General features: G+C 43.2%; 2 protein-coding genes across 2 annotated transcripts in view; both read left to right on the top strand.

Annotated features, from left to right (window-relative positions):
* Positions 1 to 32,899: 32,899 nt before the first annotated feature.
* LOC137924326 (collagen alpha chain CG42342-like) lies at positions 32,900 to 129,121 on the top strand. Its single transcript, XM_068767724.1, has 22 exons — positions 32,900 to 33,633; positions 115,541 to 115,611; positions 115,742 to 115,777; positions 116,792 to 116,827; positions 117,135 to 117,206; positions 117,479 to 117,547; positions 117,992 to 118,045; positions 119,041 to 119,220; positions 119,826 to 119,931; positions 122,947 to 123,062; positions 123,302 to 123,436; positions 123,809 to 123,835; positions 124,676 to 124,714; positions 125,305 to 125,409; positions 125,499 to 125,543; positions 125,618 to 125,671; positions 127,465 to 127,491; positions 127,763 to 127,816; positions 127,925 to 127,951; positions 128,021 to 128,056; positions 128,311 to 128,445; positions 128,599 to 129,121. The coding sequence occupies exons 1-22, from the start codon at positions 33,231 to 33,233 to the stop codon at positions 128,776 to 128,778; spliced, it is 2,007 nt and encodes a 668-aa protein (XP_068623825.1). The 5' UTR covers positions 32,900 to 33,230; the 3' UTR covers positions 128,779 to 129,121.
* An 8,224-nt stretch (positions 129,122 to 137,345) lies between these two features.
* The window catches only part of LOC137923760 (protein toll-like), an 8,947-nt gene continuing 2,113 nt past the window's right edge, over positions 137,346 to 144,179 (top strand). The window contains exons 1-4 of the mRNA XM_068767030.1: positions 137,346 to 137,774; positions 139,895 to 140,804; positions 143,163 to 143,338; positions 143,422 to 143,567. Coding sequence (XP_068623131.1) covers positions 137,627 to 137,774; positions 139,895 to 140,804; positions 143,163 to 143,338; positions 143,422 to 143,567 — 1,380 coding nt within the window. The 5' untranslated portion in view covers positions 137,346 to 137,626. The remainder of the gene's footprint in view (positions 137,775 to 139,894; positions 140,805 to 143,162; positions 143,339 to 143,421; positions 143,568 to 144,179) is intronic.

Below are 144,179 nucleotides of genomic sequence, written 5' to 3'. Positions count from 1 at the left end.
GAAACTAGTATAACGAGTTCGGTAATTCATTTATTTAGAAATTTATTTTTCTCAACAAATCGCCGAGTAAATTAAAAAACACGTCCCTAGCTGCATAATATTTCATGCTTATCAAGGCGCGTTATCATGTAACCGAAGGGAAAACATCGTGAATCACAAAGTATTGCAATTAAAATATATTCCTTTTAGAAAACTAACAAGTAAATAAGTAAGTAGTCAATGTTTTTTATTATTACATAAAGAACTCTAACAACACATTTCATTCTTTTTTTCTTTTCGAACTGCGACGGGTTAATTTTTATTGTTCATGTGTTTTGATTTCATATCGATATTTTAAACTTGCAATGTTGTAAGTGAGTATATTGTATATTAAAAAAAAATTGTTGGTTTGTGTCGACATGTACTTAAAAGCGGAGATCAAAAACCGGCAAGCGCAATATAGGAAGTCCAATCTCAAGGTGGAGGCAGACCTCTTGCCGATCTTAATGGAAATCTAGAAGGAAGAATCTAGGAAGGCTTATCCGGCAGTGGAAGTCCTATGGATGTAATGAGTATGATTTCTAGGATGCACCGATCAGATTTTATTGAACATCCTCAATCTATATTCACGCATTAGCATCATTTTAGGCTGTGGCAAAAATTAAATGTCTCTCAAATCTTTTTTTCCACAAGCGTGCCGCCTGATATACTGGCCAATTGAATAAAAAGTTGATATTTCCGGTTATCCTGTGACACAGCTGTGGTACACTAGCTGTAGCCGGTGCGGTACACATCTGGTCGTCCTTTCGCATGCGATAGCAAACCCATTATAAATAAATAATGTGCTCATGACGCAGGGCGCGGAGGGCGCGGGGACGGCAGGCGCGGCGGGCGGGCGGGCGGCGCGTGTTTGCGGAGGCGATAACGCGCTCGCCGCCGGTAATCGCAACTTAATCGTGTTTGTTCAATGTCCGCGCGGCGCATTGATTTAGGCGCCACGTTTGTATTATGTTGCTAACTTGTTTGCTTAGAAATTTATTCATAACTACTTAACAATTACTGATACATTTTTACAATCATTATTTCAGCCGCAAGATGTCCACTGGTGGACACAAGCCTTTCTCAGAGATTTCCAATAGCGCCCGTTAAAAGCGGCCTGCGTGAGTCAGAAATATTTAATATAACATAATCTACAGTCAACTTATTTCTATAAAGACATCCTTCAACTTAAAAAGCGATGAAAACGCTTGACATGAGGATAGATCTCAACAAACTGGCACCGATTTTTATGTGATAACTTGACTCGAAATATGTGACCACTCTAAACATGTAACTTAACTTTTCATCCATTGATCCGAGTTTTGAAAACGCATTTCCATAATATATTATTAAAGAGTTATTTATTATTACCTAAATCATTGATTTAGATAACTAGTACATAACAACATATGAGCTATATATTCACCCGTTTAATATTTTCACACCTATATTAATCACCCTGTAAAATATTATCACAAATGCAATAAGAGAATCCAATAGAAAGTTAAAATGTTTTATGGCAAGTTGGAGAGGTTCGTGTCCGCCCGGCGATTGTTACAAACTAGTAATGGATACGCGAAGGTTCGACGGCTCTAGCTTCATGCGATTTTCGAGTCATGAAGCTGTCGGCGACCGCTCGGAGCACAGATGCCCGACGTGCAGAGTGTGCAGTTTCTCTAATCAATAGTCTCACAGTTCATTCGCCTCGCATCACTGTTACATCACAAATGAATATTTGTTCGCGTTGCTAATAAAATCTCTGATATATTTTTAAACAGAACCCGTGCTCATCAACCTCTCTTAAATAAATTTCCTGACCTCTTCAGTGTGACGTTATCTAAAAATATATGTTGATGATTGTATGTCATTATGTATTCTAAAGAAAGCCCACATGTGTACCGAACACTTTAACTAGCTACAGGGACAACAGCAACATTCTGCGAGCAACAACAACTTTAAGCGCCAGTAGACACCACAAGGCTGATTTCTTTACGGCCGCTGTTCGTTCTGTGAGAAGGTGTTTAACATTTCTTTGATATGGCCCCCGTTATTATGGGCCGCATGTTTCCCTTGTCGTATTTGGGACTTTATTTAGCAATAATGTTTTCATTGTTACTATTTTATTTTCTTTCTCCTCTCTCATCCTTTACAATGTCTATCGCTACATCCTGTTTCATTCATAACATTTTCTTTTGTTCTCTCACTTTCATTTACAATCCTTACACGCGTCGGCCCTCTTCTTTCGCCACATTCTTTGACATAATTTACTTTTTTTTTCTATTAATGTACTCGACCTTATGTTTCTTTACTATACTTTTGTTTATAACCTCTTTGACAACTTTTCTACAATAATGTGGGACTTGCGGCGGCGTTCTTTACCTGCTATTACGAACACACACTCATATCTTTGGTGTTTAATATTAACATCTTTAGCATTACATTCTTTAAATAAGAACTTGTAATTGGCTCTAAGTTTAACTACACTATTACTTTGAAACCGCAGTAATGAGTCTTTCCTATTAATACATAAATAAAAGGATAAAAAAGAATGCCGCTGGCCACTGCATTACTCCACCCTGATATTTGGCAGCGCTCTCAAGTGGCGAGCTACAAATGAAAACGAGAAGCGATGAGATCAAAATTTGAAGTTAATCAAACACTCCGCTGGAGTTGCATGTAGCGAGCCTGTTTGCGGGCCCGCCGCGGTGCCGCGCGGGCACAAATATTTGCGAGCGCTGTTTGGCGACGCATTACAGGGTGGGGCTCTGCCGACCCTTTTTAAGTTTGTCGGGTGCGCGGCGCTTCGCTTTCATCACCTGATCAAATACGGCCACGCACTTGCTGACTGCTGCCGTCGTCTGGATAAGAATTAATGCTGCCTTTCTAAATGCGTGTTCCAAATTAAGCGGCCGGGGCCGTCTGAAATTTTCACGCGGGAATATAATTTCAAAGCTGAATCGTGTATTTATAATTTTCTCAGAACAAGATACGTTTTGAACACTCGTAGCTTTATAATAATGGATTTTATTATTGGGATGCTTCGTATCAGGAAATCCGAAAAAGAACCAAGATCATCGCCGTAGCTCAAAGAAACGCACGTCGGAAATGGCAGCAGGCGCCGCATGTCGCTGGTGCAACCGTCGACTGTAGGGGATGGCGACCACTTTCCGGTAGATGCGGCGTAGGCAGGTCTCCCACTGGGTGGACCCACGACAGAGTCAAGATCGCGGGAAGTCACTGAACGCGAGCAGCACGGAACCGGTAACCGTGACAATCTTTGAAAGTGATCTATGACTTGAAAATAGCGACTCCTTTTTTTATTTGCTTAAACAATTTATAAATTAAAAAATGGAAAATAAGGTATCTTGAATCCAACATTTTGAACATTTTATATTATTTCACTTCCACTCTAAATCTGTAAATTTGGTAGAAGATCAGGCAAACTTGATCACTTTTTATTTCATCTGACAGATCATTTTCGCGTAGGCTGGATAGTTGACAGGTAGTCACGCCTGGGTACTTCCCCGGCGCCGAGCGCCTGTCATTTGCTGTTCGGTCAGATTAACAAGATGGACGTCCAGCTGCGAGAGCATCGCTTAGTCTGTCTGTGTCCCTTTTGCCTGATTCAAACGATAAATCATTAAAATATTTCAACGCTGTTTAATTGATTAAAAAGCTCATGAATAGTTGCAGAGTGCGTACGTACGGTATCATTAAAATCTCCTAAACATTCGTATGGGGCAGAAATTCACAACACTACGTATTAAAATTAATTATAGTATACCATTTCTCCTTGCAAACTCTCCATTGCTAAGATTTATTGTCCTGTTGCATTAAAATACATACTTTGTACAGGATGTTTAAAAAAAATGTAAAAGGTTTAACGTTTTTCGTTCTCAAATCTATATATTCACCCTCTTATGACAAGCTAATCACTCTGTACTCACGCACAAAGCACCAAGCGGTCCACTGGATCTTCGGCTGTGGAGTAACAGAGTTCGTTTCCCTAACTTATGTAGAATAAGATATAATCGGGCATCGCAAGCGGCTGTCGGTCTGACCCGCGCGTGCGTGTATCTCTTAGCGGACGCAAGCCTTACTTTGCATTTACAAGTCGGACATTGTGGTGGGCTTTGCCGAACGGTACCCGGCGATGTAGCCGGTCATGGGTCAAGAAACGGTTCATATACGAAGCCCGAGCCAAACATTAGTGAACTAGATTGGATATATAGGTTGTTTCGATATAGGTGAAAAAGCTTTAAACGGATAAATGTATAGCTCATTCACTGTTAGCTAATGTATGTACACCCTTTCTGAAAATCAATAATAAATATGGTAATGCGTAACCCGTTTCCAAAATTCGGATAGTTACTTATTAGTAGAATTAATCGTTCTTGGTTGTCAGAAACAGCTAACAAATGAGCTGCACATCAATCCCTTGAAAGCTTAACATGCAAGAGGAGAAATCAAACAGACACGATCAACAAATGTAACAAAAGATTACTTGAAAATCATCCCCGAAGGCGCTCGACAAACACAATAAGTACGTCATCCTGCAGCGGCGCGGCGCTAGCGGAGCTTTGGCGCGCCGCGTCTCACGCGCAAATTACGAACAATTACAGCTTAACTACACTTGTCAACTCGTAATTGACCTACCTCACCCCGCGCCATGCATGCATACACAGGCATGCACGGGGGATCCCGGAGCACGGCACGGGTCAAACTAAACTGGCTACTTCTAGTTCCCATCCACCGGTTTATTGCGACATTACACCGCCACCGGAACTTACATGAGCCGAATTAATCTCTGGGCGCTGGATTTTAGGTCGTAAATTGTTTGATGAAGTCGACAGGCTTAGAGGGACGCGACACAAATTGATATGATAGCGCGGCTTACGAGCAGCGTACCGGCAGAGCTTGACAATTTCTAAGAAATCAAAATGACTAATCTGGATCAAGGCAATTTATTTCTTTTCTTACTCGTGAGCTGTCGCAGAAGTGTTTATTGGTCTTTGCAAGCCCTTTATGACAACCCCTTACATCTCTACCTGACCAAACAACATTTCAACTTCCATTATACTATATAATTCTAAAAATTTAGATCATTACGAACTTACCGCTTGAAAATCAATTGCCGTAGTGAAGGAAAAAAGCATCACCCGTTCTTTGATCGGTCAGGTTGTTGTGTAAGTATTTTATTTGCGTTTGGGAAAAACTTCGAGAACAACGTCCACGCTACAGAGTCCTTCATCAGGACAAGTCTTCAACGCACTTATCCATATAATAACACTATTAAGGCGTGCAATTTTTGAGTTCTATACATTCTCAACCTTGCACCGTGAAATTCTATTTATCTCCAAAAACAAAGATTCACACCATGGAAAACAGTTTCATGAGGCCAAAACGTTAGCTGCGTCTGAAAACCGGAATAAAGATTTAGTTTTAGAAAATTCACTTATTCAACTTTTAACAGGACCCTCATTGATCGACAACTTTTTTTAATATATTTTATTTTTTACTCTACTCTGCTTCACAAGGTATTTTAAACGCGGACAAGAAGCAGGAAGGAACTCCACAACGACACATGTTTTATTAAAGTTTAACTGGAAGGTAACCAAAAAGAAATCTGCCACTGCTTCCCTCAAGACTGCGACGATAGATATATTGTGAGTAAGGCAATTTTGAAAGACAACAGAGCTTTAATAAATTAATATTGAGTCTCATACGAAGTCTATCGCGGCAGTCAATATAAACTCATCATGTTTACAAAAAAAAAAAAACAAAACTGACAGCTAAAGAAAAGTTATTATGACACAGAAAATTCTGTGCAACTGTTTAAATATTTAAAATAATCACTAATTAAATTCAAATAAATATTATTTGCATATATAAGGACACAATTTTCACTTGGTGTTTTATTTTTATTTTTTTTCTATAGTATAATTGAGTGTATAATTTACTTCGATATTTAAGAAGAAGTACGCTGACGGTTGTAACACAGTTTGCAAACATTTCAACCGCCAACGACATATTACAATTAAATGTCGAGTAATTTTGAATAAAAAACGAATTTGTAAATTTAGGAATCTTCCATAACATGCACACAGTACAACATTTAATTTAACGACCACATATTTTGAGAACATGAACTGTGCGGTGCAATTTTACAGTAACCCGAGTTTGGGGAGCAAATCTAAATCCTCTCTAATCTAAGGTAGTTCCTAAGTACTCTCCTTAACGATCCGCATTTCAGTAAGAAACAGAAAAAAAAGTGCCAATTTTTGAAATAAATTCTTGTAGTTTAAATTTCGCAAGAATGGATCTTCATTTCAGTCATGTTTTCCCCCAGTCAAACACTCCAAGTCCTGCAACTGTGCACACAGTATTAAATGTCCATTAACAAGCACATACAAAGTCGCCGCGAGGGATTTCGCAATATAATTGCAGTGCGTGGCGCGCGGCTCGCGGGGCCCGCAGACGTGAGTTACGGGCGCGGGTGGCCACGGAGACGTTATCTGGAATTCGTTTCATAAACAAGAGCGCACCGGGCGTGCGCGCCGCGCCAACACCTACATCGATATTTGCAGTTGTCACCAACGCTCTGGACTAAATAGTGGAAACTACGCATTCCTTTCCACCAAAGCCTTGAAATTACAACGTAGGGAGTTATGTATAATTATATATATATATATATATATATATTATGAACGACTCATGACAAACGTACAAATAAAATTCGTGCAATTGATTTCCAAGCTGCCAATTGTCAACTAAAAAATGTTTTTTCTAGTTTTTGTTTAATAAACTTTTAAAAGTTATTACACGATCGTTCAGAAATATAAAATCGCACGCAGCTGCCTGCAAAGGAGTTCGTTCTATGAAGTCTTGAGAAAGACACAATAAGCTTATCTTCATCACTATTTGCTAACCATTTTTATTCATTTATAATATTATTAATATAAACAAAATTATTGTATGTACGTCAATTATGTATAGTTATAATTTTTTTTACAAAATTAGTCTCTCAAGAAAGTTTTTGATTCTCATTTAATAGCTTCTACAGACACCTCCTTTCTGTGCTATAAAAGTATATATATATATATATATATATATATAAACATGTATATGTGTATTTATTTATTTATGGATAGCCTGGTTGTAGTTTTGCGTCTAAAGTAAGCGCAATAAAAATTGCAATATAGACTAATTATCGGTTCAGTCCGGTCACATGTCTGCTGATCTCCAACTGCATCGTATTAATATCGTCGTTAATGCAAACAGCTGTTTAAGTGGAACACCATAACAGGACGCCCGGTCGTGTCGCAACCGGCGCTCTGCCTCATTGTCTACTTGCTCCGGCGCAGCTGGAATATGCTTCTGTCCAATTAACCGGGTTTTACAGTTTCCTCGTCATCACTTCGTTCTTAAGACTTGCACAACTGGCTGCACACAAGCCGCTCACGTCCATCGACTTCCGAGGACTTTAATGAATATTCCGTCTTATGGGTGGAAGAAGCCGGATTGTACAGACATACAAATGATAAAACTACAGAAAAAGTCAAGTCTCATCATCCCCCAAAAATCGCCACGAAGACCGGCCTTGTGCTGCCTCAAGCGACACCCGGCGGCCTTAACTATTTTGTCCGCCCTCGAGTCGCCAGACCAAAGGAAATACGGATTAATTTTTATAGATATAGACTTGTCACTAAGCAATATAGCAGACTGTGACGCAGGATGTTTAATAATTGAGATGCGGGATGTACCGGCAGCATTGATTGGTTCGTGATGTCTTCCCCCACGTATGAGTACATAACCATTCAGTACAAATTCGATTTTCCAAATGCCCAGCGCACATGGACGCGAGCTCAATTCAAATCATCTCATTATATTTGATAACTGCAGAACCGGCCAAATCGGAGCCCTGTGCGACAACCTTTCAACCTTCCTAATTTCATTCATCGCCACTAAACTTACGGAGCAACCAACACCCACCTAATCGGTGACCGTTTAGTTGCGCTGCGTCGTTAATTCAATTCAATAAAATTAAGCCGAAATTCTTGCGATCGGAACCCCCGCGTGGCCGCGCATTACATATTCTACTAACGAGTCCAAACTAAATTTGATTTGACACAACTTAATTCTATTGTGCCCCCGCGTATGCGAGCGACGGCCGACAATCAACTGATAACAATCGATTCTTGGTCATGGCCGCGGTAATGTAAACATGAGAATATCTACATCGAAACATGGTACAATATTCATTGCTCAGTTAACACAATCTCGGGTAATCCTTTTACTAATCCGACTATCGATGGATTGAGATCTATTCGATGCGGTCATTGATAGAGTAATCGTGGAGGTTCCATAATGCACGATTCTGATCAGAAGTCGGCGGATGCGGGCGCTATCTGCCGGCACATAAATTTATTTACAATTGGCGATCGCAGATAAGCCGCGTCTCGTTATCCGACGACAATTTGTCGCATTGAGCTGTCGCGGCTTATGAATTGCTTTCTGATGTATCGAAGGGGGCCCATTGTTTGATGAAAAACTTTGTTTATAAAGGAAATCGGTTACAATGTCTGTTGGCTTTATTATCAGAGCCGAACTTTGCTTCGTGAACTTGGCTATTGTCTCGCTCACGGTCTGAGAGCACCCCCGAGCGCGCCTCTTGCAAGTCGCAGCTTCCACGAGAGCCGGTTTATGTTTACAAGCGACCATCTCGACGACGGCTTTTAACATTACTTCAGCTATACTTTATTATACCATTCATTGCATAATACTTAAGTTGTTTTATTAAGTTAAATTTAAGTTTATTTTAAATTTAAATTAAAGTTTATTTAAATTTAAATTAAAAATGTAAATCGCGAATTTATTAAGTTCGCGATTTATATTTTTTTTACTTGATTATAAATAAAAAATTATATTTTCCTCACTTTTTAAGTTTAATTAAATATAAAAACTTTAAAACGTGTAATTGCATTTGGCTTGTTACACGTCGCAAGGCGCGAAAAGAGCACAAGGGACAGCTGTCAATTCTATTTTTCTAAAAATAGTGCGGCGCGCGACACGGTAGTGTTGTGCCAGACCAGAATCTTTTAATCGATAACATTTTTATTAAAATAATGTAATCTTTGATAAATTCTTAATACACATAACGCCACCTGTCCCTAAGTTTATAATTACGTAAAAGCTCTCGTCGCAGAATTCGAATTTTAAATTTAAATAAAAAAACTATTATAATTAAGCATTACTTCAAAAGAAGAATTTACCAGATTTAATTTGTTAATAATTATGTTGTTTAACTCATGACCATCGCGTCGCGCACACTCATGGTACCTGGCCTCGGTGTTTCGTGCCACTCGCCGCTGAGGTGATCGTGGAGTAGTACTAACTTCGCGAAAGATATTTTCTTAATTCTGAAATGTTTTAAATAATTTATTTTTTGTATTGGAACAGGTCAATAACTTCTGGCAGCACAAACACTCCTGAGACAGATAATAAATAATGGTTAATTGTATTATGAAGTAATCTGAATTTACTTTAATTTACGACCAAGATAATTAGATTGGGTACTCCGTACATTATACAATCATACCTTTTAGGCTTTTAAATTTATAACCATTCAGCCTGTATAGGGACTTTATTTAGTCGTGTATCCTCCGTCTCTGTAGATCGCAGCGTCGCCTAGCGTCTCCGCAAACAATACGTCTGCACTGCACACATTTGCAGCGCAAGTTCTCCTGCAAAACGGATCTCCGAGCTGATTTATCGGTCGCGGGCGATATTGGCGCGGCGTGTTTGCTGCCGGGGCAATATTTAGGCAGCGTGCTCTATCGACGCGCCATCCGCTATGCCGACTGCTGGTTAATTGTCTCTGTTTGCTTTCGACACCGGCATCTAATACATCACTATTAAATTCACTCTCAAGTGTATATATTTTGACTTCAACCGTCTACACTAGACTTCATCTCCTTATTTATTAGGTATCGGATAAGTGCTTCTCAGAAACGTAAATATAATTAACTCTCTCAGCTCTGTTGGAATATTTCAGTCCTAAGTAATTCTGCTAAGTTTATTTGTGATTGATGCGAAAGTTAAGTAAAGTTTTAGGCCTTTTCCGTTGCACTAAGTAATGAAGCAATTAGTAAATTAAGCTGGCATCTGGCATGCTTTTGTTTGAAAGAAATAGAGGAAACTTTTCTTCTCCGAGATGAGGTTGAGCGGGCAGTCGTTGACAATGTTGTGGACGTGTTAAAGCATTCCTGTGTTCTACCACAGGAACAAAATCGCAGGGATTTTAGTCAGCGAAAGACCAACATTATTATCTTGTGCCCCAAAAAGACGAGTAATCAAAGAATACATGAAAAAGGTTCAAGCTTTTTTAGAACAGAGTGTAGCATTTATATCTTTCCCGTAATAATTTTCAGGAAGTCGCTGCATGCGGGCAACGCAAGTGCGGTCATCGAACCGATCATTAGGAGTGGCCTATACATGACGGGCGTTTATCGGCTGATGTGATGATAATGACGATGATGATTCGACATCGATTGTAAAGTGAGGATCGAAATGAACGCAGGATTGTTTCAAAACATTCCCCGCCGTCGACACAGCGCCTCACTTATAAATTCAAGTTCTGTCAATATCGCTTCCCGGGTACAAACCTTACGCAAAATCATACCGTGCACATTTATATCGCGAAGGAGTAATATTTCACGAGAAATTTCCTCAATCCATTACAAAAAGGCGAGATCCAGTGCGAGATAGCGGCGGACGGCCGAGATTTATGCAGCAAGTCGAACCGTGATACACAGCAGCGGCGGGACAAATGGACCACGAAATCATTTTACGGCGGAGCGAAGTGGAGGCGCGAGGGCCTGCCTTTTGTGCGGCCGAGCACTCTCGCACTCCTCCGGCCTCTCGGCGCGCTCGAGGGCCCTCCGCCCATAATACACGGCGCCGTGAGCCGCGCACAATGCCCCCGCGAGCTGCTGCCTCACCTCGCAACACGGGCGTCTAATAGTGGCCAACTTCTTAGCTTACATTCAGTTTCACCGCTGCAGCCCCAGCGCTCATCAATCTACAAATATCGTCTTCGTTTAACGTTCAGTCAAAATCGCCGATTTATTTCTTTCCGTATCGCGAATGATCGCGGTCGCTGCGGGTGTTATTTTAAAAACCTTATTCACACAGCGCCCGCTACCGATAACATATCAATTTGCCCGTCATCATTTTTATAAACTCTTTTACAGACAATTGTTCTATTTCAAATGACTCTTCGGTATAATGTTTTTTTTTTATTTTTAATATGGAAAGCTATAAAAAAATAACTAGGAACCAAAAATTTGTATGAATGTAAATTGTTACTATTATAATTTTAATGAAAATAAACATTTTTCGGATCTCAGTCGATGGCGTACAGCACGCTAGGGTGTCAAATTTTTGTCTCTGAGTGCTATGGATGGTAAGGGGTCGATTACTAATATCATAGATATAAGTTTCGCGAGTGAATTTTTGAACTCTTAGCTAACATTCCTGATAGATTCTGTTTGGCGAGCTTTGATGCTGAGAAACCAATATCAAACCTGGTAAGTTAGGAGACTAAGTTCTTACATCACGCGTACCTGGCATGTTAACACCCGTAGCATCATCACTAAACGTAGTAAACGTTTCTATAGTTTACGTTCAATAAAAGTACTACCGCCTAACTCCTGCACCTCGCTCCGATGCTGATGACTTTAAAGGTGGATACAAATAGCAACAACATTGTAAGAATGAATCCAATAATAGTTTTCAAAAGGTGATGATGTTATCAAAATAGACACGCGTTACAATCATCACGCCACAAACACCGGAGCATTTTTTAGTACTACAAAATGAATGTGATGAACGATCGGATCCGAGTAGGCTTTGATAATATAGATCCGCTCCTCTCGGGTCTAAGTGATGAGCACTGAACGTGATGACACAGCTTAATTGATCTCTAACTACTATATCTTGTGAAAGTGATCACAAAAAAATCCTACAAAATTTGTTATGTTGGCATTCTTGTCGTATTAAGTTGGGGAGATATTGCAGAACAGCTAACGTAACTTTTAGCTTTCATCGAACTGCTTTCTTCTTACGTTCTTCTCTAATTAAATAATCTACCTTCTTCTTTCTTAAGGCCTGTCTTCCTTTTCCCGCGGCTCCTCAGATGCTGGATTCAAGGGCAACTTCCTGTAAGCGTTCACTTGATCCATGTGTGCAAAACTGGGCCACTCTGACTTTTAAAACATTCTCTATACCATGAACAACAATTATTATCATACCTTCGACTCTCTTACTCATAACATGTAAAAGTTTTCTCAAATTCAAGAGCCAACGGTTACCGAAGGGCGATGTTAGATCCCCTGGTGAACGAAGACATCGGTGTGACAATGAATTTACGATGTCCGCAAAGTTCTTCACCAGCCCCACGTGTCTAATCCATTAACGCGACTTCATTACGTGTTACCGTTTGAGTAAGAAAAGGACCAATATTTAGCCATTTCCAAATGCGCATGCGGCAAACAATGCGAATTACACAACTACTACCGCTAAATCACTCAACACGCGTTTCACCCCTCCACGGGGCATCTTCAGGAGTTATGTTACACCGATTAGTGCCAGACACAGAGTTTACCGTTTGAGTTTCTTCATAATAAAGCAACTAATGAAAACAAAAATACACAAGGCGTTTGTTTTACGTAATGTAACGAATCCGTGCGATCTCCGTGCGATCATTATTTCGTAGTAGATTTAATTACGTACGAATATATTCGCGCACCGCTTCGACGGCCACGCGGTGTTTTGGGTTGCGGAATGATAAACAAAAGTAAACTTTGTGTTACAATATCAGTGAGACGAGCGCGAATTTTATATTTTTAACAAATATTTACTGAGCGCGCCGGGAAAATATGTGACGGGTAACGACGCTCTATTTCATATTACGAGCTTGTGAAAACAACGCCCGGGTGGGGGAGAGGGGAGAGGGGAGAGGAGCGCGGGGCGCGGGGTATCTCGTCCCGTTTTTGCGAGGATACGCCATGTTCCTCCGACTTTTATCTGACTTTCTTTTTGATAGAAAAGTTTAGATAGTTTTAGTTCGATGCACCAAACAGACAAAATTCCACAGTTCGATCAGTGTTGCAATAGAGTTACTACAGGGTCAATAAATTGTGGAGCCGCTTATATATAACCAATGTTATAGTTCTCTGAACGAGCCGCGACGCTTGGTTCTGTGTTTTCATTTTAAAATATCATCGTTGTCAACACTTTCGGTTCAATGACATCGATATACAACCGTTACAATGTCTAACCGCGCGGGGACGGCGCGGCTTTAACTTGTGATCAAAACAGTTCTAATAAACAAATAATAAATAAATCTCACGACGATATTGTTTTCAATTGAAAAGCTCTTTGACGCAGATGACCGCCGTGAGCAGCTAGCTGCGTGCGCGTGCGCTTGTAATGTTATGTCATAAATTACCAAACCAATTTTACTAAAGAATTCTACTACGTTTTATGTGGCAAGTGAATCACTCTGTTCTCTGATATTAACGGATATATTAATTTAAAATTGGAATATAGAAAACAGGGAATATAACTTATGATCCCGAATTTCTTCAGTCGACTCGAACCAGGTCATTTGTCTACCTGGACAGTGGATGTCCTGCGTTGCGTTCTGCTGGACTATTCCGATTGCTTTCATCCTTATCGTGGATTTTCTTGATTCCTTGATCTCAAATAGAAATCTCGAGCATATGAAGGTATAGGTTACACTACTAACAATTATTAATACGAAGAATGCGCTAAACTTTACAAATCTAAAATATACAATAGTGGTATAAAGAAAACTGAAATTTTGGTTTACATTATATCTATATATATTCGCCTACATTTATACAGTCACGAACCCCTGCATAGATAGTATCGCTGTTGTAATTTTGATGAGCAAAAACAAAGAGCATCTATTACGATGTGTATCGGCCTCCTCCGTCAGCAAATATTTGTTTGGCGAAGCAAGCGACGCGTTTGGAAGTCGATGATATCTCAATGAGTGCGCACCCTCGATGCCGGCGTTTGTTTGTCCCAATATATTCAAAGACGAGCGTCTCAATCGCGCGCGGGGGCGGCCCATTGTTCCCGCGCAGCGCACCCGCGGGCCCCTCGGCGTCACACTCGGCCGGACAGCTTGTGTAGCCGGGGGCTAATGTTTAGGTTGAGCCGTCAGCTCGGCTCAACGCACCGGCTCATGACTGGATCCCTACAATTATTGTTTTCGCAACTCAATTTACACAATTTTACTAAAAACGCTATTCTTTTAACACAAGAAAGAAAAAAAATCAATTTGTACATCCAGTTTTCGTTTACATAAAGTTGATTCAATCTTTTTACTACAAAGTATACGCTTCCGTAATAAAATCCCTGAAGCAGTTTTATATTTATCGGCGAAAAATTCAAAGGTTATGTTAAGGAAATATTGATCAATAAAGCATATTATTGTATTAAAGATTATTCGTGATATACACACGCCAATAATTTATCCTTGTTAAATTTACAAGTTTAGATACAAAACAAAATGTATCCTGCCTAATGGCTATGATTGATCATAAATGTAAAAGTTTTGAAGAGGTAAATATCTAACTCATTGGCCAGCAAAAAGTTTAAATGCTTCTAAAGTGATCATTAAGAAATATTTAACACTAATCATTTTTTGTATAAGAATATGTAAAGTGGATTTCTTTTAGTAGTACAAAGTCTACAGGGACAAATATAACACAATAATTAATTTTAAATGCTTTGCTTACTTTATTATCAGTATGTAGTTTATTTTTCTCATGCCATTGATTTTTGTAAAGAGCATGCCATACATTAATTAAGAGCAAATGAGCAGTCACCCCTTTAAAGCTCTCACACGACTAACCATTCGCGATGTAACAGGAGACAATGTTGTCACTACATCAATTAACAACCAGGGCGGCTGCGCTGCATGCAAACGCATTTAAGTCCGGCCCGCTGGCCGCAGTTTTGAATCAATTGATTTGCAGTTTAAACAGCCAAGCGGCTCCGCGCCGCCAGTGCAGCGCACACGCGGCCCGCAAACTTACACCCTCGTTACAATGTCAATTAAGTGCATTTAAACTACACTAAATACTGATTACAGTTAGAAAACTAATCGCAGAGCTACGCGCCGATGTCGTACTAATAAATCAATAAAAGTTGAGATTTTCCCATAACTCAACGCCTAACCAAATTCGGATGATAGAGCAAGAAGTGGCTAACCTTGATCATCATCATTTTCTGCTAAAAGACGTCAAATGCTAAACGCAAGCCTCCTTAGAACTTAGATTAAAATTCATTCATCCCAACAAAACAAATATTAAAACACATGTCACGTAATTTTAAAATCATTGCCACTCAAAAATAAATTATTCATAGGCAACCCGTGTTGTCGATGATTATGTATACCTGGAACAGACCCTACAGAACGCACGGGAAACTAAAAAATGTCACCCCGAGAGCAATGGAGACAGCTACGCTCGGTGCTTCGCTGCGAGATCGAATCATAAATGAGGAAAACCGCAGAAGAATCAATGTCGCTGATCTAGCTCGAAGCCTTGCTAATGTTAAATGAGCGTGGGTAGTGCAAGGCGGTCATCGTGGCGATATTTGGGGCAGCAGCAGGGTTGCGCTTCGCTGTGAGCCTCTATCGGCATAAAAAAAGGAGAAGAACCCGTGATATTTTCTTCAATACCGTGACTACAAATCTTTAGTATGTTCAAATAGAGAATTAGAAATGTATATTACTAAAAGATTTGAAATCTTAGTTCTAATTATTATGTCGGTTGTGTTTAATTATGACCGTATACATATTGTTCATACTCTTCACTCATCAATTACATTTTTAAAATTATAAAAAGGTCAGTTTGGTCAGTCTGTGAGTAAACTACCACCAGCTCGGAGTGCTGATCTGCTGAGGAGACCTCACCAGGAACCAAACAATTACTATATAAACGAAATTTATTAATGCTTGATATATTTATTATAATATAAGCCCTGCTGCAAATCATCAAATAAAGTTTGACACATATCGATCAGCTAAACCTTTTGAAGAATTATTTAATAACATACTTTTTATTTTATTTATTTTTGTTTTTTTGACATGGCGGGCATTTTTAAACGGTTTTATTTAGTTCGACCCGTACGGAATTTATTTGGATCAAAATTAGAAATTGAAATTTAAGCCCCTTCCCGTTGTCAGATTGATCTGAAATTTGGTACACACATTTAATTTAGATGATAATACAGTATAATAAAATCAATAACATTATAAATCTAAGATGGCCGCCAATACAAAATGGCGGATTACATATTTTTCCTTAACCCCCTCAATATGGGTATTAAATGAAAGGGCTACACTAGTAAAATACGATGATTATGTCAAAATTTAAAATTCATGATGGACGCCGTTTCAATATGGCGGACTAGGTACATATTTTTTCACAACCACCACAATATGGGTATCAAAAAACCGTTTAACTTAAAAGTTTTTTAAGTGTATTTATTATATATGCGTATAAAGTAAATTCAATTTATAAAAGTTATAGCGCTTAACTATAGGTAGCATAGAGATAAACACAAACAGTTATGAGAACTTTGTGCCTATCAACTTATCACCGTCAAATAGTATCGTTACTTTGGTATAAAAAGTTTTGTTTATTTTGATTTGATTGCCCCGCCACATTATGAGTAGTTATTTGCGGCCCCGTGAGGAGAGATTGAGCGCCGCTGGTTCAAAGACACCACCGGAGAGAAAACACCGGAGAGACGTCCTCGACCGAATGAGCCGCTGTGATGTTTATTCCCGACGTCGACCGGCGTCGCGGGCAAGAATTCAATTCTGTCTCCGTCCGTCACGTACTCGAATAATATTCCATAAGTTAGGCCGCCTGCAGCAGAGACTCGCAACCTTTTCCTTTCATTTTCTAGTTAATAACATCGACTACTTGTGTACTCCGTGAGAAAAAATACAGAGTCAATCTTGATAGAAACTGGAATCAAGTCCAAATCAAGTTGAACTACAAGGACGCTTGAAATCCTGACATGATTCGAACTCATAAAAATTTCAGTTGGTTTTTTTATGATCACTCACGACCAACTGCATTTAAATTCTACGCGTTTTCTTATTAAAACCAACAATTTCGCACTATATTATCATTATCATTGAATTTTGGAAGGGAAAGATTGAGCTGTACATTTACTTCTTTAAAGCTTTTTCATCTTCAACAATCACCTTGTATATTATAATAAAAAACTTCAAAAGAGGAAATTTTTTCTTTGACGTGGTAAAATAATGTAATAAACATACCAGATGGATATACCACAACAGTCGAGGTAGCCGCAGGTTGAGTACAACTGACAGTATTTCAATAACCGCGTGGAGTGTTTATGCGCGGAGTTGCAACGCATTGTCGTCGCTCAAGGCGACGCACAACTCAAAAGCACTGGATGGTCTAGATTAAACAAAAAGACGTCGCCGGCGCGCGTGACGGGCGTGCGCGGCCCGGGTCACCGACTGCACCTTCCTTTTGCTGCGAACAGATTGCGCTTTGTCATTACAATAAGCAAATGTTTTACAACGACACAGTTTGTCTGCACACGATTATATTTCATGCCGTATGTTCAGCGCCAGTAATCTTTCTGACATATTTCAGACATTGATAATATAATTTTTTTCTTTTAAATTTATGTGGTCGCTGATGACCCAAAGGTTCTCTAGCATCGACCCCGAATAGGTGGAACTTGACCACGTCTTTGTTTGGTCTTGACCAGCCATCGTGGCGATATTTAAAGTAGGTCTATGCCTTGTAGTCGGCGGGTATCGGCTCACGTGATAACAATGTTTTATATTTTTATTGAAGAGAAAGGTGAGCACATAAGAGAAAACTGAAAGAGAAAATCTGGCTTACGACTTTAGACACAAATAGAGCTCTTAATTTGAAAAATTTTCCGCCGGCGCGCAGTCTGCAAGGCTATGTAAAGTCTCTGTAAGAGCCGCAAAAGATATCAATTGCAGGCAATTGTTGAAATATTTTATTATTCTGTTGAACGATGGTTATTTGTGTGCGTCTTAATTATATCAAAACAGCCTAATTTCATTGAAGGTGTAATCAAATTGTGCTGCTCTATAACATTTTTTGTTATAAAACATGAATTGACCATAAACATCCTGATCAGAGAAAGGCATAACGAAAGTACTATTTTAAAAGTTTAATGATCTTGAAAAATCCTTTCACCTGTAGTAAAAAAATTTTTTACTTAACCACATAAAATATATATCACAATTTTGTATACGCTCTCCTAGAGGTGGAGTGTGTTTTGTATGATAGTTGATAATTCGTTTGAGCGTCACAAATGACTTTTACATGGCTGCAGAGAGATTTACATTTTACAACATTTGCATGAGAAATGTATGCATTTAAGCTAACGAGCTTGAAACGGCGACCGCTGCATAAACTCGTATGGAGCTTATGGTACAGGGAACAGGGTTTTGAACAAATTTTTGTTTTGTGAACTTTTTAAATTGGTTGCATAATAATTCAGAGGTATTCACGCATTCAGTACACAGCTGTGGAAACTCAGTTGGCTTCAGTTCTTTGTTTTTAGAACAAGGCGAAGCTGGAGTTAACTGCGCAGGACTGTACGCGATGCACTGCGATCGGTAGACAGATGCGAATGGTGCATATGTTAATGCAAGCTTATTTTAAGTAAAATTACTCTTTAAAAGTGAATACGAGTTTGAGTGAGATGAGTGTGTAAGCCCCATACAATTCCAAATTGTTACAAATGTAGTCTTGTGTTGTCTTGTCTCAGCGGGCTGGTGTCCGCAACTAAGCGGCAATGCGTTCGTTTCGCGTCGTGGTTGGTCTTAATCGAACCAACCTAACTCCCCGAGAAATCTCAGCAGATCTTTGGTGTTGCCGGCGACCTCACAGAGGCACGTCGGCGATCAGAGATGGGTAGCCCTGTAGGATGCTACTCCTGTACATCGAAGTAGTTTGTGAGCAGTCGTCCTACCTCAGGCGCGCTCTGCACAAAGGACTGTCCGTAACGCCTCATGTAAATACATGTTTGTGTTGTGTGTGACAAATATAGTAAAAGCAAACCTTATTTAATCAAATTTAAGATTGATCCTTCCTAAGTGTCAAACGATATTGTTTGTTTCGTAGGACACCCTAGGGCTTCGAGAGGTTACGATCTGTCCTATTGAAAATGAATAATGATTCTATTCTATCTTCTTTCCAAAGAACTACGTATTAAGTTTACAGAATATTTTCCTTGCAAAAAAGGAAGATTTAGTTAGTCTACAGAGTTCTTCCTTGCACGGTAGTTAAAATTGTTTGTGGTGCAATAAAATCGACCAACGCCGATACTCCAACTGCATTGCAAAGGAGTGTGTAAAGCTTTATTTGCCTAAATTTCCATGAACCAAATTCGTGCGTTAAAATATATTGTTATTCGCCGGAGAGCGTTTCCATCATCAGGCCGGTGCCGTCAAGCCGGGACGCGCTCCGCCGATCGGCGCCGCGATACGCTAAAATTATTTCACCCCTAATAATCCTCCGGAAATTTGTTACTGAGATACCGTTAACCCCTCGTATCTATAAATCGCGCTCTTATCGCTCGCATATCGTTGTAACATCGCGTATTTCACCGGGCACCCTCCTCCCGCCGGGCGAGGCTTCGATGCTAGCTCAAACCAGCCCGGGCTCCAGGTTGACGGTCTGCCATTGATTCATGCCGGTCTACATTTATGTATTTGTTCATATTGTTATCCGCTGCGAGACCAATAGAAAAAAGAGAAGATCCGCAGAAGAACTAAATTTACCGACGTACCTCGTCTAAAGTGGCAGCGGACGCGGGAGGAGAGGCACATCGTTCGTACAACTCAAGTTGAAAAGTTGTCCACTTTGCGGACAAACGACATAGTCAAGATCACAGCAAGTCACGGGATGCCGGCAGCGTTAAACCGGTCCGCCCAGTGATCTTTGGGTGAGGCCATGCAGTGGGCGTCTATCGATTGTCATGATGATGGTAATGATTGTTAATCCTAATAGAACTGTTTAAACTGGTCACTCGTATACATCATGAGACAGAAACTACAATCAGATTAATCTTGTCTTTGATGGCCCCAAACACGCTATGATCTGAGAATAGCCCACAGCGAACTTTAGCAATATAACTTAAAATAGTATTAGAGCAAACTTTATTGCCTCTTGAAAAATTTACATTGAAATGATGCTTTTTACAAGCTTATGCTTGATAATTTTTTTAATTTGGTACATTTTAATTCACAAACATCAACTTACAATTTTTTTATTAATTTTATGAACCACAGAAAAGGGCTTAGCTAGCTTATCTTTATTTGCAGGGCTAACTTCCGGAAAACATTATCCGAGTACCATTCAAAAAATTTAAAAATGCATATTAACAGTAAATTAGCGGAACAGGCTCATTATTCAGTAAACGAATATTTAAATGACAAGAATCCTGTGCAATGATGTCGCCTTATTATTTTTATTTCATTTAGGCCCTATCTGATAATGTATATTATAAATCTGTTGTTAAACTTTGTTAAAACATGTGTTGTTGTGGAGTTTCTCCCTGCTTCTTCTCTACAGCTATAACAACTTACGAAGCAGAGTAATCAATAATATTAAAAGATGATAAGTCGTTTATCAATAAGATTTCTGTAAAAGGTTCCAATGTTGAATACATATAATACATTTTATCTTATGTTTAGATTTATTTAACTTGATGTACTTCACTAGTTTTCTTATATTCATCAATATTTTTATGCACATTAGACGGGACTGTCGTATATATATGACGACGATGTCCTGACATCATTTTCCTTCTCGAAACTTTTTTGAGTGTCTTTTTAATTACTAATCGCTTCCGCGCGTGTGTGGGTGCGCGTGTCGAACACACGGGCGCGCCGCGGTGTGTGTTTCTTATTAATCCGTATCAGCTCTATAAATTTGAACCAGTTTTTATTGCTACAGATTTCTTCTTCATAAACTATATACTAAATGCTCCTTTTGACATTTCTGTTTAAAGCAATTAAATGAAGATCGAGTCGTAAAATTTCGTCGGCCGCAAGTGTAATTTCATTTTGAATTCCGTTCGTTTCGTCGAACTGTTTTCATGTGCTCTTAAATAATTCATAATAATCATAAACATTTTTGTTTTTTTTTTGTTTCACTGCGTACCAGACAGTCATACAGAGTGATTAGTTATAAGTGTAAAATTCTCAAGATAGTGAATGTACAGCTGATTTGACATCAAAATATTTAAAGCCTACACAGATATTTCTAATCACACCGGATACAGTGATCACTATGAAACATGTTACGTTATTTTTTTTTCAAATGGAATGCGACAGGCTATCTACTTCTCGTAGTACAAAGTCTACGGGGGCAGGTAACCTTTGCAGACTTTGCCCGCTACAAGCATAGGCCTCCCCCATAGGTATCTATAAGGGGGGATATCATAATCGCTGCGGTTGACAGGCGGATTGGCGATCGCATTGTGGTATTATAGTATACAGAGTGCTATCACTGCTGCCATTCCTCTAGAAACTTGTTTGTGAGCTATGACGATCCTATATAATTAAGAAACAAAGTGTGAATTATGTAATACAGTCTTACTTGCCGGCAATTGAACCCGCGACCTTCGATCGCCATTCTCAATCCTCTGCTCCTGGTCTATCATTACTCAATTGCTCAATTTTATTATCTCTCTTAATCTAAATAAAGAATACGGATTCTTTTAGTATATTCCCATTACCTATAACTTACATGTCTTCCAGGTATATATGTACGTATGTATATATATATATATATATGACCATTTTCTGAAAATTTTTACAATTCCGGATCATGCATCCACATATAAGCTTAACAAAAGCTATTTTTTTTATAACGTGTATGTTGTACAGTTAGTCCATTGACAAAAAATATTTTTAAATGTATATACATGTATCAATGCTGCCAGGCCACACAAACAGCTATTTCTAAAACCTGCGTGATGTCGACCGAGAAAAGATTATCATGAGTGACAAAGAGGCCGCCCGGCTTTACCGTCGCACCACCAGCTGTCCTTTGAGACGCGGAAATAAATTGACACGATCATCTACAACTCGAGTGGGAAGCTGATAAAAGAAATTACTGCAGAGAGCTCCGGGGATCCCCCGCGCCGACCGTCCGCGCGCCGCCGCGTCCGGCCCTCTATGACATTTGTTATTTGCTGCCTTAGCAGCTTTATCTATCACTGTCAGCTCCTTCGCCTCGCGCGGTATCTCCCCGATACAATAACGGACATCTTTAATTTTATCGACAGCCGTTTGAACAGAACTAATGGCCGGCGGGCCCGCTGGCAATTCGCGCCTGTGCACATCTTCGCATGATGTAATTTCTTATTGTATAAAACTCTTCTTGTTATTTATAAGGCACCAATTATCGGTAAAGCTGTCGCTGTGCTAAATGGTTCGTCAAATGTAAATTTAAATGCGGATTGCGCATACACATCATCCTACAAGCGGGAACAGTACACGCTGGTGGCGGATCTAATATAGGCATCACCGGAATCTCACCCGAGAGGACTGTATCGCAATGAAGATCGACGATAAGAGTTATTTACGAGGAAGCGACGCATGGCGGCGGCGGTCGCGCGGGTCCATCGCACCGCTGCAGCCTCGCACCCTTCCCATTGCGAAATTAACTACATATTTTGTTATCATTCCGGTCGGCTCGTGAATTAAAGAACAATTTACAAACCTGTATTTTATTCAGTTATTTAATACTCTTTATTGTACACATTATGGGCTAGTCCCCTCGCTAGGTAGACATAGTGCGGGCAGCGTAGGACCGGTTGTGATGATCTTTCCCGGAGGCCCATGCCTTGCAGCGGGCGTCTAGCGGCTGACTTGAATCAATTCTGCGATCTTGTCTAAGTACGTTTGCGCGTGGGTACGACCCCTCTAAGTGGACTGTCGGCATTATCAAAATCTATTACGCCGTCAAAATGTTTTTCTAAAATTTATAAACACGGTTTCGCGCATTTTAAAACAAATGATAACTTCATCGGGGCTCGAGCCTGCTATTGCGAAGTCAATTACCAAAATTCATTTTCTAATTGGTTATATTAATCCCGGCAGATCAAAGCGGAGAGGAAATCGTTCTCCCGGGAAAAAGGCAATTTCTAGGGCCGGTGGCGCGGACACAAAGATACCAACAGGCACACGCGCGCTATCGGCGCGCACGGCTCGCTGCGCCCGCGGCCCCGCCCGCCGCTTTTATTTCGTAGCCTTCATTAATTATTTCCCCTCCCGGCGCATTTACACACTGATATATTTTTTAATGTACTAAAACCCGACCATTTAAGTTTCATTTAGTATATTAACAGCAGCCACTCCCTCATCTATTGCTATAGATTTTTATAAAAATTCTCTATACAATAGTTTCCTTTTCATTTCAAATATATTCATTTATATATTTATTCTTATTATTCTCTGCTTTAGATCATTAAAGTATTGCCATAAAAGCCTGACTTGATAAAAATTTGAATCAAATCAAGCTTACTTCTCGTGCATCCTTCAATTTAAAGCTACGAAAGATTCTAATGCGTCTCGATATGAGAATAATTCGACAACAAAATCAATCTCTTTTGTCGATGATATTTTTTTTGTTATATTCTCTACAATTTTTCCATCATATTTCCATTTACATTTGACGAGTAAACACTTTTTAAGAACAATGAAGTACATGAAATACAAAATGTACATTTTCGCAGCTAATCTCCGCGGGGGAACGCACGCACCGGCGCAATGAATGTGGAGGAGGTGATCATTGCCCTCACATACAAATGCGATAAAAATCCGGACTTAATTTATTACACAATTATACACAACCGGCAGCACACTTGCCCGCCGCACACCACGGCCGCGGACGTAAATTTCAGCGTCCGTTTTAATTGAATCATAGAAATTGGAACCGATTTGTAATTTCAACATACGTCGATCGTTTATCGATATTTGTTTCATTTCACTTAAGTTAACGTATGTTGATAACTGGTGCATGTGAGAGTAATGTCAGAATTGTTCGAATTGTTAAAAACTTAAATTCAACTGAGCTGCTCTATGTTGACATCTTTCAACTTAATATAAAGCCATGAGAGTTCCAAGCGCGTCCACACACCAAGTTGCTTTTTTCTTATCACTTTCACATATGTCTGTATTCCCATATATTACAATGGAGTAGATAAGACCCTGATGTATCTGTATCTTTAGCTTTCCCTTCTCAAGAGTTCCTTTCATAACATCGCTTAACCGCAGTATATAACAGGAGCTTATCTTGAATCTCGCTGCCAAAATAAGTCTTAATGATCTCTGGCGACGATCTATCAGTTTATCGTTAGGACTATCAACAACCTCCTCCATCTTTCTGCATCAAGTTACCACTTATAACATGATACTTTAACTTACCTGTTGCATAGTAAGCGATTGTATGGATTTTCAAAGTAACATCATAACTTGGGAATAATTGCTTTAGATGTGTTAAATACATTTGTGAAATCGATCACCAGAAATTCAGAGTTTTGTTATTGGCTCTTCACAAGTCCATGTGGTTGTAAGTTTAACGTTATCATTAAAGTTTTATCAATTTCATCTGTCATTCTTCTCTTGACTCTTTCATTCTTCTCTTATCACAATAAATGTTATTATCATATCAGCCGATAGAGGCCGTCCTCAAGGCACGGGCTTCCCGGTCGGTCCACGCAGTGCGGGCCTACCCTCGCCATGTGATCACTGTAATAATGCAAAGCGTAAAATAACACGAATTAATGAATATTTATGAACTCTGCAAACCCCATAACTTCCGTACCTTCAACAACCTTAATGTTATTATTACGCTGCCAAAGTAAGCAATACGGCTCCTCCATAACAATGAACAGTTTTGATAGCGGAGCGCCGGCCGGCGGCGCGCTCGCGCGGCTCGGTCCGCCGTCGATAGCTCTACCAATGTATACGAGGTGTTATCGACAAGACAGGGCCTAATAGGGGAGACCTTTGTCCTCCGAGAAGTACCGATGCGAATAAGAAAGTATTCCCTGCCATGCAGGAAAGATGAAAGGACATCGTAAGGAATTTAGTTGGTGCGAGTCTGCCATAACGCGTCCTTGCCTTCACCAAGTTCGGTATACGAAGTCATTTCTCCTACGAAACTTATCTGCGAAAGTAAGAAAAGGACTAATATTTAGCCATTTCCGCACATGCAGTGGTAGTCGTGCAATGAAATGAATGCCCCTCCACGGGGCATCTTCAGGAGTTATGTTACACCGATTAGTGCCAAACACAGAGTCTCTGTGTCTCTCTGAAACAAGTGTTGAATAATTTGGCGGTGGCGGTTGTGTGATTCGCATTGTTTGCCGCATACGCATTTATCAGCGGGCTGGCGGGCGGTGCATTTCATTGCACGACTACCACTGCAAGTGCGGGAATGGCTAAATATTGGTTCTTTTCTTATTTAGGATGGACTTCCGCGAGGTAACGCCTGATTCCATTAAATATTATATGCGAAAGTATGAAAAAAAGTTGCCGTATCGGTAAATTTTTCGAGCAGATATTTTGACGATCCGTGTTTTTTACTTTTTTATGGAAATGAACAATTAGGTAAATGCGGATTAAAAGGTTAAAGGTTATATTCACGTGTTGGAACGCAAAACGGTCCCCAGCCCACACTTCGAAGAATCCTTGACTTAGTCATAACAAAAAATCGATGTCCATAGTTTTCATCACGTCATAAAACGCTGTGACTCGCTAACCGCTCTCCTGGGGTGAGTAATACGAATTCCCATTACTGCACAGAGCCCCCGGGCGCTGCGCACTCACACGGCTTGACTAATATTATTGTATGTGATTTCTGAAACACAGCTGTGCAATACTGTCTGATAGCTTGTGCCTTCACGATTTATTATAAAAAAAATTAAGTTACGTTTCGTTAATTAAAAAACTAGCATCTTCAATGTTATGGCAAAAATACCTATGCATTGTTATCAAAGCTGCACGTGCTATATTTTTAAAATTTTCATTTTGAATTCTAGTACATTAGTAAGCATTATACAGAACAATGGTAATATAAGGATTAATATTCAAAAGAAATTTTCAAAATAATTTTTCATTTGTTAAATATTTAATTTTAATTTTTCTTTTGAAGTCTGCACTGTTGCATATCTTCTTTGCCGAGAGCCCTAAACCTCGTTTACGTAACTTATCTCGAGGGCTTAAAATTAAACTTTGGCGTTGGCTTTTATATCTCACGCAATATTAACAGATTAGTAAATGAATAATAATGATTACTTGTGTATTATTAGGAGAAGAGTTTCAGATGCACCCAATTTAATAAAACTGTGTATTAAATTGAGCCGCACGATTGACGAATAGTTAGAACACGAAGTAAAGCTGTGAAGGTTCCAAACGCGGCCTGATTTGTAACGAGCCCACACCAAACTCAGTCGAGTTTATTTTGGGACCACATTTACGAGCACAACTGAAACACTTCTTTTCGTATTCGTATTCGTATTTTTATATAATTTTGAGTTTTGGTGAAATAAACTTGTTAAAGTTTATTAAACACACCGTTGTTTGTAATACAGCATTGTTTTTTTCGCGCCTTCCTTAAGAATTTTCCAAGTTTATTGTAAGATCTTACGCGGTCGTCTACGAAGGAATTACTAATTTTATGTGCTCTCAAGAAAGATACAACGAGTTTGTCTTTATTTTGCAGTACTTGCTACACATCATCATTTTTATTATTAAACACGTCAAAACCTTTACGTAACATATTGTGCCAAGGGAATGAATTTAATTCAGCTTTAAAGCTAAGCTTTCCGCATACAGTATTGTAGTTTGATGCTTGTAGACCTTAATGTTTAACACAAAAACATTTCCGAAACGTCACGTAAACATGGAGCCGGCTGCGGCTGCCTCGCCGCTAGGGTGCACTCGATGTCTTTATTAGTCAGCCACGACTCGATTCGGGACAAACAGCACCTAAATTTATGGTCACACGTCACCGGGTTATGAGTTATGGTCGCGGTGTGATCGGAACGTGGTTTATCACGTATACAATTTATGAGTGTACGACACAATGATCTGACAAATATATATTCCGTTCAACAAAATGATTTTGGTTCTCGCGCAGAGTGGTACTGTTAGAGATACAAACAGAACTTAGTCTTGAGTACCCTTATTGTACACTTCACGATGATACGAAAAAAGTTGAACGTATACAGTCAACGCAAACTTATTTTAGAAATAACAAATATCATACAATGCTTTCGTACTATTTTCCCTTGTGCGGCAGTTTTCAAGAGAAGGTGAAATAATATACTGGCTAGATTTGATCAGCTTGGCCAGACTAACATGGAACAACTGTCAGAGCTAAAAATAAAAGAAAGAACAGCTTGTGAAGCTCCCGATCCGAGAAGACGTAAGTTTTCAGCATTCCATTGATTCAAAGTGGCTACGCCGGCACCATCGCTTTGTAGGGAGAAGTCCGGGAGAAATATCTTGGTCATGCCTATCGCTTCTAGCTTCTACCTTCAACGCTTACAGATAAACTACGAATTTATAACTAGTTACTGTTTAGTTCACTTATATGGTTTTTGGGTATGTTTTCCAAGGAAAAATAGGTTCTATTTATTGTAAACACTTCAATATTCTGAAGAAAATAGGAACAACTTCTGAACGATGTTACCGATATAACTTCATGGATCCTATACAGTAATGGCACAATGCCAAATTAAATCACAAATGAGAGAATCTACAAAAAAGCCAAGGAAGCCGACGTATCTCGTCTGAAATGGCAGTGACCGAGACACATCCCTGTTGCAATCGATGGCGGATGGAGCCACAAGGTTCTCGAGTGGCGACCACGGGTCAGACGCGGCGTGGGTAGGTCCCCACTAGTTGGATCGACGACATAGTTAAGTTCGTGCGAAATCGTTGGATGCGGGCAGATCAGGACCGGTCATCAGGGCGATGTTTGGAGAAGACTTAGGCCTTGCAGTGGGCATTTATCACCTAAGGAAAAGAATAAAAGACCGGCACAAAATACAAAGGCTGTGTAAAATAATGTACTGGTTCGAATCATGGTTCCTATGCGAGCCACCGAACTAATTCACTGTCAAAATATTTAAGCCTAACACTTAATCCTAGTGATTCTAACCTAACACTTAATCCTAGTGATTCTAAATGCCAACTTACAAACTGCTTTTAAAAAAAAGTGATTCAATTAGAGGATGCCGTTAAAGGAGATCCCCATTTTGTTCCTGATTCTATCCAATTGGGATCCTGTGACTTTCTTCTTGCGACGTACAAATGTGACCAATATAACTCATGAGTCACGAGTGGAAAATAATGTAAACATGTCATCAAAATAAAACTTTGCCGTTCTTGTAAATATATCTATCTCTATCTTATATTAACATGCAAAACCAAAAGCACACTTAAAGGCGATCGCATCACAAATATTCTTCAGTTCCACACAAACCGCAAACTTGACTAAATGTTTAATTCAAGAGCGGTGAGCTCGGCACTACCTGCGGCGCCGCAAACAACTCGGACGATAACTTGCCGCCGACAAACAACGCTGCGGAAACTTTTGGGGAAACTTTGCAAATTTACAGCGAATCTACAATCATGAAACTCAGCGCAAGTAGGTGACGCATTTGCGATGGACGGATCATAAGACGGCCTGGCCTCATAATGGCCCTGGCATCGTTCAGACTGCCTTGAAGAGGGAGAGATGCCAGGTAACTGCGACAAAGACTGTACATCTCCATGGTCACGACTTCGACGAAGAGCGATGGCGATCCCATGAACCACCGTCAAAGGATTGTTCGCAAGGGTTTGACCCTTGCCAAAAATCCTTTGTAGTACTAATATATCACACTTGCATCGATATTGCACCCTAAGCTATATCAAACTGTTACACCTGTAGCCCTGAATGTGGCTTTGCATACATGACTATTGGTAGATTTAACCGAGTCCTGGTCTCCGAAGTCACTCTTTATCCAGCACTCACTCTCTCTCTTTTTATTAAATGAACATTGATCGTTGCTATAGTATTCTACTTTAATTTGTCATATAAAACAAAACAATTTGTTGAAATCTATTTACATTGTCCCGCATAACAGAACACACAGTATAGTTGTAATTAAGAAAAATATGTTCCTTCTTCATTCGGTATACAAAATATAAAATGCCCGTTTAAGTATTCTACACGCGGGATATTTCCAGAGCAATTTTCTTTTATCTTTAAGCCTTCCTCAAAATAAATGACCAATTTATAAATAGTTCATTAAAATTATTTTCCTCCAAAGTAGACAACATGACATAGTTTACAAAAATTTGGTTAAGAATAATTCACCATTCAGGTAATTTGTATTAATAATAATAAATAAGGGTAAGTTCGCACAACTAAAACCCTTAGCAGTACACAACAGCGGGAACCTAGATATGTAGTTTAGCTTGATTTTGGTCACAACACGCGAGTCTGAAAGAACAAAACGATATCGAACAACATCGCGCCGGACACTTCGACAAATTTTTAAAGTCATTTACTAATTGATTAAACATATTAGTCAAAGCAAACTATATTTGTCTAGATTTAACTTATTGTTACTCTTGACCATCGAGTTACCATCTAGTTGGCCGTAGACCGGAGCATTGTACTTCAGGATGAGGAGAACTCGTTGAACATTCTGCGCGGGTACTGCGTCGCCGCGGCGACCATAAATCGAGGCAAGTCCCCGGCGCGCACATAAAACTGTGAATAATGAAACATCCAAGCGGCAGAAACTTCGGCAGATTTCCCTGCGCGCCGCGGCCGCGATCATTAACCAAACTTCTAGTTTTATTTAATTCAAGAGCATAAAGTTCGCGTCCGTCGGTTTACATATTTAAGCGCTGCGGAGGTTCGTGCATCCGAGACGCGGCCACCCCGGCGGCGAGCACCGAGCCCTCGGGCTCGCGCGGTGCGGGCGGGCGGTGCGGGCGCGCTAAATAACAACAATCTACTCTTAATTCCCGCCATTTGTCTGCAACTCGGAGGCTGCAGATTGCGTCGCCAATGGACCGTTGGCGGAGGCTTTAACATATTAATGAGCGCCGCGGCGAGGCGCGCGTTTAACTCCGGCCAACACCTAAATCGAATTTACGTTGAAATTTCGTATATTTTTTTGTATTTCTCCACTGATTGCAAGTAGAACAGGACAATTAAAAGCTTAAAGCTTTTGTTAAACGCGCGTTTTGTCTCGTGCATTATACATTTTATTGCCCACTCAGCTTCATTCACAATGGTCGCTTGTTCACATCAAGCGGATGCCGAGCGAGCACAATTTGGTGGAAACCAGGGTCAACTTGAACTCTTTTTAATGACATATCGCAAATTAATATTAAACTTCGGTTTCAAAGGCGTCTTGAAAAGAGCCCACGACATACTGACTCGAGGTTAATTTGTGATCACTTACACAAATGTCCTTAACACAGTTTTTCCTGAGACTTATTATAACTTAAACAATCATTTTCAGTGCATATTTTTTTTATTTAAATTTATAATTTGGTTTCTATACAAACATTTATATTTAATGCATTTATGTGACAAATGCTGTTTGCTATAAATAATTAGTTTAAAAAGGCAACTGTTATTTTAAATTGCATGAAGCCATTTTGTTTCAAGTGGAACATGATGTGCGCACAATTTTAAGATTTCTAACGAAAAGCTACACAAAGTAAATAAATGCAACAGACAACACAAATCAATAAGCCTTCCAATAAAATCAACGTTTATGTAAAAAATACCTCTCGCAGATTAGAATGCGTTGAAATAAAGAAAAAATGAAGCTACATGGGTTCCCTTTTCCCTTTTGGGTCAGGGTTTGTTTGGAACCCTTATAGATTTGGGTTATTTTGGATTTTTTTAATAACATTTAAAAAAAAGTAGACTGTGAGAAAACCGTGCAACGTTCTCCGTAATCACAAACATTGTACCAACAGATCAAACTTAAAACTTGTCGGTCGCTGGCTGCAGGCGGACAGGGGTCTCCTCGTGCGCGGGTCGAGTACGGGTCGAGCACGGGTCGAGCGCGGGCCGGGCGCCGCGGGCGCTTGCCGCCGCCTTAATGACTCTATTAAAGAGATTAATCGCGTCTATCGCTTAAAAATGCTCCGGCGCGTCCGTCCCTCACAAATTTAATTAATGCCGATACAGATCTTTAGTGAACCGATGTTTGGGCCATTACGGCGCGCGGCTCTCCAATTTGTTTTTATGTGGAGCCCGATGTATTAATTCGACCGTCCCGCCGCGCCCACCGCGACCGCCCCGGGCCCGCGTACTGAGACGTCCGCTTGTAGAGCAACAGAGTTAAAAGCACTAAAATAATCGGTCCAAAGTCTCGGCGCCGCACCTGGCTTATTGGTCACACACCGTCACGACAGCGTCCATTACGCGCCACGAAAAGAGCATGTGTGCAAGCGCGGCAAACGATGCATCAATGGTCACGTGATAAATTTTATTTTAGAAAGTATTTTAAAAATTACAATGTTCTTGTATATGTTGTAAGTGTGCTTTACGATTCGTTTGTTCGTATGCGGCAAACAATGCGAATCACACAACCGCCACCGCCAAATTACTCAACACATGTTTCACCCCTCCACGGGACATCTTCAGGAGTAATGTTACACCGTCACACGTTTATCAGCGGGCTGGCGGGCGGTGTATTTTATTGCATGACTACCACTGCATGTGCGGAAGTGGCTAAATATTGGTCCTTTTCTTACATTAAAATGCGTTCTATAAACTGACGAAGATACGCACGAAAAGAATTCATAATCGCGATTGTCAGGATATATCTATACACACAACTGCGACGAGCCAATAACTTGAGACAGTACAAAGTGTGTGGGCAGTTATTTATAATATGTTATGTGTATACTCAATACCAATCTGTGTATATATCCGCGAAGTATCAAATTTTATTCAAAACATTCGGTAGACTTCAGTTACAAATCCTTTGAGATCGATCTTGATAAATTGTAGGAAACAGCGTAAATGATTTCTAATAGAGACACAGCGAGCGATTCGCACGAGACGCGGCGCCGCCGCAGAGAATGTGTCGCAATTAAACAGAGCTCAGGGCGCGGGGAACGGCTCCGACTTCACCCGGCCGCACGAGGCTGCCCGTTAATGGTTCATTCCAACATGTATCGAATTCATTACCGGTAATGTTTTGTCCGAACTTGTACCGCGCTTGACCAACTATGTTCCTTAGCATACGAATAATAAAAACCATACGACCAAATAACTGGTACCAAACCGCGCTGCCAAAAATCAACAAGAACTGAACAAGTCCATATATAACCAGTGCAAGCACAGCGACAGCTAATTTAGAGTCCGTCGTCCCGTTCAAATATAGAGTTTCGATTCCGACTTTTTATTGACTCGCAATGCACGTCACTGTACTTGTGTGATTTCTTAACGCACAATACAGAGTTTTGTATGTCGTTGTACAGCATAGCGCTGCGTCATACATATCGTTTTAACGCTCGTTACAGTAAGTTGCGTAGTGTTATAACGCACGTCGCTGAATTTTGCTCACCGACACCGCACGCTCGCTGCGTCTGTCACAGCATCCTAACCGCGCTACAGCCCGCGTCGTAACGCAGGCCGGCGCTCCTCCCGAGCCCGCGAGTCGGGCGGACTGGCGGCGTGCGAGCCGGCTCAGTGGCGCGCCGCCTGCCGCACAGGGAGGGTGTGTCCGAGTCTCTGCCGCGCGCCCGACGAACTCAAACACGATCGCGTCTTCGTCGCGAGCCATGTTACAAACTTCAACGAATTGCAACAAGATAACGTAGTTTTTATTAAGTCATCTGTCTTCCCTGAGCGTGTGGTTTCCCGTGATTTTTCTAGAGTTTTATCTCCTTTTTTGTAAAGAAAGTTTCATGAAAATTTCCCGGACGCGTCCAACGACTACAATGAGTAGTACAGGAGCGCTGGCCACAGCCGGCTAACCGTGGAGAAGCCCACCATGTCTTCGCTAGCGAACTGCGGAGATGCTCTGACCTCATGAGGGTAAAGTACGCCATGATTTTCAAGGCGGGCGGCAAGCCGCCCCCGGCCGCGAAGGTCACGGACAAAGAGAAGAAGGTCGATAAAAAGGAGAAGGAAGGGAAGAAGCCGGAGAGATGCGACGGACGCTGCCCGGGCGATCCCTGGGCGTATTGTGCGGTGTTGTGGTGTGCGTGTGCCATGAGCCTCATCTCCAGCGGGTACAGCCTGTACAAGCAGCAGAACCTGCAGGACAGACTGTCGCTGCTGGAGGAGCAGCACCTGGCACTGCGCAGCGCGGTGCTGGAGCCGCAGCAGCCGCTGGTGGAGCGGCTACGACGTGAAGTGCTGGCCAGGTCGCCGGCATACTGGCGCCCCAGGCGCAGCATCAGGGACTACGGACATTGCGGATGCCCGCCAGGTTGGTCAACGGCCCTTGTATTTGATTATAGGCACGCCTGATCTAGGTACCGGTTTTCTAACCAACGTGGATAAGTAAGGAACATAACGTACGTCACGGAACACAAAAACCCGAAACATAATCTTTATAAATAATTACCCTAAAGTCGGTCCTATCCGATCATCCATTGACCATTAAATTGTACTGCACCCAAAGATACTAGCTCGGTACTACGCGTTGTGAAAACTGAAGTAACCCTTGCCATTGAAAACAAACCGTTTGCTGATCATTCAGATCGCACATAACTCATAAACTACACTCACCTATCGTTCTTTTGTAGGCCTGCCTAAAACTTATGCCTATTTCGTTCTAACTAATATCAAAATCGTGTCGACTCCCGTGTTCGTACTTAAAAAAGTAAAAAACACAAAAGCAGATTTTTCAATAACCCTCGTGTGTTGAAACCCATAAAATGCTCACCTCAAATTAAGTGTTAGTTCAATAAAACAAACGCGCCTTAGTGGTCCCGCGCGCCCGCGGCCGGGCGGCCGATTCGCTGCACCGCACGCTCTCAGGACCGGTTACTCTGTTTGTCTGTTCATTCAATATTTCAATTTTTTTAATCCGAATCTAATTGTGTAAGCCGTACGACGCACGAGACGCGCCAAGGTCACCGGGACTTGCTTTGGGCGTTGATACAACATTTCCCGGCGCGTACGTGTTTTTTTTTTTACCGGACAAAGTGAACAGTAGACAACGGCGATTCGCTAGACGCGACATATCACACCGCGCGACGCATGAAAACAGTAAACTTTTATACTTGCCACAGTTCGAGGCGAAGTCTTGTGCCTCTCAGACAATATCGGAAACCGTTCAGTTCAAGTCAAGTTCCCTACACAAATGATAACGCACACAGATAAAGTACTCGACAACTTTGTTGTGAGCTCTTCTCAGATCAAGATGCGTACGCCCTTGAAGCTTCAACTAAACGGAGCCATTTAGTTCACCTTTGTAGAGTAATGTGTGTCTAGAAAGTTGCAAACAAGACTCTAAAAGCCTTCTGGTAACTCTAAGCCGAACTGTTCTTGTTGTTCTCAGCACTCCACGAATTCATCGCCACCAACCCGATACCCAGGACACGGCCCGGATACAATCCTCGGGGCTGCCGACCCGCATACCTTGTTTAAGGTGATGGTGAACACAGTGTATTATAGGGAGGCCTACAATAAATTGTGTTCACCATCACTGAACACAATCTTCTCCCTCCCTTACCAAATTTTAAATGACCTGATCATCCTGCCCGTCCCGGAAATGAGTTAATGTTCGCTCTAGACAGGTCTAAATCCTCAGGCAGCTTAATAAAGATTACGCTCCTACCTCTGCAGACAAATCAAACTTTTCCGGTAAGAGAGTAAAATTAGATAAATACTGCGTATAAGTAAATTAATTTTCCTTCAATTTTCCCAACGTTATCAATTCACCCGCCGCGCAAAGCCACCTTAAACCTATCCGGTCGCAGCGGCGTCATACCGTATCATACACCGGTCAGAAATAGTTGTCGTCGTTTTGACGCTCCTCCTCGAATATTTACTTTGCTGATTGAGTTGCATTACTTTCTCCATCCTATGAGCCCGCAGCACTCGACCTAAAACATCGTAAATCTGTCAGCACTGGCAGCGTCGGCTCGTAATAAAGAAACATAAAATATTGGTGTCGTATATATTTATTAATTATTTTTCAGTTTGATTCATTTAGAGTGCTCGCTTGAGTACATCAAGAGAACAAAATCAAAAAAGCCCAATTAGAAACTGGAATCAAATTGAACAAATTGAACCCTTACAATAGATTCTATAATACAACAGTCGAGTGCCCGCAACTAATGCAGACGGAGTTTTTTGATCACTCGCATGCATCGTTAAATTTATAGCAATACATTTCTAAGCTTCATTATCATTCAAGAAATCTACTGCACAAGCCCAAAAAGGCACTAGCAAGCCGACTATAGAAGAGATTTTTAGTGAAAACATTGGTTATAATAGAGAAACCAATTTCTCTGAAGAATAATCAGGTTACAATTTTTGTATATCAATGGAACGTGTGCCGTACACTTCCTAGATCCGAGTATAGTAGTTCTTGCAATTCTATTTCGGCATTGTCTATTCGCGTACCGCAAACGTATCGCATTAGCCGGCCGTCGCTCTGGCGGACTATCCTTTGTTTTTTGCCGCAATAGTGGTTACCATCGCCTAATTGACCAACAGTTATTCACGATTTAATGAACTGATAGGAGTGTTACACTCACTGACTCCGACGGAACGAACCAGCACGTTGATGTAGCCAGACAGGAACAGATGGCACCCTAGTGGCGATTTTGCCGACGTCGTCAGAAGAGGGTGGATGCAGACCGTTTCCAGTCCGTCTTGTTGCAAATGATGGGCGAAGGCCTATGTGCAGCCGTGGAAGTACTACGGCTGAAATGATGATGATAATGAGTGTGTGTGTGCGTAAGCTCGTGAGTTTTTGTTTACCGATGTTATGGTTCCAACTTTCTCATACTTTTATTGTATAGACATTCCATTACTTTATTGTAGATACTGAACGAGTTGCTGGCCAGAGCGCTATAGTGTCGTGCTGCAACAATTTAAACGAAATCATTCTTCTTCATGTTTGTGCTTGTGCTGTGTTGGATTCGATGTAATGTATCAAGGGAAATCCGTTCTGTACTTTTTAAGCCTCACTTCGTCCATATCGCTTTGTATAAACAGGCGACGTGAGCACAGCGCACCTGATGTCAAATGGTCCGACATCAGTACAGGTAACGACAATTTATAAAAGCACCCAAATATAATTAAAAGCAATTCATCGCGGGCACAATAAAGCCGGCGACACACCGCGCGCAGCTACACACATCACAGCGATGATTTAGGTAAATTCCGGAACTGGGCGCGCGTATAAATTCAAACAATGGATTCGTCCGGAATCGGCCGCAGAATTATTTATGAGCGCATTGTGCGGGAGAGCGAGCCGCCAATTTCATCTGACCATCAATAATGCGGCGTCATCGATAGCACTCACACGCAGCTCCTCTGCCCCTCTCTGTCCCTCTCTGACCCTCTCCGGCAGACGCACCTCTCACTGACACGAGAAGTAGTCTCGTCGTCCACGCACACAGCACTTCAACATATATTTGTCTTTATGAAATACGGTTGATGTATCGGAATATATCAACAAAACGGATTCTGAATTCGTGGTAGTTACTTGTGAAGTACGCCAGGTGAGCACAAGTTGATAGAATATAGGATCAAATAGAGTTCTACGAATGTCTTCAAAACAGCATTAGAGAAATTCTTTCCGTTTGATTACAACTTGAAAAAAACCTTCGCACTCTTGTAGGAAATTTTGATTAGATTTTTTGACGCAGAAAAGATTAATTTAACTTATGAAGTCTAGAGAAAGGTATAACAAATTGATCATTCTAGTACTAACATCATCATTATCATACTTGAGTATACATATTTATAACCACTGTGTGCTGTCGTAATTTTTTCTTCTTGTAACTTTTCTCTAAGAGTCTGGAGGATAGCCCGTCTTACGGCTGAAATGGTGATTAGGATGTGCATTTGAAATGGAATGTGCTGCAGAGAGAATATCATTATCATCACATCAGGCGATAGACAGTGACTGCACGGGCGCCAGCTAGATTCGAAGCGACGACCGGTTCCGCTCTGCCAGCAGCCAGCTACTGCTCGTCACCTTGGCTAAGTGGTCAGTCCGCGCTGTGGAATCAAATCGTGTCAATAAAATTTGACGGATAAGTGATCACAAATATAAAATGATCACGAGTCAAATTAATATATTCATCCATTTGATAATTCGCGCTTCTGTTCGGTTCATTGTAGACATTTCCATTGCGACGCGATGTTTTAATTTGAAACGTGTTCCCGTTAACCATTCCATTAAACATACGCTCTCTGTGATAGCCAATTTCGAATGAAATATTTATTATGCAAAGGGTTTACTTCGCCTTACGCAAGTACAAAACACTTCAGTTACGCGTTTAGAAGTGTCGACTACAATCATAACTAAAAAATATTTACAAAGAATTATTAAAGAAATAATCCCCCTCGCCGAGCAGGCCCTCGTGTGCACCGCAGCAAGAGAAGATCTTACAATACAAAATGCACGACAACATCCTTTAACAGTGCTTTGTCTACAATTTTAAATCTGGTATCGCGTCCCTTTCCCACGGACGCGCCTAACAAAAAAAAACTTTATAAAGTAACCAGCGCTTAACCCTCGCGGCGGAGGTGCTATCTTCAAAAAAGCTATTAAATTCTCTCCCGCCACGATGCCGAGTTAATCCCGCGTCGAAAGCTGTCAGCGGACGTGCAGCCCTCGTCCGAATGATAACGGGGCGCGGCGGGGCGCGGCGGGGCGCGACGGGGCGCGGCGGGGCGCAACGGGGTGACACTTCGCTTTAAGGGCTGGCACGCCGAGTGCGTCTATTACTCTGTTTGTACTTATGCTCTCATTCGCCGATTTTATCTAACAGTCAAATAATAGAACATGCGAGCAAAGCGTCCGAGCGACAACGGGGGCCGGCTCCGGGCATTGTTCGCTGTTAAGCTTTACCGGATTCGAGGTGACGGAGTATTAAAGGCGCTTCATATTCCAATACACAGACTAAAAATCGCAGCATGTCATCGCATGGCAGGACACCGAATAAAATACAAAAGAACTTTGTCTTCAACGTACCGAAGTTAATTAAACGAGAATAAGTAATATGTACAGCAACCACTTGCTCACAAGTGAAGTGCGAGCGAAGGAAATCCAATCGGAAGTACAGTTCGCGCAACGACCGCGCAAACAATGAATAATATATTAAGTAATGGGTAACGGGCCGCCCGCGCGCCGCCGCCTTGTGCTCACTCATTCGCTTGTTTTATTTTCCACACATAACCATCTGCATGGGCTCAGGCGAGACGAGCACGATTGGACAGGCACTAATATAGTTGTAGAGTATATTATTGAACAATATCTGAGATTAGTTTTAAATTAATAATATGTTCAATAGAAACTCACTTCATAACAATAGGTACTCATTTAATACACACCAGGCAAACAAGTAACTTGTAACTTAATAATTTAAAATATACGACACAACTCGCTGTCTATAAAATATTATATGACTTGCATTTTTACGTTATATAAAATGAAAGATAACCTAGGGAAAAATTTAATAAGTAATATATATTTCCCCATACAAATAATTTATGGTAAATATAATTAATAGTCTTGTCCATGGGCAGAAAAATATTGATATAACAAAAAGAGCGAAGCACTAGAAATAAAGATGTTCGTTATGTCTTTATGTTCCGTTAAATTAATAGCTCTCTCATGCACTGCGGTACACTCCTGCGCAGCGCCTGCCAGTTGCCACGTAACATAAAAAAATTATAGTGATGTGTTCGTGCGACCACTTTTTCAATTATCCTTCCTACAGTAGTTGAAGCAATTAATTTCGGAACCGTATCGTCAATTAAAGTTTTGATTCTAGAATAATCATTCTTAACTTTTCTTTAAGATAACTTTGAGTAATATGATAATAAACATGATAAAAGGAGTTTATTGTAAAACCGCACGCAGTTTGTCCACAAAGGTATAATTTACTTAAACTCTTCTTGTACAATTTATGTATAACGGCGAACTTAATGCATTCTCCTGCGGTTGACCTTCAGGCGGTGCTGAGATAGATTAATGAAGATAGTTAAAACAAGTAAATGTCATAAAAGATAAAAATCCAAAATGAGAAGGTAAAAAAGAATCACTAAGATAAATAACACCTTATATTAATATGTAGAAATATACCACAATAAACATATTTAAATATCTACACGTTCTATTTACACAAAGTTACTAAGTTCGCGGAGCCAATCGCCAATTGCCAATCGTGTGTAAGTTGTTAATTTTCTGATATATAAATATTCGTACACAATGGCTAAGGTTTAATATATTGACAATGTTTTGTCATAATTTGCAGGTCGCGTTCTCGGTGAGAGTCAGTGGGTCTTGATTGCACGACACTCCTTTGTTGAGTTTACTTTACGTTCTAAAGTCCCGTCAGCCGCGGTTGGAATATAAATTGTAATTCAATATCGTTAATTAACATTGTATTGTAACGTTCATTATCGAATGCGTATTGTACTCCATTTGTAAGTCGTTGTGATTCAGACAATAGCGCTGTTTTCCCATCTTTTGTTCCCACGCGGTGGGCGTTTTAAGATTAACAAATGCGATTAGAACGGTGCCGTTAACTCGGTTAACGTTTGCCTGGTGCTCGACGCGCGCTCGCGAGCGAAGAAGCTTCGCTCGAGGGAGCCTCGCTACAAGCGATCTGACCGAGCGCCGGGAGACAGCTGCGGGCGTGGGACACCCGCGGGGAACAGGCCGTGTGAACGGCACCTGCAATCGATAACAAAAAGTAAAAGCGGACAAGTGCGCGGCAACGACAGAACCAATGCGTGTCCGCAATGCGATGTAGGATGCCCGCACACGCCCGCACGCGACAAAAAAAAATTCGGCTGTGTTAAGTATTCTTCTTAGATTTGTTTAATAATTGAACAGTGTATAGTGGCAGGCAGCGAGCCGCTAGACAGGTTGTAATTGCTGCAGTCTAAAACCCCTAAAAACTCTCTTAAAGCCAAAATGTCTTGTCTATGGGGCCCTAAATCATCGGAGTGTTGTTACTCATGGAAGTGAACCCGAAAATACTCAAATGATGCCTCCGCTAAAACTAGAACGCGTTTGGAACCTTCGCAGCTTCATTTTAAGTTGATGGCTACATGGAGCTCAACTTGATTTTAGTTTCTGTAAAAGTTAGCTCTTCTTACCAAGTACACTAGTAATACTGTATACGATTGAATGAAAGCCTCTTTGTCTGCCTTAAATCGGCTTCTTCTGGAGAATGTAACTCTCTTCAGACTGTCCCATTTATCTTCCAAGAACAGGTGCGTTGAAACGCTGCATATCTTAATTAAAAGCCTCTTCGTATCTGTCTGTCCGTTACCCACAGACCAACGAAGCTAAGTGCGAGACACGTTTCACTCCGTCCTCTATCGCAGATCTGGTCACGCGCGTCTGCGGCGGTAGGGTAGTCTGTAGAACATCACGTGAGCTTAGTGAGATCGCTTAGAACAATCTGGAGACAGCTCTACGCCTCGCAACGAACTTGTAAGTCAAGATACTATATTCACTTACTTTTTATTTCATTTTACATTATTTAGGTAATGTATTAATAAAATGTTTTAATACTTCGTTGTCTCTCCGATGCCGGTGCTAGGTCGAGCCTAGTATTAGAGTAGTCAGCCCAGACCAACTGTTAACTGGGTCGAATTCATCCCTGTTCGAATCAGAGAAATAAAAACCTATAACAGTTCGTGAATGTATTATTTTTTCTATTTTTCTGTAGCGGTGTAGTTTCCAAAATCTCCCCTCAAGGCATTGTACTGGCCCGACCCACTCCCACTCGTAACAAAAGAAAGTTATCTCGTTCTGTTTCTAGCGCAGCGATTTACTGCTTTAAACAGAGGTAAAGTTGCCATTTGATTGTGTTGTTTCGTAAATGAATGTAAGAAACAATACGCGCAATGGAAGTTGCACGACGCGCGGGAATCGCACGCGGCGTGTGTCGGTGCGCCGGGGGCCGCGCTGTGGACCGATGCAATGCACTCCCATTGATGAGTGGACATTTAGCACCCGCCGCGTCGAAAGTACGACACTACCCCCTCCCCCGCCGCCGCCGCAGCACCCCCGCGCCGCTAGCACCCCGCGCGCAATCAGCGAATGAGTTCCTAAAAGGATTTGCAGAGCGCTCATATTATCGAGAATTAATTCAGTTTTACTTGTTTCCACTGCGATAGGTTTGCATTAGTTGTTTATTATTTATTTGCACATGTACTATACACATACAGTACATGCATTATACACTTATTTGTGTTGGTTACTTCTATACGTCATCAAAAAAACTTCGTCAGAGCCCAGAAAGTAGAATCAAATTGATCTCACTCTAGTGATATCATTATTATTATATTGCATGGTTGTTTAGAAATGGACGAATGTTTCAATTGCAAAGACCCGAGCTGCGGCGGCAGGTGATGAGTACAGGTATAAATTGGTTAAAAGTAACTGCACGAATTTAGGTACAAAACTTTAATGTTCTTGCTTACTAACTTATTGAACAAGACACCGCCGGAAAGGTATTTTATAGGTAGGTTGGTTGCACAGTAAATGAACTATAACATAACATTCATCCATTTAAAAGCCTATAAAAGGGTGAATGTATAGCGTGTGTATGTGTGAGTAATAAGTAACTGAATAATAAATAACGCAATTATTAAAACGAAATATAAAACATTATTAGGACGACGTTAAAAACAAAGAAAACACTTACTTAATGATGTTTAAATAGTTTACTTTATAAGACAGTAAATGGTTTAAGAGACTTAGTAAACATTGTAACATGCAAAAACATTTAGAGATATTAAACGTAAAAATAAAGACACGGACGCTGATATCTGTGGAATAAAGAATTGGTAACAAAAGAATAAACCGTAATGATGATACAGTAAGCGTTACGAAAATTCAGATGACCACAATTGAAAATAATTATTGTTTGCTCTCTGTCGCTGCAGACTTTGTACTGCTTTTTTTTGTAATTGGCCTGTCGCATTACAGTACCAAAAATAAATTTATGGAACATATTTCAGACTGATCACTTTATACACGAACTTAGGAAATAGGTATAAAAACTTTAAAATTCTCTGCTGACAAATGAACTATACATTCAACTTTATAAAGTGTGTACACTTATAAATAATCAATCTGAATATGCCGATTCACAAAAACGTGGATTTTCTTTTTAAAGTGGTCCCTCCAGAGCTGCGTCGGCGCTGCGTCGGCGCATAGGGCTCATCGCTAATTACATCTCAAAGTCCGTTGTAGAAGTTTTCGCTCCTTTGTCACTGACGCCACGACGTGCAGCGCGCCCCGCAAACCGCTCTGTGTGCGGGCATGGACCCGACCAATGTTTACTCTGTTGTCTGTATGCACTTTTAGTTTGTACTAATCAGTTAGTGCTATTGAAATCTAATAGATCTACATTTCGAGTCCATTTACATTGCCAGGCAGTTTAGACAGGCTCATATGTACGTTTATATATTCGTGCCGTTATTAACTATGGATCAAACGTAGTGATCACTCGTCTGCGTCATACGATAAATGCCAGAAGAGTCCCCAATTTAAATCGTTGGATAATTTATTTCGCTGGACTTGAGGCCGGCAAGCTTTGGCGTCGTTTAGATCGACGCTCTATGGAACAGCGGTCGTCCTAGACAGGAGTACATGTTTTTGTAATTTTTCTGTCACTTCGCTTTGCAAAATGGTAGTAATAGAGACCAGGCAATGACTACAGACTTATTCGAGGCTCTCCTCACACCCTCGAGTCGAAATGCTAAACACGTGGCGGCCTCCCAATCCAGTAACTCTGCATGTGATGTAAAGGCTCGAGTTGAGGTTGTCTTGATCCAACGAGCTAAGCTGCGTAAACGAGGTTTAGGCTAAAAGCCTTCCGCGCTCTGCACCCTCCAGCGGGAATCTATAAACGTCGATAAGGCAAAAGTGAAGATATAACGAGAAAAGTAAAACAAAAAACTATATGTTTACACCCCTTATAGAATATCGCGCTTAGCACTCCCAATAACTTAAACTCTAGTTGGCCAATCTTCAACTTCATTTGTATAGAAGTTATATAAACATCGGTGTCTACATTTTTCATTACTTTTGCAAGTCCTTCAATAACGCAGAATAGTTCTTTTATATTTATTTATTAGTGTAAGTAGTAGTCTAAATCTCTGTTGTTTTTTATTTACTATGAATTAATATTTAAACTGTTTATCAGACTAATGCCTAATATGCTGAGTGCCGCTTATACCCGTTGTTCATACTAATGAGTCGTCGTTTCGGCAAATAAACGCCTTCTGCAAGACATAGGCCTCTCCCAAAGATATCTATGAGGGTCCAAAGATATCATAATCGCCACGCTTGGCAGGCGCGTTAGCGATCACAGTGTGGTATTAGGGTACGCAGACGACACTGCTGCTCATCTTCTGAAAACTTGTTCGCGAGCAGCGGCAATCCTATGTAATTGATGCACTAAATTTGAATTGTATAAGACTGTATCCCGGGAATCGATCCCGCGCCCTGCGATCGTGAGTTGACAGTCATTACTTACTGAAACTTACTGCACGTAACGACACTGTCAACAACTTATCAATCTTTGGAGCTTATTGTGTTGTGTCATCTTATAACACTTAAAACGTTGTTTTGATTAAAATCAACGTCCTGCCGAAATTAAATACATTGCAACAATGCCGTTGTTAATATATTCATGTGACGTCACACTAATGAAGTTTACACGCAATTGCACGCTCCGGCGTTCGATCCTAGAGCACGGCGAGCTCTTCACGATATTTCTTACTCAAAAGTTGAGAAGGCGCGCGCAAACAAAGCCCCGCGTCGGCCCTAAGTAAGTATTTACGCAGTGAAATTGCGTTTGCGGAGGCTTATTCCACTTTCTCTATTATCTCGGCGAGCAGGCGCTGCCGGGACCTAATCGCGGACCCACACGCTCGGCCTCGTAATCCGCAGCTGCGAACTTGCTCAGACGCTTTTAAATTCAGAGACATTGAACATCACAATACCGTCAACTAGCCGACATGGCACAGCAGCAAGTAAAGTGCAGGCCACATTGCTCGCTGAGTAGATGGCCGCTGAGGTCTTGATGTCTTGAAGCGGAGTCCGTGGACCGGAAGCGCAGCGCGTCCACCCGCGTTGCGGACAGATGACCTTGGTTAAGTCATAGGTAAACAGAATGCGCGCCGCACCCAACTGCTCCTGTGGAGAACCCAGGGGCGAGGCCGGCCGGGAAATCTTCATTGAATATTTTCATTATACTATTCAGATTTTGTAACCACCCGCCCACGCGCACACCGCACATTAGTGTCGATATCATTACATATTAAAACTTTTTCCATGTCCAGTAGTAGAAGTAGTGACGCCGCTCAGCAATCGTTGGATAGCTAGTTCACTCGTTTGTTTTGTTTGTGGTCTCAGAACGTTTGTTAGGAGGAGCGATCCTGTCGCAAACAAAAGCAACCGAAACTGTTTGCGTAGGATTGCAAGCCGCCGCCAAGCCGCTGCGCCGCGTGCCGCCCGCAACTCTGTTTATTTTCATCGACCCTTTAGACAAGCCTCCAAATAATGTTTAATACCGATGACGAGAGCGCCACAAAACTCAAACTCTGCACGTCGAAGAAATAACCCCAGGAGTGTTTTTAAAAACCATACCATTTCATCCGTGACAATTATCAGGCGAATACTTATTTTACTTGTATTTATTTAAAAAAAAAGACACACAATTTAACTATACATTACTTTTATTTAAAATAGTACAAGATTTAATCGTGTGTGCTTATTGTAGTGCAATAATTATTTTAGCTTATATGTTAATGTTATTAACTGAATACAACGGAAAACATTATTAAACGGTATTTTAGTATATATAAACATTTATATACATACATACTTGTCATCTTTGCATCACTCGCAGTTGACGGACAGAACATGTCTATGAGGCATTCAGTCGACCATTACACAATTGCTAATAAAAGTAAACAAACACAAATGCTATCCACAGGTCGGCACTGTTCCTAGTAACTCCGTGTTCCGGCCTATCTGGCCGATACGAAAGTCCGTAAATGCGAGAGAATTGAGTAAACATATTTTTAATTTAAATTTCAGCAACTTTAGTTTCATAAAGATGATGAAATAATATACTGCAGTAAAGACGTTAATGTTATAACAGAACCTCTCCGAGCTTATTATGAGCTCTTGTCAAATGAGATCGTATTCGTAACCCACGTGACTACGTGTTTTAAGTTGAATGATGCCATCGCGGGGCAACTCAATTTAGTACAAATTTTATCAAATCTGTTGACATTGTTCTCACGATGTAAACAAGTGATCGCTGTAGATGATCCTAAGTCTGAATAAATGAATGTTTCATTTAATGTTTCCTTGCATTGCACATGAATAAAGCGCACACGTGCATTCACACGCGCCGCGACTAGGGACGCGCCAGCGAGCGGCAGTTTGAAACTTCTGCATTGTGCGGACTTCCATCTGGTCGGGGAATCTGTATTCAATGCTTTTCCGCTGCACGCGAGCGGCACGGGGCGCGCGGGGTGAGGGGGGAGGGGGCTCGCGTGCAGCGGATCTGATTCCTGGTCGCCAGCGTCGGCCATTGCGATGCGCTGTTGAGATTTTATGATCACTGGCCCGCACCAACAACCCTGCCGGAGGTGACGATACCATCTGTGTGCAGGGCGATTTGTGGAAAGGAGTAAATACTTAGCTCATTTGCTGTCAATTAATGTAAAGTACGTCCTAAATAATGTAATGATAATGCAGTTAAAACGGTTCTAAAATTCGGATTATCACATTCCAATATAAAAAATAACTACCGTAACTTATTTCAAAATGTATTTTTTTAATAATGAAATATGAAAGAAATGGATTAATTTTGTGACCGTATCGTTATATTTAGCATAAACCATCGACACTCGCAGCGCGCTGTCAAACGCGCAAAGTTCACAGCGGACTGTCAAACGCGTAAAAATTGAGAAGTCATTATGTATTATGAAATTGATAGAGTTGTTGCACCACTTTCATATATTTTTATTCTTTTACTAAGTAATTGAAAAAAAAACAAAATGTGAATGATGTCGGTGTAGACGTGTTTGTGCTATCGCGTGGCGACATGTACAGACACCTACAAAGCGATTAATTTTAATTTGTATAGCTTATCATTATCATCATTTCAACGACAGGAGGTCCACCGCTGGACATGGACATCCCTTGTAGATTTACAATAGAATAATGTAATTTTTTTAAATTTTTAATATCGTTATTTGCCACAGCGCCTGCAGTTGACTTAAGAGTCAGCGTGTGTTAATACCGTCTCACACCGCGCCGCACGTGCCGACGCGCGCTGTCCTCTGCGCGTCCTCTTAATCGCGGCCGATTACTCAGCAGTAGCGCGGAGGTGGCGCGGCGCCTTCAGATTTCGGTTCAGTTCGCTCGCTGCTCGCTGCTCGCTAACGAAGCTTATTACAGTCGTTTGTCTCGCGCGTGAACTTTTGAAAGTTTTCAAAGGCGGCGCGGGTCGCAGCCCTAATTGAATGTTTGCTCCGCGGGGCCGGCGCGGCCCTACGGTCGGCATGCAAATCGGACGCGCGGCGCGGGATTTCCGATCGTATTCCGTAACGTGCAGCGGGGGATTTCCAGCGCGCGTAGAGAAAAAATCATTTAACCGCGAGGGAAATAAATTGAGTTAGCGGAGACGCTTTTAGATTCACTCGGAGCGGAGTGCGTTCGGAGTATTTCGGGTGCGGGCGGCCGCTTGTCATCTGCCGCGTGTTTAATGGCCACACTTAACCCCGGGCGACAGCGACGTGTTATATCGACGTGGCTTTACGAGCTGCTCGCGGGACCACTTCGGTGCGCACGAACTCAAAACAAAATTAAGTCTGCATAATTGATGCACCGCGTGCAGCGCGGCGATTGGTGACGATCCAGCACCGCCGCGCCGCGGCACAAGCTTCTGCATCATTATATATACATCTTACTTGTTGTCTTTTGAGCCTGCAAAGCACTTGTACCACAGAGCAAAAAGGTTTGATTTAAATTTTAAGAGATAGTTTTGCTGATAAAGTTGAATAATTTTACAATAATTGTTTTGTATTGTATATAACCACCCTACCTTAACCTGCTTTTTTGTTTCTTTACTAAGTTTATCACAAATTGTATAATCTACTGTAATCTATTGATTTTGCAAATGTCCTAAACATCTTGAATAATCAGGTGCGCTAGATGTTGTTGTCACCTGTGCACGCTCTTGGGTTAGATAAATAAAACTATTGGAAATTGTTCCAACTACTTTACAAAGGACGTTTGTGAAAGCGATAAGAATCAATCCGCCTGAGCTGCAGCGGGCTCTGCGCAAATGAAGATGCGTTAATAGCTTCCGTCATTTTAAATTATTTTTAGGTGAACGACGTTCGTATGGGAGATCAATTTAATTATAATTTGTATCAAATTGGGATTCTCTGACATTCTTCCTCGACGTCCTCGTGAGATCAATAAAATGATCCAAAATTGAAAAAGACATGTAATTAAAAAGTGAATGTAATAAAAGTTCGAGCCCAAAGCGCGACGTGACGCAATCGCTAATTAGTGTTCTCAGTGACACTGATTATAATGTTGTTAATTACAATACTTCTACAGTAGTGGTCGTAAAACTGAAAATGATTTAGAGGTGAACGGTCTCCATCAGGCGAGCGCCTTGCAATGGAATTAAGCGGGGCGCGGACGCGGGCGCGGGCGCAGACGATTCATCGCGAGCAGTCCGCGAACAAACGCGCGATTCCTAGAGATTATTTGCATTAATCACTTAGCGGTTTATTTTATTGTTCCCAACATCTCGGAGATGATGCAAAGTTGCAACAATAGACGATATTGCCCTTGTATAAAAATACTCATACATTATTATATATTTATTTATTTAAAATTACGATATATCTATTTACGTTATATTCATAAGTTTACATTAAAAAATACTACATAAGTGATGTGGTAGCCCAGCGGCAGAGCCTGAGGCCTATGCCTTACAGTAGGTGTCTACGGACCGTAACAACGTTACTGCATATAGAACAAAAACTTTAAATTCAAAACAAAAAATTTGTTTCAAATGTATTGAATAAATCATTAAATACAGATCTCTTTGATCAAAATTCTATAACCAATTAACGCAATGTACATATCAGGTCGTAACTGGATTTAATATCCTCGGTAAAAAAGAAACAAATACTTGTGCGCATGGTTTATATCAAAACGTGGCGATCCTAAACATGTAGAGATGTAAACTAAGTAAGAAAAGAACAAATATTTAGCCACTTCCGCACATGCAGTGGCAGTCGTGCAACAAAGTGCACCGCCCGCCAGCCTGTTGATAAAAACTTTGGATGGACGTCCGCAAGGTAACGCCTGATTCCATTAAATATTTGAGAGGTAAACTTTTTGAGTCATAATGTTCCGCTACCGCGTGCAGCGGGGCGCTACCCCCGCGGCGGGCGCGGCGGGCGCGGCGGCCGGGCGCGCGCTGCGTTCTGTGTACGGGCCGTAACTTTCAAGAGAACAATCTCTTCGCGGACTGCGCGCGGGCCCTCCTCACTAAAATTACACTTCGTCTAGCTGAGCGTAAAAATAAATTAAATGTTCGTTCGGAAAATTTAAATTTCGAAATTTATTGTTCCTTACATTTAACTTCGTTAAACATAAATCCTCGCGGAACATAACCACTTGGCAAAATGGACGCCGCGGGAATAAAATGAAAATTCAAAAATTCCTTAACCAATGTACCATGGGCTCAGTGTTATTAACTTGAAAATAAAGTTCGGACGATAAGTGCCGCAGACCTGAGAACAACATTTAATGAAAATTTACAGTACAGGTTGCAGTTGCTAGGTGTCGTAACCATACGTTCTTTCACGTTTTATTTAAATTTTGCAATGGAAGCCGAAAGTTTGTTAAAATCTTGCCGAGCTTAAAAGAAAAACTAATCGAAAATAAAGAAATTTTGTTAAAATGCGGAATAAAACTGTAGATTAGTATTTGGAACTTGCACCCATTGACTAACGCAAGACCATTCGAGTCGCGAGTGCGCTGCTGCTTCTCCTTTTCCCAATGCAAGAAGAGCACGGAGTACCGCCTCTTGCACGTTGAGACTGTCTGAAAGTCCCCGTCGCCTAGCTGCCTGTAGGTTAAGTAATTAAAGTGAAATCTATGCCAGAGTTATGTAAAACACTTGGCCGTCGCGTTTATATTCATATCGCGATCTAACAGGACTAGTTCTTCACCCAGATAAAAAAACTCCTCCTTCACAAAAGTTGAAGTTAAATCATGTGCCTCAAACACCGTGTTTCTGTGCCGCTTTGGCCGAATTGTAGTTGCATAGAGCCAACATAAACAATTACGTGATAGAGTAGTCTTTCATCTTCTTAACAGAGCCGTCGTCATCGCGGAAATCGTCGGACAAAACTTCAGGCGCGGATCGATTCAGTGCAAATCCGTAAAAACCTAATCCATCAATCGTCAAGCGTCGGTTTTCCTTTGCATAACGCGGCTAAATTATTTTCAATTAGAGAGTGAATGTTTACCGAAACGAGAGGCTTCATTATAAGCTTCCGGCGAATTGAGCCGCCAGCGCAGCACTTGTCGGTGATGTCCACAGTGCTCACAGCTATCCGTTTGTGTAACCACACAGGAAAGCGTTTTCACCAAACAAGTGGTCGCAGGCAACTTTTGAATAAATTTCTACACAAGAAACAAATTGTAACGTCTCGATCCAAATAAAACGGATTCTCTTTTAAAAAGAACAAATAATCGAAGGATTTATTGGGCTATTTCACGCGCCATTGCGCACGCGGAGGTAGACACGAGCGAGGGCTGCTTAGCCCTTTGACGCGCGCGGGGAAATTGCATTACTTTGGTAAAAACAATATCGCGAAACGCCGGACCTTTTTATTGTTGTTTCGAAGCGATTGGACAAAGGGAATGACGCGCTACAGGGACAATGAAATCTCGCTTAAACTCAGAGTGCTCATCTCGAGCTGCCTCTGTGTGCGGGTGGCCGCATGAGGCTGACACGTGCAGCACTTGAAGCCGCAATCGGCGCCGAAGCTGTTACAGTTTAAAACAAAAGGGAAGCATTCAGATGCTCTGCTGTTCGTGTAAGCGCCATAGTCACGTCAATAAAATCTTTCTGCGACGTAGATAGCGTAAAAAGGCTCCATGAATCATGACACTCACGCCGCAGAGAATTTTTGTTAGGCGGCCATTTTTGGTTTTATTTGCACCCAGTTTTTTGTTTCACACGCACGCGTTAACACATTGACGTTATTTTTATTCTTTATCTTTCACTTTTAATTATTATCTCAATGTGTTCATTAATATTTTTCAACTGTGTTCCTATCCCGGAGGTGGGCTTTGCTAATTGCGACAGTTATTCCAACTACTGTAGTTACCATAAACCAATCGTATCTATGTATTATATATGCGTATCCTAGTATCAGATAAATGTAGATTATAATGTTATGTAACCGAATACATCGCAAGCTCCTCGTCCCGGTGCACAGGCGACGGCCCCCCCTCCTCGGTTAAGTTCTGACGTCCACAACAATGACGATAAGCTTTTTGAAAACTTGTCTTTACTGGGATCGCGTGTATGAATTAACGCGCCGTGCGTGTTGAAGCACGCTCGCTTGCTGTTTATTATTAATTTCAAATGACCGCATTTATTGTGACAGAAAATCACTGTTTAGCTCGACAGATCGGTTATATTGGCCGGCCAGTATTACTACCGCATCGGAATGCGCCAGCGCAGCCTTGCAGCGGGGAGAAGAAGCGGAGGAATAAGCTCCAATAGCGCTTTTTAACTTATTTAAAAAATACTTGATCGGCAGCTGCGGTTATGTTTATTTCATTTCTTTATATTACTTACTGCCTAATCACATTAACAATAGTTGTATCAAACAATAAAAAACCTGTTGTTAAATTTTCTTTTAAAGTTTGTTTTAAAATCAAGCTGAATTCCCGTTGAAATGTTGTTCGTAAAAATAATTTTCATCATAAAAGTGCTCTGAATTGTTGCTCGCGCGCAGGTGTTCCGCCGACCAATCAGTCGAACGCACCCACCGCGACCGGTGCGGTCATTTGTATTCAGATCGTATGCAATTGCCGGGTAAAGTACAGAGACAAATGCATTCAATCGTAATTAAATTACTTCGTAATAACAGCGCTCGCCGGCGGGCGCTCGATAGAGTCATTAGCCGCGTGTTGATGTATCCAATTTAAAAGCAAACGCGTTGTGTGTGCGCGTGGAAAGCTGTCGGCGTTTCCCGACCACACGCCGCGCCGGCGGCCGCGACCAGTTGCACCAGTTGCACCAGCTGCACCAGCTGCACCGGCTGCACCAGCTGCACCAGCGACGTGAACGCGCCGGTACTTACGTACAGTTAGACCATTCTCAGTCCTCGTGTACTGAACTCGATCTGTGGAACGTTGTAGAAGACAATCCAATGTATGTATATATTAACTTGAGATGGTTTTTATCAATAAATCATTACCTAATAACAGTGGAGGCAAAGTTGAAGTGAAGGCGAGACGGATAGCGATACACACGAAAATCATAGGAGAAGAGGTTCACGCCTCCCTCCGACTACCCCGTAGGATATCAATTAGTCAACACAAAACAACAGGCGTCGCATCTAACGTAAGTATTTTTAATTTATGAGCGCGCGTGATTCTTATGCGATGACGCTACAAAAATCAGAAATGCTCGCATAGCTCAACAACAATCGATTGCAGTTGAATTGTACGTTGACTGAAACGAGATTAGAAATTCAAAAATGAAACTTATGAAGTACATTTTCAAAATAAATAATATTCATTGATAAGAAAGTTCGTGACGTGAGCTGACAAAACTTAGTTTTTATTGGTAGCCTAGTCTAGTCGTTTCGGATTTGTGCTAATGACATGTTTTAATAAATAATTACTTTTACTTGTAGATACAAACGGTAGATCGATTAGATGCGATGATCTATTTCACAATATTATTGATATAGTATTTAAAGCCGTTCATTCCCTAGCTTTATTTTCACCTAAATATTCTAAAAATCTATTATGTGGCGACTGTCTTATTCTTAGTTAATTTCTTTTTCTGCCGCTAGACTTCTACTGCATGGCGTAGGGCTTCCCCCATATTTCGTCATAATTTAAATTTTATCTTGTGGTCATTTCTTGTGCAAACTTTATGTGAGATCTTAAATAAAAAAATTTCATGGCTAACTACAACTTGGGGTCATTTGTGAGTTTGCTTGCACAGAGTTTGATGCGTAGGTCGTTCCAATCGCTGGCCAGCGATCCTTTTCGCACAGAGCCCGTGCCGCGGGGTGTCGCAGGGTGCTGCGGGGTGCCGCGGGGTCGGGTGCATTTGTTACGTTATTTGAATACGCAATCGATAGTCTGCTGCGGCCTCATAACTTGCGGTCCCGTGCATCATTTAATACGTTTCGTGGCAGATCGCCAACGCCGCGCTGGCTGCCGTACGCCCCGTCCTGGCAAGCTGCGGCCGGCTCTGCCAGCAGCACCGACTCGCTCGTGATGTTTATGTGTGTACATTTCCCATAAATCAAAGTCAAACCGCATTCAACTGATCAGTTAGAACCTGAACCAGAGAAAAATAATTAAAAATCAAACATCTACGTGACGTAATTTTTAAATTGCATTGTATAAATTTCGTCGTGGTCATAATTGTGTGTACATGAATTGATTAAAGAGGCCATTATGAAATGATTTTTTGTCAGCCAAGTTCGTTCAGGAGTTACTTTTTATAGAAAAGTAAAGATTTATAGTCACTGTAATAGGAAGAACATCACAGGAAGAAAATCAACATCAATACTTTAAGGAGTACGACTTTCGGATTTCGACTTGACGTTGATTTATGGAAGAACCTGTACAGGTTAAGAGTATTGTTGTATATATAAATATATATTGATCTGACTGTTGGTTGGTAGTTCGGCCTCTTAGTCTCGACAGGTATGGAGTAGAACTGATATCAGATGGCATTTTGAAACTTTTTTGGTTATCCTATATTTCATTAGAAGAAAACCGCAAGAACTCAATTACATAGAAACTAGTATTAAATTGACTTTTGAATTTGTCTTGGCTCCCGCACGTCAATGAGGTCAGCAAAAAATTACATTTTTCACTTCACTCGCTCAAATGTCTCCAGAACTTTTTACCTCTGAAAACCAAGATCTCCCTCGTACAGACTCTCCTTTTCCCCATTCTTGACTACGCTGACGCGTGCTACCTGGATGCCACTGAGGAGCTTCTAAACAAACTAGAGCGTCTCCAAAATGTGTGTATTAGATTTATTTTCGGTTTACGTAAGTACGATCATATTTCCCAGTTCCGATCGCAACTCAAGTGGCTTCCAATTCGTCACCGCAAGAACGCTCATGTTCTTTCTACTCTCTATAACATCCTATACAATCCCTCTGCTCCTTCTTATCTCCGTAACCTCTTCCACTTCTCCCGGGCCCAGGACAAACCTTGTCGTTCGAACGTAAGGACGTCACTGGCCATCCCCACCCATCACTCTGATTTCTTTTCCTATTCCTTCACTGTCCGTGCCGCAAGATTATGGAACGCTCTCCCCTACGAAGTACGTGATTGTCCATCATTACCTGTATTTAAAAAGCGAGTCAAAGAGCACTTTTTATCGCTAGTTGTCTAGTATATATAATATTTTTAGTTATATATGTTATATATGTATTTATGCTTATATTATGTATATATATTATTTATTATGCTTATTTATGTAAGTATATAATATGTAAGTATACATTTATGTTCATGTTAAGTATGTAATTATGGTCAAAAGTCGTATCTATTGTAAATATTTCAATTTAATTATTGTGCACGTTGTGTCTGCCTTACTTTTTATGAATCTCCTTCCGTAGGCCTACTGGAAGAAATTTCTGGTTAGAAGTAAGTAGTGCCTGTTGTGTCAGTTATATTTGTATTGTTACTTTAGTGTTTTTATTGTGTACAATAAACTGTTAAATAAATAAATAAAAATAAATAGACATCCTTCAAATGATGAAAAAGAAAAATAAATGTGATTCGAAATTAATGCATATTATATTATTAAATGTAATTCCGGCGACGACACAAAAGATCTAACGATTGGTTATGGGCCGGACTGGTAATGAAATAAATATCGGTGGTATCAGCTGTCGTGATGCAGCGCGCGGGCCCCCGCGCCCCGGCGGCTCTCGCGTTTTATTGTCTCTGCGCCGCTTTATGGCCTTCGCGTCTGATTGTAAGTGTCCCGGCCGCTAATTAAATCATTATTTTTCTTTGCCTCTTTGCCACTCGCCTGCTGAATGGCCCCGCTCCGGGTGCAATCTCTCCAACCCGATTGGTTTTCGTAAATGAATAACATATCATCAGAATCCACACGTTTGATATAAATTACAATTATAGAACCAGCTTTGCAAGTCTGGTTGGCGCAAATTTTGACAAACATTGCGAGTGGGTGTGTAATACTGTTTGTTCGGCTCGCGCGTCTGTCTGTTTGTTCAGCGAGCTGCGGGCGCGTGTCGCCGGGAAACATTCCTTGTTTACCCGCGCGGGGAGCGCCGCAGACACAACCGATGAACTGCTCCTCGCGCGCCGACCTGACGCGCGGCGCTGCTTTTTTCATTAACAAATATACATAATGCACATTGGGAAGTTCTGCACGCGCCCTCAAAGTGTTGCCTGCCAACCAAACCACACGGTTATTAGAGCAACCAATCAAGTCCCGGCTCGATCACCGCGGGCGTCCTTGAGCCACAATGCTATACAGCACTCGTCCATCGTAATCAGCGAACTACAGTCCAAGCCCGAGTTGCATCGACGGAATTGTATATTCCTTGTAAATAATATGAAATTAACTCTAACTGCAGATAAAGATATTTATTGTTTTCTTTCTGTCTTTCTCTTATTGATACTCCCTCTCCAAGTCTTACGACTTTACTCTTTCTTCAATTGAGGCGGATAACGGAGAAAAATCTCAGAGCAGTCGAGCCCAAGCTGTGCACTCCACGAGCCTACACGCAGCAAGCTCGTCGCCACAATGAAGAGCAGTACCCGTTGTTTCTGCTCTTGTACAATACAAATGTCAATATATGTATTTGCCTCGTAAATAGTCTAGAAAGTTTAAACTCTGCGCGGACTTAGTGAACAGCCTCGTGATCTTGCGACCTGCCTCGCACTGATCGGTCCGTTGACGTCATCCGTGCGTGTGCGGCTACACGTTGCGTTCTATATTGATCTAAAATACTATGGACATACATATTTACACTCGACTGCGTGTCCGTGCGGTACAAATGCAACGAGGGGCCAAAAAACAAGATGGCGCGAGCTCACACTGCCCACGGTCAGCGGCCGCGCCCGTGGGAAACGCGCGCCGATAATTCATGGCCGACACGCGCCGGTGTTTTGATTAACAATGTGCCCGCTTGTACACATTAACATGTTATGGGATTTGTGTTTAATGAGAAAAATCTGTGCGTTGCGCCGCAGCGTCGTGTAACAAAAGGGGCAGTCGTCCCTCTCGTTAACATTATCTACGGGAACGTTTTGCAATTATACCTTCAGAATCATCATCGTTTGAGCCGCACGACGTCCATTGCTGGACATATACCTTTCGTATTGACACTGTCCGTACCTGCAGACTTGGTACTGGCAAGTTATTGGCCTGTGGCATTACAATTAAAGATCTTTCAGAGTGATCAACTTTATATAAGATGTTTAGAAATAGATGTAATAGTATAGAGCGTTTTGGTGACACATCGCCTATAAATTAACCCCTTAAGACCTTTTACATCTCTGACTAATCACCCTGTATCCAAGATAGATAATGTTTAATATGATAACGTTCGAAAGGGTTCGACGGGCGAGATCCACGTAGCGCAGAGTAAAACAAAAATAGGTCACATTTTTACTGTAACTTAGTTTTAATTTACGACGGACATTTATCTTACCTCGCTTAATCCGTGATATTGTACTTTACAGCACAGCTGCAACGAAATCTGTAATAATAACGATGGTCTTTTTCTGTTTTGGGGAAAAATCCTTAAAATGAGTTCCACCCGGGCGGAACCGGGCGCACGGGAGACCTGCCCGCCGCGCCCGCCCGCTCGCGCTGCGCTTCAGCGACGAGGCATTTAGTTATTCATGCGGTTATGCTTTTTATAAAGCGGCATTAATATAATGTAATTTTTAAAATATATATGCCACTGCCAAGTTTGGAATGTAGATTCTAGAAAAACCTGGCTACAAATTCGATAATTAATCGTTAAAACGCCAATTTTTCAATATTTTTCATGTCACAAATCATCTATTTCTCTCTTAAACATCAGCGCAGATTAATCTCAAACAAGTTTGTCTCTTGTATAAAGTTTAATCTATTAATTTTTTATAATATCATATGTTTCTCGTCCCAGTGTTGGTCACGGTAAACTATCGTCAGATTTAAAGTCACACACACACAGCGGTAGTTTAAGGCTCCCTCCCTAAACACCTGCGACTCCGAAGGCTATTTTTTATTAAATGAATACTATTTTCCGAACGGCCTGTTGCGATAAAGTACAATCATGTACATACTATAGACCAATGACAATATAGTCCGAGTGTCACTGTGTCAGTTCCGTGATGCGAAGGCGGTCAGGGAGGGCGCGGGAGGGCGCGGGAGGGGTGAGGGGCAGCAGGTTGTCCCGCAAGCCCGTTACCGGTCCACTTAACCTATCACGAAACACTTGTCACCGCTGACAAACGTATAATTACACTCGTCGAGTATGCAAATCAATTCAAATTTAATTGCAGCGCTGCAAATAACTATAATGCACTCGAGCGAGCGTCGCGCGGCGGAGGCAAATTCACTCGTCATTTTTCACCCGCGCCCCTCTTAATAAAGTTAAAATCTCGTTTTCGGATACAGGACGTTTATTAATTCAACCAATTCGTCCGGGAGGAATAAGAAAACTCACAATTTGGGGGAGATCGCAAAGAGCTGAAGTGCTTCCGTAGCGCCCCTGTTTACCCTTAAGTTGTTTTAAAAGCGGCGCGCCCGCGGCCCGGGGCGGGGCGCCGCGCGGCACCATCGCTGCCTGTGTTCACAGTAAACACATACGTAGAGCATGCAGCGCCTCCTCTGCTGTCTGCCTCTCTGAACGAGGTTCATCTTTGCGCGCAACACAAGCCGCAATGAACGAACCTACCTTGAGTCATTTGTGACGACTATTTGTGAACGTAAAGCGGACTATGCCAAAAAATCAAATTTGATAGAGACCAATCAAATTGAGTTCTTTTCTACTGAAATCCATTAACTTGAAACAAAGCTACGAGGTATTAAAAAGCGCAATCTGGCCCCTTCCGTTTAATAAAAGAGGAATTGTTAGCGTAATTGTAAAAAAAATCAGTCGAATTGTGCGTTCTTTGATCACTTTCACAAAAATCCATAACAGAGTAGACGGAGCAATTAACTCCCGAATTGTACAAAACTGATTAGCGTCTGAAAATTCAAAAAAATGTTTTTATAAAATATCGTCTGATCATTCCGAGGAGTTACGGAGACTAGAGAAACGTAAATCAAGTTTATCTTTATTTCTGGTGCTAATCTTGTGTTTTACAAATAATTGTGTGATGAACTCTTTGATTGTTACTTTCTTCGTCTGTTTCCAATCACCTTATGCAATGAACGGAGCCTTCGTGGCCAGGGCTCGCCGGCTGCAGCGCCCGCGCCCGCTCCCGCTCCCGCTCCCGCGCCCGCGCCGCATCAACTCGTTACTGGGTTCTTCGTAAGCAAACAGCTCCCCGGCCGGGCCGCCAGCTGTTTGCTCTGTAAATTATTTGCTTTCATTTAGCCGAGTTCGGAACGTCTTCGTGTGCGCGCCATTTTGATATTTTAGTTATTGTTTTTGTTTCACTATTTTATTACTTTTATATGCATTTCCTATCACTAAATAAAAAAAGTTTCTCTGATTTATTCATAAATAATATTACTGTTCACTGTGGATTATCTATAGTGATCACATGTGTTCCTCAAATCATTCCAAAAGAGCACAATGCCGCAGAGTAAAACTGACCAGCTCCGTGATGATCCATGACAGTTTTGAATAGATAAATTGACGCGAGCGCCAAACGCGTCCCATTCTGAGCAGTGCCTATAATAAACTCAGTCGAGTTTGTATATCACTTTCACTGTAATCCTTGATACAGTGATTCGGAGAGCGTTGATTAAAAGGTGCCCTTTACACTTAGGGTTACGTAACATGGTACTCACGCGTACATTCAGGTGTACATGGAGTATAAAGAAGTAATCTTTGTGTTTTTGTAATGAATTATTGAGAGAGACTAATAAAGTATGAAGCAGACCGTCCTGCGGTGACAGCCCTTAACTAATGACTTCAGGGTTTTGGGATTTGTTCAGGGTTCACAAATGCGCTTTGATTTAACAAAAAGTCACTACAAACGCATCCATATTTTTTCTTGTGATCAATTTCTCGTCTGTCCATAATACACTGATTACAGCGATACCTTCGCAGGCTGTTTAACCAATTTAAAATCTTTAACGCTGCTGTTAGTTTTAACTAGTTTTTGTTTAATCACTTGATTCTGTTGTAAACCGGTTTTGTGCACATTTTCCCACTGTACCGGTGAACTACCGCTGCTTGTTTCGCCTTACAGGCTCCTTCTCACGGCTCCTTTTCATGTTACATTTACTGTAAACAAATTTACTTTTTTGTTACAACGCTTACATAATAACAATCTCCCTCCGTGTCGCGAGCACCAGCAATCGGCACACTTTCATTGTCTTGTTTCACGGCTGGTTGATCGGCTTTACAATATGTCCACTGTTTGAACGCTGGTTTCCTCTCATTACAATGGCTTAACCGATCTCTGTAAATAAAACTAAACTGACTAGTATTTACTAAACGAAACAAATTTAAAGCTATCTGCCAACATTTTGTTACGAAAGGGCCTAAAGAGTAAATCAAATATTTGATGTCAATCAAAAGTATAATTTTACTAGATAATTTATTTTGGTAAAATGTTTTTCAATCAATAAAGAACGTGCTCATGTTCCACTAATTTATTCAACGGGACTGCCTCATGGCGGCAGTCAAATAGGCATTTACATGCGCTTTCGAATCACCGAGTATTTAAAAATTATAAGCAGTAAGCTACCGCCGGAGCGGATCGTTGATCTGTCGAGAAGAGCCGCTTAAGACAATGTTACATTATAGTATTAACAATGTAAAGATCTCGGGGCGGCTTCGTGTTGAGCGTTAAGTTTAAGCAACATGATAACACACAAAGGGCGCGTGATGAAGCGCAACGCACAGCTCGAGCCGCGGCGGCGGGGCCCGCGCGCGGGGCTGCAGTCTGCGGCTGGTGCTCCTCGGCGCGCGTGTCTCGTATCGAATGTCCAATGCATTAGCAGCGCCGGCGGCTTTGTTTGCGGCTCCGGTTTCAGCCGCACCTCCGCACCTCCGCACCTGCGCTAATGCGCGCCGCAGCGCCGCAGCGCCGCAGCGCCGGACCCGACGCCGACAACTTTACAACAGTTGCACGCGACACCACACTGCTTGTACAAAGTACAGCGGCGAGCTTTTACTACCGGGTAAACTTTTGGGAAGTGGAGAGATTGGTCAATGAAGCTTGGTGCAATAAATAAGACAAAAATGTAACATAAATATACTATCATATACTGCATACTGTTATATACTATAATATAACTGTTATATAAATAAATAATATTTTTATTTGAACATATGTATGTAAAACTAAATATGATATATACTTTTATATAAATACACAAACAAAACTAAAAAATAGTTTAGCTCATGGTTTGTCAGGTATTTCGTGACAAATAGAGTCAAACAACTATGATCGAATTCATCGCCGGAGTTTATATGTTTTTTGTCGATTCCTGTCGCTCCGAACAGTATGTTAAGAACAACTATTTTTCGTGCGAAAGTATCAAAGTATCGCCATTGTACGCGTTACGTAGAGAGAGGTACGTTCGGTCTGCAGCACAGACACGCCTATTAAATATGGACCGTGCTAATATCCTTACGAAATTCGTAGCGCTCTTGCTGCAAGGAAAAGGACACCGGCTCGTGAATACGGGCCGATTGCTTATAGATGTAAAATACTTAAAGGAGTCAATGTAAAGCTGATTTTCTGTCAATGGATATATGGTACAGTCTATATCAAATCAGGAGGTTTAGAAATAATCAAAAACGTAATGATAACATAGTAAGAGAGTTTTCAACATTCTGTCCTCGCGGACTTCGCACTGGTAAAAGATATTCGTCTGTCGCAATCCAATAGAAAAAAACAAATGAATGTAAAATATTTTAGAGTTATCACTTTATACAGAGTGTTAGAAAACAAATATATTGTCAGTAATTAAACTACGCGTTCATATTTTTAAACACATTGCCTCGTAGACCGGTGCTCTGTGAAGACGTTGTTGTAGCAGGCGAGCCGATGTAACATAATACATTCTCCGCAGAACATTATACACTACCTACTTTTTCTTCCTACTTTTTAAACGGTTTTATTTAGTTCGACCCGTACGGAAATTGTTTATTTGGGTCAAAATTAGAAATTGAAATTTAAGCACTTTCCCGTTGTCAGATTGATCTGAAATTTAGTACACGCATTTAATTTAGATGACAATACAATATAATAAAATCAATAACATTATAAATCTAAGATTGCCGCCGATACAAAATGGCGGATTACATATTTTTCCTTAACCCCCTCAATATGGGTATCAAATGAAAGGGCTACACTAGTAAAACACGACGATTATGTCAAAATTTAAAATTCAAGATGGACGCCGTTCCAATATGGCGGACTAGGTACATATTTTTTCACAACCACCACAATATGGGTATCAAATAAAACCGTTTAACTTAAAAGTTTTTTTACCGATGTTATTCTTACAGAAGAGCTAAGGGCGATCAATATCAATCTATAACAGTGGCGTTGCACGCCTGTATTGCGATTATTAGGTGTCCAGGTCAGCGTGGCGCTGTATCAAAACATGAGCTACGCGACACGGTCAAACCTGCGTCGACTGAGCCGCGTGCCGCTGATTCTTTACTCATTAAAGCCCCGAAACACCCGCATCGACGACGCGCGCGCACCTACACAGCGATCACATGACGCGGTACAACTTGAACTCGATACTGACGCCGTTCACGTTCTTGAGTTTTGTGTAGTCATCCTCCATTTTACTCATTCTTTCATATTTCTTTCACTTCAATTCATTGAGTGTATTCTCGCATTCAGCTTTTTATCTAAAAAGAAACAACAAAATTTCCTAACGATGTTCTGAGATTTCACAACAAACTCAGTTGAGTTTTTTTCTTATGATCGCTTCTAAAAACATCTTCAATAAACTTATTATGGTAATTCATTCGCAAGCTTTATTGTCTCTTCAAATAATTTCGCGTTTCGATTTGATACTAGTTTTTATTTGATCAACTTTCACTTTGCTATTTTATTATTCTCATTGCAAGACACACAAGATTTATACTTTTCAAAGAGTACATTTTTTATTTATTGTCTAACAAAACCGTTACACTGAAGTTTAGGTAACGATTCTTACAATAACAAACATGCGAACGCATTAAAAAAAAAGCGGTGTCACACTTGCAAAAGCGTTACAAGTGAGATCCTTGACACCGGCGCAATACAAATATCGGACGAAGAAGTGGTGAAGAACGTGACTGATGAAATGATGAATGATGAAAATGTGAACTGAATGTGTGCTCGGCGAATTTTGATCTTTGTTCACTTAGCCGCTGTTTTATACCCTCAAGCCGAAGTCTACGTTTATACATATAGTAAAAATATAGAAACGCAGATCCAGTTTATGCCAGGGCTCAATGTTTTGGAATCTTTCTGATAATTTTTTTAATCTCTTAGCACTGATGTGCTATACAGTGCTTTATTACACTTAAAAATCAATTTATTGCATCAAACAATCAAACGGCCTCGACGAGGCGAGCAAGCGATTAAACTGTCCAAGGGTCAACTTATCCAGGAAGCGAACAAGCAAATAATCAATACATATAATATTTGATATAATCTGGATTTATTTTGCGTCGAACTTCATCCGTTATGGAAGTTGTTAACATTAATATTGTAGTTGTGAGCGCGCGCCGCGGCGGCGGCTGGCTGGGATTAATAGAAGAGACATTGCTTTAATAACTTCGCGGCCTCATAAAGTACGTGACGCTCGCGCGGAGGGGATCTGGGAGGCTGTCGCGGCGCGCGCTCATAATTAACCCTTACAGGAACACAAGCGCGCGCGGCCGCCCGCCCGACCGACCGCCCGCCCGAATGATTAATACAAACATCGAATGTAACGTACGCGCGGCCCGGCCAGGCGCCGCTGATTTTTCAGCGTTGAGCAGCACGATGGATCGCACGGTCTGCGCACTGCAGGGAACGACCGTTCTTGGCAGAGCTAGCCAGCAAATGGCACGCTGAAGCGGCAGAAAGCACATCACGTAGCGCGCAAAGCAGATGACTTCCAGGGGCATGAGGTTGCAGATTGGAGATCTCGGACCTGCAAACGCAGCGTAAGACCTCCGCCTAAAAGGTTGGCAGACATCCTCAGTCGTCAGAGGACGCTTGGTACAGATCGCTCTCCACCGATCCTGTTGCGTGTCGGAGACCAGTAGGAGATAACATATTTTACGGCTGAGATGATGATGATGATTTATATATCAGACAACAAAACTTTCTACCTTAAGTATTCATTTATAAAAAAATAGTTAATACAGATTAAAAGTTTATTGGCTATTGTTGCTAGGACTTTGCGGAATTATTCAAGCACCCATTACGTTGCACACAAATATGAGCAAATATTAAGGAAAGAAAAGGAACATATCCACATTATATCATACATAAACATCCAAGACATCCAGATCTTGAAGAATGTTTATGTGAAGATCACATTCAACACACAGTTGTCACAGCTGTCAACAGTACGACGACAGGCGCGGTGGAATGTGACTCTTTTTTTTTTGAGGGGCCAGTGTTCTAAATTAAAAGTTATCGTTATAAAGCATCTGTGTTTTGATTCTCGTGTGCGTCAAAGAGCGCGCTGCAGTCGTCCTGCGTCTGACGCACACAGGCGATCGCTGTCAATGATTCAAAGTGCGAAGGGATGTAAGTTTACCTCTGTGGCTGTAAAGCTGTCGGGGGGACACTTCCCGCGGCGGCGCCACGAATACCTGGTGTCGCTCGTAAAATTTCAATATCCGTTAAGTCGGCGTCGCTTTTAATCTCGAGTGAATTTGTCGCAGCTCCCCCCCGCCCTGCCCGCAACTGCCCGATAACGATCAACAATTGACGCGCGTCACGCCATGACGCGGCCGCGGCGAGGGGTTCGTTCGCTGCGAGCGATTTAGGCGGCGTTACGTCTTCATTGTCACCGGCGTCGGGTTGTAACGCGACCCCGTTTGCGTCGCTTTGCATTCTACCTGTCCTTATTTTTGTCGTTTTAGTTAGATTTTATGATTCTTCATCTGTAACTACCGATCTGATAGTCGTTGTCCTATCTTATTTACGAGTAATCATTTCTTACCTTAATAAATAAAAAAAATTGTGTGAAAATCAAGAACTTTTAAGATTATATAATATATATATATATGACACGACTTCCATACAAAAATCGGTAATTAATTGTTTTTTCTGTTCACTATCAGGTGCATTAATTTTGTTTTTCCTTAAACTTCTTATCACAATAAGGCTTGTGTTCATATTGATTATCATGTTTTTTGATTTTCACTACTATTACAGTACACAAGTATTTCGCACAATACGTTGAGGAGCATCGTGTACTCCTTTAGACTGGTCGTGCTTCAGAACACGACCGCTTGCTACGGCGCTGCTGTGGAAGCTTAACGTGTAATTTGCTCGAGATTAAAATAAACAAATAATTGATGAGCCTACCGGGTGGCGGGCCGTCAGCGATGGAAAGTGAACGGGAGGTAAAATATCGTTAACCGCTTCAACGTTCTTTTGGTTTTTGTTGCGTATCGGCGCCGCGGGCCCGGCAGGATACTACAGATCAATCAGAGATAGGAGAGGCATTTCCATGAGCGCCGCATCACGTCGGTGATTATCAATGCAGGTCGGCCGGAATGATTATCAACCAATTAGTGCTCACCCTTTTTTATAAATTCCTGGCCGCCCCGACAGACTTTGTACGGCCTAATGTTATTTACCCGAGGTGCTCTAATTAAAATAAATGAACATTATATATTACAGAGTGATCACTTATTCATTGTTTAAATTTGTAATTTTGGGATCCGTAAACACTGACCGACAGACATTCAGATGAGCGACATGCGTAGCATTACAACGGTCCGTATATTTTCTAAAACTTTTTAATGTTTTTATTGCACAACAACAAAATTGTAGAAGACAGTTAGAAATCTTAAATAAAAAGATAATAAGAAAATTAGGAATCTATTATTTACATACATTGATTACAGTTTTCTGAGTGTGTCAGTACAAGTCCAGCTGGAGATGAATCCCGTACACGAAGATTAGCTCATACTTCAGAGATAGCTTTGATCAAGATTTAGGAAGGGATTGCACAGAATCACTTCTGAACCTATACAAGGGGTCTCAGAGACGAGGAGATGACGGTGCACTGCTAGGAAAGCGTACCCACGCATGAGATACACGAGAGAATGCGTTAGAAGAGAGTCTTCGATAATAACTTTCTAGATTCAAACAACTTTTACAAGCAATGACTGACTTGAGCCGAGCGTCATCTAGGCCAGTCGGCTTCCTAGCGCTCGCAGTGGGGCTGCGTTTTCCCACGCGCTGTGATTTATTGGCTCAGATTGCGTCCACTTTGAGCGCGTATGTGCGCGGCGCGTTGTCGTGTCGTGTCTTTGAACTTTTTAGGTCTGTCTGTCTGTCTGTCGCAGCGGATTTATTACAAACGCTTCGGGTGCGGCGGCGACGCGGCGCTATCGCTGGTTTTATAATGAAAGCGTTATCTAAAATATAGACAGGTAACGCAACGAACGCGACGAACACTTGTACTATTTCCAATGGCGTTTTCCGGCGCAGAAACGTGGACGGTAATAGAGAGAGAACGAAAACGCATCGATACCTCAAGTACATGGTGCTGAAGAAGAATACTGCGGATATCATGTCCAGCGCCGCGCTGATAATCCGACAACTCAAGATCGTGAACCGCCTCTCGGCAATTTTTCATTCTTAACTTTATGACACTTTAGTTATTCACTTTATACTGAATAACATATGTTTCTAGAGGTTGTTCAGCTTTGCGATGAAAGGATCCAATCAGGATATTAGAATTGTCCTTGAACGAAGCGTCGGAGAGCGCACCAGCTAACCTGTACTCGAAGAACTAAAGATAGAGATGAAACTGAAGCTTTCAAACATTTGTCTGCTGAGGATCTCAAAGTTCTTTGAATTCACCGTCGCCTGAAAACTTGGCAACTGTGTCCAAAAAGTCGTGGTCACCGGCAAAGTCGACGGTAATAGACCCAGTGGGTGTAGTCCTATGCACCGACCTAACCAAACCCGCGCCGTGGAGAACCGGAGCAGATGGTGAAATAACATGAAAAGTTAGATCACTGCATGATTAGGATCACGACCACCAGCGCGGGGACAGGACGCTAGGACCACTTCCTTGCGTCATTTCCTTCAGTTTTGAAGGAAGAGGTTACTGATTATTGTAAAAAGGTTGTGCCTCATTATCAAGTAGTCTACTTGAAAAACACGAATAGGAAGAAGTTTGTGCCCCGTGCCCCGTGCCCCGTGCCGCGCGCCTCGCGCCGACAGGTGAGCGGTGGCGGAAATTAACGAGCCCTTATCGTCGCGACCGAATTAACCGCTTCCACCCGGAAATGGAGCCGCGCGGCTGCCAATTAATTACCCGCCGCGCGCTAATGGCCGCCGGCGCTGCCGGTGCTTCCGGCCGCCGCGCGCTCCCGCCTTTTTACCACGCGCACCATCGATAGCATCGGACAGCCTAACATCTAGATGACATTCTATTATTTATGTAAATATAATGGTGACGATAATTCTGGTTGGATAGAAATAGTCACAGGGCTGCATAGATACAAAAAAAATTTGTACATAAGTAGAATATTTCCTACCCATACAACTTCCAATATTATTTTCCCAATATATAATTAAACACTCTTTATTGCACAAGTACTTTAAAAAACAAACTATAAGTACAACAATAAATAACTAGCTTGGAGAATAGGTAACTTGAAAGAAGTTAGAACTAACCTGTGGAGGAACAGGAAAAGTAAAAAAAAAACTATAAATAGTACATTAGTTGATAGCGATTTCACATGTTTTATGTTTACATGTTACGCATTTCACAACTGAACAACTTACGCGGAAAAACTTAAAACTATGCTATGAGAACATTAGACAAAAAGCATTATAAATTATGACAGAAAAGTTTAAAATAACATAACAATCTGTTTTGACATAACAGTCCGGGAAATTGCGCTCCGCGATACTGCACACTCTTCTGTTTGCGTGCGCGTGTGCGCGGATGCAAAAGTGTGTGTGTATGATTACGAGAGGGTCACAGCCGTCGTATTCGTGGACTGTACTCCTGTAGCTGGGGCAGCTCTCAGCTCAACCGCGGCAAGGTCGCAGTGTTCCAAATTCAAATTCCGAACTGTTTGTTCTGCATACGATGCAGTTAAATCCCTGTTTTGTGCACGTATCATACATTTACTTACACGTATTGAGAAGCATATTTTAACTTCTTCAAATTTTTCTCTTCATAATGCTTTAAGACTGAAATTATAAAAAGCACGAAACGCTCTTTTAATAAATATTAAAGTTATGTGCCACAGGGCGAAGAATTCGGAGCGTGGTCTTACAGGTGTCGAGTGAAGAACAACGGCGGACTTGATTTAAATTTGTCATATACACATGAAATGGTAGTATCATCTACGCCGGTATAAAATGTCGGATCTAAATTTCGATCAACTTTTTTCCTCGGTGACAGCCGCCGCAAATGAAAATCCACGTAAAGTGCGCCCCAATAGCTGTCGCCGGCGCTACAACGTGACGGTTATTGGAGAGCGCGTGAAACGCGCCCCGACCTTTACTTTGTGAAACGAAGCTCCGCATGAGAACACCGAACTCTGTGTTACAGGATCTCAAAATAAGAAATATAAGTAGTTATCTGCGGCTGTTCAATAAAGACTCTGCAATATCGAGTTCATAGTGAGACGAGTGAAGTGGGAAAGAGAATGAAATGAAAATCCTAAGAATGATGATATCCGCTACGATAAATATAATTTCAATTTTCCGTCGCACAAAATAGATTGCAGGTAATGTAATGCCCTCCTCGCACGCACGGAGGTCGTTAGCGCGGGAGGTCGCGGGAGGTCGCGGGGCATGGGCGCACACTTGTTGTGCGGCGTGCAGCGGGCAGCCTAGTGCACCAAGTTATGCTACCTGTGAAAGAAGCTCTATTTGCCTGGCATTGGTTACTTTTGATAGGAATACTACTTGTGCGATGTGACTTCCCATCAGAATAATTGTTTATTTTAATTCATCATTTCAACCGACGGATTTCCACAGCTGGGCATCTCCGTAGTAGATGAATTAAGAAATGTTCAATTTGAATCTAATTTGTATCAAAATGGGTTGTCCTGACTTCCTTTCCATAATGGCTGTAAATTATCCAAAGTAGTAAAAATATGACTAAATTATTAAATTCCACAGGAGGTGTTGTGGAACGATATCGCATCAACACTTCCGGCGGCATTTGTTGAATTCGGAGCGACCAGCTGAAGGCACTCTTACAAATTAACGACAAATAAAGAACGATTCGATTAGTTTTCGGGTCTAGTTAGATTGGCTTATAATTGTGATACACTGCATACTTAACGCGATCGAAAAATAATAAGAAAAAATATAATTTTATAGTTGATCAGATTCTGCGATCCCCGGCGGAATTCGTTTCTTCGGAACAACGTGTAAGAAAACAAATGCTCGATGCGCGTGCACCGGACACAGCGCGGGCACGAGCCGGAGCAGCAGGTGGACGCGCGTTAGTCCCGCCGCGATGCGCGCGAAACTAATTACCTCAATTAGGCGACGTTGTACGAAACTAATTGAAAGCTTGGCTCGCGGCGGCCGACGACGGGAGCCCGTCCAGCTGGTTCACATGAAAGTCTAATTGCATTCGTTTCGGATAACACCGAATTAATAAGTGTCTCATGCTCATCAAAATTCAAATTTAAAAATCATTCATCCAACATACGATGGACTACATCTCTCGATGACGTCATGTTGCGTTCTGATGAAATTTTCACAACTGAGAAGAACAAACTACACAGTGGAATTATGTGTTTCTTTAAATTTTTTAATTCAACTACTAACTAGCCTAGTATTTGGCGCGGAGCGAACGGATTGCCAATTTCGGTCGCAGAAAAGATACAGTAAAATAACATTGCAACGCTAGTCAGCCAACAGAGAGAACGACAGATCTTTCTGGAATACTGTGGGAATACAATAGGAACAGTAATAAAAAAAATAAGACGTAAGTCAATAGAAGAGATAAACGCTGTGAACAAACAAAAAAAATAAATTACAAATTGTGGTATGGAAAGGTCCCTTGCTAACATAGTAAAGGATAATAAAATAATGGATACAAAATAAAACTTGAACAAATATAAAAATTGTAAAAGAAGGATCAAAGATAAAAACCTAGATTTTTACAGTATTATAGAGCAAAGATGAAAGGTGAGAGGCGACGTATGAAAGGAAACAAGGGAAGAAGTGAAAGAGAAAGAGAATGTCAACAGAGGAATGAATAAAAGATCTTAAGAAGGATAAAAGTAGAGCGCGGAAATAACAAAATAAATTTGTAAAAAGTTATTTTAATAATGTCCCTGCTTACACGGGGGCCATGAAAAATAGCCTGGAGGCGCACATCACTCCCTACGTATGCTAAACCGCTATGAAGACATTTACAGTGCAGTGACTCTAATCAAACAGACGTTCTTTGATTATTAAATCTAGCAATGGAAGCTTCCTGAACATTTCCTCTCGTACACTTGTGATTGTACTCTTGGGAACCCGTTGTGCATCTCCTTACGGAACAGTTGGATGTTGGTCTCGTTTTGAAATCATTACAGTCAATTGTCTCAGATCGTATATTTTCTAAAGTAGAGATCCGGCGGAGCGGGCGACCACTACAATAACAAATTGTTATCTACAATTGCGGCGCTGTATCGCATTGTTTCAACTACACTTGGCGGCAAATATAACAGATCAACCACTGTCACCAAGACAAAAAAAATCGTCCGAGTTTGTTATGAGCTCTTCACAGAGCAGAGCGCGATTGGAACCCTGTCGGCTTTAAGTTCAAGGGTGTCATTGTTAGGGAGTGCAATCTGATCCTAATTTCCGTCTTTTTGTTTCTGGCATTTTCTTGAAGTACTCTGTAAGCGATACTGAGTGGATCTGAATATGATATAAACATAGCTATAGACACATATAGATATAGACATAGCGCCAAGTGATTACCACCTGTTCCTGTCCATGGCGAACGCCCTTGGTGGTGTAAAGTTGAACTCAAAAGAGGTTTGTGAAAAGTGGCTGTCCGAGTTCTTCGCAAATAAGGAGGGGGGCTTCTACGAGGGAGGTATTATGAAGTTGCCGTCTAGATGGAAACAGATTTTCGAACAAAACGGCGCATATTTGAACTAAATCCGTTCACTGTAACACTTTTTATAAAGCATTGAATAACGAGCAAAAAAGCGGACGGGGGATATTTCACAACCTGTTATAAATGATTGTTATTTTGATATAGTTCGAGAAACTGTAGTTAGCTGCAAATGACTTCTTAATACATAAAATACATAAAAAGCCATTCACAATATTTGATTGTAACAATAAACTGAGTACGAAGTATAAAAATTTATTGAATTTTGATACACATTTAACACGTTGTTGTTCCTCTGCGAGCGCGTTAACTTCATCAGGATGAGTTCGCGCGCTGCCGAACCAGACTGCATGCGATGTTGGTCTGCGGAGCAATTGACGACGTTATTTCAGTAATCCCCTCTAATCAGCCGAGGCAATTGAAGTTGAAAAGCGTTGTTTAACAGTCATCCTCGCTTCACAAATAAACGCGAATTTAATGTGCGGTCCGTTATTTGTGCCTGTTAGTGCACTGCAGTTGCACATAAAAGAGAATTGGTGTGAAGCGCCAAGTTATTGGCGGCCTGCAGCGCTGTGCGTGTACGCTGGGAGCGGGGGCGCGGGGGGAGGGGGAGCGTGCATCTGGCCGCCGCACGGCTCGTCGCGTCCCTAACTTTTACCTCGCCCGAATAAATTTGGTCCGGCGCCGCCGCGCGACACCTCCGCGCCTTCCTCCCCGCCTCTCTCCACCCCCGCGTCGTCCTCCTATTATTGTTATCGAGCTCGCGAAAGAAACTCCCGACTCACAACTTTTGTTTATTTCCGCAGCGCCGCGCTAAGCTTCCGGGAGTTTCGGGAGCGCTTTCCCCGTCTCCGTCATTTAAAACTTGTCAAAACATGAATTGATTGCCTCCGCTTGCGATTCATTTCGACCGTTCCACTGCACCGACAGTTTGTGTCGCGACGGACCAATTGGGAGGGCGCTGTGAACACGACTTTAAAACACTACGCACTCTGTAAACAGCCGAAAAAGTCTGACGAAGTTAATCTGTTAGAAGAGGATTGTCGTTCAAACTTGATCAGACTTGGCGCAGTCTTCTAGTTTCGTATATTGCTTGTGGTCTAACTAAGAACTCTCTTATACTTATGAGCCTGGGTAAAATTGTGATCCTTATAGAATTCAAATGGAAGCCGCCTGGAGCGGCCTGCGTCCAACGACTTCGAAGACACGAACATTACAACAGGAAAAACAAATTGTTTCATACCAATTAAACACGATTTGTTTAACAGGAGCGTGGATGTCGGAAGCTGTCGACACCACTTATCCACTTGCCGGAGCTGGTCTCCGCCGCGCCGCGTGCAAATACAATTGGACGAGTTATGCAAACTAGATCCAACCCACGTTTGTCGAAAGGAGTTATATACAGCGATAATCCTAAATAGACACTACATAATCCACCAAAATTTTAAGCAATCAGATCATCCATTAACTATCCAGAATGATTAGGTATAGGTGTAATAGCTTTAAGGTGTGAATGTATATCTCATTTACTAGCAAAAAGTTTTAAAGCGTTATCGGTCACTCTGAAACATGTTCTATTAATATAACAATACAATACACAGGACAATAAACTCGTTTACGTAACTTAATCCGAGAGTTCTCTCGGGAGCCCCCAATCGGGCCAAACGCTATATGTCCAGACTGAAGATTACGTGGACAGTTTAAGAAAGAAATAAAAATCTTAATTCGCAAAAATGATTCTGAAGAAGAACGTTGCGGACGTCATCGCTGCCGCACCAACGTCGCCTTTCTCCGGGATCATAAAATCAAGCAACGCCTCTGCGCAATCGTAAATTTTCGAGTTTTTAAAAACTGGCCGCGCCGTATGAAGGAAAGGCGACGCTGTGGAAACATTTGTCCAAGGCTCTGTGAATGCTTCAAGATTAAAGACTATTCAAGTTTAAAATAGACTAATAATATGAAAGTGGGAGAGAGAACTTGCGGGTGTTTATGACGAGAGCGCACACAGACTGCACTTGTCCAGCGCCAACGCAGCTCCGAATAAAACTCGTAAAAATTTACGCTAATACCCGACGGCATTAGCGCCCGCTTAGGCATTCAACGTTACACACGCAGTTCTCGCACCTGCGGCTATAGCAATAGTAGCGAGTGTCGCTCGGCACGCGCCGTCGTTGTTCAGCGCGGCTCATTTTCATAATCGTTTGTGATCGGCGGGAACGGCCGGAGAACGACGTCGCGGCTGGCGCGCCGCCAACGCGACCAGCGCCGCCCGCCCAGCACCGCGACTGCATCGGCTCATGCTCGTAGATGAAAAACATTGGCTATGTGGTCTCATGAGTAGTCCGATGACAACATTAACAAAAAAGCTGCGTTTGAAAAAAGTGTTAACATAAGTTGCAGGAAGCGCCCATGCCTTGCGTTTGCTTAATATTTAAAATTGGAGAAGTTATCTGACAATTTCCTCATTGAGTAAAAGGCCTAAATACTAGTGGACTGATAGTGAGCATATAGAAAAAATAACGTAAATGTCAATAGTATGCCCGAACCGAGCTTCTGCTCAGTTAGTTGCTGTGTTGTATATGTTTTTATATGTGTATGTCATTGCGGGAGTGCCCAGTGCCGTCCGGCGGTGCCTGCCGGTGTCCGCCGTGTCTTTACCTAAACGGACAATTACAGGCTCGTCAGGCGGGAAAAAGCGAGGCCCGCTCACAGGCGCCGCCTCATCAATAATGCAGCGCGGGCCGCGCTTAATTACTGCATTCGCAGAACGAGCGCAGCGGGAGACCGCGCTCGCCGCGGCCGCGCGACTCCGCACGCTCCGCGGCGAAGGAGCACGGCGAACCTCAAAAATGGAAAACTTTTTTTATTTAAGTAACATATTTATATACTGATATTAGCAACGAAATGTTAATTAAAAGTTTACATTTAAAGACAACAGTACATTCAGAGATAGAGCAGTGGCCTAACTTCCACTTTAAGTTAGACGAGCGGACAGCGTATTTAACCAATAGGACTTAAAACTGGGTTATTTACTTATTTAAAAAAAACGGTAAAAGTCAAAAGTAAAAATAAATATAAACAAAATATAATTTATTTAAGTATATAATGAATGGTTACTCTACAGTACCGCGGTAGAACAGCGTGCAGAAATTATTCTCAAATTAGGGCGATTTTGAATAATGAAAATGGCGTTAGGTTTAAATTTAAGGACATCGTTATGGGGAGAGTAAGGGGAGTTAATTTTTATTCCGGCGCAAATGATGCTCTTCCGGCGTTGTTCTCATCTCATCATCACGTCCACAAGTGTTCATTATAGTAGTCATAGGCAGATAAAACAAAAGAAGCGTGCCGGTGGAATCGCACCGACCGACTTGGCCGTTCAAAAGTGATGTACAAAAGTAAACACAAACAAAACGGACATCACAGTTGGAGAGATTTATTTAACATTGTAAGCTGCAACAAATAAGTCTAAAATCGCTTAAATCATTATTTTATTCGCTCGCCATACGTTCGCAGCTTTAGAGAGATAATCAAATGATGATTTTTTTTAATGGAATCAGGCGTTACCTGTGTTTGGCACTAATCGGTGTAAGATAACTCCTGAAGATGCCCCGTGGAGCTTGCTTGCTTCTGTTCATGCTCTACGCTAGAGACGCACACGGGTAACACTCTTCAAATCACGAAGAGTCCGATCCCTTCTCTCCCGCCATGTTTCTTGACTAATTATTATATGAGTATTACTACAATTGATTTAAAACAGAGCTTTATGTATAGCGCGTAGCCCGAATTGGAGAAAAGCCCAGGGAGAAATTCTATCCCACACACTATTGTATATTTTAATTGACGCTAATACGTTGTTTGTAAGACGGGGCTAGTAGAACAATAGCAATTCGGCGGCGTTTAGTTTGATCCGAGTCGCGACGTGCAAAAGCCTGTCGTGTCTGTTCTTAGACTTAATTGGATCATTAGTTAGAAGCGCTGCGGGCGACCGACCCCGCGCCGCTTTGTGTACGTACACATTGATGTTATAAAATAAGTGTATGATTATATATATACACATGGTTATTTGTTATTGTTATAAGATTGTAGAAAAACGTAATAAAATTTTATAAAGTTGTAATCAAAAATCGTATTACTGCATATTAAAATTTATAATTGTTTATTATCTGTATCTGGAAATTTTGTAAGGCCAGATATTAAGGTCTTGTCGCATTCCAACAAAAAATGTAACTTATTTCATAGCGATCACTTTACACCTTTTAATCGGTTTTAGGTTTATAAGTTTTGAAATGGTAAATGTATCACGTATTTGCTGTTAATTAACATATTATATACCCTATTCAACAGTAAATGGTTTCAAAAGTAAATTCGATAACTGTAATTATTACGAGCATTATCGAATAGTCTCTAGTTAGTTCTTAGTTGCTCTTTACAAATATACGTTTTATAAAGAGCGCGCGACAATAGTGAGCCCCCTGAGGTAGCATCAGCAATAATTAATTCCACGCATTAACACCAGTACAGTATTCTTGAATACAGTAATATACTTTTTAACACGTTCTATGCCGAGAAGAAAAACGCAGTTTCCTGTCCAGGTCGCGTCGGTCAGTGACGGTTGACATATAGACTTTCAGTTCGAGCCGCGCCAGGCAGCGGTGACTGACAGCAGACAGCACTGCACGAGAGTTACCGTTTCGTTCCTGCAGGCCGTTGGGCAGTGCTGTCAAACTAAATCTCATGTTAATTGACCCGCGTGGCCCTCTAGCTTTTCCATATCAAGTTGGTTTTAGAAAAATTTAAGAAATTTGAAAGAAAAACAACAAGTATCACACAAAATAATTTATTGAATAACCATCCATAAATTATGATTCAAATTGACTTTCGTTAACCGAGTAACATTTGAGTAAAAGATAAATGCATAAAAGCAAATAATATTAATTTAGTAAATTGTAAACAGATTTATGACTTTTAATATGCCTAAAGGAAAACTTCACTGACGGTCAGCGCTGACCGCGTTGGCAGTGAACGTGTTAATAATATTTTGTTTATATTGGTTGTAAATCTTTTTTTTAAATAAAAATAAATAACTTTAAAATAATATATTGAATAAGCGTTTTTATAGTTCTTATTACTATTTACATATTAAAATTAATAGTTGTTTACTTTCTTTCCTTGACAGAAATTATTGTATATAAAGTTTTGTTGGAAATTGATGTAAAAGCCTTAACACTTTTATTTCGATAATTGAACAACACGTTGACCCCGTTAAAGCTGTTCCAGGTACAAGCAATCGCCCCGTATATGCTTGTACTGCGTATCGCGCGGCGCGGTCTGCCGGCGCACGGGCCGCGCGATACGTATCTGCTAATTGCGATTTATGATTACAAATTAATATCCCGCGCGGCCGCCGCAGCGACTCAATCTTCCGCAATCTGTCATCGAACTGCTGACGACGTGATTAATGCTTCCTGATTTATTACCTCGACGTCGGGTCGCGTTGGAACTTTTCGGTAACCACATGGAACTTTGTGTTGTTTGTATAAACATCACTCGCCGTCCACTGCGCGTACCACTTTGCGCACAATACAAATAGCCGCTTGGACTTTAGCATTCTGGAGTTCAGCAACACACGACGGCCAAGGTAGACGGACAGCCTTGTTAAGGTCGTCGCGAGACGCTGGATGAACACCGCTTCCAAAAGTTCTTATTTAAAAACTTTGTCCAGCTGTGAACGTCATTTGGCTAAAATGATGACTTTTAGTTATTTTCACCTTTAGTCGATATAAGGCTCTTATCAGGCTATAGATCAGCAGATATGGTTGAGCGCTGCTAAGCCAACGATAATGACTGAGATTTGGAATCGTAGGTCGAAAATTCGATTTTTTACTGCTCACCAAAAAAAATGTAGAGAATGGGCAGCAGAGTCCTTCACGTACTAATAATATACCCCACCGCGATCGCCTGCCTGCCTGCCCAGTGTAGCGATTAGGGTGTGTCCTCCCACAGACATGTTTTGGAGAAGCCTATACCTTTTAATGAATGTCTACGGGTCGAAATGACAATTAAGTAATATCTCATCAGAGGATTACTCTACTTGAATTTTAATTCATTAAAGTTTCTGATGTTATGCTAATGCATCTCTATATGCTAATGACGTTGCCTGACGGTGAGTTCACGGATAATGGCTGAAGTAATGTTTGTAACACCGCGCCGGTGCGCCGCGCCGCTCGGCAGCCGCCAGCGCTCCGTAACTCAATCTCCGCCGCAGCGCCGGCCGCCGACAGCAGCTCCGATGAAATCGCATCACGCGTAATAACTGACGACGTGTCAGCGCACGCGCAGCGCGCCGCCGGGGGAGCGAGCTCACACGCGCCGCCGCCTTTCACTTTAATCCAATTCGTTACACGAAGCTATCCACCGTGCCGCCGCTGGCAGGTGAACGCCTTCCGACAGAACATACACCGTCCTGCTCCGGGACAATATTAAGGTCGTCTTGTTTGAACGGCGATACTGCAATGTGCACCTCGTGAGGTGACGGGGAGCACGGGGAATGTAGAAAAACATCAAACCGTCTGTTCTGATCACGTGTGCGTCTTATCAATCGCGCACTACCTTCACCATCATTATATCCGCCTTGCAGTAGACGCCCACTGCGAGGCCCGGGCCTATGCTAAAGATCTCCTCGGTGACTGGTCTGGCGCTGCCCGCGTCGCACATTTGCCAGCTCTGTAATGTTTCCAGATACAACATATTCTCACCTTTTTTACTTCTCATATTGTTACCTTTTGTTGCGCTTGCGAGCTATAAAAATACAAAACTGAAAATGACTGGGCATATAGGGTCTGACATATTGCCTGCATTAATTATTAACTAAGCCAACAAATAAATATAATATAATAGAAACTTCTTCATCTTTCTTTCAAGAAATGGATGGGAATTTTTCAACAGTTTTATAATCGATGAACCAAGCTGGCGCTATTCGCGGACGATACCGCGCGATGCGTCCCGGGTAGGCTCCCGGCCACCCTCACGCGTCGCCTTCAACGCGCGACCAATCGCTCAGGCGAATGGTTTCGTAAATGGCGCACAGACGTAAATCCTGACAACAGTCAAGCAATTGTCTTCACTGTATCCCGTCAACTCAGATAAAGGCTGCGGTAATATCCGGGCGTCCTGTTCCTTTACAGTCGCCTTATTCCACTATTTGTCACACCATTACTTGTGATACTAGATTACATTTCCAAAAGCAGACTAGCTTTGTCAGGAATAAAGCCTGCCAAATTCTTTACAGGTTTTATCACCCCCTTTGCCCTACAAGCTAGCTGTGGATGCACCAAACCAAACGCGTGCGATGTACCAAAGCAAAACAACGCACTTTCCAGCGACCGAATCGTAAACGGCGTCAACCGCCCGACCAGCGAACAGCGCGGGCGATCAGAAGTAGGATCAATGTCTTTCCTTAGATTGCCGAGTGGTCCACGCTGCCCTCCAATCCATTCTCTACACTCACTTCTTTAACATTAACACTGACACGACCAGATAAGGCTCGCCTTCACCGCTTCCACCTCCGTCGGAGTGTCACATGTAGGCTCTGAAACACGAACACTTTAGTTTTTAGTACAGTTCACTTAGACAAATCATGTCAGATAAAGCTGCGAAAGCTTTAGAGCTGGCAGCATTAACTTGTTCGAAATTCAAAGGTAATCTATTTAATAACAGAATAATAATTAACTACTAATTTTTAAATTTAAATAAGTTATGTAGGAAAATAAATTTATTCCAGATTTGATTATTTTTTCAATTTTTTTTTTGTTGAATTATCGCATATTGTGGTTGTTTGTCATTAAATTGCACTGTGTTGCATTTCACTTGCTTTTAATTTGCATGTGATGTTGTAAATTTTGCGATCTTTAATAAATAAAATAATAGGTTCCCATTCAAACGAACAAAACTTCGCGCGTTCGGGCCGGCCGCCCGATATGATTTATGCTCGCCGCTCCATCGGCCGCGCCGCCGGCAAATAAAAACAAACAGACAGAGCTCCGGAATAACAAATCACTTAGTTTTTGTACGAACACGCGTTCGGCCGCAGCTTATCTCTCTTGGGCCCGAAACGCGTCGCCGGGATTTTATCCTGTTCGATGATCAGACATCCATCGCATTTGAATATCTTCAATTTTTATATCTTAGATCGCTGCAATACATTTGTTACGACATCTCGCGCGACTACGACCAGTGAGTTATCTTGTTCGCGATAAGGCTTGACGTCGAGTGCGCTGCGGTCCACAGATGCCCGAGATATTCCTTTGGTGCCGCATGTTTTTACCTTTTTTTACTTTTGTTGCTTAGCCCATTTCAGAAATCACGTATCTGGAATTCGCGAGCTGATGAATAAAAACACGTTCAACAGATATGACGCCGGACATTTTAGTTAAGCAATACCTTACTCAGATCTCCGGTAGAGACGTGAGCCTCTTCTCCGATGACTTTCAACGTAAGAGTTGGGAGAAGACCTGAGTCGCGTGTGTGCGTGGCGCTGCGTCGCACACGGAGGTTAGGGCGGATGCCTAGGCTGCATACATCACGTGTGTACATACATTTGTCACCTTAAATATGTTCCCACGGCGCGCGCGCATGTTTTTGTCAACTTAATGTTCTCAGCGGGAAATAAATATCGGAGTTTTTTAGCCGCGCCCCGTCATAATAACGTCGAAGATAATAAAGGGAAAGTCGAGTCCCGGAAGCGAGTGACAAAGAGCGCCATAAATCACCCGCAGGAGACGCGCATTGCTGCACGAACACTTTTTTTTTCTTTTTCCAGCGCAAAGGGAGATCCCCGCCGCTGCACCCTCGTCGGCTGCAAGCTTTGCAGGCCTTGACAACAAGCATAGGCCGAAAATAATTTACGGATAAATTATATTTAAACTTTACTCACTAAACCGTATATTTTAGAGAAATAAATAGTTAAAACACATAGGTAAAATTTACCTGTTTTTGGTTATTTAATTTTTTTATTACTATTACAATTATAACAAAACTAGACAGCTATTATTGGCCAATAATAAAATGTAATTGAAACATAAATATAACAGATCACTAATACCCAGCTTAGACAACTATATTATACATGCTCTCATAGAGTCGTCGTCGTTGCGGCTCACAGTCGCCCGCTGCACGGCATGAGCCTTGCACAAAAATATCTCTAGCAGATATACCATGATCGCAGATCGCAGTGTGATGTTATTGTAAGCAGAGAACAACGCTGCCCATTCCCTGAAAACTGAGCAGCGGTAATACAATACAATGAAGGCACAGAGTGTGCGCCCGCGACCTGCGACCGCAAGTGCCTACTTTCTACGACTGGACTACCGCTGCTCAAGTTAGTAATTGAATTAAATTTAAAATGCAATAATTGAATTGATTCAGTTGTAACACTTTTGTCACTAAAACAATTTGATATAAAAAAGAAAGTTTGTGAAGTGTGGCCGGGCAATAGCGACCGCGGTTCAGCCCTCGCGTCGTAGAGTCGGGACGCTGAACGCTGATTGAGCGACTGCCCAAACTGAAGTCCACTGTGCTCAGTCCTTGTGACAGATCATCCCATGGAACGTCCGCCTAAGCGATTTAATAATCCGGCGACCTGCCCGTCTGCTTTGTATGTAGCGGCCCGAGGGAGCCTTCGAGCTTAGCTATCGAAAACGAAGTTTAAGCTAATCACTTAAGCGCCCTACACTTTGATACCCGCGGAGTCTGTAAACGGCAGCAGGACAATAATGGCAATCTGTCAAAAAAACTAAAGCAGTAATAAGTGGCAGCAGTAATGTGTACAATTAAATAAAATAATTGTTTTCGATACAAATTGTTTAAACAGCTGCCAGAAACAACGTAATAAATTATATCGAATTAGTACGCAGTTAATTACAATCGAAGATTAATATGACTAATTAACGGAAAGGTAAATTACATTGAAACATTAGCAAACGCACGAGATGAAGATAAGGCCGCGTTTAAGGGAATACGATCGAAAAAGTTTATTGGAGGCATCCGCAAGGGAGCGCGCACCGGCAGCTCAGTGTTTTGTGCTTTTTGTCTGCGTCTCAAGACCACAAACCGCGGCGCCTTCTTTTCTCTATAGGAAGATACGCACGTGTAAAGTATCGTTTCCATTCGGTGCCCGAGTAAGATTAACATTTTTAGTGAGTGTCCGACAGCCCCCGCGTCCCCGCGCCCTTGCGCCGCATCTTATATCAGTTCTCAGAGAAGGACGCTTGTAAACCTTGTAGATGTATTTTAAGTTAAAGTATGCTGTTGTAGGGCAGCTCCAACACGGAAAATGTTGACATGAATAGTCAAATAAATATAACACTGAATGTAATGAACGAGTGGACGTAAATTTTGTTTAAACAGTAACGGTATAATGTCTAGTATATATACTGGTTATTTGGCCTCTGCTGAAATTAATGTTTGTAATTTTCCAAATAAATCATAGTTTTTATTATATTTTATTTTAGGTATTCAAATTCACTAACGCGTTAAATATATTTTAGAGATAATAGATTTTTTATTGTGTATTTTTATTAGAAGTTTGCTTTTATTCAAAAAATGTGTACACACCAAAGTTACACAAAAAGCTTCCAGAGCAAATGTCAAGCGGCGGGCAGTGTCAGCCGCGTCGCCGGTGGGTGCGCGTGCGCCGGTGGTCGCGCGCCGGGGGTCCCCCTACCGCATCGCTTACGAACCTTTTGTTCGCGCGGGAAATTGTTACGACAGCAAACTATTTTTTGTCGGGCTCGCCCTCGCGCTAAGCGCACCGTCTTATTTTAAATACTGTTGCATCTCGCCCGTGGGTCCTTTCCAACATACTCAGCATGTCACCTCCCGCGCGCTCGCCAATTCCTACCGTCCCGTCAATGTAACCACTCGCTCATGGCACTGCCTTTCTATTTTCTAATTCTTTTTCATTTAAAAGCTGTTTCCCGAGCGTCGCAACAATTCATTTATATATTGTTTAGTCACAAATTCTCTTATTGCAAAAAAGGGCTTTTGACTTATAACAGTACGCACTAAGGGTCTGCGCATATAGAGGGAAGACATACGGACATACATACGAAGGGAATGGAAGAGGTCAGCCTATGTGTTCAGACCTTGCAGCCGTCAGGCTCGTTAGGAAATTTCACATCACCCGATAGTGTGACCCTTGGTAACCCTATAAAAGCGAAGGAAAATTGTGAGCATTTACCCCCGCCTGCACCGCCAGCGGCGGCCCGCTGTGAGCCGCCGTGCTCTCCGATGCCGCTAAAGAAATCACTTTCTCTGCCGCGGTCGATTAGTCTATTTGGTCGGAGGGAAAGTTCTGACGTATTTTAAAGAAAATGTTTGAATTAATGTATAAAAATATGTGTTTAAAATTAATCAATTATACATAATGTAATTCCTGTTCTCTAAAAGTTCTCGTCCTTGGAGCTCCAATGGTCAGCAGCCTTTAGGCTTTTTATTTGCTGCATTCAATTTATTCAGCTCATTGCAGTATAGATCGACGTTGGTGGTTTTTCCTAGTTCAGGCAACTACTGTATTGGATCTCTCCTGTCCCACCTGTTTGGAAACTTTTGCTGAAGGTTTTTAATATTGTCGTAAATAATCCATTTATGATCTCCAGTAACCTACTTGTCCAAAAACTGTTCCACATTGTGTCTAATCAGAAGAACACATTCTGACACGATCAGACAAAATCTTCTATCTATTAATCTCAGTTAATATATTTGCAACACAAACACTTTTACACAAACCCGTGAGATTTAATGTGATCTTCAACATCTGTATGATGAATGCAATATATTTTTCAATAATTAAATTCGTAAGTAGAGATCAACTGCCGAGTGTGACCGAAAGTTATGTGATTTTGATATAGAGAGTTCGTAAAGGAAATACTTAAGATGAAAGGAAGGCAGCAGTGCAAGTAGATTTTGCTGCCGGTATCATGAAATATAAGCGCGCACCAATGGGCCGCTTAGCGCGCCTCAAATTCCATAGTCTTATGGCAAACTAGAAATGAATATCTGAGGTGAAGAACATCTCACACAAACATACACTTACAGAAAGGTGTTGACATTGTTTCTGATTGCAGTTGTTTGGGACAAGTAAGTAGTGTATAATGAAAATCATTCGAGTTTGTGCGCGCATCCCAACCGGCGCTGTGTCGCTGCAAGGTGTTCGTTCACAAGTTGTCGTCGGCTCGGCGCGTGTCGCGTGTGCCGATAACATCGCCCGACGGCGCGCCCCCGCCTGCCGCGCGACTTCATTAATTGAAGACAATTACGGCGACGCTGGTGCTATCGGGACCAAAGATCTCCCACTTCTTCAATTCATTATCGCGTTAACAACTTGCGGTACACCGGCACCACTCACTTGGCCACCTGAGCGTATTTCTTTAATCGCCAAATAGTTCGGCGGCCTTTTTGTTCCCTGTCCATTTCCTGCTGTTATTAATAATGTGTCCTTTAAAGTTGTTTTAATTGGCATTAGTCATTTTACTAGCCGTGACGGATACAGACATGCTTTAAAGTATTTAAATCGTTGTTGTTTTCAAAAGCATTCTTTTCAGGAAAACCAACCGGTCACGGAATATCCTTCTGACTTATTATTTAGTGGACAGGGGCGAATTAAGATTTTTGCTGTCCCAGCTCTATTGTCTTTGGGATATAACGGAAATTTTAAACATGTGACGAATTTAAAGTAATTTTTTTCTTTTTCCTTTTAACGTTCCTCTGTTGTCTGCAAGTCAGACAAAAGATTGCAACATTCTAACCACTGCGTAGAGCTAGTCCGTTATCGGGTGAGAATGTTCGACATTTGGAAAGTTTGAGCCGCGAGGAAATCGATACAACACGATTCAAATGGATCGGATCTCGTGTAGCGACATGGCGTGTTAAAAAATAACTGGAGCCGCCGCGTCTCGCTGCAGTGCGGCGCGGGCTCGCGATGCGAATTCTGCAACTTCGCAACGAGGCCGCATTCATCCGGACGCGGCGCTCGCCCCGCTGGAGCCGACAGTTAGCGGCCGGGTGGCGGGTAAACGTCTGAAAGTTTTTTTATCGGTTTCTATCTACATTGCGCCGTACTGACATTTACAGATTTCGCGAGGGCGAGTGCAGAAAGTGCTTAACCTGAACCGCGATTATTAAGTTGATATTAAATAAGTTAGTTTAAGTGAGCTTCATGTTCTGTAGAAAAACAAGCATTGCCGGGAACGTTAGACTGGTCAAGTCTTATTACAGCCTAATGTCAGTTGAATGTTACTAAATTGCTGGATGAGCTCTTACGTAATCCGGGCGACTGCCTTTTGGTGCCACCTGGTGCAAAGGCCTTCGAAAGAGGACCGCAACTTGGGCTGTCACCTTATACGTGTTTACCATTTAAAATCAAACAGTAGAAAGCCAAACGACGCCTTGTTCCCATCTTACTATCATTTCAGAAAGCAATAGATCGATGTTGTCTTTCCGTGCACGTTCTAAGCCATCCTCGCTGGTCGGGGACGGCGTGTTCGTAACTAACATTTGAGAGGACATTGAATTAAACGCGAACAGCGTGTACACCTCGCCCCTCGTGCCCGCCTCGCTCGTTAGCCTGCACTGCCGCGTGCCCGGCAGTCGTGTCAAGAGTCAGGAATAATATGATGTCAATCATTCCGACCCTCAGCCCGAGTCCCCGCACCGAGCTGCAACATGTTTGCCGTTTGTGAACGATCACCCGACACCAGCGCTGAAACCGAGACGGATTTGTTAATGGTGTTTACAACTTCTTCCGTTACGGTCTGACTCAAAATAAATTTGTTATTGTGAGTCAATTTAAATAGACTTTTTGGAAATAAATATATTGCAAACCTGACTTGAATGCTTTGGGTACAAGCGAATCTTCTTCAGAAAAAATCTAGGGTATTTTTTAGAGATTAAATACTCGTGTCGTGAGTTGTTTTTAATTGAAGTGCCGATGCAGAAGACCAGTTTGATTCTAATCGGGCGTTTCTGGTATTGTTCTCATGACGTAACAAATGTTCATCTATTTACTGTGAACACCTGTTCGTGTTTATCACGCCATGTCAGTCCAAAGTGTACAATAACTATAAATGAATGGCAAAAAAATCAACCGTTTGTTTCGTATCCAACTCTGCCTTAACCTGATGCGGTGTAATTCTTTGTTGGCGACGAATGCTACGAAAGGCGTTTTCATTTCGACACATTCCGAAGCCGCGTGCCGTGCGGCGAATGTAGCCACGCTGGCCCCCCGCCAGTTTTCCCGCCGCATATCCGTTCAATTTCCTGATTACATTGCTAATTTAGACAATTTCAGCGGCCGTCACAACAAGAAAGTGGACTCTGTTTTTGTCTGTAAAGTATTTTTCGTGGGAGCAATTTCGATGATAAAAACTGTGATGCAGAATGTAGAACGTCGATCTGTATTCTCGTCGTCCGCAAGCCCCGGCATCTGCTGACAAAAAGCGTGGGACGGCGCGGCGCGCGCTGGTGCTCCGGCAAGAACTAATTTATGTGGACTGGCTGCGGGGCCCGGGCCGCGTGCGTTCCTTTTATCGGAGCTGCACAATGCAACGCGATTGGCACCTACTTTTCCGCTCCGCGCGTCACGTCCACATGTTTTTCATCCAACAATGCAAGCTGCAACGACGCAGCGATCCATGCCGCTGTTGAACGCAGCCCGCTATTCAACGCTAAAGTACGTAATAACAATACTCTTTATTGTGTATAAAACATTCATCAAGTATTTGCAGTAGTTTAATTAACTTTATACAGTGAACAAGTTACCCATAGCAGCGTTTCTTTCACATAACGTGGCCTGAGTATTTTAACAATAAAGTGTAAGTGTTTGCCGACAGGCGTTGTTTGTGTTTTATGCTTCTAGAGATATAAGTGCGACGCTGAGTCCATGATGACTGAAAACTGCGGAAACATTAAGAATATCGTATCTCGCGAGTCTTTGTTGGTTTGTTAATGTTACAGCGTTGCTGCTGCGAGAATGTCATTATTATAATCATGCAGGGTTCGCAAGTTCGGGACCCAAGCAATTGATCGCAGCGCGGATGTGTCGATGACTATCATAATAGGGGCAGCGAATTAACTAGCGCAGTCCGCGGCTGCACGCGCGGCGCGACAATTATTTTCCAACTCCTACAATCGAGTAAACTGGAAACGCGTTAGCAAAATCATTTCCTGCGCGTAACGGTCGCAACCCCCGCAGTACATTTGCATGCCCTTGCCGCTCCTTATCTCGCGGATTACATCGGCTTTGGAGAGGGAAGGAAAAGCGGGCGAGCTTACGTGTGTACTCGGGTTGAATGTCGCTGCACCGAATTATTTATTTACTGTAACATGCTAATCACTTGCTCAGGTATGTGAACAGCAGGAGGGGAGAGGTAGACAAAGGTCAAGCCGTCAGTTCTCAAATATCTTATGTGCGTTCTACCAACCGTGCCCTCCCTCGTCCCGCCGTTAAAACCTCCGGCGATGACAAACACCGTAGTTAATTCTCTGGGCTCAGTGTCATATGTTGCTCAGTTATAGCAATAAATTTACTCGCGACTAATTTGCGAGGTAAAGTGAAATTTAAGTAAACATTATGTAAATGTGTAGTCAATTTGCACACAACACACAACAATACTTTGTCCTTGTGTAGAAAATAATTCTGCAATGATAGCGACGTACAGTACAAATAATACCTTTCCCTGGGCTTCATAGAATTAATAACCACTTTATGGGTAATTGTATTCCATTTAACAATGCTTATACTGCTGTGCAATAAATTTGTAGTTCATAAAAGTAAAAGTACTAAAAAATTCTTAATTTTTAGCACCAAGAAAAAGACATAAAAGGACTTCGGAGACAAGGGTTGACGTCTCCCTACAACTACCGCGTACATATTAATTAGTCAAAACCAAACATCGCGCGTCGCGTCTGACGTGATTTTTTTTATTTGAGTTCGCGGTTTTCTGATCCCCGCGCCAAGAGTTCGACTAAACTTTGAAAGCCTGAAAGGCAAACAACGACCGACATCAATCCAACTTAGCCAGAGTGAGAATGAATTGCTCTAACTACTAAATTTATCACAAAAAAACCTATAGATCATGGCCGTGTCATTGCAGCCAAACTAATCAAAGTTGACCACCGGTGAGCGTGACGAGAGAATCTAAATATAAGTTACATCATCATTAGTCGAAGCGTCTGTGATTTGATTTTACATTAGTTAGTTCAAGTGTCACGAGTTTTATCATCATACAGTCAATTCAGCTTTGAATGACGTCACTGCGGAAGAAGTTCAATTTAACGCCGGTGTCTATTCAATTTGTTTCATTTGACATTATTCTCTTGACGCGAAAATGAATTGTATAAATGAATAAATACGAAACGCTGCAGCGGAACACTGAGACCGCGCGTGCGGCGCAGTGCAGGGTGTCTTGTCGTTTCTTCGAGTTGCAATTTACGAGTCCCCAGCGCGCGATTTTTAATATAACACCCCTGTTACTAACGATCATAGGTCTAAAGCTACACCGACATCTGATATACACAGCTCCCGCAATGAAACACGAGAAGTAAAGTAATTGGCGCATGTACTCGTAATTTGTTGAAACATCTGGAAAACAATCGCGACACACGCACCTCGTGACGGTCCTTAATAAATGAAATAAATCTAAGCAGTTAATTCTAAAAGAATGTTTCGGAAGTTCAAAGCAATCGCTCTGTTGTATGTTTGAAATGATTGGTTCTTATTTAATTTTTAGAAAATCTTTCAGGACTCTAAACTATCTATTTATCTAATAATGTTATGTGGAATACCACCAACTTAAGCCCCCTCGGTGCTGTTGAGATGTCTTAGTCTCTTAGAGTCTCTAAAGCAAAACATAGACCAGCGACGGCGAGCGAACTTTAATAATCCGTTATATGAACATAAATACAATGATTGTATGATTTTATGGTTGTGTACACACCGCATCGAGGAACGACTTCCCGCCGCGCCACGGCTCAATAAATCTAACGCCAATAATGTATCGAGAGATTAAAACGGACGCCCACAAGGAGATACGTCGTCGCTGCGGCGGCCGCGCGGCGCTTGCACTGCCCAGTGTTACGACACGCGTCGGATACAGCGGAATTGTATTAATCATCGAACTTTCCAGAACTTGAGTTAGACAGAAGAAACTTCTCGAAGTTTTACTCATACTCAAGTGCATAGGTCGAATTTGGATTGAAGCTATTTTATCTCCTTCATCAAATATACATTTATATATATATATATATTTATCGACATTGATCACATTGATCACTTTGAAAAGTTAGACAAGCCTAATTTAATAGAAATTGGAATTATCTTGAGCTTTCTTGTAATAGTAGCTTTAAACTTAGAGCTACAATGATTTCAAAGACGTCATTATTTGAGCCACACAACAAATAATTTATCTACCTCCGACAACTCCGTTGGAGCGTCGTGATATGCTACATTATATGTAACACAGTAGGGCAGCCCACTGAGGAAAAATTCCAAGTGTCGTATTTATTTAAACGCCAATATAAAGATGCATTCATCGAGATACGCATGCTAGATGATGTCAGCGACTGTCTGTTGTTTATTTTCTGTTGAGTTAATTTTATTGTGAATAATATCGACTACACTTCTCACCCGGCCCGCGGTTGCACCAACATATCTAACATAGAATCGATAATAACACGCTCGAGCCCCCGCTGTCCTTTTTTAGCTCTCCGTCCAACTTTTTCTTTTTTTTGCTCTACTAGCAAACTTTTTTTGCGATCTAAATAGTTCAAAGTTCCTCGCGTGCCGAGCGGCGCCATAGCTAGTCTTCAAAATAACGCGCAATAATCACCACATTAGTTATATATTTAAGTACGTAGGTACACACCCGTATCCGTCGGGGAGACCACGTAGCACCCAGAACAGATGTCCTGGGGCCTTAATGTTCTGCAATGAAGACCACGGACTGCCAGGCGCAGCGCGGAGCGTCCGAGCTCACCAGTAGATGATGAGATCCTATAACTGAAATAATTACGATGACTCTGAAATAAAAATAATATCAAATTGGCCATCACGACATTCATGATAACATCTATACAAAATTATTTTACGGTTTCAAAATATAAACATGGAATATTATCTTGTAAATTTATTTTCGAATTACTCAATGGCGGTAATCGTACATTTAAAATAAAAGTAAGAAAAGTCGGCGTAATATTTATAATCAAAATAATGTAAAATGAAGATTATCAACACAACCCAGGCCGAAAACCCGGGCCGCGGTACGTGAAACGGTACGGTAGACTTACATTCGTCCAGAGAACGCGACGCCGCCGGCCGCGTCCACCAAACAGCTGTCATTCTTTATAACGGACAAGAGGACAGCCACAATTAATCAACCCCAAACTTGTTCACAAAACGCCTGCTTCGTATCTCTCTGCTGTGAATATCTGTGGAACGGGCTACGTGCACAGCGTGCCTCCATTGCCGTGCGCGGGCGCAGTATCATTAAGTACAATACTCAGTCGAGAGGACAGCGCGCGATGTACAGCAGGGCAGGAAGATGTCCGACAAACACGTGTAGGCGTTACGTCCAGAGAAACGGGTTTCCCTTCGGAGACGATGTTTGAACGCGTCTCCAAACGCACGGATACACACTGCGCAACAAACACATAGTTTGTTCTGTTTTTATTGGCACTTCAGGAGACGGGCATGTTTGTCTTCGTTATGCGTTATGAAGTCTTTATATATTTGGCTTATTTTTAAATCCTTGTCCTTATAACATATGAACTAGATGAAGCACTGACGTACTTCTTTGCAATTGATAGACTTTTCACATGTTATTGTTCATCTATTCACATTGTCATCCACATATGATGGTCTGCAACGACCACGCGCTTTGGAGCAATGCCAGGTGAGCACAATTTGACAGGAACGAGAATTAGAATGAGCTCCCCTATAACGACATCCGTCAACTTTCGTTCCAAAAACCATTCGTCAACTAAGTAAGTCTCAAATGCGGCCGCGTGCTCTCTTTTATAATATTCTTAATGCAGTATTAGAGAAATTCATCGCGAAGCTTTATTGTCATTTAAAAATCCTTTGCACTATTATAAGATTTTGGGCAAATATTATACGCGTATGTATTGTTGTACACAGTTGTTTACAAATAAGTTGCTAATTGTACATAGCCTAGAGAATGCCTAATTTAGATGCTTATGCACTTACACAAGATTGTCGTGTATATATATATCGATATCGACTACGTACTGTCAAAATATTTTTTTTTCAAAAATTTTGTTGTCCAAGACTGTCAGGCAGTCATATATAACGGAGCTACTTTTCATATTCACACACACACATACACAGATCTTGACACGAGTGCTGTAGCAAGCGCAGACATGCTAGTCGTTGCCGGAGGTGCGTGAGCGGTGCGATTTTTGAGTTTAGCAAATTATACCTTACGTAATACTGCTATGTAGCATGACATGAAACATTTCGTGCTACCTTGAAGATTCGATCTCAAGCAACAAGACGCATTACAATTTGATGTAATGTGCTATACTTCGTCACCTCCGTACTGTTCCGATTAGCGCAGATATTTGGATCCCTCACGTGCGCGCAGTGGGCTCTGCAAGCGCTCGTGTTCTGTTCATTACACTTCCGCAGTGAGTTCCGGCGACCCTTTCCCCGCCACCTCCCCCCCGCGGGCAGCGGACGCCCCGCCGCGCCGAACTCGTTAAACAAAGGGAAGCTGCGAGCGTAAATCTCCGCGTATTTATTGCTGATCGAAAGTAATTACAAGTCACGCAGCGGCGGCGCGGACACGCGATCTTTTTTGCTATTCGTAAGGGCTCGTGTCTGGCAGCCTTGCTTTCTGCACGCGCCGTAGAATATTCAAAACAAAACACTTGACCCTCGTACAAGTAGAGGACGCCGGCTAATGCACGCGGAGCAGTCACTGAATCAATTGCTAATCACTGCGCCCGCAGCCGCCGCGCTTCGTTAGCGCCCTCCTCCCGCGCGGCCTCGCCCTCCGCCGGGAGGGTCCTGCTGGCAGGCGACAGATGTCCGCGCGTGCATTATTTAGCAGCGCCGCACACGCTCAGCTGTTAATTCGGGAATTAGCAGTCGGCTGCTCGCTGCGCATCTGAGCAGACTAACGCCTGTCTATTCCGCCTGATAGGTTACAGGTGTAAAAGCTTCACATCGATTTGCCAGCGCCCTTTACAGAGTGATAGTTCTGAAATATGTTACTTTAATTACCTTTTGGAATTGACTTATAAAAGTCTAATTTACGGGAACAGATAGTAGACAATAATTAATTTTAATACTTTTAAACCGTTTGTCTTACTGTTTTACCATTACGTTATTTATTAATTCTGAAACCATAATTTTTGATGAGGCGTGCCGTGCATCAACTGGCAGCGAGTGAGCTGTACATTTACTCTCACATAACTATAACTCTTATAACCCCCTGTATGCGCCCGGGTAACGAACATGTACTGAATAATGTACTTACACTCAATTACATCTCTATTGTTTAATGTAGTTTTGTAGAAAACGTCGCATCAAGCTAAGCCTGTGTCATGAGACGTCTTTGCAGTGGCGTCTTAAATGCATTCATTTTAACGTAACGTTTTAAAATGTGTAGTCGTAGACACGTTTTGTGATGAAGACTTAAAAGACACGTAGATATTGTCAAATCAAACCCGGGATTAAAAACGCAGTTGCGACAACTTGTGTTGTAAGGGTCTTCGCATATTTGTCGGAAGCAAACTTTTCTTTCCAAGTTGTTTTGCTTTATCGCAAACCTCAAACATAACTTTAGCTGCTACTTTACACGCTTAAAAACTAACCAATCATTAACGACATGGACACGCAAATTTTGATTGCCGTCGAATAGAGAATAAATAAGACAGTGCAACGCGCCGCCGTAGAAATGAAAAGTTCTACGACGCAAAGTATTGTTAGTGAATTTTCTGTGGCCATACTCAACTTGAAGTATGGACTTTTAGGTTCTCTATCCTAAATAAAAATATAGTCCGCATTTCTGATTCATAGTACAACGCTTTTTGAAAAACTGTGTATTATATCACATTTTTTATTTAAGTTTGAAGACATAAATCTGCCACCAGACCATCCTTTATTTGTCACAGTTCCGTGGCTATTGATACTCCTGCGAAAAAAAATTCTCGGAAAATTCCCAAACACCTGTAAGTCCGTCGCCTGTCAACAAGAGGATTATTATTATTTTTGTGTCGGTCGGGACGCGCAGGGCAGCAAGCGGCCGATAAATGTGAAGTGGCAGTTACGCTGTATCATTTGAGCCGGGAAATGAGAAACAAATTCATACTCGCAGAGCATTACCTGAGCAACAGACAAATGCCCTAGTTGTCTTGGCGCTTGGTGGAATTAAAACAAAAGAGTGTATATTGGCACCCCCCCCCCCCACCGCGCTTCCGTCATACACCTCGTCATCTAATTAATTCAAATATTAATTTATTTCTTTATTTATCCATGTAAGTACCCAATTGGAGGGATCATGCTTCAATACACGTGTAAACTTATATATTTATGTATACATATCGTTGTAGAAAGTTTGCGTTCTAGAATCACCTGATTGTTAAATATTAAATGTTTATGGAATTGTTAGTATTGTTAACTACTTGGATCGTTGCAGTTTCAATTCTTGAAGAGCAAAATCCGATACAAACTAGAATCTAATACTTCGACTTACAATAAGACACGAGGGCACCAAAAGCGCCTTCATCTGAGAACAACTCACAACAAACTCACTTAAAACTGTAAATGTAATGTAATATATTTTTCGTGACTCTAAGAATGATATTCTTAACACAGCAATAAAAACAATTCATTTGCAAGCTTTACCACTTAGAAACCTTTTACACTGCGACATATTTTAACGACCTTTTGTTTATTGAACCTTCTTATTATATTTTATGATTCAGAGATATTACATAGCAGGAGCCGAGAGAAACATATAACAAACTAATCTTTATTTCTTGTGCTGCGCTCGGAGTTTATGCAGGTCGCTATTTTTTATATTTATGGATATCCTTACCTACGTAGACTTTTGTCCGTTTAAAACAATGTGATGTAAATATCGCGTACGTAAAAGACACTTGGTTTAAAATGTCATTATATTATTAAATCAAAATTATAATTTTATCGAGATCATTTGTTGTGTTGTTGTTGGAGTGGAAAATAATACGGCATAAAATTTTAATAGTGTTAAGTTCGTCTTTAAAATTGTTAACAATAATTTTATTTTCGATTTTTTTGTGTATTAAATTTTACGTGCTATAATTTCTTGTAAATATAAAACTAATAAGTAACAGTATTTGACGTTAACTTTCTTTAAAAAAATAACAAAAAGACAAAAAGTTATCGTCGTTTGCTTCCTCCAATCCGGGTAAAATACTTACAACTACCCGATTCAGAACTTCCAAAGCATCCCTCGAACTGACTCGGGCTAAATCCACACGGTCGCGACAGTAACAGTGATTTACAAAATTAAACCCAGTAACTGACCTTTGTCATCATTATTTCAGCCGTAAGACGCACACTGCTGGCAATTTTCACCAGCCTGAATCTAGCGTCTTCCGTTGACCTCAACAAGGTTGTTTGTCCTCCTCGCGGCGGACGACCTTCGCTGTGCGTGCCGGTTTTAATACAACCTCGGAGACAAGTTTGGAGCATGGCCCTCTCTACGGCTTGCTGAGCGACTGCGAGCCAATGGGAGACCTGGTTCCAGCGCCGCAAGTCTTAAGCTGACTTTAATTCATTGAAGTTTAAAAATATATCTTCTCTTATTGCAATGGAATTTTTATCGGATGCGGTCAAAGAGGATTGCAGAAACTGCAACATCTCGATGGTGCGTGCAGCGGCAGGGTGCACGGGGAGGAGAGGGAGGAGCGGGAGGAGCGGGAGGTCTGGCCGCGCTAAGCCGTAACGCTCTCGAGCGCCGCAGCCGTCCATTACACGGACACGTCCTGCGGTCCGCAAAACTATTATTGCCCGCCCCGGCCGGGACTCCTTAATCCTGACCTTAATAAATACGGACCCTGAGCGCGGCCTCGCCCCGGAGGAGCGTTTAATTGTAGTTGGGAGTTGACTCCGCTAGTTTTGTGAATTGTTTCACAAATTGTTCGCCGCCGAGCTCGAGTGCGCTCCGACGTCTTAGCGGCCAACACAAACGGCGCCAACAATAACATTAACTTTCCTAATCCGGACTTTCTAATTACGTCCTATGTTAAATTAGCCGATGTTGTAACTTTGCGTCCCATATTTTATAACTTAAATAATTACTGACCATTCGAGTTAGGCCCACGCGCGGGCTGCGTGGGTGAGGATCGTGGGCGCGCGGCCGACCAACGATGGAGCATTTGATGAGTTGTAGAACACCTAAAGGAATCTGACAAGTTCGTTGATGAGGCGGCCGCTCGTTAGCGACACTCGATGTTTCTCGAAGTGGCCAGTTTAAACATAGAAAAATTAAAATTTTAAATTGTACTCCGTGCTCCTGCCGTATTTCACATCATACTGTCTTTTATTTTCACAAGTTGATGGTAAATTACAACAGTAACAGTAGAGTGGTACACTAACTAACATTAAGTAACAGCAAAATCACAATGCGATCTTATTGTTTCCCTAAAATAAAATGTAATAAAAATACTTTCGAAACACCGAGGAAGCGGTGGCTGCGATCGAAAACGTCGTGAATAATATTTCCAAAGAGAAGTAGGCGCATTGCTTTTCGTCTTAGCCCTATCATCCTTCGCATCTTGTAAAGAGTGATACAATCTTGTAAACAGGGGTATTTTTATAAACAATCGTTAATAAGTCGATATTTATTTGAATATTTTATATTCTTCAAAGTTCGTATAATTAAAAGACTGAGTTGAAGGTCCGAATAATTGTCAGACGAAAGACTCCGTGCATCACTAACATTGCAGTGCTGTCCATGTCTTAGAGACTGCCCTAATTACACGTAAAAGTCTTAAAGAAATTGTTGGTTACTCCAATACAACATTATTGTAAGTCATCTAATGGGCCGCAAAAACCATTTACTTCTGAAATTATTGTGGAAGCTGCAGTCGATAAATTTGACGCAATTCAGAAAAAGCGTATCGTTTTCTTCGCGTCGAAAGCCCCCACGTGGAAGAACTCCACCGTGAGCGGGGCCGACTGGCTGAGGTTGACGACGACATGTCGATGCTGCGCGGAAGTGGTCGCACGACGATGATAGCTTTGCTAGTGTTGATTTTTATTTCTTTTCGTAAACTATAAATATAACACTATTATTATTATACTACAAGACCAATAAAAGTTGTCATACGTTTGAGGAACGAAGTGAAAATCCTTGTGGAGTCGCTCCTAAATTGCAAAGTGCCTTCCTGGAAACAAAGAGATTGTGAGCACTGCGACAAGGGCACCGCACCCACGCACATGACCGATAGTTCTACAGGGAGCACAAGCACAGTACTAAGACAAAGTAGATAAACTTAAAAGGAAGAAGTAGATAAAACAAAACGAGGTGTCTGACGCGACTCATTCATTTGTGTGCACTCGTCGCGGGAGTTCTCCGCGACACTTCTTTACTTTATTAACAGCACGGCTTACGAACGTCAGCGCCGGTGTGTCGCTCGGTGCCTTATTTACCACTTTGTTTCCGCAGATAAACTGGCTGATTGATTTCAATTCATTTTATGTTTCAAAGTTTATTGCATATGTAGTTATATAGATAATCAAAACCCCTCGCGATTGGGGAAGAAACACGTTGCAAGAGCACCGGTAGAAATACCGAAACGTAAGATCGGTTAACATCGCTCGGTAAGCTGACGGAACTTGACGTAACTCAGGTTTGGGAGGAAACTATTGTTGTTCTAGTAAAAACATTGTGAGCAAATACTTTGGTCATAAACTGCACCGTCCGACCACATGTGCTTATAGAGTAGGTGATTTTCTATATGTTAACGCCTCCAATGTACATAGTAACGTTTACTTTTTGTCTTTGCAGGTACGTACCGCGCACTGCACCCCTCCAGTGAGTACCTCGAGCTCTTGGGACTTTGAAGTTGGTTTTGTTTTTCGAGAAGATCGCACAGTAGCCACGAAGCAGCTCGGAGCGGGACATTTGCTCCTAGTCGCCACGCAGAGCCATCACATTAACATTTTGCACACCGGTCAAACTTTAAAAACAGTTTCAATTTTCCACCGCACAAATGTCGACAACCAATTCATAAATTAAACATTCACAAATGTCTTGCAGAAATTTAAGACTTATGAAAACTTTTCGTGCAATCTAACATATAACACTCAAACTCTTAAACAAATGTTTGGTAATAAAAAATAATGGCAACACACATTAATCATAACAGTACCAGCAAATATAAGAAATTTGACAACCTAGCAACACTACAAATGCAGATTTGCTATTTGTACCTTTTTCTGAGCTTCACAATTAGTAACACACATGTGGGCACTTGTGCACTCTGAATTACATGTCATAAATTTTAATAACTTATCAAACAAAGTTGTGTGAAGAAGTAACACATCAATGATACACATTGAATTGCTTAGACTAATATTTTAAGAACGTCTGTGTTATTAAAAAATGTAATTATATTATTTTTAAATTAACATTTAAAAAAGCACGCCGGAAGAGCACTCTTCTTAGATCTACATTATGTATTGTGAGCACCAGAAGTCTCCCCCGCGCCGACGACGCCGCGCGGCTCAGAGCGTGTTTGTGTGACGACGTCACGGACTATTCGTATATCATACAATTAAAATAAATATCAAAGGACTTTGTGTGCTAAGAGTATAAAATAGCACACCTTGGACCAGACTTGTCCGTCTTCGGGCTATATCCATACTTAATAAATATCTTTACTTTTATATTATTTACCAATACAGTCGCGTTGTAAAAAGTCTACGGCATTTATTATCCGAACAAATGGTATACTCAACATCTGCAAGGAATCCATCATTTTTTTTAAAACCGCATCAATATCGACATAAATATTACTAAGGCGGTACACGCGCGGAAAACCGGGATAGATGGAGGAGCATCGCAAGAGATAAGATCACTGTATGGCTGAGGTCAAGAACCTCAACATTTGGGAAACGACGCTCTGTTACTGATGTGAAACGAGGCGACCGCCGCCGGCCGCTGGGCTGCGCTTGCGTTTGCCCGCGCGCTTGGCCCGCACGGATCGCGACCCAGCAAAGTTATTTAGCTGAGACGTCCCGGCGCGTCCCGCGGCGCTACTTTCGCTACTGACTGTCATAGTTGGCTGCAACTCGGTGGCGAGGGAGAGGAGGCGCGGCCCGGATCACTCTATTTAGCGAGCGCACTCCGCGGCAAAATAGATTTAAAGCGGAAAAACTTTTGCAGAGATTTAGTGGCGCTCAAAACTTTATGCATTACCACTCTTGGAGTTCTATCAAAGGAAACTTAAAGCGTTCGTGTCTCGTCTGTGGTTCGGGCGGAATAAGTGGACATTAGGCCCCGGCCGCGTCGCGGACGATCAGTTTTCTGGCGCAGATTTTTCGAACAGAAGCACTCTGTAACTGATGACATGTCAATTATCATGAGTTCACGATTTTTTTGTAGCAGATGGTCATTGTATGCCCCAGAGGCCTTTGCGATTTGGACGGATTAAAAATGACAAAGCGCTAAGGACAGTTTTTGTTCACTAAACTAGTGGTGGACTATGACTAACGTAAATTTGTCACGGGGGAGTAACTAAGTTGTATAGGCTTTAGAGATCTCAGCTGGATCCGTCTCACAAGACGCGTACATTACGCGCAAACCTCGAATTGATCGTTCGGAACTCGCTACCTGTTAGATAAAGTCGCGGAAGGCTGTTGCAAAGGTGCGGGGAAAATGGCAAAGACGGCATTCGATTTCAGTCCAGTCCGCGGCCGCAGCGCAGTCGCGCCGGGGCACAGGCGCCAGCGACTGCCTGCGCCCGGCCAACGTCTGCCGGCATCGCAAACTTTGCGCTTACATTGCCGTCTCCCCGCTTATCTGAATAACAAACCATTCACTTGCGGTGAAATTATTCGTTCATTTTTGGTGACGATGGCGTTAGTTTCGTACTGTGTTGCCAACTCGTGAGGTTCACGTTGTTATCAGTATAAATCGATATGTAAACTCAAACATTTTTATAACTTCAAGAAATAATATAAATTGTCAATGTTTCTCGCAGCATCGCGCGGCGACCGATTATTTCTACAATTTTTCGTAATGGACATCTTGAGAGCAATAAAAACTATTTTATGACAGCACGCGCCGCACGAGCAGCACGAGCAGCGCGCGTCCCGCGGGACTGCGAACTTCGTAACGAGCGAGCGCTCGCAGCAAACGCTTGGCGCGGCTCTCTTTGCTTATTCTTTTACACAAACGAAACGACCGTTATTTTTCAGTAAAATGTCACTATTTTATATCTATATAGAAGGGAAACATGACTGCCTTCGATTTCTCAATCGTACAATCCCGAACAACAACTGGTGCGCGCTGCTGGAAGATGCCACATGTAATTTTTTAGTTCAACGTAGTCGTTTTTTTTTCATTTTGTTTTTTTTTTCATCCATTGTTCAGTGATGCCACTGTACGCCAATTAATTTCGAAAACATTAGTTCATGTTGCGATCAATTTATCATTTTATATGGACAATAACTTCAGTAGTTGACTGCCGACGGCGCATTCTCTATTTAAAAACGTTGAAATATGACCTACGCACATGAACGCCGGTATAGCTAGTGCGTTGCTGGGCGTACAAGTGCGTGAAAGCGTTCGTCGCGAGAGCTGTAGCTTCGCCACGTCCTGAGCTTTATTCTCGTTAAATAAACGTCTGAACAGCCGGCTACACAGCAGGCCCTCGTTGACAGAAAGAACCGCGAAAAAAGTGTGATCACTGTACGCGCTCGAACAATAGTCAGAACTGCAATGAACTACAGTATGTCAAGTTCTAGTATCGCAACATTGGATAAGGATCCATTATGAACACACCAAGGATCAAGTCCAGGTTCGGCGCTCCCGAGCGCCCTGAATCGGTTTGCCAGACGCATGTTGAACCCCCCATTGCTTGAAAGTGTGTAAGAGATACTATCATTGACGCCGACAAAGTCAAAACAAACGCTCGCGTCGCGTGACGTCGCCGCGTGGAGTGTTTGTGTGCGATCGGAAATTGCGTCCGGCGGCGCGTTGAATGGGGCGGCGGGGAGCCTATTTCCGTCGCGCGGTCGTCACAAAAAATGTGACGAATGCTGGCGATTAGTCAGCCGCGGGCCGACGCCTCGTAAATCTTGCGCGCACCGTCTGCCGGCGCCCGCCGTCGGCTGCAATAAAAGATACACGCGACGGAGCGCCCCGGGGTCCGCAGCGCGGCGACAGCTTGCTCGCTATAGCTGTGAGTGAATCAGCATCGCCCGGCTTGTCGTCGTTTAGAAAGTCAAGGCACACAGTGGCAAGCTGAAACTCGTTTAGTTTAGAATGCAACGGTCATGTCCGACGATTTGTCAAGTTACGAGCGCGAGTGGGCCGAGTGGAATGATGATTCGATGCATTGACGCGGACGAACTGTGAGCGCGCGCGAGAGCTAGACGCAGAATGTCTAACGAGCGTCCACCGGCGGCCCGGCTGCGACGATTATGTTTATTTGAAAGCAAAGAGAGGGCCGAGCTCTCACGTGGCGCGCGGCGCCGTGCGGCGGCCAGGGCTCCGCCGCGAGGGCAGCACGTCGCGACCCCGGCCGGGACATTTGTCAGCATTAAGTAGGCAATTTAACGCAGCGTCGCCTCCCTAATGTCCCCACTTTGTCCGCGTCCAGAGAAATATTAAACAGTCAATAGCAAGGCATCTAGCTTATAGGAAAATCCTTCAGGAAGTGCGTTTCGAAAGTTTAAGATTTGTTTTCGTTTATAAAACAGTTATCGCCACGCAGACCACATCGCTATAGAAACTTGCCACCGCGTTGTGGTAACACTTGTACTTGTCTTTGTCTCTATAATGTGTTCCACCATGATGACCATCGCGTTGCAGCAAACGTTTACTTTCAAACGGTCGGACAGAACACAGTTTTAAAGTAATGTCCGCCGCCGGTTGTGACCGACGGCGCGGGATCTTGCACTTCTGACGCTGTCCTTATTGAGACATTTTTCCTAATTAAATAGACATCAAGGCAAGAGGCTTTTCGCAGATGGAATAATTCTCTTTTGGTCGAAATAATGGAACCAGTGCATCCAGTACGCCATTCCTCACTCGCCGTGGCTCTGACCACAGACTCTAGGCGTTGGACTCCAGCAGCAAAAAGTCATGCAGCGACAGATGACAACTAATGTTCTTAGTATTAATAACGCGCTGTCAATCAAAGACGAACTCTAACAGGTACGCTATAAGATCAGAATTGCCTGTAGTCAAGGGCGGTACACAAACAGGTATCAAGAGCCGACATTCCTGCGAGATGTACATTATTGCTGGCACTGCGCAGCGCGCGGACGACGCCCATTGTTGGGCTTTTTGTGTGCCCACCCGGGGCCAGCGAGGTGTCTTTTGTGCTGCGCACTGCGACAGGACATGTTTACCAATGCACTCGTCCAACGGGTCGTGTCCCACGCGCTACCTTCGCATTGTTTTCGTTTCTCACTTTTAACTCTTAACTAAACAATAGCGCGAGTGACAACTGTGCGGCCGCGCGCTTCAGACTCACAAACAACTTGAAACGCACTCGTTCTGCCCGCGCCATCGAACTTCGACCAAACCCATCGGCAACAGGCTGCGTGTCCTCACTCAGACACTTTTTTTTCTTCATCGTCTTAAAACTTTGCCTACTGTTTAATAGTTTTCCTATTACATCTTTATCATGTCAGCCGATAGACGTCCACTGCAAGGCACCGGCCTCCCGCGATCGTGCCGATGACCGATCTTGCGCTGTCCGCATCCAGTGACTTCCCGCGACCTTCAAGTCGGCAGTCCTTTTAGTAGGCAGGTAGACAGGTAGGCAGGTAGGCCCTCCCACCTACGCCACTCCAACTACAAGGGCCGTTGGTAGCACTAGCATGTCAAGTTATTTATTTGTTCACAAATTATAAAATAAAGATAACTAAGGTCGGTTCAGATTTTTTAGATATAATGTAATTCTATTAATCACTGCAGACTGAAATAGTTAATAATTATAACTATAGCACGTGCGTCGCGCGATGAGCCGCTCGCCGCACATTCGTATCGATAAGATACCGAACAAATTAATGTTCGAATTCGCCCGCACGCGGAATGCTTCGTTTCGTTTAAACCTAATAGTATCGTGGAAGGAGACTTGTTTTTTTTACTTAATATATTTTGAGTTTTGTAAGAAAATATATATCGCAATGAATATGAAGTAATTATATTGTTGCTGTATCGGTTTTTGAAATCGACAACTAATTGCTTATAAAACTATTAAAGCCAATGGATTCATAACGAAATAAAAAGTTATGTCTTACATCCTCAAAACGATCGCGCACGCGGCGGTCGTTCACCGCGGTCTGCATAGAGTCCTCCTTGTTGCTTTATCGTAATTAAACGGAATATAAAATTGAAAACTCACATTGTCGAAATTAAAATGAACCGCGCACACCTTGCGGGCCCGCCCTCGCGGAGCGCTGCTTGTCTATATAATCAAGAAACAGTGCCTCTTTACACCTGTTACGTTAACACGGTCAACATCAGTTACGTCTGCACCGGCGGCCCCGGACCCTCGTCGCAGCCGCGGCGCGCTGCTGTGCCAACTGGCTATATGCTGTGTGTCCGTACGGAAGCTCAGAGAACTGTACGAAGCTGACTGGCTCTGCACCTCCGTGTCTCCTTCCATCAGAACAAGAACCGACGCTTATACCGCGATTAATTCACAAGAAAAATACAGTGGTACCTCGACATACGAGTTTAATTCGTTCCGCAACCTTGCTCGTATCTTGAATTACTCGCATCTCGAAGCAAATTTCCCCATACAAAACAATTGAACTACCATTAATCCGTTCCAACCTCCAAAATGTCACCTCGTTATTTTTGTTACGTGGTTTTGAACAATAAAAACGTATTAATAAATAACAAATATTTATTGCACAAAAACAAAAAAGAGAATGTAAAGAAATAAATTAGATATTCTCACTGGTCTTTGCCTTTTTCGCTACATTTTTCTCGCTTTCACCTATAGGTCGTTTAGAAAAAAACATGTTCAAGGAGGTTTGTTTCTTCCTCGCTCTCAGAATGTTCCGGAAATGAATTAGGCAAGTGTCATTAAAAAGGTCAGATGCGACTGTTGCAACTTTTTCTGGGTGTTTTTTTTTTCCCACGAACTGTGAAACTCTCTCCCACATTCCTAAGATCTCCTTTATCTCACTTGTAGAAATAACCTCCTCCTCTGACTCCTCAAAACCAATTTCTCGCATAACCTCAGAATGCTGCTGTGACTGTAACTCTTGTATCTTGTGTTACTACCGAACCGAACTCGTATCTCGAATTTCGCTCGTAGCTCAAAGCAAAAAATCACTTGCTCGTCGGCTCGTATTTCGAAATACTCGTATGTTGGGGCACTCGTATGTCGAGGTACCACTGTACTTCTTTTTTATTTGTACACTGTGTCCACATCTTCATGGAGTTTTAATTTACCTGCTATTTTCTTCACAGTTGTCTGACGCGGAGTGACGACCCCCGTGGTCATGCAAGAGTAGTCCCAATCGTTCCAAGACCATTTTCAAGTTACGACTAACTCTCGCTCTCCGATGCACTTCAGGCATTCATTCAGGGACGATGCCGCGACGACCTGATCCGTCCACCGCCAACTTGACTAACCTCTACATCTAGAGCCATACCATCTACCTTGAACATTGTGCATTATCTATTATATAATATATAAATATGAATACAACAACAGCAGCAAGCCTACGAGGGATCCAAATGCGTTCTGATTTGAAAAAAAAACCATAATAATTACATATGGACGGGTTCTTTTTATCACTTTCATAATCATTTAGTACGTATCAATATTCGGCGCTGCACTGGTCTAGAGAATAACCAGTAGTAGTCACAGGTGAGTCTGTAGAATTAAGTAAATAAAACAGTCTCTATATATATACACCCCGAAAAGAAACTGCTCGCAGGAGTGCTGACCCGTATCCGCAGTTAACGGGGCTCATGTCCCGTCGGACCCCGGCGCGGCGGCGGGGGGGGGGGTCGCGCGGGGCCGCTCGCGTTACCCCGAGCGGACAATTTTAATATTCATCTGCCCTCCGGTCCATCAGCTGATTGCGCCCCATTGCCGGCCGTCCGTTTCCGTATTTTGGGGCCGATCGCCTTCCGCTCTGTTTACATCGCTGTAACGACGGCTCAGCTGACAAAGCATCTGCCGGAGACAAAGCGTGTTGCTGCGATATTGTATCGCACGCCACCGTGCTCGAAATTCGTCTAGATTTTTAAGATATACCTTAATTAATAGTATTAATGGTACGTACGATAAAAATAAAAGTGAGGTGCCAACGATGCAGTGAAAATTCCATATACACAGAGACTATTTACAAATCAAGTTTGAACCCAAACACAAAGTTGGCGACTATCTCGCTGCCGGCGTCGACGCTGCGATTACGACCCGCAGACCCTTAATAAACCCTTCGTAAAATAATTCTCCCGCTCCGGGACTAAGACCGAAGTGTCCGAGTTTTGTTGAGGTAACGCCCAAGGTAAGGACCCGCCAAGCGAGCCCTTATAAATTTAATGAGAGGCTTAGGATGCGGCCAATTCGAACGCATCTTCAGCGTCGGGGGGTGCGGGGGTGGGGGGAGAGTGCTCGCTCCACGTTATACGAAGCCTCACCTTGACGATATCTCCAGATCACCCAGAAGAGACGAACTGGTAAAAAATCTCTGTAAGTTCAGGCTGATCCGGGGAGGGGGGGTCTGCCCTCTACCTAATCTCACGGTGTGTTCTCCTGACGGAAGTTGGCTATTGTTTTTTTAATGTTCACAAACAAACTGCAACTTGAGGACACTGTATTGTTTGACGGATGTATACACAGCGAACAACCTGCTCGTTGTGAACATGTCTTGCGCTCCCCAACAATAATTTTAAAAAATCATCATCATCATTCCAGCCGCAGCACGTCCGCGGCTGGACACAGGCCCCGCTAGAGCTTCAGTGGGACCGGCAGAAAGCAGCCCGCGCGATGTACGCAGGAACAATAACGTTATATTTAATAACGGTAACAATTTCATAGGAAAATTACTTTTTGGATTATGAAATGAGAGAAATTTATTTGTCAACTATATTTATATTCGCTTATTTATAACTTGTGTATCTCTCCCGATATTTGGCATGTCCTCGCTGCACCCAGCTGACGACGGTGTTCGCTTTCTGATACTAGAGCTAATAGCGTAAGGTTCTAGTGCTGTAACAGAGTTAATAGTTCACTTGAAATTAAAGATCAGAGCTAAAGAAGTAAAAGGGACGTGGGGTGGATCCGGCTAAAAGTTTAGTTCAGAAGTCACAGTGCTCAGTTCTAGCAGCGCGGCGAGAACGTGAGCGAAATGAAATAAAAAGAAACGTAGACGAGAACGCCCTGAAGACGGCAGCCTCGAACACTCTCCGCAATGATTTATATGACAGGTCGCGGGGCGGCGCGGCGTGCGGCGGCGGGGCGGGGGGCGGGGGCGTCTCCTGCCGCGATGTGTTAATCCATCAAACGATTGCCTCACTCCGCCGCGACCACTCCTCACCGACATGTTTATTATAAATTCGCCAGCATTTCTCTGCGCTCCAATTATTGTGTGTGTCAGTACAATTTACCTGTTTTTAGTTTCTGGGCGAAATTTGGAATCTCACATAACCCTGTGTGGGAAGGGCGGTGTTATGTGAGATTCCTATTCTGTGAAATCGCTTCAGTGGTCGTCTTCCGTATCTTTTGAGGGGCAACTAGATCTCTTCCAGCCTCGCATGTGAAGCAGCACTGCGGCGAGGCACTTCCCGGGGGGAAGATGAACGCGCCTCGGCATCTTCGCTGCGCCGCACTCGCGCCCGCTAACACTCGCGCCCGCTGACACTCGCGCCTCAGCCTTAGTCGTTCAACGGCCCGGCGTCGATAGATATCACGGGATAATTGTAGCGGTTAAGCTATTGAGAAGACGAAGCCGGAATATTTATGGTCGTAATTGTTGTAAAACAACCGACGCAGGCAGCTGCTGCCGCGCGCACTTGACGCCATTTTTTTATTTTACTGCAACCTGCAACGCCTATTGAGCCAAAGCTCCCAATAGCCGGTATAGCCGTGGTTAAGCTGTTTCGCGATCGGTCAAAGGGAGGCGTGGACATGCTTTTAAATAAGCAATAAGATGTTCGATTGTGTCAAATAGTAACTTTACTAGGTTTCGTGCGCTGGTGTCACAACATAGTCTTAGTTCCGTTGTGCACAGGAAAACTCTGAAACCCGCTACTTACGGGTACCAAATAAGTACAATAAATCATAACAAACGCGTCTCGAGGCGTGGAGCTTTCAACTTTTTAGTCGCCAATAGTTGTACGAGGTTTTGTCTGTCCTCCCTGTCCTGGCTATACGGCCAAAATGTTTTCAAAGACGGCAGTCGTGATTGTGATCGTGGCTTACAGCTCTCCTCACGATCCTGTACACTAGTATGCAATATGCATCCAGTACTAGTCATAGGCCTTATGGTCAAAGCGGCCGGCAGAAATCACCAGAGGTTTTGAGATTTCCTATAGGGCCGGTTGACGACTTTAACAAGGCCGTTTGACCACTTTGTGGGTGTTCAACGCTGAGCCGCAGTCTCCACTGCAGGAGCTCGAGGCCGCGGCTGCCGTCCGTTCAGCGCGCTGCGTGGCCTCCACACTGTCGCTGCAACTTGCCAATTCACTGAGCTGTCGGCTGGTTTCGTAGCGAAAACACAATTTAATTGTGAAGCATTATATTCACGAAGAAACCATTGCAGCGTCCACGCCGCCCGCAAGTGGGTGCGCGCTTGTGCCCCGCGGCCTGCTTCACACCCGGCGTACATTGCAACGCTGCATAAGACATGGAGCGGCGCGCGGACTTTCCGCTTCAATATATTTAAATGTCTCGGCGCCGCCTTTTTGATAACATTTGATTATTGTACGTTAGTTTTTGAATAAAATATAAACGCGGGACAGCGCGGTAGCGTTTCCATATACATACACACGTATAAAAATATGTACACACTTATGTGTGTGTGTGATATGCCAGTGCTATGTGTAATACGTTCCGGGCGCGGTCCAAATTCAGCAGTTACACCTGAACTAGTGCCGTCCGTTGCTTTTAGGTCATCCGTGAACGGCCGGCCTTACTCTATTTGACGACATCAAGCAAGATGCGAATACTAAAGAAAAATGAACGCCCGCCTGCCGACACCGCATTCTGACCGGTGTCAAGGGAGCCGTAGCCGCTGTGATCGCTGTAACGATTCGATCTGCGTTGTCTCGTGTAGAGTGAAAAAGGCAGGGAAATATTTTCGCTGCCACTCTACCCGCAGACCCTTCTCATTTAACGCAAACTATTAAACGCAATTTGATTTCGATGTGAAAAGTAAAAAAGATCCAAATGTTCGTTAACATTTTCATTGGTAATGTTTCACGTCCCTTGTCGAGCTGAGTTTCCATCTATAAGGCACTGTGTGATAGGACCACCGCTGGAGCGCTTCCTGTTTCGATGACGCTGATTATCCAGTGTTTTGCGGTACAATGCACCGGCTGCCGTGTTATGAACACTTATCGATACTAGTTTTTGCACACCATCCCTGAATAGCCGGAGGCGACCGGTGCAGGCCCAAGCGCGAGCCGTGCGTTTGCAATGATGGCTGGTTCTGAGGCAGTAACCACAAGTAAAAACAACGTCTCATCACTTTTCCAGTCGGAGTGCGGCGCGGAGCCCGTCTCGCACACAAATCACTCAAGTCTCGTCCCTGAGCTCGCCTTTCCCGACACAATAATAACACATGCATTGTATACATGGTAACGTGTACAATAAACGTGTCTACATTTTTTTTCTATTATCGCTCGTGGTCAAGTACTCCTAATTACATCATTAAAGCATAAGATAACGAAATTTGTCCAGGCGTTAGGCGCTTGCGCGGACTGAAAGTAAAGTTCGCGATGCGCCGAGCACTCGCAGCCGCTCGCCTGCTCTGTACCACCGCCGCGCCGCCGAAGCGTTTAATATTCCACGCCATTGCTCCACTCGATTGTGAGCGACACCATCTCCTACGTGACAACACATCGCGTGCCGCATTCAATATCTAGGCACTACGCGCCCATTGCGGGCAGCGATGCATGCGCCGCATAACGGAATTGCGCCGCACTGTATAGAAGCAAAATCAATTACAGAATTGTATGGCCGGGGACAGTGTGCGCAGGACTCGTGTACAGGCGATGCTGTGCTCGGCCTCGGGGTAATAAAGAATCACTCGCCGCACAAAATTCACAAACTGAAAGCAAATCGGATAATCAAAGTTAATACTCACGGCGTATCTTGAATTGACAGAAAGAGTAACTCGCCGGTGTCCGCCTGTCTCCGAGGTCGGGGAATGCATGTGACGCAGGAGGTTCCGGGAGCAATCCCTGAGCTACTAGCGACGGCATCAACATTAAACGTTCTGCTGAACTTTAAGAGAGAAGCGGAGTCGCGCGGTTACTATTTACGAACGATGATTTGACGCGACGTTGTCGCTGCGCGCTGCCACTCGTACTGCTTGGACTGATATGCTTTGCTCAAAATAATACTGATCATACCTCTCATAGCAAGCCAGGCGTTCAAATTCTTCGGCTGCGTGCAACTCGCCACCAGCAAGTAACATCGACTGCGGGCTTATGCCGGGAATTTCCACGGGATGTGATGAAGCAAGATCCGGCAACAAGCAACAAAGCAACACTGTGACGTACACATTTTACCGCCGATATTCTAATATATAAAGAACACATATAACAAAAATGATTTGAAGCAACCAGGCGGCGCCGGGTCCGTCCGCGCATTGTGTACCCACTACATACGTAACTTGCAAAGTTTCCCCCGCTGTCGCTGTGCCGGAGGAGTTTGGCAGGGGCCCGCGCGTCCCGGACACGTGTCGTCCTCGCGACGTAATCGACGGCCGAACTTGGCGGCCGCAGCTGTCCGACACGAGAACACGACGGCGGCCCGCGCCCTAACTTGCTCACCCCTAATGTATTTGTAATCAAGTCGCCGCAGCCGAACCCTGGGCCCGCCTGTCGCGTTGTTTTATTAAAAACCTTCACATCGTTTTGTTTAATGACACGCTCGCACCTCGCAGCTCGCACGGACGGTCGCGCAGCTCGACAGCGCGGCTCGCAGCGCTCCGACGCATGTCTCTCGTCGTCGTCTCGACACCGTATCCTCGTGTATGACTACTAGCGCAATTCCGACAATCGTGTCCTCCGGTCGATCTGAGGTCCGTGTTACCATCTGCAACCTCACAGTAGCTCACACGATCTCAGTGAAAATAATATGACATTATAAATACAAAATATTCCAATTAAATTATAAAAACTATTTGGTTTAGCGAGAAAAGTTACAGTTGTAGTGTCAGTAAGTGTTGTTGAGTGCGCAATAGCTGAACTCCCCCAGCGACGCTTTTTGTAAGGAAATTGCGAAATAAAAAGTCGTTCTCCGGTCTCACATCTCGAATATCAAAAAGCCCTCCGCGCGCCCTCTACGCGCCCTTGACGCGCACTCGAGGCGTCGACGAAGCTGCGCCGGAAAAAGATTAAGGGTTTTCTTTGAAATTTCTAACATCGACGCCCCGCTATTTTCTAGTAAAATAAAAACAGAACTTTTTGTATACGTCACACGTGCAGGAGTTTGCCGCGCGTCCGCACCCAGCACGCGGACCGGGCACGGTCACGCATAAATATAAAAAATAGCAGCAACGTGCATTAAGTTGACGCTAGGAACAAAGACAGAATTGTTATGTCTTCTTTAGATCCTACAAAATTAGTAACGAATTTGTTTGAATGAAGTGTACAGTTTGACATAGTAATACGCGTAGATTCTGAAATATCAGACCAAAAATTGAAGTTTACAGTGTGTACGATTTTAAGTGATACGATGCCAACGCTTGGGAGTAACACTTGTCTATCAAATTAAGCTTCCTTGAAGAATCTTTTGGATAACAAAATGAATAAATAATTAAAAAAACTCTACGACACAACACAAGTGCAGGTTGTCGAAAAATCGGTGGCGGCATCGTCACCGGTGTGTGTTCATATGAGCCTGCGACCCTGCTGGCCTTACTTCAAAGCGCACTGACGAAGTGTCGTCTCTGACCGGAGGAGGCGGCGACCGATGCTTCGTTAGGGGATTGTCTGTGCAATTTGCTGGCGCGACACCACCGGCACCGATCTCTACTGCGCTACCGTAACAAAGCGGCCGCTTCCTAAAAAAACATTTTTGAAATAAAATCCCTAATAAAGTCGGTCTGTTTCTCCTACCGGAGGGAAAAGTCACAGCTGCTGCGCCCGCGGCAACATTACCGAGCTGACGCCGGCTGCGCAATCGTTTTCCGCTGAGGAGCGCAGCCTTCGGCTTTTTGCTGAAGAACTAATTAAATCGAAATCAATGCACGAGCGGCCGCGCGCTGCCCGTCGCCGGGCTCCTTTGCAAAAACAGCTGTAATTGGTTCAGCAACCCTAATCCGGTGCTCATATCTTTTAAAATATTACATCAATGGCATACACTGAACAATTAAGCATTTTGTGCAGACGCACAAATATACATTTAACTCAACAATTCACTTTTGACAAACTTTGCTTACAATGTCATGCGCAACAAATTTCTAGGACGTCCTGTGGCGTCCCTGTGGCGCGCAGACAACCTCGCTGTGGTCGTCGCAAGGCGCCGGATGCGGTCCGCTTCCAGCATTTTTTGGAAATATATCGCAGGGAAGCCACACTTATGATGATGACGACCGTAATATATATCATAAAAACACTGCACGAGCAATGCCGGCGGTGACATCAGTTGTAATGTTTTTTTAGAATACCGATAAGATAATGTGCTTATCTTCGGCTGTCGAGTCAAGCAGTTTTGTAGTCTTCTAATAAGCGGAACTGCCAATCAGCCTGACCACGTGCCGTCGAACGAAACGAGTAATAATGGGGCCTCGCAGTCCGGGGAGCATGGCGGTAGAGTTCGACTTACCTTTGAAGCCTTCCCCAGAAGGTTTTATATAACTACCATGATGAGCTTAATTTTAACCTTATTTATTATTTCATTAAGCTTTATTTTTTATCGAAATAAAAGAATGTACTTATTTAATGGAATCAAGTAAAGAATATACTAAATTTTGTTCAACTTTAACATTTTTCTTCTTTTAATTTAAATAGTGTTTTAATGATCAATTACATATTTTCATGCTGGAAGAAATTACTAACAACATAAGAGGAAGTATCAGCGCGGCAAGTGTTCTGAAACTAAAACAAAAACCACTAAACGAATCACGAGCCATAGCGCCGAGCTCCGCCGCGGGCTCGGCGCTGCTCCAAACAGTCGACGAGTGCGAGACAGAACTCTCACCAGCTGCTCCAGCTGGTCCAGCTGGAACGCAACAAGCCTGACGTAAGCTCCCGAAGAAGCCTGAAGCGATTGTCTGGGAGGCTTCATGTTGAGCTGTTGCACAATTATTTAAAACCTATTACGTTATAATACACAACGATTGCCGCGGAGGAAATTTCGCCAGCTTTTTTCGTACAACCGACCGAGTCTTTAGTTGCTTTTAAGAGATATATGTAGCACCACACAGCCGACAGGATAGATTTATTCACAAACTTTAAACCACGATGCTTTGGAATAGAATTGCCGTTAAATAATTTTTAACATTATGTATCGAAAGAACGCACTTTTTCAAAAGCAACCGTCTCCTTCCTCAAGCAACGCAACGACCCTACCGCCGCCGCCGCCACAACTTTAATATATACCAAAAAAATCTTAGTTTTTCTTCTGGCAGGACATAAATATTCATCAATAAACTACTCTACTACTATAAAACTAAATTAAATGACATTGAAAAAGAAGAACCCATTGATATCCACGCTCTTAATTGAGTTCAGGAACAATAGGTATTACAAATAAGAATTTTGTTACATGCCGCAAATTTTATTTCACATACGCCATATACCAGCCGGTTCTAAGGGAGATACAAGGTATTTTTAAGTTGATATGATATGTTATAAATTACACACGTAGTTATATTTACGATTTTTCTTATTTTACGACATGAAAAATTAAGCGACTTAAAGTACCGACACAAAGGAACTGTTAAATTGATCCTATTAACAAACTGAACGTTTTATGGAAAGCCTAAAATCAATAATATTTTGTTTGCTGTATCAATATTCTTCAGTACTGTCCGACACAACACGCAAATGTGTTATTTTAAACTGGTTGTAACTCACTCTGCAAGACAGGCCGTGCCCTGTGTACGGTTTCGTTAAGCAATGGATTTATTGTAATTAAAATTATAATTAATTAAATTACACGTGTAGTAGATTATTATGCAGGAAAAGCAATATCCGAAGACAGTACGACGCACGGAAAATTTATTGCGTACATAGTTTGCATCATATGGATAATTTTTTTGTGTTTGTCATTGAATTTCAAAATCAATGAAAAGCCACGTGCTTCAACTTAGGAAGACATGAGTTGGAACGAGAGGGACGAGAGCGCTGAATGACGGAACTAAATGAATGTTAGTACTGAAAGAACTCGGTGCTAAAACTGTACGCAGTGTACGACCCAGGTGAAAATGATACAAACTGTTCGGAAACTTGAATTGTAAGGAAGACCCCATTCGAATGAAAGGTTAGCGCAGCGCAAGGAGGGCTACCCGACACTGCGAAGTATTAAAGCCTTCATGTAAATAAAACCTTTGATCCTGAATTATCCTGGTAGGCAATATTTATTAATGTCACCGAATTCTGTGCCCCTGACTTTTAGCCGACTTTTATTTTCGCAAAGAATTAACTGCATTTTGCACAAGTTTTGTTCTACTCTAACCACAATCACCCTGAAGCTCGCGATGAGAACATTCAGAAAATGCGCTCACAACCAGATGTCACCTCAATATTATTTTAAGCATTTATTTATCGTATTGGATATATAACATAATATTACTCAAAGAGATCAAGGGTTTGGAAACGCGGGGATTAAACTGGTGAAGCGATAGAAGACGCGCCAAAAACGCGCGCCGGCCGCCACTTTGAACGCGCGCCGGCCGCCACTTTGAACGCGCGCCTCTCACGCGACCACCATCACCGACGAACACTACGCGCGTGCTTTTTTAGAGACATTCCATGATCATTTTCAATGATTTATTGGGAAACATTATTTAGCAAAACTTCGGAAATATTGGCTCCTGGTCGAGGCAGCGGCCCGCAGTGCGGCACGCGCCCCCGCCCCGCGCCCCCGCCGCGCGCCCCCGGCACGCGCCCCGTGTCCCTCGAGCCGAGGACACGAAGTTATTTGGGACGTCTTTTCAACAGACTGCTATCTTCGACGAGCTCTGTTAAACAGTACACTTGTACACGACAGTGTGAAAACGGAGCGGGCGAGACCGTTGCTGCGCGGGTGGTCAGCTGGTAGGCGGTTTTCTGTGCTATAATAAAACTATTTTGAGTTTTATTATATTTAAGCTTTAGTTGTTGTAGGAAATAGATGTCTTTAAATGTACCGCAGTAGGGCTTACTTCGGCACACATTTGAAAATCTCCCGTACTTCATTCGTAAGGTAGTTTGACGCGTGGCAAGCACATCTCGCTTTCGGAAGTACCCTCCAATGCCGGCCAGATAAATAAGCCTTTGTGAGCGTAATACCGACGATAATGTTACGTGGCTGAAGTTAATAGTGGACACGTGGAATTGCCCGAATACACTGCTGAGTTTGTGACCTCTTCCAGAAAAAGGTCACACCGTGTTCTTTCGCCGTTTATGTTGGGACAATTGGAACAATATTTGCACCCGACAGATAGATTCTGCGACTTTATTTTATTATTGTAATTGACCACTAAATTGCTTCTACAAGGCTTACGACTAACAGAGGTCCAGACGCAGTTTAGAGTCGAGACCTCCGAGGTTTTGTTCGGAACCCGTGCGTTTCGGGATAATCGCAGCACTTTAAGGGAACGTAAACTAATAACTTTTCCGTTTCGGTGCTGCTTTTTGAGCTTCTCGGTTTTCCGGTGTGAATGACGCAGCCTTGAACATATGTCATCGTACAAGACCTTTCTCAGACACTTATTCATATAAGTTCAAGTCATTTAATGTGATGGTAAATCACTGTATTGTTTGAAACTAGAATCTATTTGTGCTCGTGTACAGTGGCGTAACAGTATGTGTTTATTGGTTGCATTACCCTAATTGATTTATTAAAATAAATCAAAGACATTTGCTGGTAGTGAAGGCTGTCTGCCTGCTCCTGCAACAGACTGAGCCTGTGCTGACATATTGCTATCGTCATTGTTCCGTCCTCGTTGCGAGCCATCTCTAGGCACGAGAGCCGCTCGCGCCACTAATTTGCAGACCGTACCATTTGCATACAACAATAGCCGGAACGGAGTACGGAGCGCTTGCAATAATATTTTGACGTCAAACATTCAGCAGGGTTCACTCCTCTGTTGTACGGGAGACTGTCTGCAGCCGAGCGTGCGGCTCGCCCGCGTGCTCGCTCAGCGCGCTCCTCGCGGCCCAAACATGAACGTGCGCGGCCAGCTCGATGTACGTGCGCACTCCAGAGACGATCTGAGCACTACACGTTCATTTTAAACTGTTAAAGAACTTAAAAAAGACATGAATGCGCACAATCCCCGGCTGGAATTCTTTTCAAGTCAGGGATTGCGCGCATTATACATATTTAACTGATAAGTACAGGCCGGCGCTGTGGCCGGAGGCGCGGGCAGTAGGCAGCAGGTAGCTCGTCGCAGCGGGTCTGAGCGATTTGTTTACGTTCGGTTCATATTTTTCTGATTCGATTGTTACCGAAACTGAGGCTTACAATGAACTTGGATTCCGTTAATATTATGCAATTGGCACCGCTTTACATGTCGCCAAATTATTGATCTTCCGCTGTCTTCATAACAACAGTTCTGTTCATTTCTTTGATGAAACCCTCTGTCGCTTAGTGCCGTACCGTAGGTATGGCACAAAGTCTGTTTTTATTTAATATTTCATGGGCTTGTAATATCCGGATGGCTAATAGTTTTCATAAGGCAAGCTTTAAAAGTAAAGAATGCTTTTAAAGCTTGCCTTGAGACCGATGGAGATGTAGTAGCCGGGAAAATGACCACCGGCGAAAGTTTGCAAATTCGATACAGCAGCAGCATATACATGCCTGTCTTGCGGCAGCGACAAACGGATATTTCGTTGCTCTAAAGAGTTTCTTTCGAACACAAGGCGTAAGGCGTGTTCAGGCGAGTACAATTAAGTTGGAGAGCGTTATAACCTGCTCTCCTGAAATTAGCTTACTGTGTAAAAATTTACCACCGATTTCAAAAAATTTAACCACAATGCTGAATGCACTATATCGGTTACCCTTTTCTCAAAGTCCGTTGACCAATATGTTTGACATTTTTTTTGGACACGCTTCCTTCAGTAAGTTGCACAGCAAAGAAGTTTTAAGTGCATAGCAGCATCCTCGCACCGCTCAAAGTTAAAACCGAGCAGTTTGCCGGCTGGCTCGGTGGCGGGTGCAGCGCGCAGCATAACACGCGCATCTATAAGAGCGCTCTGGCTCGTCGCCGACACCTGTCACTCGGTCCGCTCTCCGGCTCGCGACGACACTCGGCGACACTCGGCGACGCTCGGCAACACCGAGGACACTTGGCAGCACTCGCTGCGAGAGCTCGACACTCCACGTCGCGCACGACGAGTGTGCCGGGGCGCGCCAACGTGAAGCGACCAAATAGCAAGTGGCGGTTCAACCGACGATATTATTATCCTTTATGTTAACAAAAATCCCGTAATACTTCTGTTTATTATTTTGTGTTCTCAAAGAGGAACTGTATTGCACCGGTCGTTTGTAAGCCTGTAAACAGCTGGAACTTTCCGTTCGCTCAGCAACGCCACCGCAACGCATGGTCAAAAGCTGTGCCGACAGCACTGCGCTGCGCACTACACACAACGACGACCGCGAGCCCAGATGTCAGATGGCTACCGAAATAATTCTAGTCGGGTGATACTTTGACCAAGATTCCGGCCAACGCGCACTGATTGCAATGTGAGCACCGTCCAGCACCCTGGGTTTTGCAGCGCGGGAGTATGCACACTCATTGCATTTGCTCACTTTTATGCATCAACTGACAAAGCACAGCGGCAGCTATGCTAAGTGATTCGATCCAAATTATTGAACCACGAGAACTAACAAGCGACGTGACGAGGTCGGAGGAAAAGGAAAAAAGCTAATTGAACGAGGCTGACAAAGAATAGTTTAGCGCAACACCGCCTCCACTTTGTTCTCTACCGAAAGGTCACTGTTAAACCCTCGCGGCACTAAGAAGGGCGGTCCATGGAGTGCCCGACACAGCGACCCTCTAGAGAGAACTTCAGCAAAGATTAATTATCGGTAAGCCACTCGGTGAACCTGGGTCGCTGCTAACAAATTAAAGAGAGGAATATCTTCACTTGCCATGATTAGAGACGGAAGAAACTAAAGCAAAAATTTTATCACTATATGTTAAATATGCTTGCTTGATACGTTGCATCGCGGGTATGTGGCCGCGTTGTTCGTGGCCTAGCCCGCAAATCAGATCTGAATAATGTGTAACCTGTAGATGGAAATAGAAGACCACGCGCGTATTACGCGTATTTATTAGGGTTACGCCGTCATTATCGGATCAAAAATCGAAGTTGGGCTTCGCTTCGCATCGATAAGGAGTTACTCAGTATTTCGTGAGAACCTGTCATTTGAAAAAAAGGGTATTCCGTTGTCAATATTAGCGCCATCTCGCGGCTGCCGCTGGCCTCGTTTTGTGGCAGCCGGTTCAAACGCACCCGCGAGATGGCACCGATGAACACCGCGGGCGCGGGTCGTCGCAGTCCGGCGCTAACAACGAGTAAAACGACTAAAAACTGCTCTACAGAACTAAATGTGAAGTTGGATCGAGAACCATTTTCACAAACGTGTGATTTTGCTTTTCGGTAGTTATCCTTAAGCAGCCGCGAGGAGCAGTCGTGCTGCTCGTGCGGTCCTGTTACGCGCCGACGGCTGACCCAAACCGGGAGATCTTCTCTATATTATCTATACAGATCATTCTCTTAACACTCAAAGACAACTCAAGTTTTCTTATTTTGATTTCAGGACCACCCGGGCCACCAGGCAAGCGCGGCAAGAAGGGCAAGAAAGGAGACACGGGCGAGCCGGGCCCCCCGGTGAGTGACGTCACAGGGCTTGCCCTCGCTGCGAGCCATCACGTGCTCTGTGCAAACAGTCAGAGTACCAGAAAGTTCTGTGCTTTTGCTATATTTAAATTTTGTTTTAGTTTCGTTCATTTATTTCCAGGGCTTAATGGGTGCGCCGGGCAAGAACGGATTTCCGGTACTTATTTTTAGTTAATTTTATTTATTGTCTTTTCAAAATTTCTTTTACGAAAACTTTCCTCGCTCTTTTACCTAAAAACTGCATTCTGTACAAATGAGTCGAAGTAGTGAAGTAAAGAGCAATCATAAGCCTATTTGATCTGTCGCGATGCAAATCTTGCCGAACTGAAACGGTGCTCAAGTCCGGGCCGTAGCGCGCTCGTAGCTCCGGACTCGTAGCACCGTAGCACCGGTCGACTAGCGTTTTAAAACGATTTTCCCGTTTCCCTTTTCGCCCTGCGCCGCCGGTCGCGGGAGGGCCTCTCCCAACAGACGGCTACTGTACGCCCGTGTGACGTTTCAGGGGAGCAAAGGGGAGAAGGGCGAGCGAGGCTTTATGGTAAGAGCCAACCTGTAGCGTCCCGTAACCACCCGTAGTGCCCCGTAGTTAGCGGACCCTAACCACGTTACTAATGCCAACTAATCCTACGCCGCGCGTCTTAGATCTGAACATTCCTCACACACCCAGAGAAGTCAATAAATACTAGAGCAAGAACTAAACACCATACTCCCATGGGTTCTAATGCACGGGTGTGTCCCAGTGCGGCGTGTTGTAGATAATAAAAAAACTCGCAGATGAAGGAACATTTGAATGATTGACTGAAGGACGGTGCGACATCACCTGCCCGCCGCTGCCGCTGCTGGCGCTCCGGCAATAAAACCAGACCAACCAGCGTTGGCTAGTCCCCACCAACTAGAGCATATAAGAGACCCTCTGCCATTTCCCCCGGCCTCTATCCTGTCGTATTGTAGGTGTACGTAGTGTTCACAGAGTAGCGCGGCAGGGGGAGTCCCCGGCGCTTGCATGACTCTTTCTCTCTGACTCTAACCACCTCTCGGCTGCGGAAACCTATCGCTTAACACTTCCAGCTCCTCTCCGGCGCAGCCGTGCGTGCTGCTGCCGCACACGTTGATGTCGGGTTAGCGCCCGCGTGTTGCATAGCGAACTGACATTCATTTGCACTGTTCCCAGGGACCGATCGGACTCGACGGCCCTAAAGGAGATCCGGTAAGTTAAAAATTGCCTACTTCTTAGATCAATACTCGCGTTAAGCAATAACCACCTAATAATTTATTATTTTACTTAACAATTAACTTAACCTACATTATTGTTAAAAACTTAGCTATGAATAAACAAGCACTGGATTATTGTTTTATTATTATGAATTTGCGCCATGAAACCAGGAACTTGAAAATCCCTGAATGCCGTAACCTTCATTACAACACTTACGACCTGTCTCTCCGTCTACACAAAGCGTCGATGATAGTCATTAGCCGTTAGTTCGTATTCTACAAGCATCACTTTAATGTTCCAGGGCCGGCCGGGAGACAAGGGACAGAAAGGCGAAATGGGCAGCCCGGGGTTCGACGTGTTCGCCGCTGTGAAGGTGCGTTCACCAAGCCGGACTTCGGCGCTCCAACCGCTGAATTCATCCAGGCCATCTCCGATCAAATTCTTTGTTAAAAAGCTGTACACGATGTTAAGTGAGACCTTTCATGCGACACGCAATTCCCGCTCGAGACAGCTCGGCGGGGGCTGCGCGAATCAACTCGAAATGATCTGACTGTAGACACAGAGCCACGTGGCACGTGACAACGAACACGCGCCAAACCCGAGGCCCATGTTACGCCGTGAATTAAACTGTTGCGGCGGTTGCAGGGCGTGAAACGGTCGGTGGACAGCTATAAGATGAGCGCGTACACCACCGCGGAGATCGTGGCCGTCAAGGTACGCTCCGCGCGCCGCTGGCCGGAGCCGTTTGTCTTGTGTTGATGTTCCGCTTTGTTTTAATTTTTGTTGCAAACGCCTGTCGGCTGCGCAACGCGGCCCGGCTCGCTTGGGCCGGAAGCTTTTAGATGAGAGTATTGTTTGTGATTGTACTTACGCACACACCTTTTTAGGTCCTAGTTTCAGCCACATCACTTTTTTTTTATATTGTCGCCGGCCTAGATCCTCTTTACTAATTTTGAATATCGAACTTTTGCTCCGCCTTAAAATACAGAATAAACAAGTTTTGTTTGAAGGTGGTAGTTGCAACAAGATGGTGGTGGCTGAAGCTATGACCCGTGCGGGTAGTTAGGTGAGCATCTGTTTATCTCTCCGCGACTGTTCGGTTGCCGCTTCACCCGCGTGTTTGTGTGTGCACGAGTACTGACGTGCTTGACCCCGTAGGGCCTGCAGGCGGCCGGCCACAACATATCGGCGCAGTCCATCGTTCAACTTAAGGTGAGAAAATATTATTTGCTTAGTATTGCGTTTGACAGTAGCATAGTTAAATGTTTATTTCCACTCAGCACTGAGCTCCCTTGCTTCAAAACTGAACACAAGTCGCGCGCGTACACTGCATCGGACCCGGGCGCGGACATGCGGCGCTACAGCGCGCTTCTTGATTTGGGCTCATGATTAGTCGCTTTTAAGCAGTGACGCACTCATCAATGTACACTTATCTCAAACAAATTAACGAAGTGCTAAAGAATGTGCACATAGATGACACAAATTAACGACGTACTCACCAATGTGCACTTGGTTCACACAAAATAACGACCTATCAACCAATGTGCACTTACTTTACAAAAAGTAACGACACTCACCAATGTGCACCTAGGTAACACAAAGTAATGATGCACACCAATATGCACTTAATTGTCATAGCAAAATAACGACATATACACCAATATGCACCTAGGTAACACAAAGTAATGACGTACACCAATATGCACTTAATTGTCATAGCAAAATAACGACATATTCACCAATATGCACCTAGGTAACACAAAGTAATGGTGCACACGAATATGCACATAATTGTCATAGCAAAATAACGCCATATTCACCAATATCCACCTAGGTAACACAAGGTAATGACGCACTCAGGAACGTGCATGTAGTTCTAGATACGATCCGACTACACACGACTGGCACAAGTAAGTCAAAAGCTTTTTAAAAATTCACAATGTCACTGAAAGTATATAAGGCAATACCAATTGGTCTACATTTCGTGTTTCTGAACTTGCAAACCAGTACGCTCATTTTTATGTACATGCTGAATGTGTAAAATTTAGATGTAAATTTATATCGAGAACAAAGTTGATAACATGCATTAAATAATCAGATAATTAAATTGAAAGTATCAAACATGCGGCGACGCACATGTGAGACGTATTGTAGTGCCAGCTGCAGCCGCACAGCCTGCAGGTTTTGCCCGTTGTGTTCATATCTAGGGCGAGCCAGGTGAGCCGGGACCACCGGGACCGCCAGGCGCGGTCGGTGCCAGCGGGGCGGCGGGCGGCGAGGGCCGCGCGGGGCCGCCAGGCGCGCCCGGCCCGCCCGGTCCTACCGGCGCGCACGGCGAACCCGGACCACACGGCCCGCCCGGCCTGCAAGGCCCGCCTGGCCATAAGGTGACGCCACCGTGTACTTCATTTCGGAGGAAATCGAGAAAGAAGAAAATTAGAACATGAAGTAGGGTTGAACATCTAGAATGCTAAAGATACCCTGGTTCTGCGGAAAGGACATAGCTGTGTGGGATTCTTTACCCTAAAACTCCCTCGGTGATCGCTCACTGCGCTGTGCGTGAGGCTCGAGTCAAATTTAAGGACAACGCACAATCTCTCTGTGCTATTCTCGATAGCCCACCCCTGAAACCTTCGTGGTGCTCTCACAATGATTCGAGATCACGTCGGTCCATCGTAGACCTGAGATATACTAAACCTTATGGAAGTTCAGAACCCCTAGGGCTCGTTTCCAGTAGGGGAACACTATTCAAGAGGACGTGTCCAGAGTTCACGTTCGACACTGAAGCTCACATCAGACTTGAATTGGACTTAGACAGACACCGCCACTACGTACTTCAAGACAGTTTCCCTCTTAATGAAAAAAGTGTTACCGGAGTGTCTTCCGCTATTTTATATGATTGTCTCTCTTATGATACACTGCGTGTCATTTATTCACAGGTCAAGTCGACACATAAACACAAATAACGTTAATTGAAGTACTATAATTGCAGGGCGACAAAGGCGACAAGGGTGAACGCGGCTACACGACGACGTTGAAAGGCGACGCCTTTCCCACCGGCATCATCGAGGGTCCGCCCGGACCGCCCGGCCCTCCCGGTAAGTCTGCAGTCCTCCTAGATTGGCTTCCTAACAACCCACGGGCCATAGAAGCTTCACGCACCGCGTGCACACGGGCCCTCGACAACATACGTTACTAAAACCCTTCTCACGCTGAACGTAAATGCCGTCTGGGGACTACGTTAGGTTGCCATTATTGCGATTCGGATTCGACTCGTTACGCGTCAAGTCATTACGCGACCCAATGCAAGGCTTTATGCCTGGAATGCGATAGCAATGAGCTGACGTATCTTGTCGAGGTCCTTTTAATTTTTTTTCACTAGTGTTGTTGGCTGAGTAGATTTGGAAGTAGTACACCATTAGTAAGGGAACGAACATTCCATTAGAAAGGTGATTGTTAATATGTGTGCGTGTATCTGCGCGTGTGTGCGCGTGCTGTACGTGCGCTGTGTTGAAGGCGCGGAGGGCGGGCGCGGGGAGCGCGGCGCGGCGGGGGCGCCCGGCCCGCCCGGCGAGCGCGGCGCGCGCGGCAAGCGCGGCAAGCGGGTACGTGCACGTGCACGTGCACGCAGCACGACGCACGCACAGACCCCCCTCCCCCACCGGATGAGGCGCTCGAGCACGCTGCCCTCCGCCGCATGCACCAACAATTTGCTCCTCACGTTTGCTGCACAAGTTTATAGTACCCGGCCATTTCCAAGTCTAAAAACGAGGATTTCTCGTTATTCTGTAGCGTGAAAACTTCCCATACGCCATCGCATGCGGCAGCTCCACTTTATTGTTGTGCATGTTGTGCCGGAAGCACCTTAAATCGTACAGGGTACAGCATGCGCATGCGCACGCGCACGGTTAACAGTTTTTCAGTAGGCTTGCGGTAGCGGCACAGCCGGGCGCGCCCAGCCCGCGGTAACGCTTACGCCACGCTAACTCGCTGCCTTCACCGCCGATTGCCGAGCGCAGGTAACTGATCCAGTGTACTTGAATTAAATCATTAATTGGAAACAATGTACGGTCGAAAAAATGCTTTTCGCAAACAGTATGAATGTTGACCCAATACTTTGTCAGTGAGCGTGAATTTTAATATCAAAGATGTTGATGTCTCGCTCAGTTAAGGACAAAACGAAAGCCATTTTTGAAAAAAGTTTATATTAATTGTTAAGGGTGGTGTGTGCGTACTCTCGTCATTCTAACGCTAGGCCGTTCAGCAAACACTAAGAGAATCTGGCTGCGCATTAACAATCTTTCCGTGGTACAACCCTGACCTTGCCCCTGCTGATTTCCACTGGTTTCGATCTGTTCAGAGTTTACTTCCTACAGAGTTACTTGCAGCGCTTTTTACCAAAAGTCTCAAAATTTCTACTGCAACGGCATCTCCATCTTCATGACACCAAAGAACTATCAAACAAAATAACACTTATATACTACAGTTGAATGTAAATCAACTATAAAAAAATTAGTCTGAAATTTTTCATTAAAAAAGCGAAGTTACTTTTTCCCCAGCCTTTGTCTACGCCTCATTGAACTTTTTATACGGAGAATGTATTAGCAAGACCAGTGTTAAATACAAACCAATGTGTTACATCCTACGTGGGGGAATAACCTTCGCATATAATATTCCTCTTAGCTTTACCTTGGCAGATCAGGCTTAAGACTTTTTCGCTACGAAAAGGCGTGACCAGTTCGAGAAAGAACCTTAAAAGTTGTGCGGTATCGGAGAGTTCGGACTGGACCCTGACAGAGAGCGATGTAGTTTGCCGCCTCGTAATTACACTAGCTATAGCACTCTTCTAACTGAACGGACGCTGCGGCGGCTGCTGAGTCATTATGTACCGATTATGTTTTCTAGCCTGTCCAGGGTGTGGAAGGTATAAGAAAACAGCGAGCTCGGCAAAAGAAGAAACACATATTTAATTAAAAAGGTTAATAGGCAGAAGACTTGGTCTGATTTTACATCGCAGCTCGGACCTCCCCTGATGGTGGTGGTAAGCAGCCGCACGATCTACCAGGACTGATCAGGCGGCAGCAGGTCGAGAGCAGGGAGCGCCGATAGTTGAGAGGATGTATTCGTTCAAGTGCGAGGTACGAATAGATGCAACCTCAATGACCGTAGGTTATAATAATAATAAAACTCGCACTTGTGAATAGGTAAACCCCGGCTTGTGATGGAGGAAGGGAAGAAACCGAAATCAATTCATGTGATTGTTTACTGTCAGATCGGAGTTACAAAATTTAAAGCGTTGTAAAACAAAAATAGAAGAGATAAACAAATAAACAAATTAGAATAAATATAATAAGGAATACATAATGATGGAACTATGAACACACACAAAATGTTGAGCTCTGACTTAATAACTAGACGCTACTTAAAATATAATTTTTTTTTATAATATTTGTTCAACAATGACCCCGTTGAGGTGCGAAGCGATATTAAGATTGTGGCGTGATTTTAAAGATGCTCCGAGAACGAAGTTGAAGAACCGAGATGTGAATTTATGAATAAATAGTAAATTCAAATTAGCCCCAGCACGTTAGAGGTCACATAGCTGGTGAACGCAACCGACACAAAGAGTGTGCGTAGGTGCGTGTGACGTCACGTAGCTAGTGAACGCGACCGAGGCCAGGGTCCTTCTCCCGGGCAATGGATCAAAACTGCTGTGGCTAGCGCGGGCGCATTGGAATGTTTGTTATAAAAACAACGGTTCGCTGAACCAATAACATCCTTCCACAATCCGACGCCACTTGATTTACCGTGTCCCGTCAAGGGTTCATTTTTTACTGTATCGCAATGTATGTGACGTTTCTTGTGTTTATATTTTTTTTGTTAAATATTTTAATTTAAACATGGAACGCTAACATGCAACGTTACAATTATCACCACGTCAAGCGACTGACGCCCACCGCAAGCCATGAGCCTTATACAGAGACCGCCAAGATGGCCGGTCTTGCACTGCCAGCAGTACATTGTGAACCGAGCGATCTCTTTTGGTCTGTCGGCTGAGGGGAAATGTTGCGATATATGGGCGAGAAGTGACTCGAGCCGTGTTGGTGTTGCAGGGCTGCCGGGCGCTGTGGGTGCGACGGGCGCCGCGGGGGGCGCAGGCCCGCGCGGGCCTCCCGGCCTCGAAGGCCGCCCAGGCGCCACCGGGTTACCCGGCGCCCCGGGCAAGCCGGTATGCACCACTTGTATTTCGTCATCTTTACTCTATCGATTATAAAAGCCCGTACAGCCAGTTCATTTCATCTTTCTTTGTGAAATTGACGGAGAATAAATCTTTAGTGAATAAATTCTGAAAATTGTCTGCCTCATCTATTTCACTGCAATAACTGTCAAAACATGGAATAAACAATGCATGATACAAGAGACACAGCCGCCGTCGAACACAGTACAAAAAAGTTATCACTGTCCCAGGGCGAGATTGGACCGAAAGGGGAGAAAGGCGACTACGGTGATATGGGTTCGCCCGGCATGCTGGGCGCGCCGGGCCTGCCGGGCCCGCCTGGCTACCCGGGCCTCAAGGGCGACAAGGGGGAGAAAGGAGACTCGGTGAGTATCGTCCACACGAAACATTTTAGTCCGTCGCAATTATTTCTGATCTGAACCGCAGCTCGTGACTCCGGCCATTGTATGTCTGCTATAATCGGAGCGGCCGGCGCCGAGCTGGCACGCGTGCCGTCCAGCGGGCGAGCACTGCTGACACGATCATTGCCATTCGAGAAACCGATAGCAGAAGTCTTCAGCTATACTTTTCTCGTGCACCTGAAATAATGAATTAATTGCAATATGAGTTGATAGAAAACAAAACAGAGCCGTGGCGGACTGTGCATCAGTTCCTCGCGCACTGTTCGAGCCGCTGACTAATGCTGCGCTGTTGCATGTGCGCGCCGGTGGCGGTCATGGTGACGGCGGCTCCTGCAGAAGTACCGCAAGCTGAGAAGAAGGCAGGTAACTATCTGCTCACACACGCACACAACACGCACACGCTGACTCGCACATGACCTTAGTCATATACATTACGCAGGAAAGTCCATTTTTGTAATTAAACAAAATACAAACCGCTCCAAAGCAGCGTCGGAATTTATGACGATGATGATTTTTTTTTTAAAATTACGATAACATTCTGCACCACATTCCTCGCTACATTTAACAATCGCTGTAATGTTATATTTTGCACACTTCTGCATTTTCAAACTTAATACACCCATACCCGGTGCGGTATGAACGCATCCTATCGACGATCGCCAAGATCATACGTTCATAACAGGCTATTTACGGTATTAATTAAATCTAGGCCCCGGCCTATTGTACCGGTTGTTTTAATTTTCCGGAATAACGAACACTACCTTATTTACGCCCTCGTCAAAATTCTCGTTGCCTCGTCAACACGTTTTGTATAAACTATAGATATCAAAAAATATTCAATCATGTCTCTCTCGGCAATGGTCAGGTTACCAGGTTTGTGACAAAAGCGCGTACAATTCCAAATCTCGATTTCGTAGGATCTTCATAAGACTTATCGCTTACCACATAGGACTAATGCTAATTAACTTTGTTTTACTTACTTGATGCATCAATATGTGTACACCAAGTCATTAAAATAAAGATCTGCATGAGGCCAATAAACACGGGCTGACTACCGACACTTATTGAGACAGAAACGGACAAAGTTTTCCAGCGATCTGATGTGATATAACTAACAGTAGTTCGCTGCTTGAGTTGAGTTGCGGCGGCCGTCCGCGTGCTGACCCTGCAGCCCTGTCCTTATAGCCAATGTTGAACTTGCAGGGAGACGGCACCGGCTACGAGCTGTACGGACACGAAATGGTAAGGGCTCACTTTTTCTTTTGTCGGTGACTAGTTAAATCTTGCCACGTATAACTTCAGCAGCCGCCCGCATCGCACGGAGAGTCAATACACAATGTGATACTACACGCGGACGATGACAAAATGCTCGCGAGGACACGTGTCTGTCCTGGGGAACCGGATGGAGACCGGCCGAGAATACGGGCGGTGCCGGATTCTGCGTTCGGCTGCAATAGCTGCACGCTGCACTGCAAACGCTGTCCTGCGCTGCACCGCGCTGCTCTGCGGTAAGAGGGAGCACCGGCAGCGCTGGCAAGCAGCCTAGTGCTGCCGGGCCCTGGCTCGCAGACACCACTGGCGCCGCAACGCGCTGTCGTCTTCAGTGACAATTATCTCAAAACAGTCGGCTCACTGTATTTTTTCTTAATTTGTGATGTTTCATTACACCTACTGAGTTTGGGCCGCACTGTTTTCTCTTTGCTTCTTGAAATAAATTAAGACAAAGAGGTGATAAGATTTATATGACATGAGTAACGCGGGTCAACAAACAAACCTCGTGGCTGCAAATGCGGCGTACTCGGTGCGGCGTGTGAGCGTATGTCATGTCGCAGATGATGGGGCCACCGGGGCAGCCGGGCGCGCCGGGGCAGCCGGGCGTGGCCGGCCCGCCGGGCATCAAAGGCGACAAGGGCGAGCCGGGCGCGCGCGGCAAAGCGGTGCGTACAGCTCCCGCCACACACCGCGCGCGGCGGGCGCGATCTGTTGTGAGAGAGTGCTGCTTGCTTTAATATTTTTGTTATTTTAGGGGGAACGAGGAGAAAAAGGAGACGCCGGCCCGATGGGTCTCCCGGTTAGTTGACGTTCTCTTAAAAAAAAGTTCACCGTTTTACAAGAGTTAGAACTTACGCGATGCTTGGGTTGCAGGGGCCCGTGGGGCTGCCGGGCGAGCCGGGCGCGTGGGGCGAGAGCGGCCCTCGCGTGAGCACGGGCGCACACTAGCCGCAGCCGGCCGGGGCCGCCCCGCCGCGCCCCGCCGCGTCCCGCCGCGCCGGGACTTGTTACATTTGTACCTACTAGTCGTAACTAGCTCGTAAGCGACGTGCTCTGAGACGTTACCAAATCTAGGTCGTAAGTGTTGCAAATGTGTATAAAGATGATATTTTTTTTTACTCGTAAGGTACAGTAGCGCCGCTCGACGGGGGCGCCCTCCGCCGCGCCTCGTGCCCCCGAGTGCTCGTAGCTCTCGAGTGCGACCTCCATCTCTCGCGGAGGGGGCGCGAGGCGCGGCGACGGACCCCCCCGCCGCCGGCGCGGTTCTTCCTCCTCTCTATGTAATTAAATACTTCTTCTACCTTCATTATTAGTAATACGGATGTTGTTAAAGAAAGCAGCCTGTACTGATTACGATGAAACTTGATGAATGTGTCGTTTGCAACGTTTCCTATCAGAGATAATATTTTTAAAGTGATATGTTATTGTGAATGTTGTTGACCGGCGTCGCCCGGCGCCGCTCGCCGCTCGGCGCTGTGCGCGCGCTCCGCTGCGGTCGTTTGTATAAATTAATGGAATTTACTAAACACGAATGTACAAAATTGTATCGATCCTTAGAATTAAGCGCCGGCTCCCCGCCCCCGGACGCCGGGCCGTTGTATCCACTCCGTACTGTATTTATTGTACTTAGAGATAAGATTTTTTTTATAAGAACGGACGTTGTCATTTGTACCATATGTCATGAGAGCATTAAATATTGTTGTTCACAGATTATTTTCAAGAAAATAAATTATTGCATGCCATGCATACCAGTCTTTCTGTTCTTCCTTCCCTTCGCAAGGCACGCCTGCCCGCCGGACTCATTCTTCAACTCTTCACACCTACCTGCAAGTCTGCGCATGGGCTCCTAGAATGTCTGTTTTAGCGCTATAAATGCATTAAATGAAAGTGTTGCAATTTTATTGATTTTAACCTGTAAACGTGTCACTCGTTCCGTGCACGTTGCGCGTGTCGCTCGTCTCGCAGACCGCGTCACTCGTTCCGTGCACGTTGCGCGTGTCGCTCGTCTCGCAGACCGCGTCACTCGTTCCGTGCACGTTGCGCGTGTCGCTCGTCTCGCAGACCGCGTCACTCGTTTCGTGCACGTTGCGCGTGTCGCTCGTCTCGCAGACCGCGTCACTCGTTCCGTGCACGTTGCGCGTGTCGCTCGTCTCGCAGACCGCGTCACTCGTTCCGTGCACGTTGCGCGTGTCGCTCGTCTCGCAGACCGCGTCACTCGTTCCGTGCACGTTGCGCGTGTCGCTCGTCTCGCAGACCGCGTCACTCGTTCCGTGCACGTTGCGCGTGTCGCTCGTCTCGCAGACCGCGTCACTCGTTCCGTGCACGTTGCGCGTGTCGCTCGTCTCGCAGACCGCGTCACTCGTTCCGTGCACGTTGCGCGTGTCGCTCGTCTCGCAGACCGCGTCACTCGTTCCGTGCACGTTGCGCGTGTCGCTCGTCTCGCAGACCGCGTCACTCGTTCCGTGCACGTTGCGCGTGTCGCTCGTCTCGCAGACCGCGTCACTCGTTCCGTGCACGTTGCGCGTGTCGCTCGTCTCGCAGACCGCGTCACTCGTTCCGTGCACGTTGCGCGTGTCGCTCGTCTCGCAGACCGTGTCACTCGTTCCGTGCACGTCGCGTGTGCCGCTCGTCTCGCGGACAGGGTCAAGTCGTGTGTAACACTGGTCTCGCGGTCGCGTTCTATGAGTCTAGATTGAGCTGACTTGTGCGTTGTTCCGCAGGGCCCACCCGGACTCGACGGCATGAAGGTAAGCAACGGATTCTAATTATTAACTTATCTTTTATTCTTCTCTTTCACTTGCCGTTTTTAACTGTTTTTTTTTAACTTAGGGGGTCTGCCACGCTGACCTTAAGCCAAATAGTCATTAGTAGGTTCCGGCTCAAGTGCCATCTGTATAACTCCAAGGATCTAAACCTTGATATTTTAGTAAAATATATACCGATGCAAAGCGTTTTAGACATTCAAAGCCGAGAGGCCGGCCCAGTGCGGCGCCCGGACTCAGCCAGTGCGTGTTGCAGGGGGCGCAGGGCGAGCCGGGCGCGAAGGGCGAGCGCGGCGACCCCGGGCTGCCCGTACGTGCGCGCCGCGCGTTGCTAACGCACTCGTAACGCTGCGCTTTTTATATTTAGTGCAATGCTCGCGCGGCTCCGGCACACAGTAACGCCTGCCTCATGTTTCAGGGCACGGACGGCATCCCCGGACAGGAGGTCGGTACTCTGCTTCTCGCGAGCTTTATGAGACGCGACCGCTAGTAATTTCCTCTTTTCACTCTATAGGGTCCGAAAGGCGATAAAGGCTATAAGGGGGAACCGGTAAGTGAGCATTCCTTGCATAGTAACGCGGCCTTCGCACCGGACCGCAGCAGTGGCAGGCGCCGGCAGCCCGCCTCGCTGCTCATGAGAGGTCACTTTGCTTCTTATCACTATGCCTGCACGAGCGGCAACCGCTCACGACTGACGTGTACCTCCCGCGCTCCTCCCTACTGCAAACGCCTCCCAGTATCCTCACACAACACGGCTAATAATAGAGGTGTAAAGTTCAAGCAGTGACCAGGTCGCGTGCGCAGGGCCCGGGCGGCAAGCGGGGCCGCAAGGGCGACAAAGGCGACCGCGGCGAGCAGGGTGTGCCCGGCCTCGACGCGCCCTGCCCGCTCGGCCCCGACGGACTGCCGCTGCCGGGCTGCGGCTGGCGCCCCGCCGAGGTGCGACACCCGCGTTTGCGCCAACATTTTTACATAATGTTTATATATTTTTTGCTCATCGCTCACAGACATATATATATATATATGCTTCTGAGATGGGCTGCGTTCCAGAGTCCAGTAACGAAGCGTACAGATGCGCGTGTGCTTTAGCAGGTGTGGGAGCCGCGCGAAGACGGCGGCAGCAGGCGCGCGCCCGGAGCCGCGCAGCCCGAGCCGGATCCAGAAGCCGACCCCGACGCCGACGACTACGAGGCGCGCGAAGACGAGCTGGAGGCGCCGCGCGACTACGACGACTACGCGGACAACTCGCACCACGACCACCCGCGCGACTGACGCACAGGTCGCGCCCAGCGCTCACACCTCGCACCGCCAATCCCCCTAAAGGGTCGAGTTCGGTCATTATCTACGTCTTGGTTTACCGCGACAGCCAGTCATAACGAAGCCGATCAGATCGATGTTATGGCCTAAAGTTTCACCCGCCAACTTCGCGCGGTTACATTTTGTATTCGGCACTGACTTCGTGTCACCAAACGACTCCGAGCTTGCGACGCAGCTGCGGCCCGGCGCCTCCCATCCGGCCAAACGCATCCGTTTACTCGTACATTATGTTTGTACTGAAGTATTAAAGACTAAAAAAAAACCTTTTAGGGACTCCAATCGAAAAAAGAAAACGGTAAAGAATATGTCAATTAAATTATTTTTTGTTTACTTTAAAATTTGACATTTGTATAGGCAGCATGAAACTACCGCTCTCCGTAACCTGTGGAAAGGAAAGCGATCTGTTAACTGCGAAGCGCTGTCGCGGCGGTGGACAGCGTTAGCTAATTAAATTCAACCGATAATTATATCACTCAGTGCGCTTGTACTACAATTAATTTAACCAACAAAATTGTATCAGCTAGTGCAGGTCTGCAGGGCCATGCGCTTTCAACTCAACTAATAATAAATAGAATCATGAGCCGTCGCGCTGCTGCCACACAAATATTACCCGCGGATATGTTTTAATTAGTTGCTAGTCTTCACTTTGTCATGTTCTGTTTTCTTGTAGCTTTTTTGTGTTTAGTTATCATTTTTATATTATTATTTTGTATGTGTAATTGTGATGTGAAACAAAAGTTTATCTAATTTTTCTATAAAACAAAGCGTACGCCGGCCCGACTCCACATTGCTGCTGCTGTGCTCCGCAGGACGCTGCGCTGCAACGGCCGCGGCGCCGGGCGGGGCGAGCGCGACTGGCGGTGGTAGTGCGGCGGGCGGCGGGCGCGGGGCGCGGGCGGGGAGCGCGCTCTCTGACGTCCCCGTTCCCGCAGCCGCGCAATAAACATTTTGCACAAGATGGCCGCCGCTCGTGTCCGATGCGCTTGCAATATTCAAATGAACGCGCGCTACATCTACACGCATCCACTGCGGCAATTATTATGATTATAATATTTAGCAAACACTTTTAGTAATTATTTTCGTTGCAAATATTTCAGTTTCTTTTATAACAGCAATATGTACTTTAATTAAATTGCGATATTGCCGTGAGTGAAAGCATGTACAATGATAGCATTTATAAGACAAGCACGACCGCAATGTACGAACTTAACATAATTGAATAATAATAAATTGTAAATAGACCAAAATAAAGTAGTTTCCCTCGACGGATATTTTATAAAACTCTATTATAAGAGAGGATGCCTGAGATGAGGAAGAGTGTTCTTGACTCGATATGTTCGTAGAGAGATGTGAGTGCGAGTTTGTCGGCAGCTGTATATATCGCTAAAGATTGCACGTCCGCGCGTCGCCTCCTTATTTATTTGTACGCCGCTGTAAATACAAGAGAAACGCATTGAAACTTGTTTCATTTATCTCTCCGGGGAAACTGCAGCTGACTGACTTACCAAAGCTTACCACTGCTGGGTCTCAAGAGACCAGCCTCCGTTTACACACGCGGCGTCCGCTTCCAGTTCCCGGAGGACGGAGGGAATAATAACATACAAACAATTTTTAATTAAAACCCTAATACGGAATGCTGCGGAAGTCGCATTCCTTCCTTCAGAAATATGTAATCATTACAAATAGCGAACAAACACGATTACAAGTAGCGACGGTCTGAGCTTACTCTGTGTTTGGCACTAATCGGTGTAACATAACTCCTGAAGATGCCCCGTGGATGGGTGAAACACGTGTTGAGTGATTTGGCGGTGGCTTTTGTGTGATTCGCATTGTTAGCCGCATACGCATTTATCAGCGGGCTAGCGGGCGGTGCACTTTGTTGCACGACTACCACTGCATGTGCGGAAGTGGCTAAATATTGGTCCTTTTTTTACTTAGGATGGACTTCCGCGAGGTAACACCTGATTCCATTAGAAATTGAAAATAATAAAAACAAAATCAGCGAAAAATAGCGAATAAGCAGTAATGAAAACGTATCTACCGAAATAATCGCACTGCGAGTCCATAGATGGCGTGCGCACCAAATAAATCGACAATGACGGCGGCGTCTGGACGCGGCCCCGGACCTGAACACGAACATTTTGTTGGCCAGAGTTACAGGACAACCAATTTCGACAGTAGTCAGCAGATGCAAAGTGTACACTTCATGAACGTTACATATCTGGGACGGCCGAGCTCCAACAGCGCGAGCCGTGTTTCAACATTTGTAATTGCTCGCGGGCCGCAGTCGACATCACATTGAGTATTTCAAAGTATTTATTGACATATATATGCTGAATTGTTGGATAATGTACTTAACATTATCCACGTCGACTAGCCGCTACTAGCCCGTCGTGTATTTCCACACTATGGATGTCTGTAAGAACTTGCTCCGGGCGATAGGACCATAAAATTAAATGTTTTCGAGAGGAGACAACTCGGCGTGTCAGGCGGCGCGAGCCCGTGGGACCTCGGGCGGCCCCGGTGTCAAATCACTTATTTATTTGTTTACTGCACACTTTGTGTCACGGCAGAGTTAAGGCCTTACAGGCACTGTCTAAGAATCAATCACACCACGGTTTGCGGTGCAAAGATAAGTAGTGGAATAATTGTTAACGCCATAGTAATAAATATAATTATGTAAAGCTATATGATATATTTATACACATATTACATAAAATATAATATTTGATATTTCAACACTTGATGGGGCACGGTACACCTCAAGTGGCATGGGGTTGTGTAAGCGCGCTGTTGGCTCAGCGGAGCTTTGTTTATAGCAGACATTCCAATGCGCCCGCGCACTAGCCGCAGGAGTGTAGGTCTATTGCCCGGGAGAACGACCCTGGCCTCGGTGGTGTTTACTAGCTAGGAGACGTCTCACGCCCCGGCGCTAACTCGAATTTACGTTATAAATTCTCGTCTCACTCCCTCAACCTTATTCTCGGAGCATCTTTAAATTCATGCCACAATCTTTATATCGTCACGTACCCCAATGTGATAAGTGTTTAAAAATATTATAAAAACATTGATATTACGTAACGTTTAGCTATAGTTAGTGCTCAACATTTATTCTGAGGTCATCATTTTATTATTTCAACTTTAATTACTTCTATATCTCTTCTCTTTTCATTTTTCAATGCTTTAAATTTTGTAACTCTGTTCTAACAATAAGCACATTTGACACATCAATTACTTTTCGCTTCTTCTCTTCCTTCATCGCAAGCCATCTCGGGGTCATATTTTTACTCTAGAATATTAAAACTAGAAGGCACAACATGATTAAACTACTACAGCAAATATTGTACCGTAGTTGTAGCAATAATATTTTTTGACCGTTTTCGTCGCTAACGACTGGCAACACCGACGCAGGATTTTTTTTCGACTTTTCACATGTCGATCCTCACAGCCGAAAATAAAGGCAGGAGCTGAAATAATTTCACGACAAAGTTTCTTCATTTAGAACAGTGATTATAAGAAAAATGCCAAAACGGTAGGTATTGCCATGTGAAAAAAACACAAATTTTCGGACTGTTGCCGTTGTCACGAGTAATACATGTACTAAGAAATTGTTGGCGCTATAAGTAGTATACGATGGAATAGAAAACTTTGTAACATCATAGGAAAAAAAGAAGTTTTCATTCAAAAACATGAAAAGTAAAAAGAAATATATTTTCAAAGAAAAGATTATACCGGACTACTTTGTAGTTGTAGTAATTTGTATTAGAATTTGTAAGTTGTACCTAAGAAAAGTAAATAAAATTGGTGCTGTCGTTTATCTTATTATCTAAAGTAAACTGTTCGTGTAGAAATATACGAAAGAATAAAATAATTTTTATATGCAAATAACACTAACTAAACAAGTAAAATTTTGAATTATCTTTAATATTTTATTATTGCAAATCGATAATTTAAAATCAAAAATTTTAACATCTTTCGATTGTTTTCTCGGAACACATTTATAACAATACGCCAGTATAGATCTTCTGTGACAATATTAAGAAACTTTATTCTTTGTTGCGTTTGATTGTAACAATACTTTGCCATATCAACAGAAGGAAATTGTTGAAGTTTCATTAATTTTGCGCTCAGGTTTACACGGATCACTTCATTAATGTCAAAATATTGAAATATGAAAAAATTTACGGATATTTGGTACTCTTATTGGTTCTATTCATAAAAAATATACATATTTATTTATGGGAGTTACAACAACTACGCTTTATATTTTTAATTGAACACAAATATATAAAACAAAAAAAATAAATTTAAACTTAATTATGTATTTAAAAGTATATTTAATATATAACTTAATTTTATAAACATGTTAAGTGGTAATAGTGGTCGCTCGATGACTACACGTGACGTATCTTACAATCAATCGCTTCAGTGTTGGGACTAACCAAACAATAGTTGGTGTTGAATAGATGGCGTGGGTTGACACTACTAAACTCGGTTAAAAACTCTCATTTAAAATAAGGATGGAGTTTTATAATGAATAGCAAAATGATTAATTTATTATAATACATTGCTGAGAGGCGGTCAAATAAAAGCCAAGTATAAATTAAAAATATAATTATAACTTTCGTTTTTCTGCGTAATGTAAAAAATAAATAGCGCCAGCCTTCAGATAGAAGTACAGGAACAAATGGTTAAGGTAATAAAATTATCGTCACAATATATGGTCACGTCAAAGTTTTTAAACACAAACGGCATTATTAAAACTTGCCTACAGAACTTAGACCTTATATTTTAGTTCTAAATGTGTACAAGTAGCCGCCGATATTTGTAAATTTAAAATTTTTCAGGGTCTGTAAGGTCAGTTCGCGAAAATATATAATGTGTTTTTTCCGATAGTTTTTATAACAGCTCGGATGTATATTAAATATGTCCCATCGAATTAAATATAAGATGAGAAATGGCAAGAGAAGACAAGGAGATCTCTCGGACGTCTTTGTACGTCGTTTGATTATTTTCAAATGTTTTAATCGACTTGCGCAGGTGTGGAGTTTTTTGCCAGGCTATCAGGGGTCCGCGTGTGCGCAGACACCAACTTAGTTTATATATAAGATTGCATGTGCTGTCCAGTCGCTGCCCAAGCCATATCGCCCATAAATGGCTTCATTTTTATAATAATGTGTCGGCCTAGCCCATCGAAAGATTTTGCAGTTGATTCTATGTCACAAGTTGTGATACGTAGACATCAGCTCGCGTGAAAACGGTGCCGGTCGCGCGATATTTTCAGGGTTAATCTGGTAACAACTGCACTATTAACGAATTTCTAGGAAAACAAATCGCAACCCAAGAGTGAATCTCGAGATTTGAGTCCGGGTGCGCCGCCCTGCGACACCCCGTGCCGCCCCGCGCCGCTCCCTGCTAAACCAGAGCTGCGCGCGGTGCTTCAAGTATTGCTGAACTCTAACGCGCTCGACTTACCATTTTCTAATGATTTGCGCGAGTTCGAATACATAAAAATATTTTGTTAGCTTAACACCAATTCGAGTATTGCATAATATGTGATCTGTTTATTGTGAAAAAATTAGCCGTCGGACATTTCTTAACACGTACTATTAATCAGAAAAAAATAACCTCTTTCCGACGCCCTTCTCGTTAATCTATTCTGTGGAAAAAATCATATAATTTTTTTAAATTCTACGTATACGACCTTGTTATATTTGTATATATTGTAAGCAAAAATCTGTCCTCTCCTTAAAGTTCAACGCGCCATGCATTTAAAAAAACAACTAAAAAAACTCTATCAAGTAGCGCTCGGAAACACCGCAACCAGGATCATGACGGTGGGTTTATACGCGGCTGACACGAGCGGACGACGCGTGCGCGCGTGTGCGGGCGCGTGTGTGCACGGCGCGTGTGTGCACGGCGCGCATGTGTGCGGCGCGGCGATGAGGAAAACTTAGGCCGCGCAAATAATGAGCGTCGCGGGCCGACCTCGATAATACTATTCGATACAAAACTGGATTTTGTAACCGTACATTGAACATTTTACAACAAAACATAAATTTTATTACAAAAATCTCACATTATGATTAGTAGATTGCTCACAAGGAAGCTAAAAGATGCATATTAAGGAGCATTTGGTTAAAAAAATTCAAATTCATTTGTAATGTCAACTAGTGTTTTAAAGTGTCTTTAATCGCACTGTTCGCGACCAAAAAATTTTAAAATTTTAAATGTATTTAATGACATCCCTCCTCATCGAAACGCTAACAAAAAATTAGTAAGTCTCTTTTGGGCAACTCTGTACGGTCAGGCCTCTCACGTGTAATGCCTGAATTATCAGGTAATAAATTAAAAAAATATTGAATAAAAACTAATAAAAAATCTTATCAAAATGTAACTGACAATAAAGTTTGGAAAATATTTGCTGTACTAAGTTATGCTGTAATAAGTATATTCTAAAAGTGACCACAACAGACCTGTCAGTGTGTTGCGGGGTCTTCTAAGATCAGGCCGCGTTTGAAATCCTTAATTTGTAAGGGAGCACAATCCGTTTCTAGATTTTATCAAATTGGACTCTTCTGGCATTCTTTTAATGACGTGCGTAAATGGTAATTATATACGATCCTATGTTAATATTAAAAAATAAAGGATAAAGGAATATATATATATAAAGTAATAACTGTTTCAACTTTACACGATACTCACAATAATATTACATCAGTGAAAAGTTTTAATGAAACACACGAGCTATACAAAATCTTAAAGACGTGACCGGGCCAGAATGCGCGTCGCGATTGGTAGCTAGACCTCAATATTACACTTTCTGTTCGTGTTAAACATCATCAACTCGTTTTAAAGCATCTTTTCCAAATCACCGTATTTTCCTATTGTGTCGATTACAACAATTTTTACTTTTTATTACAAAAATTTATATTTTTATTTATACGGTTGTATGTTGTTTTGAAGGATATTTTTACACATTTGCTTTACTCTCGTATTTATAGATTTCGCGGGCTTGGCGGAGCAGAGCAGAGAAAGTGCTTAGGCTAAGTATTTAATGGATTCAGGCGTTACATTGCGGAAGTCCATCCTAAATAAGAAAGGACCAATATCTAGCCACCTCCGCTAAACACCTCCTCGGTGTTTAGCACTAATCTGTGTAACAACTCCTGAAGATGCCCCGTGGAGGGGTGAAACACGTGTTGAGTGAATTTACGGTGGCGGTTGTGTAGTTTGCATTGTCTGTCGCATGCGCATTTACGAGCGGGCTGGCGGGCGGTGCACTTTCATGCACGACAACCACTGCATGTGCGGAGGTGGCTAGATATTGGTCCTTTCTTACTTAGGCTAAGTGTTCAAGTAACTAGTTTCTTACCAGTTTGATTCAGTTTGATTTAATAAATAAACTATATATCAAAGTAGTACTTAAATAGAAGAAAAAGAAGTATACTATTTGAAAGGCCAGGAACAATAAAGGCAAAAGTATAACATGTCAAATGATTAAATACACATTAAAATGGACGTTTACATCTAACAAATATAGATTTAGTTTGCAGAAGTGTCCAGATTACGTTTTCTAAATTTTGTTAGTTTTTATTTCTTACGATTCTGTTTTAGATTCACAAACTTTGTTCAGCATTTTTTTATCGTAAACATAGATGCATTTTGACGAATGTACAAACAAAATATAACCTGCAAAAATATAAAGTAACATACAACTTTGCTAAGGACATTTTGAATAAACTAACTTGGTTTCGTTGTTATTCAAAATATATATGAAAAAATATATTGTTGGCTCTGATTGAATTAAAGCAATCATTACTAACATCACTTTGAAATTTAATCTAATTTCCATTTTAATACTAGAGAGGACCTTCTCGCGAGTCAGGTCACTTTTTGTTTGCACCTAGATTTCATTATCTACATTAAGTATTCTAAGTAAAGCAGTAACAAAATTTTCTGATGTGCTAATATATCCAAACCAAACTAAGGCAAACCACCACGACATTCCAAAAAATTTGAAGTATATTGATGTTCCATTTATTTTATTTATTTGACAGATTCTGAATACGCCACAGAGATGCGAGCAGCCACGATCTAGCAGTATCATTAATAACAACGTCAAGAAGAAACACGAGCGCTCTGAAAAGTATTCCAGATATGTAACAATTACAATGTACTAGTCCGATGTCTGTGTAAATAAAATATCTAATCGGGAACAAACGTCTTTTGATTACTGTCACCGTTAGTGTCAAGGGTGTTAATTTAGATATTGAAATTATATTTTATGAATACTGATCTCATTGAAAATTCAAAAGCCGTTGTACAGCATTGGAAAATTTTACGGCTAAAATGACGATGAAGGTAAATATAAATAAAAACACGGTGTAAATTTAAACATAGCCGTTAATATAAATGGCATTAAACAGTGTGTGTCACGCGCGATTTATTGCTTTTATTCGATTTACTGTTTTCCGAATACCGAGCGCGCGGAGCGGGCACAACACTAGTCGGTGCGGAATGTTTACTCACCGTGTTATCGATAGTGAGCTTTTAATAGGAAATTTTGTTTGTTTAAATAGAACATTTTTATAATTACCGTTTGTGGCCTTTGCGTATTGCACTAGATTGATTTGTCATAAACTATTCGGTAAAAGGAACGATATTATATCTGTGCACCTAAATCTGTGAAAAGTTTTTAAGAACGTCAACTGTTTAGCAACTGCTTGTCGATATGTGATATTTATGGCTAATGTTTTACGACGATACCTAACAACAACTGCAGTCGGGATCGTGTTTCGTTATGGCACACAGGCTGAGTGTGCTGGGCGTGCTGGTCGCGCTGGGCGCACTGGGCGCAGCTCTCGACGCGGGGCCGGAGTGCCCGCCGCCGCCCGCGGCGTGCCACAGCGAAGGCTTCGCTCTTGATGAATATTTTTATCGGGTCGATGGTAGGTTGTCTAATCTAATTTCTAAAGTACGTACAGACAGTTTTCAAATCAACGATTAGCTATATATATCTCTTGTTGCTTCTCATGAAACCGCTGGCAGTGTAACAATACCTTGGAATTTTTTAAAAATTTATAATAACACACTTGCTTTATGTTACAATAGGGACATTATGCTATGTACATTCCTCAGTTAATAAGCATAGATAGAGAGTAGATGGAGGTGATGCCAGTTCCACTGTTCACAAAGAAAACTGTAAATGTGGAGCGCACTTGTGAACTTTCATTGCAGGCAGGCTAAAGGAAGTGAGATCCCATTATTGAGCAATACACACACTGAATCAATTGACAGGTTATCTGAAATGTTAATTTGGTTTAATACTTATGTGCGGTAACAGAGTTCAGCACAACACAACATTGACAATATTTGTGTGTTGTGGCAGTTGCCTTTCCAGCCATCTTTCTTAAAAAGTTATGACCTGCCCTTTGTGGGAATGTTGAATAGAAACATTAAAAGCTATTCAATTTTTAAGTGTTTTTTGGTCTAACTTCTTAAATTTTTTTGTTTCATAAACTGTAAGTAAAGATTTGAAATAATAGACTTGGTTGAATCACATTATTTTTATATGTATACCTGCAGCTGTTAGTCTTTGTATAATTAAATATAAGAAAGCTATCTGTGCAAATGTCTTAAAAATCTTTTTTATGCTGAGTGACTCATTCTGTGCATTGGTGCTCCTAGTTAAAATTGTCTGCGCATAATGTCAACGGTCTCTTGTTTCATTTAGCTTATAGAGTTCTCCTTGGTGTACTGTAAGTTGCTCTATGGTTACCTGGTTTTGGCACGGATTCCATTAAAACAGTGTTTTACCATAGCTACCAGTGTCCTTGCACTGGTGTTTTGTCATTGGGAGTCATACATTATCTCTTGTGTGTTAACAACCATGGCAACATTTATATTCTAATTATTTGTGTTTTTCTCTCAAAAATACATTTTGAGATTCAGCAATTAAATATTCTGTAAATATTGAGGTCATTTTAATATTTCTGTGTAGTTATTTATCAAATTTAATTGTTCTACCAATAATAAATTAATACTATTTTGTATGCTTTCAAGTGGATATGAATTATCCACATTGTTGTGCAACTACCTGGCATCAATATTATGGCCACAATTTCAGAGTTGTTATTCCAGTGCGCTGCAATCAAGTATGGTTACCATGAGCTTTAGTGTGATAGTGGCACTATGTTGTCTCCCACAAAACCTTCTGATTTGACCAACATCTTGTAAGTATAGGGAGTGTTTGTTGGTTTTATCTCATCAGCAAGTTATTTTCTGAGTGTATGACATTTATAAATAATTCAGCAACTCACATGTCCTTCAAGCTTTCCCATATGTTTGACCATATAAGTAACAACAAAAAGAAAAGTAGATAGATGCTTGCTTGCATGAAGGAGTCTACTGGGTGTTGTTTTGTTTATTGTTTACAGAACAATGTTTATTGCTCCTTACGAGTGCTGTGGAAAAGTTCTTGACATTCCTAATTACTTTGTTAACTAATTCCTTCTTGAAAATCTAACAAGTTCAGTTCAGGAGACTTTTGCTGTATCCTTGTAGAATCCTGTATTGTTCCTCATACATGTCCACCATTAATGTCCAATCAGTATGTGCTTTTAAGTTTACAATGCTTGTTATATTTATTTAATCATTATTATATATATTTTTATTCTTGAGATTTCTTTCACAAAATCAAAGATTCCAATGTTCTTTATTGTTAAAAGATGGCTTTTCTACTCTAATAGTATTGTCATTTTGGCAACAATTGAAGTGGCGCACAATCAGAAACCACGAAATCTGAGCAAGTGTATTAACCATTCATCCAAACTCTCTCAGCACGAAGCGGTAAACTTTCTAATAGGTGAAAGTATTTTTTTAAAATCATTAAATGTGTCTCTCATTTCTATTTATTTTATAATATTTTAAGGTTTTCTGAGCTGTTTATAGTTTATGTATCTGTATTACAACACTTCCAAGGTGAAATCAGAGGCGGCGCGGGAATGCACACTTTGAATTTGAAATAGACAAAGATGTTGTTAAACTAAAAATGCTATTGCGGTTGCAGGGGCAAATTTGAACGTGAATTATGGTCTCACGTATTTGACCATAAACTGCCACGACGCCGTGAGCCTGGACAGCGCGTCTATGCCGCGGTTTGCGCGCGCCGTGCTCGTGCAGCGCGCCGAGCTGCGTGCTTGCGCCGCGCCGACCGCCGGCTATGCGCACGCGCTGGCCGCGCTCAACGTGTCCGTGCTGGACCACCTCGTGTTGGAGCGGCCCAGTGGCGCCCTGGGCGCGCAGCAGTTGTCCGGCCTGCAAGTGTCAGCGCTAAGCATACGCGCGCCCCCCGCCGCGCCGTTGCCGCTGGCCCGCGGCGCCCTTGTGCCGCTCGCCGCGCTGCTCGACTTGCGCTTGCAGTCCGTGCTGCTGACCGACGCGGAGTTGGCGGAGTTGCCGCCCGCGCTGCGCCGCCTCAGCCTCACCGGAGCCGGCGTGGTGGCGTTGCCGGCGCACACGCTGCGCCGGCTGTCCGCGCTTGTGCACCTCGCGCTACGCGAGCCCAAGCTGACGGCCGCGCCCGACGTCGGTGCAGCGCCGGCTCTGCGCGATGTCGTCGTCATGGCGCCGCTGGATGCGCTGCCCTCCTCCCCTGCGCTCGAGAACCTCACAGTGTGGGAGGCGCGCAATGTGACGCTGCGCGGAGGCTGCGCCTCGCTGCGGCTGCTGGACGTGTACCGCTCGCGCGGCCCGCTGCCAGTCAGCTGGTTGACGGGCTGCACGCGCCTCGCCACCCTCTCTCTGAAGGCGATGGACCTGGGGACGCTGCCCCCCGGCCTGCTGCACTCCGCGCCCGAGCTCGCCGCGCTCACGGCCCGCTCCTGCAACCTGAGCGCGCTGCCCCCGGACCTGCTGACGCAGTCGCGCAGACTGCTCTCGCTCGACCTGTCCGACAACAAGCTGGAGACTCTGCCCGAGTGAGACAACTTTGCAATGTTTTATTAATTACTTTATATTCTACTTTATATTATTGTTCACTAGCGTTTTAACTGATTCAATTGTAGCAAAGGACTTTTGTGTTTTAAGTGTGTTCAAACAAAGTGAGCAACTTATTCCATGTGAACACACAGTTTGCAATAAACTTATATAATGTATATATGTCACTCTCTTACAGTAAAAAAAATACTTATTACTTATATTATAACTACTGGGTTTATATAATAATTAAGTTATTAGTACTATATTATTTTTTTATAATATACTCGCGTGCAGCCGAATCAACTCGCCCGTACAAAATAGACTTTTTATTAGCGCCTATACCTTTAACTTGAAATGTACACATTTATCATTTTAATCGCAGCACGAATTTTGAAAATGTCGTGCTATGAATGTAAGTGCGTAAAATTTACTTACTTACTTACTTACTTATTTACCGCCACTGGATACAAGACCAGAAGAAGTCGCCCTAGTTGTCCTTTTGGTACAACAGGGCTTTAGCCAGCGAGAGGTCTCTCGTTGACTAAATCGGATCAAACCTTCTGTATCCAGGGTATACAGAAGGTTCCAAGAGACAAATTCTTACTCAAGGAAGCCAGATGACAGTCGGCTGCGGGGTGCTTCGGCGAAAGAGGACCGTTTTATCGTCTCCACAACTCTCAGAAATCGCTATCTCGCCGGTGTTGCTGTGCAGCGGCGGCTGGTAAAGTTCGAGGGGTCGCTGTCAGTCAATGGACGGTAAGAAGACGCCAACCTGACTCCTAAACGGCCTGCCAGAGACCCCATATTGACCACAGCTCATCTACAAGCTCGCGAACACATCGGTCGGACGGCTGAACAATGGCGATCGGTCCTGTTCAATGTGTCTGTCTCCATAGGACACTGTTTCAGCGAAACGTATGGCGGTGGTTCGTGTGTGACATAGGCGAGCATTTCAGTGGAAGGAAAAACAGCTACTGCTTTTATCCCTGGCGGAGGTCGAGGAGGCGGCCTGACTGCAGACCGATGTGTGGAAGACGTTCTTCTTGATTACGTCTTTCCTTATGAAGGCTTCATAGAAGATGGATTCCTTCTTATGCAGCATAATTCCCGCTGCCATACAGCACAAATCACTCGTCAGTTTTTGAACGAAGTTGGTATTGAGACCATGGACAGGCCGCCATTCAGCCCTGATTTCAATCCTTTTGAACACATATGGGACGAGCTAGAACGCAAAGTCCGGACCAGAAATCCAGCGCCTGCAGACGTTGTACATCAAAAGACAGCACTCGAAGAGGAGTAGGAAGCTCTCCCTCAAAATCTCGTAGAAAGGGTTAAAGTTTATGACTAACTGAAGATCCTTGCAGTCTGCCAAAGCAGTTTACGCAAAGGTCTCGTCTCGTGCCTTCCCTCTCTTCCCGCTCTGCACTGTCCGGCGTTTCGCAATCGCATCTAAATAAAGGTTCGCGGCATAAATTAAAGGATTAAAAAAGTAACTTCAAAGAATTAGTAAAAATAAGATTTAACACCCTGTAACACAACCTAATTTAAACTCTAAAGTGCATATCTTGCATTAAAAAATTGTTCGAGTGGATAATTCGCGTCGTGTCAGAGGTCGCAACATCCTCACGCACGACATTCTCTCTTTCGCCGCTAAAGGAGGCTTCAAAAGCTCCGATGTGGTGCTCGCCGAATATGGCCACCTCATCAAAGCTATTGAAGAGAGCTTTCCTTAAAAGCCTTCTCCCTCTACACACCGGGTTCAGCCCGCGCCCCTTGGCCGTCACCCTACCATCGTCGGCGGCTAGCTAAGGGGACGGATTAAGCCCTCCGGGCTAACTGTCGTCTATTTCAACATTGACAGCCTCTTCGATAAAAAGGATGAAGTGGCTCAGTTCCTGAATGAGCATAATGTCGATGTTCTGCTCGTTCAAGAATCCCACCTCAAGCCCTCCAATCGCGATCCTAAGATAGCAAACTACCAGCTCGTCAGAAATGACAGACTTCTCGGAACGTCTAGATCTCGAATTTGTGATTCAATTTCTTCTCATTCGGCAGGCCTCAAAGCATTCTGCCATGTTATTAATTATAATTTACTCATTAGCACTGCCTTAGGTAATATAATTTATGGTGATATCTCAAATCGGTGGCCTTCGCAGCGTCCAGTGGATATGTATATCAAAGGTGCTGATTCCTTGGGTTCCGACCTTTAGCAAGCATTGGTGCATCGGTCGGGGAAGCACGCGTGCGCTAGCGCCGAGTACCCGACATAACCAGGCGCGCCGGTGGATAGGAGCGCCTTGGTGCGAGTGCGCCGTATCTATTGGCGCAATGGCTAATCCAAGGAGGCGCTTGCGCAGGGGCCTGTTCGCGGCGGTGCGCGGGCTGCAGGAGCTGCGGCTGGCAGGCAACCGACTCACGCGGGCGGCGGCGGCGCCCGTCTTTGCGCAGCGCACGCTGCACGCGCTCGCGCTCGCTGACAACCCGCTCGGCGACCTGTGCGACGACGGCACCGACACCGTCTACTCCGAACACGGTACGCTCGGGAGACCGATCCGCGCTAAACTCAATACTCTTCGCCGAATTCGAGTAATGCACCTGCTGCCCGTTGCCCTGCAGCGCTGTCGGAGCTGTGGCAGATGCGCGGGCTGCGCGCGCTGGAGCTGCGGGGCACGCGCGCCACGCGGCTGTGCGCGGACTGGCGCCTGCACATGCGCGAGCTGGCGCTGCTCGACCTGCAGCGCAACAACATCACGCAGCTCACGGTGAGAGACAACACTTTAACATACGTATGTTATACGTCAATACGTATTGAGTTTGGCGTACAAGTTAAAACTTTGTGCAACCTGCTCGATGTGGACACGACTTGCAATCAAGATATAAAGTATCTTTTTCTCTTTTACAACAAAAAATATTTAAAAATTTCAAATCCATTTTTTTGTGTTAACTTTACGCGTTCTCTAAATCGTTCTGTTAGAATTCAGTGTTTTTACAGACTTTATTTAAACCGTGTAATTACACGGGATATAATTTCAGTTCAGAACTAATAACATCGCATCGTTTAATAATATTAGAAAAACAAGCGGTTAAAGATGGGATCCTTAGGGAACACCAAATGGACATCTTTTGCTTCGAAAACAAAACCTTTAATTTTGATCACTTATGCCGGACCAATGAGCAGCGGTGGCGCAGTGATAGGGGACTGACACATGGGTTTATTTCCCGGAATACAATCTTATGTAAACCACTTTGTGCATTAATTACATAGCAACGTCTCTGCTCACAAACAAATTTACAGTGGACGGGCAGCAGTGTCCTCTAGACACCATAATATCACACCGCGATCGGCAACCCGTCTGCTACACATGGCGACTATG

The sequence above is a fragment of the Battus philenor genome, unplaced genomic scaffold (genome assembly GCF_028537555.1).
Source record: "Battus philenor isolate CCGP_79_NKW_IND1 unplaced genomic scaffold, ilBatPhil1.0.hap1 SCAF_10, whole genome shotgun sequence".
In the NCBI taxonomy this organism is placed as follows: domain Eukaryota; kingdom Metazoa; phylum Arthropoda; class Insecta; order Lepidoptera; family Papilionidae; genus Battus; species Battus philenor.
The sequence above is the reverse complement of the archived record's forward strand: the minus strand, read 5'-3'. Positions and strand labels throughout refer to the sequence as shown.

Bases quoted from the DNA above. Each gene is read 5' to 3' on its own strand.
- LOC137924326 (XM_068767724.1), top strand. From the start codon at position 33,231: ATGAGGGTAAAGTACGCCATGATTTTCAAGGCGGGCGGCAAGCCGCCC. The intron at 124,715-125,304 runs GTAAGGGCTCAC...GTCATGTCGCAG, and splicing joins AGCTGTACGGACACGAAATG to ATGATGGGGCCACCGGGGCA. The intron at 125,410-125,498 runs GTGCGTACAGCT...TTGTTATTTTAG, and splicing joins CGGGCGCGCGCGGCAAAGCG to GGGGAACGAGGAGAAAAAGG.